This window comes from Sorex araneus, chromosome 6 (assembly GCF_027595985.1).
Source record: "Sorex araneus isolate mSorAra2 chromosome 6, mSorAra2.pri, whole genome shotgun sequence".
NCBI classification, from domain to species: domain Eukaryota; kingdom Metazoa; phylum Chordata; class Mammalia; order Eulipotyphla; family Soricidae; genus Sorex; species Sorex araneus.
The window spans coordinates 28,037,572-28,181,750 of NC_073307.1; the positions used below are offsets into that span (position 1 = coordinate 28,037,572).

General features: G+C 43.3%; 3 protein-coding genes across 6 annotated transcripts in view; 2 read left to right on the forward strand and 1 right to left on the reverse strand.

Annotated features, from left to right (window-relative positions):
* Nucleotides 1–1,412: 1,412 nt before the first annotated feature.
* Nucleotides 1,413–65,369, reverse strand: RAD50 (RAD50 double strand break repair protein). 2 transcript variants are annotated; one of them, XM_004609850.2, is made up of 25 exons: nt 64,951–65,369; nt 63,249–63,332; nt 61,002–61,153; nt 52,123–52,308; nt 51,189–51,393; nt 44,178–44,306; nt 43,780–43,945; nt 41,646–41,839; nt 40,854–41,060; nt 38,903–39,085; nt 38,189–38,346; nt 36,354–36,529; nt 34,650–34,887; nt 27,109–27,298; nt 25,469–25,595; nt 24,708–24,901; nt 23,815–23,925; nt 23,096–23,188; nt 22,539–22,652; nt 20,223–20,350; nt 17,292–17,516; nt 7,210–7,295; nt 6,555–6,697; nt 4,413–4,546; nt 1,413–2,612 (listed from the first exon to the last, which is right to left on the reverse strand). In XM_004609850.2, the coding sequence occupies exons 1-25, from the start codon at nt 65,077–65,079 to the stop codon at nt 2,426–2,428; spliced, it is 3,939 nt and encodes a 1,312-aa protein (XP_004609907.2). In that variant the 5' UTR covers nt 65,080–65,369; the 3' UTR covers nt 1,413–2,425. The 2 variants fall into 2 exon arrangements, with proteins under 2 accessions (XP_004609907.2, XP_054999871.1); XM_055143896.1 differs by having other exon boundaries at nt 7,210–7,316.
* A 12,590-nt stretch (nt 65,370–77,959) lies between these two features.
* IL5 (interleukin 5) lies at nt 77,960–79,888 on the forward strand. The gene is made up of 4 exons (XM_004609963.2): nt 77,960–78,103; nt 78,363–78,395; nt 79,349–79,471; nt 79,563–79,888. Exons 1-4 carry the CDS (start codon nt 77,960–77,962, stop codon nt 79,686–79,688), a joined length of 426 nt encoding a protein of 141 aa, XP_004610020.1. The 3' UTR covers nt 79,689–79,888.
* Nucleotides 79,889–143,592: 63,704 nt separating this feature from the next.
* IRF1 (interferon regulatory factor 1) overlaps nt 143,593–144,179 on the forward strand; it is a 6,967-nt gene continuing 6,380 nt past the window's right edge. For 2 of the 3 annotated variants that reach the window (XM_055141629.1, XM_055141630.1), the window contains exon 1: nt 144,132–144,179. This exon is cut by the window's right edge. The gene's annotated coding sequence lies outside the window, so the exon portion shown is untranslated. Of the gene's footprint in view, nt 143,868–144,131 lie in introns of those variants that run through there. The other variant, XM_004609849.2, reaches the window with a different exon arrangement.

Genomic DNA, 144,179 nt, shown 5'->3' on the forward strand with positions numbered 1-144,179 from the left:
TTGGTTTTTGTGCCACTCCTGGCCGTGCTTGGGGAACCATGTGTGGTACCGGGGGTTGAACCAGAGTAGGCCACCTGCAGAGCAAGCAACCAAACCCCTGTCCTTACCCCTGGCTGCATGTTACCCCGCTTTTACAGGTAAGGAAACAAAGCAGAGGGTAAGACTTGTCCACTGTCCCAGCACCAGTGAGTGGTACCACCATTTAAGCACGGGTGGTCAATTATCTTTTAGAAAATCTCATTAAAGTTGGCTAGCCGCAGTGTAAAACTCAGGAATACAGCTTCACACCCACCCACCGTTGAAGCTTCAGCCCCACCCTCTGTACCCCTTTCTCCCACTCCTCTTGTAAGCATTCGTTTTCAGAGACTGTTGTAACTTGCTGTTGCCCTTGCCTTGGTTATAGTACACGTGGGAGATAATTACTAGGTGGCAATTATTGAGAGATATAATTACCAGGTGGTAATCATCTGAGTTGTTTTGCTTGTTGTAATCACCACAAGGTCCATTCAGATATTGCAAAAGATTCCATGTTTAAACAGCTGAGTAGAACTCCATTGTGACTTGTCATCCTGCATACACTGATGGCTACATTTAATGTGTGAGGTATTAAATGGGGCAGGGGGAGAATGATCCAGAGTCAGCAATGAGAAGGGCGGCACCTACCCCAACTCCTCTGATACGAGAGGATCTGGGGAAAGCTGTCACTCTCGAAAACACTACAAGGGAAGCCACATCATCAGGGGAAACCAAACTTGAGAGTCTGTGAATTTGTAAGTAACTTTCTTTGCCTGTATTATTTTGTGTTGCCTTTTCTGTTGGTTTGTTTTTAAGTAATTTGTTGTTGTAATGGCTCCAGTGATCAGAAACATGTTGAAAGAATGTACCTATTTTTATTGTGTAATGGAAAAAGGTTTTTTCCCCTTGTCCAAATGAGTTTGATTTGGTGACAAATGGCACTAAGAAACCATTTTTATTTTTTGCAAAATTGAAGATTGCTAAAGGGAAGAAATGTTAAATTTTATAAATGGTCAGAATGAGGCATCTATCAGAACTTCCCCCTTTGGTTGGTTATGGTAATAACTTATGAACAAGTTTTTTTAATTATTCTTGGAGTTCTTGGAATTAAAAACACCTTTCTATATATATTTTAATACGATTGCAGTTGAGTTTGCTTAACTGCAATTTATAAGTCCGTGTTTTTTTGCTGAGACTGATCTTTTTTTTTAAGAAATAATATTTGGGGGGCTGGAGCGATAGCACAGCGGGTAGGGCTTTAGCCTTGCACGCGGCCGACCCGGGTTTGAATCCCAGGATCCCATATGGTCCCCTGAGCACCGCTAGGAGTAATTCCTGAGTGTAGAACAAGGAGTAACCCCTGTGCATCGCCGGGTGTGACCCAAAAAGCAAAAAAAAAAAAAAAAAAAAAAAAAAAAATCGGATAGGTCAGGAAAGGGGTAACTCTGAACCAGAACTAGATGCTGAAAGGAGGTAAAGTCACATCCATGATACCCTATCAGTAACAGTATTGTAACAGTGCCTACTAGGAAAAAAGAAAAAAGTGTCTGTCATAGAGAAAGACTGGGATGGATGGATGGATGGAGAAAGGGTCACCGGAGTTAGAACAACTTTGTAATTCATGGTGATCCAATAAAAAAGAAAGAAAGAAAAAAGAAAAGAAAAAATGATATCTGGCTTAGGGTGTATTCTTGCATGTGGTGACCCCTGACACCACACGGTCCTCTGAGCACCACTGGGAGTTGCCCTGGTGGTCCCATACCACAGGACCCTTGTACTGAACAGCCAGCCCCCATGGAGGTCATGATTTGTCAAGTCTCACCTGCCTTCCACACAAGGATGTGTCCTGGGGAGCAACAGCGTTGATAGACATATAGGAGACGGAAGGAGGCCTTGCTCCCAAGTTTTCCAAAGGCAAGAATTATGAGTAGGTTCTCCTTATCTATTGTTTTACTTTCCTGCTTTTTTTCAGAGGTTGGGTGGGGGAAATACTCATAACTTTTTATTAATGTACACTGCTGTAATAATGCTAATGTCTTAATGGGCTTTTATGTGTATCTACAGGAAAAACCAAAGTACCCAAACCTATATAAACATGATCAGAAGTGAAATAGGTGTTACCTCTGAATTTAATACTGGTTTTTCAATGCAAACCCATAAACTGTCAAGGCAGTTAGACCTGAGCAGTTGAAGGTCAGCAACTTTGGGCCTGGACTCATCCACACTGTGCTCTGGAAGTTCATAGAATCCATCCCCACCTCATATGAACAATTTTGTGATTTTAGAACCTGGCATACACCTAATACCTCATACACAAAGCTCCTTCCCCAAAATGTATTTTCTCTGTTAATATGAGACCTAAATAGTTGCCCAAGGCCCTGTTTCTAAGGCATTTCCATTCTCTTGAGTCTCAATGAACGTACGATCCCAGGGAGCTGACATTGCATGTCACAATCTCTGAGCACTGGTCGATGTTCTTCTTAATCCTGTAGAACTTCTCCACATATTCAGAACGCCCCAAGAGTTCCACAAAATCTTCATCATGAGTAATTATCAGAAGCTGGAAGTTTCGTTGCTGTGAGCGACTTTTTATTATCCTGAAACAATATAGTTAGAATATTTCATTATTAAAAAGCACAAACCCGGGGCCGGAGCACTAGCACAGCGGGGAGGGCGTTTGCCTTGCATGCGGCTGACCCGGGTTTGATCCCTGGCATTCCATATGTATGGTCCCTCAAGCACCACCAGGAGTAATTCCTGAGTGCAAAGCCAGGAGTAACCCCTGAGCATCGCTGGTTGTGACCCAAAAAGCAAAAAGAAAAATAAAAAAATGAAAATAAAAAGCGCAAACCCTTTATCTCACGCACACTACAAATGTGTGCTATGTGAGACAACCAGGCTTTCCTGTAACGTGTGGTGTCACAGCCCTGCAGGAAGTGGCGGTGGGCCCAGGAAGGGGTCCCGCCGCCCTGCTAGACTGAAGTGAGGATGTGTGGCTTGACTCCTCACCTAGGTCCACTTAGGAACTTGAAAGAACACATTTCCTCTAGAACAAAAATTTTCTCGCTAGAGCAGAAGAAAATTCTTTACCAGGTTTCTTTATCAGGTTTTCCTTAATGTCTATGCTGCTGAACTTTAGGAGTGTAACTTACTCCTATGCTGGGGTTTTTGGAACCTGTTACTAATTTTCTCTGGAAGGAAAAAAACCTCTCCAGGCAGGGGGAATAACAAACATATACGCAAGCCCTGCCGCCTTCTTTGGAGCTAAGTCTACTTAGAATTCTGCCACAACCAGTCACAGACACCTCATTAGTATGACACACAGGGAGCTTGAGTGGGTGGACTGAGAACATTTTTGCTCATTATCTGTCTACTGAGGGAACTAGCTATGAGTCTTAAAGGCTTTTTAACTAAGCAGTAATTCCTTGCCGGGAGCTAGATATACTGAGGTTTCAAAAGCGTTAGCTCTCTCACCTGTTGGTTATGCAGCATTACTGAGAGATGGCTTTAAGCCTGGAATCAGGTAGGAAGTATCTTTGCCAGAAAGAATTTACCTGGAATCAGAAGTGCCTGAGACAGCTTCTTTATCTAAGGGAAAGTGCCATTCTCTGTCTGCACCAATCACAGATGAATATGGTGGAAGATGTGTGCAATTTTACCCTCTCTGGAGAACCTACTAATAAACTTTCTGCTGTCATTCCTCAAAGCTGTAGTCTGACATATGTGACAAACTAGGGAGATAGCCAAAAACAAAAACCCACTGTCATCACTGTTTTAGCAGCTTATGCCAACGCCTGTACATGTGATGTGGGCTCCCCAGTGGGTTTACAAGAAACCAAACCAAGTCAGGAAACCCTCACCAGGAGTTTCCCTATGAACATGACATATGAGGCATATGCAGGACGTGCCTGCACTGCTGTTCATCATGTCGTTCTTTAATAAATGATGTAGGGGCCAGAACTATAGTATAGAGGGTAGGACATTTTGCCTTGCATACAGCTAACCTGGGTTCAATCCCTGGCATCCCGTATAGTTCCCTGAGCACTGCCAGGAGTAATTCCTGAGTGTAGACCCAGGAGTGACCCCTGAGCATCGCTGGATGTGACCCAACAAAAATAAATGAGAATTTGAATTACTCTCAAAAAGCTAAGCTGGAAGGGCTAAAGCAATAGTTCAGTAGGTAGGACACTTTCCTTACATGCAGCTGACCTGGGTTCAATCCCCAGCACCCCATATGGTTCCCTAAGCACCGGCAGGTGTGCTCCCTGCTCCCCCCAAAAAAAATTAAAGTTGAAGGCTTGGCAACTAGGGAAGACACATCTAAAGAAAGTTATCATGGAACTCTCCATCTTATCCTGAAAATGATCATAACCTGCCTCCAAATTGGAGATACTTACTCAACCAGAGCATGGGCAAGAGATTCAATGTTCTCTCTGTCAAGATTGGTAGTTGGCTCATCCAATGCAAGAATTCCACAGTTCAAGCAGAAAGTTTCAGCCAAGGCCAAGCGAATGATAAGCGAGGCCAGTACCTGGAAAACAGCACCAGAACTGAAAGCATGACACAAATCTCTAATTCACCTCAGAAATGTGTGCGGATCTGGCATAAAATATTTAGAAGGGAAAGGTGGGCAGTGCCACAGGGTGAGTCGCCTTGAGAAAAGACTGTCTTTTTTTTTCCTCTCTGAGAGCCTAGCACCATGGACCATCTTTTAATTCTAAAAGTAACCCACAAGGTACATTATCTTAGTGTGTCATGTAAAATGAAAGAAAACATTAGGCTGGGTGTGTTGTTCAACAGCAACCATACTTGCCTTGCCAAGAAAGGTCTCTGTTTGAGACCTTTACCATATACAAAAAGTTAAAATCAATGTTAGCACCTCTACCTGAAAACAGACTCTTAAATACCTATCTGTAATAAAGAATCTGTAATAAGTCATCATTACAGATAAATGGTTGAGTAACAAGAATGACAATATATTTTCTTGAGCCTCATGAGATCTCTATCATGGAGTTGCCCCTACACTCTTGCTCTAATTTGTAAGCTCTAAAACCTCTCTCCCCTTGAATTTTTGTGTGAAAGCACCCTGGTGAGTTACAGATTTCAGAGCATTTATAGAATCTCTTTAAGGCTTGGGGCCATAGCATGGCCCTTTGGGGACAAGCACTTTCTATATTTCAATGCTGTTGCCTCCACCCACTCTCAGGAGCATCTGAACGCACAATTTATCACATGATTTGTTTAAATGCTACAGTAAATGTAATTTGTTTAGAAAGGATTTATAATTCCAAAGATGCCACTTTTTTTTTTTTTTTGCTTTCTGGGTCACACCTGGCGATGCACAGGGGTTACTCTGGGCTCTGCACTCAGGAATTACTCCTGGAGGTGCTCAGAAGACCATATGGGTTGCTGGGAATCGAACCCGGGTCAGCTGCGTGCAAGGCAAATGCCCTACCCGCTGTGCTATCACTCCAGCCCCCAAAGATGCCATGTTTAAATGCTATTTTCTCATTCACAATTATCAATAAAAATCATCCAAGTAGGAGATACTCCTTGTAGATCAAAAATTTGTCATTTTCAGTCGACTATGAGATAATAATCTGCAGATGCTTAAAGTTGGTATCAGATGTCTAGGCCGACAAATTAGAGGCATGGAATGACTTCAGCAAAACCTGAAAATCATTTATAAAAATAATTCAGAAAATGAGTAAGCAATTTTAGAATCTTAAAATTTTGTTAAGAAAATCCATTAGGTTTTATTGTATATAGTATATAGTATATATAACTACCTGCTTCTAATCTGAAGTGAGGAACCTTGAGGTGACAGCACAGAAACAAGCCACCCAGTGAGTGACCCAGTCTTGTTTCCCAAGGATGGAGGCACCACTTTTCTGACCCTGTAGTAACTAACGTCATTCCACTCTTGACTTCCCCGTGCTCCTTATTCAGCCTACACTGTGCCCCAGCAACTGGATCTCAGGGAAGAACCTCAGTTGAGACCATCAGAGCCTATGGCTCAAACATTTAGAGGGTCTACAGGATCCAAGGGAGGGAGAAATGCCCGGCTCCTCTATTATGGGGTTGTTTTCTCAATGAGACTCTTACAGCCTAAAGAGTCTGGCTCAAATCTAGGACCTTGTTTATACTGCATGTCATTGCTTCTAAAACAATTCTCCTCCTTTCCCTTTTCCTTCTATACTGGGGGCAGGTGAAAGCAGTGGTATGTCCTTCAGCTCAGTGTTTCTGAACCTTTTCCCAACCATGCTCCTTCCTGTGGCCTCCTGTCATATTCTGGGGTCCCAGCAGTGACCATATGGCCCTGGTGAGGACTGCTCTAGTCAGTGACAGAGTAACCTTATTCTTTCAAAAGGAGTGATGTGAAACACTGGAAGTATTACCATTCTTGTTCTGCATTTTACCTAATCTATTAGATTATTTCAGGCCCCTTTTCTAAAAGCTTGCTTTATATCAAAATGGTATTTCTCTGGGTCAACTGATTCTCTGTGTAAAGGACGTTCCTAGACTCCTGAGGTACCTGCCTTTTGTCCGGCACTGCATCGTCCTCGCATATCCAAGGCTGTGTCTCCTTTTAGCATCACCACTCGATAGTTGTAATTCCGCCTTTTATCTGAAGCTGTTACATTTTCATCAGCATCAGACCGAATTTCTATGTATTCAATATCTGACACAGGAAGAAGCGATTTCAGAAGAATTTAGGAAGCTTGGGAACAACATTTGAGGCTGATCTTATAGGGGTGGGAGGTGAATATGGCTAGTTTAGAACCCTTAGCTATGGTCAAGAGGATTCACAAGGATGCCGGTGTCAGAAACAAACCGAGACACCCTCGGTCTCAGCCCAGCCTTTCTTAGCTTCCCTTACAAGAATTTCCTCCTGCTGGTTTCCTTCTTATCATGTTTCCGCTCATCCCTATCTACACGCCAACAGAGCTCATTGTTATCAGCTCAGTATAATGTGCCACCATAGACAAATATGTAAGTCCTGCTGGGCTTTGGAAAAGAAAATGGCATTTTTTTTCTTGCTACAAGATGTCATCAAGATAAGAATTCTTAGAAAATCTCAAGGAGATAGTCACAAGGAAGTCTAAGAGGTAACTTGGCATGGTGAAAAGTCATGTAGGGTAAGCATGGGGGTAGGACATTTGGGAAAACATGCAACGTCATGGTAGTAATTACCTTGTCCCCGATAGGTGCTTCGCCAAAGGTCACGAATAATTTTATTGATTTCTTCCATTTTCATACTGTGAAATTTCATTATTGCTCTAGAAAAGAAGCCATTGGAACTTGAAGGGAAAATAATCTGATAGTATGCTAAGAATATCTGAAATACCCTGACAGCCATACCCACATTCCACCACCGTGGCAGTATTATGTTAACTCTCCAGTTAAATATTCTGGATTTTCTGGAGCAACATCTCCAAATTCAGTTGGAACATACCAGATTGGAAGGGAATGGAATGTAGAAGCCAACTAAGTTCAATTAACAAAAACATTAACACAAAAGGCTTAACTAGCAACAACATCTCACTAAGTTTTCAGACAAGGACTTGACGCCCCCATGGTGAGATATAACAATATTCACAAATTTCCTTACTCTTTTTTTTTTTTTTATAATTCCACTAGCCATTCAGAGGTGGAAGGCAATATAAAATAAATTAATTTGAGCCTGCTCCAGGGCCAGGCTTGAGAGGTGGTTAGGAAAATGGGGACAGTCGGTATGATAGGATTAGGGTTGGAATACTGAAGCCTGAAATAGATACATCATGAACAACTTTCTAAACTACAGTGTTTAAATAAAGTAAGGGAAAAGAAAACCAAACATTTGAAATATGTGGCTGGAGAGACAGTACAATGGCTAGGGCATTTGCCACGTATGTGGCCAGCATCCATATGGTCCCCTGAACCCACCAAAAGGGATCCCTGAGCACCTCCAGGTGTGACCCCTAAACAAAACAGAACAAGAAACAGCACCATAATGATTTTAAAAGTACCATAAGGGACTGGAGCGATAGCACAGCGGGTAGGGCGTTTGCCTTGCATGGGCCCGACCTGGGTTCAATCCCTGGCATCCCATATGGTCCCCCAAGCACCGCCAGGGGTAATTCCTGAGTGCATAAGTCAGGAGTAACCCCTGAGCATCGCTGGGTGTGACCCAAAAAGAAAAAAAAAATTAAAAAACACCATAATAATTTCATGAAATAACTTCCCAAATACCTTCAATAATAAAAGTAGGATCTAATAAAAATAAATGGAACCACCTTGTTGCTGGGCCAGTAGTGGAAACAGCCATGTGTATTCAAGAGATCCAGGGTCCTTACCATTCTCATTTTCACTCTCTGTGGTATGATAGCAGTATATAAGTACAGTAAAAATCTCAATTTTTTTTAGTACACCTTTCTTTCCTTACTGGAAAGAACTACCCTGCTGATGGCCACTGGTTCCAGGAAGACTGAATTATCAGTGAGGAGGAGGTGCAGAGTCCCATAGTCTGCTGGGAAACAGGTGAATTTCTAGGAACAGCTGCCTTTTTCGTCTTAGGATTAAAGTTTTCCTAAAAGTCTCATAGAGAAGGACTCGAGTGATTGCACAGCAGGTAGGGTGTTTGCCTTGTACAAGGCACGTGCAAGGCAAACGCCCTACGCACTGTGCTATTGCTCCAGCCCCAGTTTTATGAGACTTTTAAATTTATTTTTATTTATTTTTATTTTTTTATTATTATTATTTGCTTTTTGGGTCACACCTGGCTATGCACAGGGATTACTCCTGGCTCTGCACTCGGGAATTACTCCTGGCGGTACTTGGGGGACCATATAGGATGCTGGGTATCAAACCTGGGTCAGCCTTGTGCAAGGCAAACACCCTACCTGGGTTCCCAGCATCCCATATGGTCCCCCAAGCACTACCAGGAGTAATTCCTGAGTGCACGAGCCAGGAGTAACCCCTGTGCATAGCCGGGTGTGACTCAAAAAGCAAAAAAAATAAAAAATAAAAAATGTCTCATAAAGCTGCTTTTACTCCTAGCTTCTGTGAGCTTTTTACCAACCAAGAGCTTTGGTTCAGAGGTATGACAGACATTTAAGCTGAGCTGCAAAATGTTTAACTGTCTTCTTGGTCAAAGATGGACATTGTTAAATCCAAATATATGCATTATTTTCCTTTGGTCAGGTCCCTGTCCCCTGCAATGTTCTTTGAAAACAAAACAAAAAACTAGCATTATAAACACACTGATAAAGGAAAAAAGTGATGTTGGCAAAAACAAAAGCACCCTGTTAAAATCTAAGACCCTTTATGTTTTGCTTTAGATTCTTTGGAAGTGAGTTTATGAACTAACAAATGTTACACCAGTGACAAAAAGGCACCACCACTGCCACTAACTTACAAAGGATTAAGATGCGCTTACTCGATTTGCAGGCCTTTTATCTGATATATATATACAAAAAAAGGAAACTGATTGTAATGCTCTGCATTTGCAGAATCATTTCATGACCTTCTGGTTTGCCAGCAAAAGACAAAGAAATGACTCAACATAAATACATTCTAAATATCAGATGAAGTTCTATGAAATAAAAGACTAGAAAAAAATTCTGCTTGTTGAGAATAAAACAAGAATACATCTTATACATATACCTCCATACAATATCTTATGCTCCTTTCAAAAGGATGAAGACAAAACCCCAAGTATTTACTGCCTCCCCCTCCTCCACCTTTGAAAGACCTCAGAATATATTCTTGGAACCAATGATATAATCCATAACTTTATATGTTACAGTTCTAATTTTCCAAAAGCCTTAAAAGTCATCTTTACATCCCAGTTAAAAACCTTACATAATAAACATAAACACTGCCAAGAGAACATACTTCAGGGGGCTGGGAGGTGTCCAACAAGACACCACAGCTTCCACTGAGGTCTCCTGTATACTCGGGGCTCCGGGTAGGTTGGCTGAGACACAGCACGTAAGAGAAGGTCTATTCCTGAGAGATCAAGACTCACCCAGGGCATGTCAGAATTTATGCCTACTGCTGTTTACTGGTCCAATAGTTTCTCTGTTTGTTCTCTCAGTCTACCATGGAATTTACAATCTCATTGTACAACAGCAAATATATTAACTTAACCCACTAGGGGGAATTAACAAAACAGCTTATTATTGATAAAAAAATTTACCTTAAGGGACTATGATAAGCAGATTTACTTCATCCTTATAATTACTGTGTTAGACTAATTTTATATCTGAATTTTATCATTAAGAAAACTCTGGACCACGAACTGCTGGGAGAGGAGCTCTGGGTACTCTGACCAAAAACGAAAGAAAAAAAAATTGATAAAATTTTAGGGCTGGAGCAATAGCACACAGTGGGTAGGGCATTTGCCTTGCACTTTGCCAACCCGGGTTCAATTCCCAGCATCCCATATGGTCCCCTGAGCATCGCCAGGGGTGATTCCTGAGTGCAGAGCCAGGAGTATACCCTGTACAATCGCCAGGTATGACCCAAAAAGCAAAAAAAAAAAAAAAAAAAAAAATTTTAGTAACTTGTACAAAGTCAGGAAAAAATGGCCAGGTTGGGGGCTGGAGCTATAGTAAAGCTAGTAAGGGCAACCCAGGTTTGATCCCAACACCACATATGACCCCCCCAAGCCCAGCCAGGAGTAATCCCTGAGTGCAGAGCCAGGAGTTAGTCATAAGCACAGCTGGTGTGGCCCCAAAAGCCAAAACAAAATGGCCAGGATGTTGACAGGCCATGAATATGGTAATATATAAAAGGCAGTTCCATAAAACACCTGTCTTTAAAGCCAACGTGCTTAAGTACAATATAACTTTAAAATACAAGTATTATTAAATCTTAAAGTTACACACCTAGCTCCCAATATATAAATTCTTACATGGAGAAAATTAATTTTTTTGTTTGTGGACCACATTCAGGAAATCTCTGGGACCATATGTAGCACCAACATTTGAACCAGGGGTGGCCATGTGCAAGGCAAGTAAATGCCTTAACCCTTGTACTATCTCTCTGACCCCAGCAAGAAGAAACTTTTCCTAGAAAAAAAAAGTATGTGTCTATTTTGCTTATTAATACATTCTAAATAAAAATAAAGTTTAGTACAGGCATTAAAAAGAATATACCACAACCAAATACCACTTCTAAGAAAGCATGACACGTGCAACAGAAAAAAAGATATATTTAAGATTATCTACTGAATTAACTGATTAAAAGAAAAGTCGATCATCTCGATAGTCAAAAGTAATAGTTTTGATAAAAATCCTCAGCACAAAATAAAATTTCCTAACCTGACAAAATGACTACTAGATAAGTCACAGTAAACATTAAATTTAATACCCAGGAGTATTCCTCCTGCAAACAAGTAAGAAAAAGATGTCTCTTATGGCTATTGTAAAACAAAACTCTCAGATCCCCATGATCTCCATATGAAAATAAGAATGAGAAGGGGAAGCCTGTCATTGTTTCTGCAGGTCACTTAGAAAAATCTAAGAATCAATTGAAGAATCTAAGAATCAACTGAATATTTTATTTTGGGTCACAACCAGCTGTACTCAGGTATCACTCCTGTTGGGACATGTAGGGCATATGGGATGCCGGGGATCAAACCCTGGTCAGGTGTGTGCAAGGCAGGCATCTTATCCACTAGACTGTTTCACTGAATTGCTCAATTGAAATTCCTAAGACTAATGTTAGCCAGTTTCATTACCTACCAGTAAAATCCAATATCAAACATAATGAAAAAAATAAATCCTACTTACAGTGGCAAGGAAAGCAATGAAATACTTGAGAAGAATCCTAACAAAAAGGGAAGGGCTCAGAGGGAAAGTGCTACAACTTTATAATGGGAGAGATACTCTAGGGTCCAAACTGAAAGATTTCATACTCCAAAGGTCAGTCTCACTAGTAGCCCTAAATAAAACTCAATTAAATTTACAAATGTTAATGAAATCCACAAGGTTAAGCTAAACGGAGTTAACACAAAAGAAGCTAGTACTGAGATAAGAATAAAAATGAAACACATCCAGCACCTGCAGCACTGGTGACTTTCCGCACCCCCACCCAGCACCGTGTGCAGCACGCTCTCCCTGAGCATGATAGGAGAGCACCCTAAAAGGGGTGTAAGATTTCCCTTAAAAAGAGTAACTTGGGGGCCAGAATGATAGGACAGTGGGTAGGGCATTTGCCTTGCACACAGCCGACTGGGTTCGATCCCTGGCATCCCATACGGTCCCCCAAGCACCGCCAGGAGTAATTCCTGAGTGCAAAGCGCATTGCTGGGTATGACCCAAAAAGCACAAGAAAAAAGATTAACTTGGGGGGTCTGGGGCTGGAGCAATAGTACAGCAGGTAGGACATTTGCCTTGCACGAGGCCAACTCAGGTTCGATTCCTAGCATCCCATATGGTCCCCTGAGCACCGCCAAGGGGTAATTCCTGAGTGCAGAGCCAGGAGTAACCCCTGTGCATTGCTGGGTGTGACCCAAAAAGAAGAAAAAAAAAAAAAACCCAACTTGAGTAACTTGGGGGGGGTGAGAAGAGTGGGGAGAAAAGAGAGAGATATTGGTGGAGGGATGGGTGTTGGAACATTGTATGACTAAAACCTCATCATGCAACCTTTGTAACTGTATCACAGTGATTCAATAAAAAAAATTTAATTAAAAAAAAGAAGTTCTTTGGGGCTGGAGTGATAATAGAGAAAAAAAAAGGAACTAGCTCTGCATGCAGATGACTGGGTTTAATCCTTAGCATTCCATATGATCCCCTGAGCACTGCCAGGAGTAATACCTGAGTGCAGAGCAGGAGTAACCTCTGAGCATTGTCAAGTATGGCTCCCAAACAAACAAAAATTCCTTAAAAATTCAGTAACGGTTTCAGGGCAGGAGCTATAGTACAGCATGAAGGGCATTTGCCTTGCATGTAGCCAAACCTGGGTTTGATCCCCAGCACGACATATGGTCCCCTAAGCCCATGAGTAATAATCCCTGAGTACAGAGCTAAGCACCTCTGGGTGTGGCTCCCCCTCTCCCCACCGAAAGAAGTGGCCCTTCACTGTCACTGTCATCCCGTTGCTCATTGATTTGCTTGAGCGGGCACCAGTAACGTCTCCATTTTGAGACTTGTTGTTACTGTTTTTGGCATATTGAATACGCCATGGGTAACTTGCCAGGCTCTGCCATGTGGGCGAGATACTCCCGGTAGCTTGCCGGGCTCTTCGAGAGGGACGAAGGAATCGAACCCAGGCCGGCCATGATGACAAAAATTAGTTAAGTTAATGAAAACAAATCAAGTTGGAAAAAAGCAGGCAAAAAAAATCGCACTTACAAAAACATTTTCAAAAAATACTGACCTCATTCTTGTATTTGAATGGTGGGTGGGAGGTAAGCCATAGGGTCTCCCAAAATTCTGATCCTAAGTTTTCTGGGGACCAGTGCTGAACAAACTCTAAAGAGAGCCGGACACAAGATATTTCCTTTAAGTCACAGAAGTATGGCTTAATATGCTATGTTCTATGTTTAGGGAAAAGTGACAAAATATTTTGGGCATGGGCCAGAACACTATACTTTGAGTGATGTATTTAAAAATCATTAACTTTAGCTAATGTGTTCTATTTTAAGGGGTTACAGGGTATTATATCTTAAATGGGGAAAGTTTCCCCATTTCTCGGCTTTGTGTAGATATTTCTGACCACTGAAACGCTTATAATCAGTGATGTTTTTAGAATACTACTAATAACAGATGGTAATCGGCTTTTCTTGAAAATGCACTGCTAATTTCCTGTGTTGCCTTAAATAGACAGTTGACTGCAACAATTACACTGACTGCATGCTTCATTCTAAGAGCTGAAACAGGGAAATTTTGGACTCAACTTTCTAGGTGAGAAGGTGAAGTTAAGGCTCAAAGTAAAAACTAAGGCTAGTGTTTGCAAGCACAAGCCCACAGCCTCGGTTTTTGGGAAATCTGTACCACTTCTTTCCTTCTCATTTAGAAGAATCGATCTAATTACCAGATAAGAGAACTCAGTAAACATGCTGGCTTTGTTCCTTAAGCAAGTCTAAGCTGCTGGAAACCACCTCATTGCCTGCCTCCCCCAGACTGGCCCGATTAAATTCTATAGCAGCCATCAGGGTGATACGAACCTCCATGACTAAGAGACTTTTCTCTACTGAATTGTCCACACCAAATATACGATCACCTGCCACAGTGTCCCACTCCACACTGGATTGTTAACAGTTTGCAGGAGAACTAGATCCTATCTTGTAGAGCCTGACAAGAAGATAGAAGTTGGGTTTTTTTTTTTTTGGTTTTGGTTTTGTTTTTTAATAGAGGCTCCATCTCCTTGGGGAACACAGAAACATTCCCTAGTATGCTTGTCCGGTGGGTTTTGGGGGGGGGGGGCATGTACAGGGACTGAACCCAGGACCTGGCATTTACTACTTTGTGGCTTATCCGCCAATCTGTTTTTGAATGAAGACGTGGCCAAACATGTTGGCCCTCACCCTCCGCCGCCAAGGTCTGTTTTATTGAGCAAATTCCTTTTATTTTGAGGGGAAGCTCCTAAGTAGTGATCATTGGGTCTGGGGGCCACTCCTGTTGATAAAGCAAGTACTGCAAGAATCACTTTTTTTTTTTTTTTGCTTTTTGGGTCACACCCGGCGATGCACAGGGGTCACTCCTGGCTCATGCACTCAGGAATCACCCCTGGCGGTGCTCAGGGGACCATATGGGATGCTGGGATTTGAACCCGGGTCGGCCGCGTGCAAGGCAAACGCCCTACCCGCTGTGCTATCACTCCAGCCCCTGCAAGAATCACTTTAGAATTCAACTAAATCCATCAGAAATCTTGGTATTATACTTTCTTAAATGGGAACAAGATGACAGGAAACATGATGCCTTTCTTCAGTGTGAATAAAGAAGGGCTAGGTATCTTAGCTCACTGGATGACAATGCAGAGCAATGAGCAGCCCTACAAGATTTCAAGTCAATGCCAGTTTTGAAAAAGAATAAATACAACATACATACAAAACTGGTGCCACTTAAGCAGAAAAGGAGTGCAAGCTAGATAGATGATTTTGGAGAATGTCTGCTTTGGCAGAAAACAGTAAATCACCTGAACACCAGGAAGCGGCAGAGTAAATTACTAAAGAAAGGGAAGTGCACAGCTCTACCTCACCTCAGGCCAGGAAGAACCATGCCTCTGAGCAGGGCAGCTGCCGAGTGCTGCAGGTAGACACTCCCTATTCTCTTCTTTGCTGGAAATATTATAATGAAAAACTTCTTTGAGAAAATATCTGAAAGAATTGTGTCATCCTATTTGTCTTGTTCCTTCATGAATCGTATTTTTCTATATTCACTATTAAACTCTGTTATTAAGAAGTCTATTAAACTCTGAAAAACTCCCTTAATAGTTTCCAAACTTAGCATCTGGGGAATAATAAGCAGCATTTAATGAGGGAGAAAAAATAAAAAAGACAAATAGGAAGATAGTCAAAGGGCTAGTGTGTCTGCTTTGCTTGTGGGGACCCTGCTCTAGACGCCTAGCACAGGGCCCCGAGTGCTGCTGGATATGCACCCTCCCGCCCCAAGGCAAAACCTTCTCCATTTTTCCAAAACAGAAGAAGAAGAAGAAAAAACAGATAACTGGTTAATTCCTAATTTTTACAGTAAATGAATCTGACTTGTCCCAAATCTTATACAGGTTAAAGTTATAGCTAGTCAATCAGGGACTGCCTTTGTATCACTGTGAACTAGAAGGATTCTCATACTGAAAGCTCTGCCTCACCGCTCTGTGGTCTGAATGACACTGCTGAGGTCGATCTGTTGACTAAGTTTTATTCTATTCCACCAGATGAAGCCTTAAGAGAAGATACCGCCTGTGTAATTCTCTTAGCAATGAATATGTTTTTCTTTGTTTTGTTTTGGGGCCATACCCTACAGTGCTCAGGAGTTCCTTCTGGCCCTGTACTCAGGAATTACTCCTTGTGGCAATGGCGGGGGGAGGGGGGCAACATATAGAATACCTGGGATTAAACAATGATTGGCTGAGTGCAAGGCAAGCACCCTACCTGCACCCTAACTGCTCAAGCCCAGGAGATGTTTTTCTTTTTAGAAAAAAGTTAACAAGTAAAATCCAAAGTAACTTAAAATTTGTCTGCCAAACACCTACAATTCTAGATGGATTTAAACAAAGTATTTTAAATTCATAGTAGAATTCCAAGAAAGGAAGGAAAGTCCCTATGTGAAGGTCTCCAAACTAGAATGATCACTGTATGATCTGATATTGTAACTAAACTTTCTTGTTATTTTTATAACCTATCATCCAAGATAGAAGATGAGGCATAAGGCCTAAGGAAGATTTTTTAGAACTCTTCAAGATCTGTATAAATAAAGTAAATAAAAATTTTAAAATCCCCCAAAGACAAACAAACCAGATGGCTTCACAAGTGAGCTCTACCAAACTTATTACCCTGACATCAAAACCAGACATTATGTAAAAAGAGAGACACTATTATTTCTGATGAACTAGCACTGTAGCACTGTCATCCTGTTGTTCATCGATTTGCTCAAGCAGGCACCAGTAACGTCTCTATTTGTGAGACTTGTTGTTACTGTTTTTGGCATATTGAGTAGCTTGCCAGGCTCTACCGTGCAGGCGGGATATTCTTGGTAGCTTGCCAGGCTCTCCGAGAGGGATGGAGGAATCGAACCCAGGTCGGCCATTATCGCTCCAGTTCTCAACAAAATACAAACTAATTAAACAACTTATTAAAAGATCATACATCATTACCAAATACAATTTAATCCAGGGATCTAAGGGGTAGTTCAACATAGACAAATAAATTAATGTAATTCACCTAATCTACAAATGGATAAAAATCATCACATCAAGGGATGGGATACAAAGAAAGCATCTGACAGGACACAACATTTATGCATGATTGAAAACCCCAATACAGGGGCTGGAGCGATAGCACAGCGGGTAGGGCGTTTGCCTTGCACGCGGCGGACCTGGGTTCGATTCCCAGCATCCCATATGGTCCCCTGAGCACTGCCGGGGGTAATTCCTGAGTGTAGAGCCAGGAGTGACCCCTGTGCATCGCCGGGTGTGACCCAAAAAGCAAAAAAAAAAAAAACCAATACAATGGGGACACGAGAAACATACCTTAACATATTAAAGGCCAAATGTCTCAACATATTAAACCCACAAGCATCATACTGAATGGTACAGTACGGGCACCAAATTCCCAGTTCAATACTTACTGGTCAAGGGTCTTATAATAAATGTCTAGATCTTTATTCACAAGCTCTGTTGTTCTCATAACAATCATCATTTCTCTGTACTTTTCTTCAGCATCCCGAAACTGAGGTTCTCGAAGTTCTTTCTTAAAATGAATAATTTCTTCCTCATAACCTTTCTGCCGCCCTAATGCCACACTGTGATTTCTTTTTATGTTATCTATTTTTTCTTCCAATGTTTGATGTTCACTATAAAGTGACAAATGAGAAACATTTTTAGCTTTTTAATAATCTAAAGTGGAAAAAGTCATATTTCCTTAGTGGCTAAGGAGACTACTGAGAGACACCCCTCTATCTGAAAATGGGGGCTGAAGTGATAGTACAGTGGGCAGGGCTCTTGCCTTGCATATGTAGCTTACCTGGGTTCGATCCCCAGCACACTAGATGGCCCCTGGAGCACACCAGGAGTGGTCTCTGAGTGCAGCACCAGGAGTAAGCCCTGAGTACAACCATGTATGACCCCAAAACAAAAACCGACTAACCGTAATATGATAATAGTGCCTCCCCTTGCCTTTTTTTAAAAAAAATTTTGGTGGGGGTAAGAGGAGTAGGGGGTTAAGTATCTGGTGCCAGTGATCAAATCCAGGACAATATACATATGATGCTTGGTGTCTCTACATCGCTGACTGTAGAGGATGAAGATGGTGCTACATCCCTGGCCTCTCTACTTAAAAAAAAATTCTCCCTTTCAGGTTCTCTGCAATACCCAGGTTTCTAAGCAGCTTTTAAAATTACTAATTCAATTTTTTAAATTTTGGGGTCACACTTGGTAGTTACTCCTGGCTCCGTGGTCAGGGATCACTCCTGGCAGGCTCAGGGGATCGTATGGGATGCTGGGGATTGAACTGTCACGTGTCAGGCAAGAGCCCTACTTACTGTACTATCTCTTGGGTTAAACTCACATACTTCTGAACAAGAATACAGTTTCCAAAGTTGAAAAGTTACAAAGAAATAAAAAGGTCACCATTTTCTTCATAAGGTATAATTTTAAAATTTATTTTCTGGTCATAATACTGATTATAGTTCTATACAAACAAAATTCTTCACAAAAATAGTATAAACATTTGGGTAGACAAGAAAGAAAGTCCAGAGGGTAGGGCGCTTGCCTTGCACATGGCCGACTGGGAATCAATTTCTAATACTCCAGGGCACATGCAATAGGAGTGAACTCTCAGCACTGAACCAGGTGTAACCCTGAGCACCACTGGATATAGCTCCGAAAACAAAAAAATGTAAATAAAAAGCTTTATTTTTTCCAATTTTCTACCCAAAAGTACACTGCTAGAAAGCTGAACCTTAGAAACTAGGACATCTGGGTCACATTCCTGGCTTTCATCTTAATTTCAAGTGACTTTTTTCTGGGTTTCAGTATCCAACTATATTAAAAATGAAAATATTATGAAACAAAAAAATTCTGGGGTTGGAAAACAGTATAGTGGGTAGGGGTGTGTCTTATACATAGCCAATCCAGGCTAAATCCTGGGTACCCTATATGGTTCTGTGAGCATGCCAGAGGTGATCCCTGAGCAGAGCCCAAAGTAATCCCTGAGCACTACCAGGTGTGACTCAAAAACAAAAACAAAAACAAATCTTTTTTTTTTTTTTGCTTGTTGGGTTACACCCAGAGATGCACAGGGGTTAGTTACTCCTGGCTCTGCAGTCAGGAACCACTCCTGGCGATGCTTGGGGAACCATATGAGATGCTGGGAATCGAATCTAGGTTGGATGCGTGCAAGGCAAACATGCTACCTGCTGTGCTATCGCTTCAGCCCCAAAACAAAACAAATCTAAGTCATCGGTTAGCATAAACTTCTATTCTAATCTAGTCAACATCAACCAGGTTACTACAGAACTTTAGGCAACTCTAAGGGAGAGAAAACAAAAGACTTTTTGCTATACTAGGAAGAGAGCATCTACAGCTATGTATCAACAAGATGAAACATCAGCCAGGCTAATGAAATGGTATGGGGGAGTATAGAAAAAGCTCTGGTGAATACTGACCTAATAACAACAGAACCCTTCAGAAAAGGTATCCAGTGACAAATCCCTTTAGCAATTACAAAACTGGCATTATTACAGACTGAGTCCAAGGCACATACTATATTGTTACACCTAGTGCCATTATCTTGTAATACAAACTAGACAAATCTGGGGGACTTATGGTTTATTTAACCACTCCTGGCAGTGCAGAGGTTCAAGGCCACTCATGGCAGTGGGAGAGATCGAAGTTAAAGCCTTGCATCTGCAAAACGTGTTGTCTACCACTTGAGCCACAATTCCAGTCCCAGTACTTGGATTTTTCCCTTTTTTGGTTTTGGGGCTCTTGGGGTCAGGAATTGCCCTGGCTCTGCATTTAGGAATTGCTCCTGGCAGTGCTCTAGGGAGCATATGAGGTGCCAAGGATGGAACCCAGGTCAGCCACGTGCAAGGCAAACACCCTACCTGCTGTACTATTGCTCCAGCACCTCAAGTAATTCAATTCTTAAGATCATGAATATGTATATGTGTATTGAATATATATTCAATATCTGAATATATAAACATGTGTATAATGCATATATGCATTATATATATTTGTGTGTGTGTATATATATATATATATATATATATATATTTGTATAGTTTGTTCACCATACTGTAAAGATCAAAGAACACTTGGGCAAAAGGCCTGAATTACAACCCTCCCTACCCCATAGTCACTGTCACTGTCATCCCGTTGCTCATCGATTTGCTCGAGCGGGCACTAGTAACGTCTCTCATTGAGAAACTTATTGTTACTGTTTTTGGCATATCCAATACGCACGGGTAACTTGCCAGGCTCTGCCGCCCCACCCCATATATTGAGTATTTTTCATGTAAATAAAAAACTTTGAACTAGATTTTTAAAAAACATACTTCTTCATTTGCAAAACCTGCATTTGACCCATTTCTTTCAAATGTTGTTTCCTTTCTTCTTCAACTTCTTTAAGTTCTTCATTTCTTTTTCTTAAAGTAAGGTTATCCTGTAGCCATCTTTCTTGTATCTAAACATATATATTAAATTAACAAAACAATCAAATAACCAACATGTGACTCATAACAGGCAATTGCTGACCGGCAATGATCATTCTGTTTTAGAATATCAAATTCTCATCTTGTAGAGGAAACCCACAATGCAATTTAATAATGTATCATGAAAATACCCACTCCCACTCCATCTCCGGGGTCCCAAAGGGGCTAACTACAAAAATTTACCCTCAGCATAGCAAACCCAATGGGAAGGAGTTATAAAAGCCCTCTGAGTTCAATGAGTGAAAATAGCTATGCAGAAGACGCAACCAGCACCAACCAGCTCAGTAAACCCCAGACTATGACTTTAGCAACACCATGGTAAGGATATTTAATGAGTTCAAAGAAACTATGGCACAGGTAATCAGCAAAGCATAGAAAGTATGAAAGCTGAAATGAGAAAATTACAAGCAGAAATAAAGAACAGGGTAGGTGATATAAAAAAACAGAAGCTCTGAACAGCTGAGGAAACGATCGAGACATTCCTGGATGAGATGAAAGAAACTGGCAGAACCTAACAGGAAGTACAAAGAAGTCTGAAAAGAAATGAACAGGACACCAGAAACCGAAGGGAGAGATCAAGAGGAACAACATAAGAACACTGGAATCCCTGAATCACAGCTAAGAATTTCCATAAGTTGAGGAATATAGGCAGTAAAATACAAGAGATCCAAGGGGTTCCAGCAAAAATACACTCAAATAGGAAGACACTAAGACATATTGTGCTCAGAATGACAAAATTCAAAGACAGATATACTACTGAAAGCAGCAAGATTTTTTAAAATTACAAAGGAAAACCCATACAAGTCACAGTAGATCTATCAAATGAGACTCTACAGGCTTGAGGAGAATGTAGAGATATAATAGAAAAATTCAATGAAATGAGCATGTCACGAAGAACACTCTATCCAGCTAGATTATCATTCAGATCTGAAGAAAAGATACATAGCTCAGGGCCAGGTAGCAGCTTAAGGAATCCATAACCTTGACACCAGTCTTGCAAGTAACATTAAAGGAGCTTCCTTAAAAAGCAAGACAAATTTCTCAGCACTTGATATTAAGTATGACATTCACTCATGGGGCTGATGGTTGACTTCTACTAAATTAAGATGCTTTACTCTTGTCTTGCTAAGGGACTGTACATATTAGCAATAACAAATTAACACTTATTTATAGTGAATGTTATGTATCTGGACTGGAGCAATAGCAGAGCAGGTAGGGCATTTGCCTTGCACGCAGCTGAGCCAGGTTTGATTCCTCCGTCCCGCACAGCAGAGCCTGGCAAGCTACCCGTGGCATATTCGATATGCCAAAAAAAACACAACAACCAGTCTCACAAGATGCAGACATTACTGGTGCCCGCTTGAGCAAATCAATGAACAGCGGGATGACAGTGCAGTGCAGTGCTATCATTAGGACATTTTTTTTATCCATAGATTTTTATTAGACTCTTTCACTTAAGCACTATCTATAACATAATATTTGCTAACATAAAGTCAATATTCCTCTCTCAGAATAAAACACTTTTTAAAGTCAGTTTGACCATGGTATATACCTTCTTCCCCTCTAGGCACTACTGCTGTGCCTTTAAAAAAAATTTTAAAAGAGGAGGACTGGATAGATAGTACAGGGATTAAGATGACTGCTTTGTACCCAGCCATCAAACCCTGATCTTCCACCCCGCCAGAAGTGATCCATAAGCACAGAGCCAGGAGCAAGAGCTAAGCACTGCCAGAAATGGTCCAAAAACCAAAGGGGAAAAATATTCAAAGGGGCCAAGGTGATATTACAGATGATAAGGATTTGCCTCGCACACAGCTAACCCAGGTTTGATCCCTGGCACCCCCAAAAGTCCCCCAACCTTACCAGGAATGATCCTTAAGTACAAAGCCAGGAATAAATTGTGAGCATAGCTGAGCGAGAGACAGTGAGACAGAGAGAGAGAATATGTGTCCCACACAGCAACCCCCACCCCCCGACACACACAAAAGAAGGTAGATCTATGATTCGCTAAGAAAAAATGGTATTCACTGGGGGAACTGCTCCTCTTTATTGTTTGCATTTCTACTCACTGAATCTTCATGTGAAAGTAAAACTAAGGTAAATGTAATTGGTATAAATGACACCAGAAGCCATGATACACCAATATCAAAAAAGACATACCTTCTGTGTATCAATATCTTGTCTCATGATTCCCATTTCCTTATTTATCTTTTCTTTATGTTTCTCGCATTCATTTAGTTGAGTTATTACTCTATTCAGCTCAGTTTCTTTTTGCTGCAAGAAAGAAATAGTTTTTTTCATAACAAACAACACAAAATATATTATTTGGGGGGGCTGGAGCGATAGCACAGCGGGTAGGGCGTTTGCCTTGCACGTGGTCGACCCGGGTTTGATTTCCAGCATCCCGTATGGTCCCCTGAGCACTGCCAGGAGTGATTCCTGAGTGCATCGCCAGGTGTGACCCAAAAAGCAAAAAAATATATATATATATTATTTTGGTTCTGCTTTGGGGCAGGGACTGGGGCTCAGGACGGAAACACCCGAAACATGTTGGTGGGAAGGTGTAAAGTGGTGGAATTGGTTTTTGATTATTAAATGTAATGAAATACTGTGAACTACTTTATGAAATAAAAAAATCATTAAAAAAAGAAATCGCTTATAAGCACAAGAAATAAAATATTAACAAATCAAATAACTAATTTCAATTTTGAAATTACCTGTTTATAGTCATCTTTTCCATCTTGAATATAATTTTCAATGTCTTTTACATAACTGTGAATGTTTTTAACCTTCTCTTTTATATCATTCATCTATGGAGAAAAATATTTATTAAATATATATTCATCGAGAACAAAGTATGTAAGATTTGTTTTCAAGAAAATACTTTATGTTATGGTAACAAAAAAAAAAGTAGTCTTGGGCTCCAGTTTACATCACAACAAAATTTTATAATCCCAGAGAAATCTCTTCATTACTATATAGAGGACTAAATTAGCAACTTCTGTTTTAGAGCAAGAAGCAAAACAAGAGTCAGGGATATAGCTCAGGGGCAAAGCACATGACCTGCATGTGTGAGGCCCTAGAATCAGCTGAGAAAGGGGTAAATTTAATTTTTATTTAGACACAAAAAGGTTTGTTAAAATGAAAATTTGATTAGAAACACATTATGTTTCTTCTAACGAATCTGTTAGGAAAAACTCACCAGGGCTACATCCAGCACTGTTGGGGATGGAGTGCTGGAGAAAAATGGAACAAATTCAGTGCTTGAGATCTAATTCAATATCTAACAGATTCTATCACTTGAGCTATCACTCCAAGTACCTCTATCAAAAACTAAAAATACTATTATGTTATGTAATTTCATGGGAAATAGTGGTCATCATAGTGCTCTGAATATTGATTTTAAACTCATATAAGCAAATAAGTGCAATCTTACCTTTTCCTGTGCTATTTTGTTGCTTGTATTTTTTTTGTTTATTAATTCTTCTTTTTCCTGCTGAAACTTTTCCAATGCTGTCTCCAAAGGATTTATCTGTTCTTTTGCATCCTAAAAATATTTTTAAAATACAAGCTACATATAGCAGTCCATTATATTATTAAAAAAAAAGAAGAAGAAAAGGGCAGGAACCAGGGTTTTATTACTTAGTGGTAGTAGTATCCCCAAAATTTAACTTCCCTATCTACCAAAAAAAGGAACTGAACCCAAGCCCTTATACATATAAAAGCATGCACTATACCACAGAACTATATTCCTGGTTCCCATTATCTTATGGTGCCAAACTTTTTGAGTCTTGGATTTCATTATCTTATTTGAGGGATACCAGGTGGGTTCCATTCCATGAAGGAATTCCATGCCTTCTCACTGTACAGGGAAGGATTCCAAGATTATTAATTGGAATCAAAAAAAGCACTAAGACTAAGGGTTGTATCTGCCATGGATATGTATTTATAGATGAAATAAACATCTGATACAAGCAGCAATCCTTAAAAGAAGTTACTCCAAGAACTACTGGGAAGTTCACTGCTTTTAGACAGCCTGTTTTTACTTATTGTAGTCAAAATCCTTCTTCAAAGAATCTATACTATTAAGAACAATTTCTGTCATCAAGGTTCCACACCAATTTTCATTTACTCCTCAGAATAGCCCAGATCTAGTCAATACACAAATAAATTCCATGTATTTATTTAAATAGAACATTCATGCACTGACCTTTATTTCTGTTATCAAGGTTCCACAATTTTCATTTATTCCTCAGAATAGCCCAGATCTAGTCAATACACAAATAAATTCCATGTATTTATTTAAATAGTGAGCATTCATGCACTGACCTTTATTTCTCTGTGTAAAGATTGTACTTCGGTGGATAATTCTGCAGTTTGATCCTCCATCTGCTGACGACGTTGCAAATTAGAGGATATCTGAAGTTTCTCTGATTTAAGTTCATTTGTTGTACTTTTTAGGTGTTGAATCTGTTCCTGCTGGTCCTGTATAAGCTTCCTATTCAGTTCAATCTTACTGGAAACTGCAAGAATACATGTTGACTCAGTGATCAATAAAAGATGCAGAAAAATACCACGATTATTTTCTTTCCAGTTGTATAGATCTATGGAATCACAAAGGCTGAATGGGTTCCACTCCCTGCAACTACAAGAACTTCTCCATCCCTGCCACCTCCTTGTTGGTAATCCCTAGCCACTCACAGGGCAGGTACAACTGATAAAGAGGCTAGCTCATCTAACAGCTATCATTCAAAATCTTGCATGCAAAATCAAGGAAATAGAGAAGTGAGGTTTTGAGGGTAAAAAATGAATATATTATGGGGAGCTGAAGAGAGTTCAGAGGGCACTTGCCTTGCACTTGGCCAACCCTGGTTCATATGGTCTCCCAAGCATTACCAAGATTAATTCATGAGTGTAGAACTAGGAGTGACCCCTGAGCATTGCCAGATGTGGCCTCAAAACAAAAAAAGTATATTCTGTGGTCCAGAAGGAAGACAGTTTTGTATCTATGTAATAGACATAAAATCTATAGTAGGAAAGTCTATTATAGGAACATCCTTATGGCTACATAAGCAAATAGATTTTATTACCTGTATCTAATTTGTGTTGTTTTTCCTGTTTTTCCTGGTTTACTTGTTGAACAGTTCTCTCCAAGTCTACTCCTTGTAGCTTAGCTGCTTGTTGTGCAATTTTTCTTTCAACGTCTTTAAGTTCCATCTTAAGAATAAAAGTTACTTCTAAGAAACCTGTGGCATTGTCATTATTAAAGATCTTTAAAATTAATTATTACTGGGGTCAGGGAGATAGTAGTGTTTACGACGCTTCCCCTGACCCAGGTTCAATTCCTGGCACCACATATGGTCCTAAGACCCAGCAGGATCCTGTATATGTTCCCGGGGTGCTAAGCCAAGAGTTAAGACCTGAGCACAGCTGGTATGGTCACCCACAAAATAAAATAAATAAAAATACACTAAATTATTACTACCAATTATTATTTTAAATGTAAATTTACAACTGCTTTCATACTATGATAGTTTAAAAAATAAAGGAAAAACTAAAAATTAAAAATAAATAGAACTCTTAATTGCCAGAACTTATAAATTAAAAAAATTTTAACTCAGGAAAATTTTAACTTAGGATACAAACTAAGCAGTTGCTTCCTGAGAGAAACAGAAATTCTACAAGATGAACTAAAAGCATAATGTTTATCTAGATATTGGCTACTGTTTAAACATTCTCACAATTCCCATTTAAATAGGCCATGAAGGGCTTTGGAGAAATAGTATAGGAGTTAAGGTTTGCCATGCAGAGGGCTGATGACAGTTTCATCCCCAGGACCAGATACGGTCCTCAAGCACTGCCAGGAGTGACCACTAAGCACTGCTGGGTGTGGTACTCCCCAAACTAAATAAATATACAAGTCACCAAAAACCAAGCTTTATTCTGCATGAAAACAGTGGTTTGCAACCATTTTATACCTGAAAACTAATAAAAAAAAGAAGTATTTCCTAGATCAAAAAGGTAAAAATGGAAACCATTTCTTAACAGTATTTTCCCATATTGGGTTTTAAATCTAACATTATTTAAAAAATTGTAAAATAGGGGCTGGAGGGATAGCACAGCAGGTAGGACGTCTGCCTTCAATGCGGCCAACCCGGGTTCAATTCCCAGCATCCCATATGCTCCCCTGAGCACCACCAGGAGTAATTCCTGAGTGCATGAGCTAGGAGTAACCCCTGTGCATCGCCAGGTGCGACCCAAAAAGCAAAATTAATTAATTAGTTAATTAATTAACTAATTTTAAGCAGAGACTATAAAACAACGCTCCCGGAAGTGTGCAGCCAAGACCTCTTATAGCCTATTTCTCCCTCTCAGAGAACCTGGCAAGGTACCGAGAGCATCCCGCCTGGCAAGTTCTTCGTGGCGTATTCAATATGCCAAATACAGTAACAATGATGGGCCTCATTCCCCTTACCCCGAAAGAGCCTCCAATGTGGCACCGCTGGGAAGAAAGAGTTAAAAAGAGACTGCTAAAATCTCAGGGCGAGGACGAATGGAGACGTTACTGGTGCCCGCTTGAGCAAATTGATGATCAACGGGATGACAGGGATACAGTGATACAGTGAAGCAGCAATAAAGTTTTTGCAGATTATCGAGAAATTACTGTGGACTGGCACCAGTCCATGGAACAAGAATTGGAAACCATTGCCTTAACCTATAAGAAACTTACCTGGAATCTCTCCATAATTGTAATATCTGTTAGACACACTTTAGCACTTTCTTCCTCAGGTATTATTGTACCCAAGAGCGTTTCCTGTTCTTCTATGTCATTCTTTAGGCGTTGCATATCTCTATTGACATTCTGCAGTTTGTTTCTTAATTCTGGTATTTCTTTCTCTTTCAAGTCAATTATACTTTGCCTTGACAGAAAACACACAATTAAAACTATTTGATGTTTTCATATAAGACTGAGGTTATGGGGTTTTGGCAAGAATACCAATGCACTCCTATTTTGGGGGGGGGGGCTCCTAGGTTGGGTTCAGTAAGGCCGGGAGTCCTCCCAGTGATTCCTGCCCAACTGGGCCTGCAGTTCAATGCAAATGCCGAAATGCCGAAGGATGCAGTGCTGCTCAAGCCCTGCATAGGAATTACCTGAGTCACCCCATCGGTGCAGGGGGCTTTGAGGCTGCACCTAGCAATATTTAGGGAACTTTGTGTGTGCTGGGGATGGAGCCAGGGTCAGCTGCATGCAATGCATGTGCCTTAACAACAATACTATCTTCTGACCTGTAAATTTTTATATCACAAGAATGAAAAATTTACCTAAGTATGAAGACTTGCAGATTATGACTAATTCCATACTTATATTACTTGCTCAATTTGTGATCAAGGAGTTAATATTTGTCTTAAAACTATTGCCCGTACTTTTAAAAAGTAACACAGCCATGATAGCCTATCAAGAATCAAGAGTTCACTACTCTAGGGACATCTTTTTATTTATTTGTTTGTTTGTTTGGGGGAGGAGAGCATACCCAGTGATGCTCAGGAGTTACTCCTGGCTCTTCCCTTAGAATTACTCCTGGTGGTTCCCAGAAGACCACATGGGATGCCAGGGATCAAACCTGGGGCAGCTGTGTGAAAGACAAGTACCCTATCAGCTATATGATCTCTCCAGCCCCTACTGTGAACATCTTTGTGGAGAACTACCAGCTCTATTCATTTTTTTTTTTACTGAATCACCATGTGATACAATCACAAAGCTTTCATGATTAAGCTTCAGTCATACAATGATCAAACACCCATCCCTCCACCAGTGTACGTTTACCACCATTAATGTCCCCAGTATCCCTCCCACCACCCCCACCCCAGCCCACCCCCTTGCCTTTTGACAGGCACTTTCTTTTTTACTCTCTTTTCTTTTGGACATTATGGTTTGCAATACAGATACTGAAAGGCCACTATGTTTGGTCCTTTGTCTACTTTCAACACACATCTCCCATCCCGAGAAATCCCTCTAACCATCATTGACTTAGTGATCCTTTCTCCATCCTAACTGCCTTCTCCCCCAGGACATGAGACAGGCTTCCAACCATGGAGCAATCCTCCTAGCTCTTGTCTCTACTGTGCTTGGGTGTTAGTCTCATATTATGTTATTTTATATTCCACAAATGAGTAGTCATTCTGTCCCTCTCTGACTCATTTCACTTAGCATGATACTCTCTATATCCATCCATTAATAAGTAAATTTCACGACTTCATCTTTTCTAACAGCTGCATAATATTCCATTGTGTAGATGTACCATAGTTTCTTTAACCAGTCATCTGTTCTTGGGTACTCAGGTTGTTTCCAGATTCTGGCTATTGTAATAGTGCTGCAATGAACAGACAAGTGCAAATGTCACTTCTATGGTGCTTTGTGCTCCCCTGGGAAATACTCCAGAAGTGGTATTGCTGGGTCATATGGAAGCTCAATATCTAGTTTTTTTAGGCATACCCATATTATTTTCTAAAATGGCTGGACCAGTCAACATTGCCACCAACAATATCTATTCAGTTTTAATCTTACTTTAACATGTAATACACCCACATTCTCACGGATACAGATTTTGTTTTTCTCTTTTTTATTACCTAAATAAGTATTCCAAGAAATAAATATTCCCTCGAGAATGTACTAAGCCTTAAAACAAACTCTTAAAAACAAACTCCAGGGGCTGGAGTGATAGCACAGCGTGTAGGTCGTTTGCCTTGCACGCGGCTGACTCCGGTTCGATTCCCAGCATCCCATATGGTCCCCTGAGCACGGCCAGGGGTAATTCCTGAGTGCAGAGCCAGAAGTGACCCCTGTGCATTGTCAGGTGTGACCCAAAAAGCAAAAACAAGCAAACAAACAAACAAACTCCAGAAGCTCAATTAACATGCTTTTTTAAAAGAAGTTTCAAGTTATTGGCAGAATGTGGGGGGCAGAGATAGGGGAAGGTTGGGGCAATACCTGGCAGTGCTTGAAGGATCTATGTGGTGCTGGGGATAAAACGAGTCAGAACAAGGCAAAACCCTCAACCCTTGTATTGTCTCTAGAGCCAAATTCACCTATTTTTGTAACAATATGGATTGTTACATATGGATAATGGTGCTGGGGGGAAAAAAACCTCTGAAAGGTGTGGAGTGTGGGGAAGGATAATTTCAGTGAAGCATTATAATAAAGGACATCGAAGTAGCACTGTAGTACTAAGCAAAATAATGTAAAGTATTATTTTCATGAGATTCATTCTTAATGGTAGTCTTAATATCAAATGTTAACGAACTGGAGGCTTTAAATGAAAACACTACTTCCTGAGAATAAGCAGTATTTGGGTACTAATTTAACACTTGAATTCATCTTTAATCGTTCTCATTTAACCCCCAGGTCAAATATGGCTTAAGAATTTTGCATTGCCTAGAATGTTCTTTTAAATAATTACATAAATGGCTTCTCTCATGTCTCCCCTCAAAGTCACCTTCTAATATCCCATGTCCTCTCTATCCCTTTCATCCTGTATTTTAAGCTGTGGCACTGATCATTACCCACAGACTATATATTATCGATCTTCTCCCCTATTATCTTCCTAACGGCAGGAACTTTGTTTTGCTCACTGCTGCATAAAAAGCACCTCAGCAGAGTGCCTATAAAGTAAACATTAGCTAAATGAATAGACAGTACTCTTAATAGTGCTGTACTACAGGATGTAATATAAGTACTACATTTAATAGAATATATAATACTAATGATATGCTAATAAATATACTTTTTCTTATTGCCAGCAGCATTCACCACTAATAACAATCTAAATGACTACTACTCACCTAAATGTCATTAGTGACTCTAGGGGCTGTACAAGAAGAGTGTGCTATATATACTACAACCAGAATGCATTAAGGAGGAATCTTAACAACAATCTAAATCTATCTTTTCACTTCTTATGGGTGTAACTAAGGCTCAGATGTTCAACTGAACTTCAACTTCAACTCCCCATTCATGAAGTCAGGTTTGAATTAGAAAATCATCAGGGGTGGAGCCATAGTACAGCAGGTAGGCATTTGCCTTGCACGCGGCCGACCCAGGTTCGATTCCCGGCATCCCATATGGTCCCCCAAGCACTGCCAGGAGCGATTCCTGAGTGCAGAGCCAGGAGTCAGTCCTGAGCATCACCGGGTGTGACCCAAAAAGCCAAAAAAAAAAAAAGAATTAGAAATCATCCTGACCATTTTTCCTAGGCCACTGCCATTGCTCTTCCAATTAAAAAGTTCTCATAAGGGCTGGAGCTGTAACACAGTGAGTAGGACACTCACCTTACACACAGTCAACCAGGGTTTGAACCCTAGCATACAGTCCCGCAAGTCCTGCCAGAAGTAATCTCTGAGCACAGAGTCAGAAGTACTTAGGACTTAGTACTTAGGCTGTACTTAGTTCTAAGATGTGACCCAAAGCCAAAATTAATTAGTCAAAGTCCTCATAGTTCGTGTTAGTTTCTTCATTCATGATTTTGAGGCATGCCTGCCAATGCTCGGGGCTTACTCTTGGCTCTGCACTCAGGAGACCATTTGGGATGTTGGGGATTGAAGCTGGGTCAGCCATCTGCAAAGCAAGTGCCCTATCTGCTGTATTATCTCTCTGGCCCCAGAGCTTAAACTTTCAAAAATATTACAACACATTTTAGAATGTTAGTCCCTATTACAGAAAAGAGATCATTTTATTGCTCATCCTTTTACAGTTAGCTAGCATCTGCTAACATCATGTTAGATTCCAGTGAAGAAATTAAGGTTTAGCAATGCCTGCTCTTCTGGTTTCCATTAGATAGTGCTTTCTGTAATGTTTCTTTTTCTTTTTTTTTTCTTTTTGGGTCACAACTGGCGATGCACAAGGGTTACTCCTGGCTCTGCACTCAGGAATCACCCCTGGCAGTGCCCAGGGGACCATATGGGATGCTGGGAATCGAACCTGGGTCCGCTGCATGCAAGGCAAATGCCCTACCCACTATGCTATCGATCCAGCCCCAGTAATGTTTCTATTTGTTTTTCTTTTTGGGTCACACTCAGTGATGCTCAGGGGACCACATGGGATGCTGGGGATCAAACTTGGGTTGGCCACGTGCAAGGCAAACACCATACCCATTGTATTCTCGCTCCAGCCCCCTAGTAATTGTTTTATCTTGTATCTATCCTCACAAGGCAGTCCTTTTATATTACAGTCCAGTTTTGGTGCTTTCTCTGCCTTTCCAAACTTAGGTGATCTTACTATCCTATATGTATGGTGAATAAATACTCCAAAATTTATCACTTGAATAATCGAAATAATATGTGGGTTAAAGTTGGACACAGGGGCCCAGTGACAGCACATCTTTGTATCTGATCCCCACCACCAGCCTGCATGCTGATTTCAGTGGTAGTGCTGCTTGAGATACCTGGTACACTGCAATCAAATGTGTGCAAGTACCATAACCAGGTGTGTGTGACCTCCACCTTATTACACCAACAAATGAAGAAAAATTTCTTTTTAAAAAGGCTTTAAGTTGATTGCAAATAAATGGACACCCCTTCCATCAAAAGATGGGGACTCCATGTCTTCTCATTGAAAATTAGCAGGTTTAGAGACAAAGTTGACTAGAAAATGGTAAATGTGATGCCATACTGGTTTCTGAGCCCAGACCTTAAAAGACTTGGAGCTTCCACTTCTGTTTCTTGGAATTACTCACTTTTGAGACACTTGCTTTGGTAACCCAACTACTGTGCTGCTAAGTCTAAGGTATACATGAAGGCCACGTGAAGGCACTCTGTATGAGAGCCCCAGTTAAGCTCATAGTCAGTTGTTATTATTGCCAGACAAGTATGACATCTTGAACCTCCATCTCACCTTTAAGCCTTCAGATGACAGAAGCCAACATCTAATTGCCACCACACACAAAAATACTCTGAGAACCATGTATAAGTACCGAGATAGGAGCAGCTCCCTGCTCACAGCTGGGGGTGGCCCCAAAACAAAATTTATGCTCTCAAGCAAGGCTCAGAAATTGAAAAAAAATTAAAAAATAAAAACCAAAAACCAAACAAAGACCAAAGGAATAGCCATCGAAATGATATCTATTAGCCCTGTGACTAAATAACAAGTAAATCACTTTTTAAGTAAAGTGATTTTCTGATATCAAAAATACAATCGTTTAGAAGCTCTGCAACCTTTTATTCATTCAAAACATGCTTTACATGAATACCTACTTTATGCCAGGATACCTTTTACAGCATTACTGCTACACATATCATCATCATCATCATCATCCTGTTGATTGTCTCAGTACCGTCTCCATTTGTCCTAGCCCTGAGATTTTAGAAGCCTCTCTTTACTTGTCCTTCCCAACAGTGCCACATAGGAGGCTCTTTCAGGGTCAGGGTAATGAGCCCATCACTGTTACTGGTTTTCGCATATGAATATGCCACAGAGAGCTTGCCAGGCTCTCACATGCAGGCAGGAAACTCTCCGTAGCTTGCCAGGTTCTCTGAGAGGGAGAACTAGGTTATGTCAAGTGGCTGCTTTGCAGCCACGTGCTTCCGGGAGCTTGTTTTTGTAGTTTCTGGATGTTGGCCGTTGATGCGATTACACAGAGCCGGGAACAGTTTCTGGGTGTGACCGCCTAGCTACTGGAAAGTGGGGGATCTGGGCAGAAGAGACCCAGTCCTGATCCGAGCAGGCTTGGAGATCTCACCCCCGGCTCCTGCACACCTGGATTCCTCTGCCAGATCCTTCAAGCGTGAGGCTCGTCTGAATGTGTGGAGAGGGGCCTTGAGCATGGCTGTGTTTGGGTTCCAGAAGTCTTAGGCTGCCCAGGCTCTGCTTCGGACAAGGAGGGAAACTCAATCCACCCCCTCCGAGGGGCCCCGGTGAAAGCCAGGCGTGAGGGTAAGAGACTCTGAATTGCGCTCTTCCAGGAGCTTGGTTTTTATAGCCTCTGGACGTTGGCCATTGATGGGATTACATGGTGCCGGGGGCAGTTTCTGGTTGTGACTGCCTACTACTGGAAAATGGGGGATCTGGGCGGAAGAGGCCCAGTCCCGATCCGAGTAGGCTTGGAGATCTCAGCCCTGGATCCCGCACTTCATGTATTAATTAACCTTACATAAAATGTTTGCTAACCCCTATTCCTAGAGACACATCTGGGGCATAAAAAATACCTTCCATTAACTCCGCCACCTGCCATGGTGAATTAATAAAAAAAAAATAATAAAAAAAAAATAAAAAATAAATAAAAAGAAGTGTCATATGCAAAAAAAAAAAACTCCGCCGCCTGTAGTTTTTCCAGGTACATTAACATTCATGATTTTTACTTTACTGGCTAGGGGGACACAAAACCATGTTCAGGTGCTACTCTTGCCTCTGTGCTAAGGGAGCTGTAGGAAGAACCAGGGATCAAACCAAGGTGGGATGCATGGAAAGTAAATACAGGCCTTCAGCCCCGCATTATCCTCTCTCCAACCCTATTTTATTTTCACTGCAAGAGTGTTAGCTGGATAATTAAGGATTCTCCCTCTCTGGATTTAACAGTTCACTACAGGACAGTGGAGATGCCCTCCTTCTAAAACAAGGTCTAAAACACTCTTACTTCCGGGTTCCATTTCCATCCACTGGAAGAAACCTGTATGACACTGGTTTGCCCTCTCCACACCAGCAGACACAGTGCCTTTGGCAGACCAATTCTACAGAGTTCCCAGAAGCTTACCTTGGAGTCTGTTTCTTCAGATCACCCAACAACTCTCTGCTCCATTTCATACCTCTCTAGAAACATCTACTTCAACAAGCTACCAGAGCTTCTATTCTCCAGGATTTAGATCATGGGATCCAAACAACTCAAGTTCCAAGGAAATTCTCATTCTATCATACAAAGTGTCCCTAGAAACTTCTGGAACAACTTCCCAAGAACAGCACACTTTACAAATGCAATCCTGTTTTCCTGTTTCTTATAATCATTACTCTTTGAAAAGGATTATGTAGTTCAAGGAAAATCAGGGAACAGTAAGTGAAACACATTCTTTACTGTGAGAGTCTTGGAATACTAACATGCATGTGTGCTTTAGGAATCTCTAAGAAGGCAACAAATGATGCATGTCTGAAAACGGAACTGGACCACTAAGCTACCCTACCAGAACAGGCATACATTCTAGGAAGGAGCCATCATTGACATATCCACTACCTAGAGAAAATACTATGTGGATGCTATACATATAGTAATGATAAATCCCTATTCTTACCTCATAGGCACAAGTCCCAGCATTTCATCACGCCGTTTCTCTTTTTTCTTTAGCTCAGATTCTGTTGACTTGAGTTTATCTGGAGCAAGCCGCAGCTTAGACTGCAAATCACTGATGACTTCTTGTAATTCAGCTTCAGTTTGAAAAACTCTCTGACAGACGGGGCAACAGGATTGGTTTTCATCAGTGAGCTGAGTGATAAACTGGGAGTAAACTGCTGTGGCTCCTGCCAGCACGGCTATTTTAAGAAAATAAATTTATTCCCAGTGAGAAAATAAAAGTTTATTAATATGGTTACATCCCTTTCTGTGATTATGACTATCCTTTTTAGTAAAGTACTATCAAAGAAAATTCCTATTTAAAATCTTCTAAAGGGAATGGGCACTGGTGGAGGGATGGGTAAACGATCATTGTATTGCAAATGATCACTGAAATGCAAATACTAAAGTAAGTTTGTAACTACTATACCTCACAGTGATTCACTAATAAAAAACTTAAAAATAAAATAATAATTTTAAACACTCCTTAAATATTACACTGTATCTGTCTTCTTAAAGTACTCTAATATTAGCTCAATATTTATTAAAGATTCTGGGTCTCTATTAGGAAAAAAAAATAAATAAAATAAAATCTCCTAAAGGGCACAAAACAGATCTGCACGAATTATCTTGGGGAAGCTGGAGAGAGAAGACAGTGGGCAGGGCTCCAGCCTCACATATGGCTGACCCAGGGTCAATCTCTGGTACCCCATATGGTTCCCCCAAGCATTGCCAGGCATGATCTCTCAGTGCAGAGCCAGGAGTAAATCCTGAACACCACTGGGTGTGCCCTCCCCAAAACAAACAAACAACCACAAATTATTTTATTTTTTGGTGACACACACAAAAGTAATACACACACCAAACTTTAGATCTTAATGTGTGCAAAAAACTGTTCAATGAGCTTTATACCAATTTCTCATTTACTCATTTCCTAATAGTAAAATATAGTTCACAAAAAAATGAATGTGACCTACAAGAAGGTATCAACTATTTGCCTGCAGCATGCAGCAAGTACCTTATAGAACCAGAATTTAAACTTAATGCAATTTGAATCAGAACAAAGTTTATCTTTTATTTTAAAGTTTGCTGCCTATTCTTAGGCTTTTTTTCAGTGCTTTAATTCTTCTGCTGATTTTGAAAATATTATCAAAACAGTTCTAAATTTTGAGGCTAGAGAAGATAGTACAGTGGGGAAGATGCTTGCCTTGCATGCGGCAAACTTGTGTTCAATCCCTTGCACCACGCAAAGTCCCCCAAGCCCTTCCTGAGCACTGCCAAGTGTGGCCCCCAAACAAAAAAGTATATATATAAATATATATACTATTTATATACATAAATATATAAACCTATAAACTATATATGTGTTTATATATAGTTTATAGGTTTATATATATAAATATATAACCTACAAAAACTTACTACAGATAAAATTATTGTGCATATATAATAAACTACTGTATATTAACATTTATCATTTATGTTTACTGAGGTATAACTGATAAACACTGTAACAGCTTTAGGTCTACAATGTAATGATTAGGTGTCTGAACGTATTGTAAGATCTTGTTAACATCCCAGCACAGTTTTAAAATCTCCCATCCTTCATAGCTATAAATAAAAAAATTTTAAGTGTCAGGTGTCTTGATATCAACAGCTAACTTACCTCGTTGTTTTGAGGATTTTTCAATTTCTTCTTTAAGTCTACCTAAATCACTTTCAAAATCTTGGCTACCACAAATATCAAACAGCTTGTCTTCGTAAGTCGACAACTGCTCTTCCTTTCTTTTTAGCTCAGTATTTGTATGATTTTTATTTTGCTCAGCTGAAGCTAGTTCCTTACTAAAAAATGAGAACAAATATGGATTACAACGTTAAAATGAGACATGCATTTGAAATGTGTGAATAAAAAGAAGACAAATTCTATCAAAAGTATCACAAAGATTTACTGTGAAGAAGTACTTTATTTTACAAGTCATGGAACAGTTTACTTTTGCCTTTAATCTCCCCCAGGACACAGACTTGCTTGCCAAACTTGGCTTGGGCATTGCCCCAGCAACATGCACAGAGACAAAATTTTGCCAGGTTTCTGGAAGTTTATGGTCTTAAATCCCACGGTAAACACCTCAGTAAGAATATGCTTGCTGGAACTACTGGGGGTACTGAAAAGAGAAAGAAAAATAGTCCTAATTCCCTTAAACCTTTTTCTACTATATAACTTTCCCTCTCTCTTTAAAATTTCCTTATCATTGCCCTCTACTTACAGATTTTGCCCCCTACATCAATAGATTTTGCTTACTAGTAAATCTACCTGCACTCAACTTTTAAAGATTATCCAAACAAACTTCAAGGTCAATCAGATCAGTTTGCCTGTTTGTTTAAAAATGCTAAGAGCCACACCCAGTAGTGCTCAGAGGGCCATGTGGAGATGAGGCTAAAACCCAGGATATCATGCATACAAGGCATTTACTCTACAACCTTAGCCACACCCACAGCTCCAGATCAGGGCTTTTCAATTTTTCAAGTGCCTTCAGGCTTCCTAACACCCCAAAGTTACCACTGTGCCTTTGGCCAGACCCCAACAACTTGGGACCAAGTTTACCAAGAAATTAAATGGCCGAAAGTTAGGTATGTGGGATCCATGCCCATAAACCACCTCTGGCTCAGCTATCCAAGCTCATTTACTGGCCTTATTTCAGAGACCCAGTTCCTGATACTCAAGGTAGCACTGGCAGTCACTCCCATGAACCAACTCCAGTGCCACCCTGTAAGCTCTACTACCGGCTTTGCTTCGGAGATCCATAAATAAATCTCAAAAGTTAAGCTTAGACCCACACATGGCTGAACAGACAGGAGTAAATCGGAGGGGGGCGGATTGGCCTTTTCCCGCCCAAGCTGAGCCCCTGGCAGCCACTTGCTTCCACAATCCAAAATCGCCACCATACCCTGGCCTGACTCCAACGTCTCAGGACAGACCTCACCAAGATATAATCTGCTGAAAATTTTGGTATGTGGATTTTGTGACAAATCTCCGGGCTTTCTCAGGGTTGGGAAGAGCTACCTCTCCCCACCTCCCTGTATTTCCAGAAGCCTCAGCAGTCACATCCACAGTCATGCTGCCACCCAACTGAAAAGCTACTCCACCCTTACTGTTTCAATAAAAATACCGAATGCTCTGAACAAACACCATCACCTCTTAGCACCTATATTGCAAACCATAATGCATAAAGAGAAAAGGAGAGAGAGCAAGAAGGAAAGTGCCTCCCATAGAGGGAGGCTAGGGATAGAGGGTGGGTGTTTGGGGGATGGTGGTGGGGAGACAAAGAACACTGGTAGTGGGAAATGTACACTGGTGGAGGGATGGGTGCTGAATCACTGTATGACTGAAACCCAATTATGAACAGCTTTGTAATGGTCTATCTCATGGATATCCAATTAAAACTAAAAAAAAAAAGTAATGTGGATCTTTTAATTTTATCTCCTAATAATATAATTACTTACTTCAATTTGGCAAGTCTGTCTCTTGTCTGATTAATTTCTTTTGATTTACTATGAAGCCAGTCTTCAAGTTGTTTTTTATTAGGAAAATACCCTAATAATGAAGATAAATCATCGCTGTGTCTGGATTTTATTTTTCTGATTTGTTCATCTTTATCAGCCTATGGGGGAAAAGACACCAAGCTTAAAAAACTAAGCTTCAGTTATCTCCAAATTATAGCAAAACCAAAACCAAACTCCAGACTGATTAAAGTTCTAAGCATAAAACATAAAACCAAGTGGTAAAGAACATGCGAGCATACATAGGCTTGCTCTGAGTTTGATCCTTGTCACCTTATTGTCTCCTGAGCATTGCTATAGTGGTCCTTATTAAATAAAAATAATAAACTTATTACCTTTAATAACAAACTTATATAAGAATAATTTTTTAATTAAGTCTAAAGAATGGCCTAAGACATAAGAGAAAAAAATGGAAAATACAAAAACTAAAACTTTTGTATGATATCCTATAAAAATTAACATCTGTGTGTCAGTTTTTATGTATGCTCCTATTTTTATTACTTAGCAATTTTTAAATTTGTAAGTTCATTTATATAATATAATTTATCCACTAAAATATAAAGTCAATACCAACAAATACTTTTTATTGACTCCATTACAAATTCAAGATAAGCATTTTTATATAGCAGAAAGTATAACTAGAACAGAAAGTCATACTTTGTCTTTAGTCAGCATCTCCATCTGGGTACGTGTTGTTGTATGATGGTTTAATTGCTCCATCTCCTGGTCCAACTTACGCAGCGTCCTATCTAGATCTGTTTTCTCATTTTGAAGGCTTGTTACTTCTGTTTTTAACGTTTCTATGTTGCTGCTTTTCTCAGCTTTGCTAAGCTCATGTTCCTTATCAAACAAATGGAAAATATTCACATAAAAATAGTGAGTGTATTAAAGATCAATTACTTCCCAGAATAGTCAAAATGCTACTGTTTCCTTTTATCCAAAAAAATACAAAAACGCAAGATATTCAAGGAAAATATGAAGTGGGCTTATAATGGTACAGTTAATGGTGTAAGAATAGAGAATTACTAAAAAGGTGCAGAAGAACCTAACAGTAGGGAAAAATGAGAAATACAAATTAACAGCAATATGTTTTAAGTATACAGATTAATAACTCTTTAGTCAACTATTAAGTACCCATGTAATCCAGTACACTGTCTGGCATTTGCAAACTATTAGAAAGTGTTATATGGTCCCTAACCAGGACTTCCCCAGCTAATAACCTGATAGTACAGTGGGTAGGACACTTGCCTTGCACATGGCTGGCCCAGGTTTGATCCCCAGCATCCCATATTGTCTCCCATCACTGCCAGAAATAACTCCTGAGCACAGAGCCAGGAGTAACCCCTAAGCACTGCTGGTGTGGCCCCAAAACCAGAAATAATAATAGTGTCACTGTCGTCCCAATGCTCATTGATTTGATCAAGTGGGCACCAATACCATCTCATTCGTCCCTGTCGCATTCAGGGTCAGGGGAATGAGGCCCATTATTGTTACTGTTTTTGGCATATCAAATACGCCAAGGGTAGTTTGCCAGGCTCTGCCTTGTGAGATTCTAATAATAACAGTAACAATAATAATGTGACAAAAACGATATATACAAGATAACAGTAAAAAGAGAAAGAAACATTTATTTAGATTATCAAGGTGGGATCAAAGGGAGATTTGCCAAGCTTTTGGATGCTTACTTTAATTGTGAAGATATGAAGAAAACTTGGAAATTCATACAGAGAAGGGTTAAGAAAGTTTATACAGGGGTCAGAGCAATAGTACACTGGGTAAGGTATTTGCCTTGCAAGCAGCCAACCCAGGTTCTATCCTCAGCACCCCATATGGTCCCACCAGAATTGATTCCTAACCACAAAGCCAGGAGTAATCCTATGCACTGCTAAGCGTGGCTCCCTCCACCTCCAAAAAGCTTTATACAGAAGAAAAAAGTGTTTATACAAAGGCAATATGGTAACAGGACAAAATCTACAGATTTTCCTAGAGGGGAGAGAAAAAATATATATATACATACATACACTTTTTTTAAGTCAGGTAAAAGATTTCTAAGACAGTCACTGTCTTACCTGACTTTAAGAAAGTATATGTATGTATAACCAAGGTACTCAAAAAATTTATTTTATCTAGTTTGAACACTTTGATTCTTTCATTCTTAGAGATCTTAATTTGGGAGGGCTGAAATAAACATGAATTAAAAAAAAAAAAATTCCGGGGCTGGAGCGATAGCACAGCAGGTAGGGCGTTTGCCTTGCACGTGGCTGATCCAGGTTCGATTCCCAGCATCCCATATGGTCCCCTGAGCACCGCCAGTAGTAATTCCTGAGTGAAGAGCCAGGAGTAACCCCTATGCATCGCCGGGTGTGACCCAAAAAGCAAAAATAATTAAAAAAAAATTTGAATGTTCAGATTCTAATTTTTAGTCTACCAGGTTTCACAATCAACTGAGTAACAAGATATTCAGATGAACTAATTTTATGATACTGAAATGCAGGGTTGGCATTTTTATTAAAACAACAGCCTTAGTGCTAGCAGCAGATAAATACAGAATTCAACCTTTAAATTTCTTAAACCACAAAATTATTACAGCACTCAAAAAATATCTTACAGCTTTTTTAAGCTCCCGGTCCAATTCAAGAATCCTGTCTGAAGATCCTTCCAACTGCAGTAATTCATACTTCACATTTTTCAATTCATTCTGCTTCTTATTCAAGATTTCTGATTTTAACTCAATTATTCTTCCCAATCCAGTTTTCTTATCCCTTATATCATCTATCTGCTTTTGTTTCAGTGCCTCTTTTTCTGTAAAATCATTCTAAATACAAATACAAAGAATGGAGAATGGAGATTATAAACTGTTTCACCAAACAATTAAAAAAAAACCTCCATAAAATAGAAACGTTATACATTCAGAATAATAGGAAAGCATGAGAAGTTTAACATTATCCAGAAATAATAATTGACCTTGTACAAAATTTTCTCTATGATTAGCTAAGTTAAAATCAAATGTACTTGGGAGAGGTATATCGTGATTCTTGGTGGTGGAATATGTGCAATGGTGAAGGGATGGGTGTTTGAGCATTGTATAACTGAGACTTTAACCTGAACACTTTGTAACTTTCCACATGGTGAATTAATAAAAGAATTAAAGAAAAAAAAGAATAACCTGAGCAAAACTAAAAAAAAAAAAAATCAAATGTACTTAAGACCAGCATGTGACAAATGCATGTATTTTTGATATTCTCATCCTTAGAAACTTCATGTTATTTACATCCATAAAGATTTTTTACTTTAAAGCAGATTATATCCCAATACTAATTCAAAAATATGATCAAGTCCATTCAAAACCAATTCAACTACAGAAGATCTCATATAAACAAGAGAAAGCAACAATATTTACCATCAGTTGTCTGGTAGCTTCTGTTTCACTTTCTTGCCTCTCTCTCACAAGTTTGTGAAAATTTTTAATCTGTCTTTCATTGAATGGTCCTCGCTCAAAACCATCCAATTCTAGCTGTGTTGACAAAGACTGAATTAATGAATCTCTAGCTCGGATATGTTCTTGATGGCGATCCGCTTGTAGCTGTAAACGACCTTTTAAAAAACATAACCATAATAAATTTTTCAGACAATTTTTGAAAAATTGAGGTAATTGTGGCTGTCAATATATGGCTTAAGGCAGTTGCCTGGAACCTTAGTTGTTCCCAGCATATAGTCCCCTAAGCACTGTAAGGAGTGATCCCTAAGCACAGAGCTGGGGGTAAATCTGGAGCATCCAACCACCCCACCCCACTGCCCCATTCCCTCAAAATTTTGAAGTAAATGTAAAGTCACACATATCTGTAAAATGCAGCATTACAAGATCACATATCTTTTACCCAATTTACATCTGATACTGGGATATGAGAAATCTTGTTCATCAAAACATTAGAATTTCTTGAGTGATGGGGTGAAAGGAGCATCTTCTGTTCTGTGACTTTAAATTATAACTGAATTGATTCTAATGAGCTGATGCTTATAAGAGGCTGGGAGCTGGTTGTCAGAGGAACCAACTATGTGATTAAATAGTAGAAATTTTTAGTATCCAGTCTCACAACTCAGGGAGGAGCTACAGACTGAGCTAATTCAATTAATGATCCAACAGCATTAACTATGATGATTTAATCAACTATTTATATATATATGAACATATATACACACACATATATGTATATATATATGTGATACAGTTTTCACACACAAAAAAAATTCTAAACCAGGGTTGAATAGTACAGCAGATAGTGTTTGTCTTACATGTGAATGACCCGTGTTCGATCCTCCAGCACCCAATATGGTCCCCCAAATCCCACCAGGAGTGATCCCTGAGCACACAATCAGGTGTAATTCCTGAGCACCACTAGCAAGGTGTAAGCCTGAGCACTAGCCTAGTCCCCCAACCGCCTGCCAAAAAAGATCCTAAAATGGGTTCAGAAAGTTTTCAGATAAAACATAATGTGTGTAGTACTAGAGGGAGAATTAGAAGCTTGATGCCTCTTCCCCTTATGCATCTTTTTCATTTGGCTATTCTGTAGCTGTAGCCTTTAAAATAAACTAGTAGGCTGGAGTGACAGCACAGCAGGTAGGGCGTTTGCCTTGCACTCCGCCAAACCGGGTTTGATTCCCAACATCCCATATGGTCCCTTGAGCACTGCCAGGAATAATTCCTGAGTGCATGAACCAGGAGTAACCACTGTGCGTTGCCGGGTGTGACCCAAAAAGTAAGAAAAATAAATAAATAAATAATAAAATAAAATAAACTAGTAATGATAAGTATTTCTAAGTTTTGCCAACCAACTTATAGCAAATTATTGAATATAAAAAAGGAATTGTGGAAATCCTTGTTTATAGCAGGCTGGTCATAAGGACAGGTGACATATACTAGGACTTGTGACTGGCATCTGATATAGGCATCAGTCTTGCGGGACAAAGTCCATAATTTGTAGAATCTAGGCAGTTAGTGTATCAGTGTTAACAAGTGTAAGCTGTCAAGGATTACAGAATGGCTTGGTGTAGAAAAAAACCCACTTATATGCTGTGACAATTGCTGAGTAGAAAAAACTGTGCTCTTATACCAAAACTTTATGAAACTATAATAAAGTATAATAACCAGGATATTGACATTGGTAACAATCCATTAATCTTACTTAGATTTCCCCAATCTTACTTGTAGTTACATTTTACTTGTGTATAAACACATACGTATATAGTAAATTCCAGATATTTTTATTACCTGAGAAGATTTATACATTTATAAAGACAGAAAAGAAACTGAACATGTCTAATACAACAAGCACCCTTCCTTTTCCTTTTGTAGCTACAATAGCCTTCCTCTTGGCTGTCCTCCTATAAAGTTACCCTAATAATCACTAATGTGTCCTCTACGCTATTTCAAAAATCATTTTTAAGCAAACAGAAGAATTTCCTAGAAATTCTTCATTCAAGTAAAAAAGACATATTACAGTAAGGAAAAAAAAGACCAAAAAAATCTGTCATACCCTGTTCAACAAGTAGTTCTGATTTTTCTTGATTGAAAAGCCTAGATTCTTTATTTAATTTTTCCAATTCACGCTGACAATCTACCAGTCTCTTTTCTTTCTCTCTTACTGTTCTTTGGTGATTCAGATATAAATCATTTAGCTGCTCATCAGTTCCTTGAAAAACCTGTATAAAATAAAAAAAAATAAGTTTTGTTAAGATATCATTTTGAGATATGAAATATAAACCAAGCCTTCCTTAAAAATGGTCATTTGACACAGACATCAAGATAACACAAACAACATGAGTTGCTTTTCCCCTCTCCCTTCAAAATCTCAATGGCAAAATAGGTTAAAATGAGTTTCATTTCCATAATCTCAAATATTTTGAAGTAGAACAAAATTCAACCACCACAAACCTTTTCCATTTTCTGCTCGAGTTCTCTATTATCTTTCTCCATCTGCTTCTTTCGACTCTCCAAGGCTTTAATTTCATTGTCAAGTCTCATTATTTTAGAGAGATTTTGTTCAATTTCTTTTAGACGATTCTAAAAATAAACATGTTACAGAAATCAAATCTCCCGAAATTTATACTGCAGTATAATGAAAATAAATAAAAGGCGAATGAAGAGATAAAATGTGCCAGTGATAGTGCAGAAGGTAGGGCATTTACCTTGCAAGCGCCCGACCCTGGTTCGATCTCTGACATCCCATATGGTCCCCAGAAAGACCATCACTAGGAGTAATTCCTTAGTGCAGAGCCAAGAGTAAGACCTGAGCTTTGTGGGACATAGCTGTTGGTGCTACTCCTGGCTTTGTGCTGGGGGACCATGTGGCTTTAGGAATCAATCCTAGTCATACAAAGTATATATCCACTGAAATACTTCTCTGACCTACCACCCAATTTACCAAAACCTTATTACACACCACATTAAAAAACTAACATGAAATGAGGCATATACTTAAACACAGGAACTCAAGCCACAAACTTAAGAAAATCTTTGACTCTGGGCCAGGCATTATAATCACCTAGACTGGAAAGGATAGGGGCCAGAGCAATAGTATAGTGGATTGTGCATTTGCCTTGCACACCACCGACACAGGCTGGATTCTTGACACTTCATTTGTTCCTCCAAGCCCATCAGGAGTGATTCCTGAGTGCAGAGCCAGGATTAAGACCTGAGCACTGCCAGGTGTAGGATAACATTGGGTTTGTCCTTGCCTTGCCGCAGGGAACTTAGTTTACCTTAAAGCAATGTCCTTTCTGTATGGACACAGGAAGACAGTTAATATTATGCTTTGTAACTTGGGAGCCGATTGACTCCAATAATATTTACTCCTGGGCATCTGCTTTCTCAACTCAGTTGCCCTTAGTTCCTAGCACCCCAAAAGCAGGCTCCCAATGAGGGACGGAATGGACCCAGGGCAAGCTGTGAGCTACCCTGGCATCGAAACAGGCCAGGCCAAAGCGCCACAGTACTCAACTATAAGTTGAGAGCATGGTCATAGACAAATGCTGTCATGATCCAAAAGTAACGAGACTACGACACTGCTGGGGCTAGGATGACTAACCTAACCTGAGAACTGTGGCCTGGAATAAATATATAGTGAGATGTCTTTAGGAAGAACCAAACTTTAAGCTTGATATATCTCTTACTGTGCTCATACAGAATGACATTAGAAGTATTAGAAGTAATATTAGAAGTAAATTTACTGTAACTATTTAAGCGGATTACTAGCTGAGGAAAGAAGAAAGTGACACACCCTGGATGGGATCCCACCCTTAAATGGATCTCCTAGTAATCTGGAGTAATCTCCTTAGATGAGATTTTGTTAATTTCCTGGAGAAGTGGTCTTACCCTTCTTTGTTGATTTGTTAATGTTCAACCCATCTTTGTGTCACCACCCTATGTGATTGCTATATAAACTAAGACTGTAAGAGAAGTAGGGGAGAAGACACAGAAGTGGAGAGACGACACTGAAACAAGGGAGAAGACACAGAAGTGAGAGAGCTCCGGAGAGACAGATTGGAATAAGAGAGATCAGAAGAGATCAGAGGAGAGACGACAGAGACAGACCGAGGTCAGAAGAGACCAGAGGAGAGACTACAGAGATAGAGAGACAGAAGAGAGCACAGCAACACACACAGAAGCAGAACACAAGAAGGAGCCATCCCGATCCGGTCTATACACAGTGGCTTGAAAGCACTGAGCAGCGAGAGAGAGAAAGAGAGAGAGAGAGAGAGAGAGAGAGAGAGAGAGAGAGAGAGAGAGAGAGAGAGAGAGAGAGAGCGCCGCTCCGAGAGCCCGAAAACAACACAACACACATCACATCTCCCCCTTCCTCGAGTGCGTGCGTTTGTATTTTTTACAGCTAGGTGTGGCTCTAAAACAAAACAAAACAAAAAATGAATTTCATCAAAATTTTTAAATCCTGCCTTTTGATTTTTTTTTTTTTTGGCTCTTTGGGTCACAACGGCAATGCACAGGGGTCATTCCTGGCTCTGCACTCAGGAATTACTCCTGGCAGTGCTCAGGGGACCAAATGGGATGTTGGGAATCGAACCTGGGTCGGTCACTTGCAAGGCAAATGCCCTACCTGCTGTGCTATCGCTCCAGCCCCTAAATCCTGCCTTCTGAAAGGTAACTAAGAAAAAATTTGTAGAATACCTGTCTGAAGATGGGCTTACATTCAGAATACATAAAGAAACCTCTACAGCTCAACAAGACACACAAAACCACTGAAAATAAGCAAAAGATATGACATTTTACCAAGTTTTATGTGCTTATCTGATGACACAGAGACATTCTACATATACAAACATTAGGAAAACACCGATTAAAATGACAATGAGAAAAAAAAACTACTATAACGGATCAAATTAATGAGACTGACCATACTAAGTACAAATGAAGATGCAGACCCAATGCACTCTTAACGTGTTTGTAGAATTACAAAATGGTACAGCCTCTTTTCGAAATCGTTTGGCAGCTCCTAAAGTTAAGTGTACATTTAATCACACAACCTAGCAACAATACTACCAGGGAGTTAACAAAGAGAGATGGTTAAGTCTCAAAACGAAGACCTGTGCGTAGGTTACTGCCGTTTTGCCTGTCATAGCTACAAGAACAATCTAATGTTCATTAATCAGAAATGAATGAACAAACTATAATATATCCATATAACAATACACTACACAATAAAAGGCAATCAACCACTTTTACATGTAACATAAATTAAAACACATTATATTATGCTAAGAAGCTACAAAAGGCTACCTAATCTATGATTCCATTTGTCACATTCTGAAAATGACATAACTATTATGTCAGAAAACAAACCAGTGGTTACTAAGGGCTAGAAATTGAAGGAAAAGACTGACTAGAAAGAAACCAAAAAGAACCAAGAACATTTTGGGATAACAGAAATGCTCTCATCGTGATTATGTGGTCATGCTATTTTAACATTTGTCTAAACCCCTCAAGTTATACTCTCTTAACAAGGTGAATTTTACTAGGCGTATTATTATACAGCAATAAATCTAATGTTAAAAAAGCATAGCCTTGGGGCTGGAGCAATAGCACAGCGGGTAGGGTGTTTGCTTTGCACGAGGCCGATCCGGGTTCGATTCCCAGCATTCCATATGGTCCTCTGAGCACCGCCAGGAGTAATTCCTGAGTCCAGAGCCAGGAGTAACCCCTGAGCATCGCCAGGTGTGACCCAAAAAGAAAAAAAATAATAATAATAAAAAAAGCATGGCCTTGGGACTGAAGAGATAGTGCAGTGGCTAAGGTGCTTGCCTTGCATGTGGTTGACCAGAGTTCAATCCCTGGCATTCCATATGAGCCCATGAGCACTACCTGGAGTAATTCCAAGTGACCCCCAAAACAAAGTTTAAAAAGCGTGGCCTACGCACACAAATGGCTCTTCTATTCCTGAGCGACCATGATCACGGAGGCCCACTAACTACTTTTGGCACCCAGTGGCTTCTTGCAGAAATGCCTCTAGACTGTGAACTAAGCTACGGCCCCATGCCGCCCCAGGAGGGGAAAGGTTTTTCTCTCTTGGCCTTTCCTTTTGCTGGCAGCGTGGTGACCGCCATCTCTTAGATCCCACTAAACAGAGGTACGAGCTTGCAGTGATGCAACTTCAGGCAGGAATTTCTCTGGACCTAATACTAAATACCAGAAATCCAAAACAGAGGCTGCACAACCTTATAGGCTCTTCATTCTCAGCAATGGAAAACATATTATCAAATGATGCCTCTTCAGCAGGTCTGATTGTTGGGGGAAAATTCCAAATAATAATAGCGAGTTTTCATTGAAATATTGAATGTAATCAAAGTAAAGAGAGATTAAAATGAAAATCATCAGCTACACAGGCGGGAGGTGGGATGGGAGGTATACTGGGGTTCTAGATGGTGGAACATGTGCACTGGTGAAGGGATGGGTGTTTGATCATTGTATGACTGAGACTTAAACTGGAAAGCTCTGTAACTTTTCTCATGGTGATTCAATTAAAAAATTAAAAACATTAAAAAAAAGTGTGGCCTAAGAATGAGCAGTCTAGATTCAAATCCTCGCTTTACATCTGAACATTAATGTTCAGTTTTCTTATCAAGAACCTCATTGGGTTATCATGGAACTTATAAAATATATATACATTTAAAACCTGCTGTGGTGGCCATTTCCAGCAGTGCTTAGGGCAAGATGAGTGGGGTGGGGAGAAAGGCCACTTGATGCGGGAAATTAAACCCAGGGATTCATACATTCAAGAAATGTGCTTTAGCACTTGAGCCACAGTCCTGTCTTCTACACATTTTAAAGCACTTTGATCAATGACTAGTATAGAATAGACCCTAATCAAATGAGACCATCTTCTTCCCAAGGACTGCTTTAGCTATTCATGGGGGTTTGTTGTTCCATATGAACTTCAGGAGTGTTTGATCCATTTCTTTGAAGAATTTCATTGGTATCCTTATAGGGATTGCACTGAATCTGTATAATGCTTTGGGGAGTATGGCCATTTTGACAATGTTAATTCTCCCAATCCATGAGCAGGGGATATGTTTCCATTTCCTCATATCCTCTTTTATTTCATGAAGCAGAGTTTTGTAGTTTTTTTTGTACAGGTCCTTTACCTCCTTAGTTAAGCTGATTTCAAGGTACTTGATTTTCTGGGGCATGACTGTGAATGGGATTGCTTTTTTCATGTCACTTTCCTCTGTCTCATTATTTGCATATAGCAAAGCCATGGACTTTTGAGTATTGATTTTATAGCCTGCGACTTTACTGTACAAGTCTACTGTCTCTAGGAGTTTCTTGGTGGAAGCTTTGGGGTTCTCTAAATATAGTATCAGATCATCTGCGAATAGTGATAGCTTGATTTCTTCCTTTCCTATCTGGATGCCCTCAATATCTTTTTCTTGCCTAACCACTACTGCAAGTACTATCAGTACTATACTGAACAGAAGTGGAGAGAGTGGGCATCCTTGTCTTGTCCCTGATCTTAGAGGGAAGGCTCTTAGTTTTTCCCCATTGAGGATTATGCTTGCCATAGGTTTGTGGTAGATGGCTTTGACTAAATTGAGGAAAGTTCTTGTCAAATGCTTCCTCCGTATCTATTGATATGATCACATGGTTTTTATGTTTTCTTTTGTTGATATGATGGATTAGGTTGATTGATTTCCGAATGTTAAACCATCCTTGCATCCCCAGGATGAATCCCACTTGGTCATAGTGTATGATCTTTTTGATGAGCTGTTGGATTCTATTTGCTAATATTTTGTTGAGGATCTTTACATCCACGTTCATCAGGGATATTGGCCTGTAGTTTTCTTTTTTAGTGGTGTTTGTTTGCTTTTGGTATTAGGGAGCTATGTGCCTCATACAAGCTGCTTGGGAGAGTTCCTGTTTCTTCAATTTCCTGGAAAACCTTGAGAAGAACTGGCAACAGGTCCTCTTTAAAAGTTTGGAAGAATTCGCTGGTGAATCAATCTGGACCTGGGCTTTTGTTTTTAGGAAGACTTTCAATTACTGTCTCAATTTCCTTGATACCTTACTCCAATTTTTTACTCAAATCTTTTGCCCTGATTTATTTAACACAGGCTCTTCCTCATACAACTCTGGTTTTGTTTTTTGGGGGCAGAGATTGAATCCAGGGCCTCACATATATAAATCAAGTGTGTGCTACTGCTGAGCTACACCCCAGCACCACAATCCATTTTGTTATGCTTTATTTGTACCTGTATACAAGTGAAGGTTTGAGTACATATGCATTCTATACATACTCTCCCAAAGACCTGCTGCTTGGATATATTTGGGAGTATTTTGAACAGATGTTTAATAACCAGTGTTCTATATTATCATCATCATCATCATCATCATCATCATCATCATCATCATCCTGTTGATCGTCAATTTTCTCTAGTGGTCTCAGTAACGTCTCTATTCGTCCTAGCCCTGAGATTTTAGAAGCCTCTCTTTACTCGTCCTTTCCTATGGTGCCCCATCGGAGGCTCTTTCAGGGTCAGGGGAATGAGACCATCATTGTTACTGGTTTTGGCATATGACTACGCCACAGGGAGCTTGAGATGCTCTCCCATGCAGGCAGGAAACTCTCAGTAGCTTGCCAGGTTTCCCGAGAGGGAGAACTAGGCTACAAGATATCTTCCGGGAGCTTGGTTTTATAGTCTCTGGATGTTGGCCATTGATGCAATTACACAGAGCTGGGGACAGTTTCTGGTTGTGACCGCCTAGCTAATAGAAAATGGGGGATCTGGGCAGAAGAGGCCCAGTTCTGATCTGAGGAGGCTTGGAAATCTCAGCCCCAGGTCCTGCACACCTGGGTTGCTCTGCCAGTTCCATCATGCGTGAGGCTCATCCGAATGTGTGGAGAAGGGCATTGAGCATGGCTGTAGCTGGGTTCTGGAGGTCTTTGGCTGCTAGGGCTCTCCAGTCTAGTTCTATATAGTATTATAAATTGGTTGATTCTCAAAACTTAAGCTCTCTGGGCATTTAAGACTCATTGTTATATATTTATATGTGTGTGTGTGTGTGTATAGCACAGCAGGTAGGGCGTTCGCCTTGCACACAGCCGACCTGGGTTCAATTACTCCGCCCCTCTTGGAGAACCCGGCAAGCTACTGAGAGTATCTCGCCCACACCGCAGAGCCTGGTGAGCTACCCATGGTATATTCAATATGCCAAAAACAGTAACAACAAGTCTTACAATGGAGAAATTACTGGTGTCTGCTTGAGCAATATATATATATCTAAGTCACTAAACATAACCTTACATAATCTTTGATAACTTTTTAAAGAAATAGATACACCACTCAAATTCACATAAAAAATAAAGTACTTTAGGCATGAGAGCACCTACTATGGTAAAAAAGTAAATTTCACCTTACATGCAAGAAATAATTTTACCTTTAATGGGTCAAGTTCATTTTCGTAGGATTTCACAATTTCCTTTGAAGATGCTAACTGGGCTTCTTTATTAGTAATTTGATCACGAATCTCACAAGCTTTTTCCTTATTTTGCTTCAAATATTTTAGTTCTGTTTGACATTCTTTTACTTTCTGACCTTGTGTTTGGCGCACTTGTCGAAGTGTTTCCAAGGCTTTAATGTACCTTTTAAGACAAAGAACAATTAAATTTCTGGCTAAGCAAATTACAGTATAACCATACAATGATAGAATATTATGCAGTCATTAGGACTGATGGTACAGTAGGTAGGGTGCTTGGGTAGCTTGCCTTGTATGTGGCCAATTGGAGTTCAACCCCCAGCATCTCCATCTGGTCCCCTGGGCTCCACCAGGACCAATCCCTGAGCACAGAGCCAGGAATAAGCCTTAAGCAATGCTGGATGGCCCAAAATCAACCCCCAACCAAGAAAAAAATAAAAACCCCAAAGATTAATTTATATAAAAGCTTTTAGTAACTTACAAAACATAAGCATAGTTAAGTGAAAATGATATATTTATACTTTTTCAACCAGGTTAATAAACCTGTCACAGAAAATAAGGCTATTCAGGAGTTGCTACTGGGTAAGTGGTATTAATCGATGACTTTCTTGATTTAAAATCTGGTTAACTAAAAAAAAAAAAAAAAAGTGGGACCAGAGAGATGGATAGGGTGCTTGCCTTACATGTGGCCAACCTGGATTCTATCCTCGGCACCCTCTAAGGGCCTCTAAACATCACTGGGAGTGAGTCCTGAGTGTAGAGCCAGGAGTAAGCCCTGCACACCATTGGGTGTGCCCCCTGCCCCACCACTCCCCACTCAAAACAGAAGGAAAAGAAACATCCAAGTTACAACCACCATTTAACGGGTTACAAAGTCTAATGAAAGGTTACAAACCTTGTTGCTGAAAAAATCTCATCAAATTTTTGCTTCAAAGCCTTTCCTTCACTTAAAGGCCAATTAGAATCTTCTTGGTGGCAGAAAATGACATTATTTAGTACAGACTTGGACACCCCTAGGGAACTTATCATCTCTCGGTCAATTTCTGCACACTTAGAGCTGATACTGACCTTTTCACCATGCCTGTAGAAAATGGAAACAAAGAACTTTAGTTGAACCTATTCTACAACTTTTTAAATTCTTCATTCTGTACTTGCTCTTAAAAGGGAAGGGGGGTGTGGGGAGGAGAGTTGGAGAGATAGAACAGGGGTTAAGGCACTTGCCTTATGTGACCAACCAGGGTTTGATTCCCAGAACCACCTATGATCCCCTGACCAGCACCAGGAGTAATCTCTAAGCAGGAATTCCTAAGCACAGTCAGGTATCACCCCCAAAGGAAGGGGACACTCAGGCAGATAGCACAGTGATTGGAATGCAAGCCAGCACCATATGGCATCCCAAACGTTGCTCATTATGGTCCCAGAAGCCCCAGCACTGTCAGGAGGTCCTAGTGGTTCCCAGCACTGCAGGGTCTGAGCTGCACTGCCTCCTCAGGCCCTAGCATTGAACTCCCAGCCCAGCTGGTCAAGTATTGCTAGGACTGGCCCCAGTGCCCCCTGGAGCACTGCTTCAGAGGCACTCCCGCCCAAGTCCCCTCACTCTTCTGTTATAAGAGTAGCTTTCTCTTGCTAAAGAGTAGACGTCTTGGGGCTGGAGAGATAGTACCATGGGTAAGGTATTTGCACACAGCAGGCCCAAGTTCCATTCCCAATACCCTATATGTGCCCCCAACATTGCCAGGTATGATAACTGGCAATTCTTAGCACCAAGAATAAGCCCTAAGCACAGCTGAAATGACCCAAAGATTAATAAATTAATAATACATGGAAAAGGATAGTACAGGAAAATATGTTATTGGGTATGGAGGTGGGGGTGCTCTCCAAGGAGTGTTAATGGATGGGGCTATGATAATCAGTCAAATGGAATGGATGGCTTAATGTTGAGATCCAGTGGTGCTGGGAGGCCACCAGGGCTACATCTGGTGGAACTGAGAGAGGAAGTCCATGTGGTGCCTGGGATCAAACTCAGTCTGTGTCTCTGCACAAGCAAGACAAGAGCTCCTGACCTGAGCTATCTACCTAGCTCCCCACACAATAAAACTTTCAAAACACATTTAACTTTAAAATACAACATATAGAGAAAAATAATACACCTTCCACTCCCATAACTAAAAAGTAAAGGAGACAAAAAGTAAAACATGATGATCCACAATGACAAAGTATCTTAAATGTAAGTATCTAAATGCAATGCAGTCTAGAAAAGCTGTTCAGTGACTAATGGTAAAAAGAAGGTAAAAGTAAATCTCAGTGATGCACACCTAACAAATCCAAGGGGAATTCTGAATTCAATAGGTTTCAGGTTGAGTCACACTGACAAAGCTGTCCAACAGAAACATGTGTTTTAAATGAGTTCCCAACATTATACCAATATCAGACTAGTATCTCTTAATATATAATGGGCCGGGGAGATGGCTCAAAGGGTTGGAGCACATGCTTTGCATGTGGGAGTCATGAGTTTGAGCCCCAACATCACATGGTCCTCCAAGGGTGACAGAAGTAACGCCCAAGCAGTGATTGGAAATTATCACAAGCACTGATGGATGTGATGCAAAAATAAACAAAAAAAATCCCAAGTACAGTAAGTGAGGAGCCAGTGTCTTCTTTGCTGTCATTTTTGTCTTCTAATACGTATTTTGAAAACACTGCAATGAATTTGCAGAAGGTTGCTTTGTTCTGGATGCACTGGTCGAGTCACAGAACGAAGACAGTAGCTTGAACTAAAAAGGGCATTACAGAACTGGAAAGAAACAGACTTGAAATATTTAGATTAAATCCATGGGATCTGGTCACTGTCACTGTCATCCCGTTGCTCATCGATTTGTTCGAGCGGGCATCAGTAACGTCTCTCATTGAGAGACTTATTGTTACTATTTTTGGCATATCCAATATGCACGGGTAGTTTGCCAGGCTCTGCCGTGTGGGCTCCATACTCTCAGTAGCTTGCTGGGCTCTCCGAGAGGGGTGGAGGAATCGAACACAGGTTGGCCGCGTGAAATGCGAAAGCCCAACAGCTGTGCTATCACTTCAGCCCATGGGATCTGGTAATGAACTAAAAATATGAAGGGCAAGAAAGATAGCTGGAAAGAGTTCAGTTCTTGGCTTATGTCTCTGGATGAATAAATATCATTTAAAGAGAAGAGAAGTACTGCAAGAGGACCAGACTGTTGGAGGCTTTTGCAGGGGTGGCGAGGGTCTCACAAGAATGTGCAGGGAATCTGGGAGGCATTCCCAATAATACTTAGCCAACTAGGCAAGATGATTTATTGCTAGAGGCCCAACAATGCAGTGTTACTCAGGCCTGGAAGTGCTGGGGGACATGTGGTGTTGGAGCTTGAACTTGATCCCTGTGTATGCAAAGCAGGCATCTCTGATCACTGAGCTATCTCCCCAGTCCCATCTAAGTCTAGATTTGATCCCTGGTACCACCTGGAATACACCCCTACCCGAGTACTAGCTGTGTGTAGACCCTGTTGCACATTGCAGGGTGTGGCCCAACCCTTCCCCCCGCAAGAGGCCTTAATAAAAGGCCCCATGCACAGACTCCCCCTAGTCCCCCAATTTCAGTTAATTTCAATCTCAGAAGAACCTAACCAGTGATTAATGACATTCTAAATACTATCTTTATAGCCATCTGCCCAAGAAGGAAGAAACTTTAGGGAAAAAACCCAGGTTAGAATTGTTGGCCAGTGCCATTTTAGCAATTTCTCACAACCCTGCACTGATGGAAGTTATCTTGGTACCCACCCTCTTTATCATAGTGTTTACCAACATTTTTCAATGATGGGACCCTCCTGTGATCTTCCTACCAGTTGGCCTCTTGGTCTCATGCCTCTTGGTCTCATTTAGGAAATATCTATGCTACTAGATCCTGAAGGCATAAACCCTTGATGGGGGTACCATCTACTACTGCTAGTTAAGTCTGAGTAAGCTGAGAACCAAGTAAACACAATCAGGAGGACTGCCTTTAGCAGAAAGGCAAACTGGGCCCCATTTCCTACAGCATAGCAACCCCCTGGCAGAGCAGCCCATTGGAATCTATGTGGCCTGCTTGCTGGCTAAGGCTTGGACTGCTTTCTAGCTAGCTAAGCTGTAGTTAGTAGTGGTGGTACCATGCAGGACCTAATTAGTGGCCACCACTGCCAGATGCTTAGTCACCCCAGGATTCTTCTGGTAGCTTAATTATCCATGAAAGTCTCCGGCAGCCCAGTCAGCCCTGCAAGCTACCATACTACTAACTACAGCTTAGCCAGCTAGAAAATAGGCCATGCCTCACAACCAGGTGAGCCCACTCAGACAAATATGGCACACAGGCATGTATCAGCAATCCCATCCAACACAAAGCAACATATCTATTAGCTGACAGTCCCACACTTTTAATTCATGGCAGCCAGATGCCAAGGCTGTACCCATAGCATCACGCATCATACCATAAACAAAGGGCCATGGCCAAGTTCAAGCAACACCCACAGGGTTCCTGATGCTGTGCTGCACTTGTGCTGTTGGTGCAGCACAGGCAAGTAGGAGCATCCTATAAAGGGCACACCCTCAGTAACTAAGTCAAAAGGGCTGTCTGTGATCCTAAACCTCCTGTGATTCACTTGTATATGCCCAAGCTCACAGTTGAAGAATAGGTAGTAGAACTGCCTAAAATAAGGAAGAAACAGCAGCAAAATGGGGACAACAAAGGAATAGGCCCCAAATTAAAGAGCAAAAATAAAATACTGGACAAAGATCCAAAAGAAACACAGAAAAGCAAACTACAAAGTTCAGGGTAATGATGGGTAGAAGAAAATTCAACAATTTGAGGAAAAGACTGTAACAGAACCAGGAGGAATAATTATAGCACAATAGCTTAGAGCTCCAGCCTTATAAATGTATGGGCATGAGTTCAAATCCAGAGCTTCCAATTTGACAGTGAATAACTCCAAAAAAAATCCCTTACAGCAGATATCTAACGTCATGATACTAAATTTGTCTTTCCCACAATTTTCTCCATAGAACTCAATAACACAAGAGATACAAAAGTATCCCTTTTAACACTACTAGAAATCTTAGCTTTAAAATATTACATACAGATTAGAAAGGAAATAAAACTCCTTAGTTTGAAGATAACATGATCATCTAAGGAGAAAAGTCCAAAAGAATTAATAAAAACTTCTAGCTGATAAGCAACTATAGAAGGGTAGCAGGATACAAGGATACGCAAGTCCATCACTTTCCTATAAACTAGCAACAAACAAAGTAAACTTCAAATTAAAAATAATACTATTTATATTAACCTTGTAAATATGAAAATCTTAATCTAATAAAATAAATACAAAAGCTATATAATGAATAAAATCAAAGAACCAAAAAGAGAGCTTGCATTCAGAGGTAAGATTCAATATTGTTAGTTTTACCAACTTGATCTACAGATTCAAAGCAATGCCAAGCCAGCCAAAAACCTCCAGAACCCAACCGCTGCCATGTCCAAGGCACTCCACACACTCGGACAACCTCTCCCAAGAGGGGATGAGCCTGACTCAAGACTGGATGAACCTCACTAGAGAGCAGACCGGCCAGAAAACCCAGGTACATGGGAACCCATGACTGAGATCTCCAACACCCAACACTGCTCGGATCAGGACTGGGCCTCCTTCCCCCAGCTCCCCAGTTTTCTAGTAGCTTGGCAGTCAAACCCACAAACCACTCCCGACGCCATGTAATCTCATCAATGGTCAAGATCCAGAGACTATAAACTAGAGCTCCTGGAAGAGAATGACACAGAATCTCCTGGACATTATGTTCTATCCATAACAAACAATACAAAACAAATTGTCTAGCATTGCCTTTTTGGCAAGTTTGAATGGTGGTAAGACTAGTGTCAAAATGTAATCAAAGTAGAGAGAGTATGGGGAATGCCACATAGGCAGGGGAAGGGTTGGAGAAGGGGTGGGGGAAGAAGGAAACAGAGGATTTTGGTGATAGAAAAGGTGCACTGGTGAAGGGATGGGTGTTTGATGATTGTATGACCCTAACTCAAACATGAGATCTGTGTAACTATTTCTCATGGTGAATCAATAAAAGGGGTGAGGGAAATAATAAAATAATAAATAAAATTAACATTCTGAATTTTAAAAAAAAGCAACGCCAAGCAAAATTCCAGCAAGTTAATTTGTGAAAATCAATTAATTGATTCTGTTCAAATGAAGAGACAAAAAAATCCAAAATAGCCAACACTATTAAAGGGGAACAAATTCTGAGAACTAACTTGATTAATGTCAAGACTTACTAAAATAGGCAGGATTGTGAGGTATTAGCAAAAGAAATAGATAAATCAATGGAATACAGAGTCCAAAAATAGATTAACAGAGTTAATTGATCACCAATAGGAGTCAAGGTAACATAATGGAGCAAAGAAAATATTTTTCAACACACAGACACAGACTTTTCACACATAATATTCAAAATGCATCACAAAAACAAAACAAAACACAATCACTGACCTACATGTAAAATCCACAACTAAGAAACTTTTAGAGAAAATAAGAGAACATATAGATGAGTTTGGGTTCTGCAATGAACTATTTGGGGGTGGGGGCTTCTCCCAAGCAGGGCTCATGAGGTCTGAAGGCTCCTACCTGGCAAACTGGGCCAGACATCCCAATGTTAGGGTCAAGGGCGCTGCAGTGTTGCTTGATCCCTGGAGTGCTGGGGACCACTTGTGCCACCCATCAGTACTTGAGGACCTTCAGGATCACACTTGGTAATGCCAGGAGACAACGTAGTGCCAGGAATTTAACCAAGCTGGATACATGCAAGGCAGTGGCCTTAAACTCTCTACTATAGCCCGGGACCATAGTAATGACGTTTTATATGCAATACCAGAAGCAAAATTCATAAAAACAGTAATTACTGAGGTGGCCTCATTAAAATTTAATTTTGGGGGGCTCAGGAAATACCTCAGTAGGCAAAAGAAATACTTTGCATGCAGATGTGCCTTGGGTTCAATTTCCAGCACTGTATGGTTCCCTAATCAATGAGTTAGGAGTAGCTCCCCAGCATAGCCAGGAGTGGATCCATAAACCAAAACACCCACTCCTGAAAAGACTTTAAATTTTCTATTCTAAAAAACACTGTCAAGGGAATGAAGACAAGCCACAGAATAGAATAACAGCAAAAGATACATCAACTGAAGGATGTAAACTAACACACAGACTTAGTACATTCCACAGTGAGAAAACAAAATTCAATTTAAGAAAAGGAACCAGGGTACGGCAAAACAGTGCAGAGGCTTAGAGCCTCTGACTTCCAAGTGTTATATGTACCAATCATGATCTTGGCTGCTCTGCTGTTAAAGAGATCTTGGCAGTTCTGCTATATGTGATCTTTGGTGTTGCAAGAAATTCCAGTTACACTAAAGTCAGATGTGTACAAACACTTCAAAAAGGCGTGCAACCTCCAGTGAATATAAAGAAAAAAAAGATGTGGAGTCACTGTCAGAAAGTGAGGCTTCTGTCAAGCACATGGGTAAGCACCACAGAATTCCTCAGTGAGCACAACCATAATGTGTGTGCCTCAATTAAGAATGTGAGCCCCAGTAAGCAGACACAAGCAGCACAAGTGACAAATAAAAACCTCAGTGAGAACAAGGGCCTCATATGCAACCAATGGTCACCACAACACAAATATCATCATCAACAACAAAGGAAAAGAGGAGGGAGGACAATAAAAGAATTAGAAAACTTAAGACAAGCAATACAATGATAAAACAGTAACCAACAGCAAACTAAATGAAGCAAACCCGTTAGTTGGAAGACAAAGCAATAAATTCACCCAAACAGAACATGTAAGGTGGATTCACTTGTGAATTTCTTCAAAGACCATTACTGTGAAATCAAATCAGGCAAAGATGTCACGAAGAAAATTACCTGCCCGAATATCTGTTAAACAAAATGTAAATATCAATAAAATAACGGAACAACTGATTAATTTATTTTTTTAAAAAAGGTCACAGACCATGGTGAAATGGGATTACAGGGAAGCAAAGAAAAGGATAGTATCTTATGATGATAAGCCCTTGACCTCTGACTACAATAATGAGGTTACAAGAGGGGTGGAGACAGGAGTAAGCTATGCAGAGATGCCAAACTACTGAAAATTGCAGGTACACAGGTCATCAGGTAAAGAACTCCAGGGTCTTCTCAGAGTGGGGACAGTCAGTGTCCCCCCGCAATAATTCTCACCATACTTCCAGGAGCACCGATAGCCACACCCACGACTCACAACCACTGCCATGTAAATTCACGGCCCAGTTAAATATTCTGGAGTTTTTGGAGCACGTGACCACATTCACAGACATGCAACACTTCAAATTCAACAAACACTGACATCCCAGTAGGAGCACACCAAATTGGATGGGAACTAAGCCCAATAAACAAAAACGTTAAAACAGATGGCTCAACTAGCAACAACAGTTTAATAAACTCTCAGACAAGACTTAATGATACCGTGGTGAGAATATGATGATTTTCACAAATTTTTTTTTACTGAAGTATTTTTCAATAATTCCATTAGTCATTTAATTACAACAAGCAATATAAAATAAATTATTTTGTGCCTTCTAAGGGAGCAAGTTTGGGGGTGTCATTAGGAAAATGGGGACAATGGTGGAGAGACAGTCACACTGGTGGTGGGATTGGTACTGGAATATTGAATGCCTGTAACAAATGCTGTCACTGTCATCCCGTTGCTCATCGATTTGTTCGAGCGGGCACCAGTAACGTCACTCATTGAGAGACTTGTTACTGTTTTTGGCATCCATAGCACAGGGGCTGGGCGTTCGTCTTTCACGCAGCTGACCCAGGTTCGATTCCTCCGCCCCTCTCGGAGAGCCCGGCAAGCTACCGAGAGTATCGAGCCTGCACGCCAGAGCCTGGCAAGCTACCCGTGTGTATTGGATATGCCAAAAACAGCAATAATAAGTCTCACAATGAGAGACGTTACTGGTGCCCGCTTGAACAAATCGATGAGCAACGGGATGACAGTGACAGTGACAGTGACAGTAACAAATGCAGCATCAACTGTGTAATCCAGTGTTAAGGGGAAAAAAAAATGTTTGGTGGTGGTAGAGTAACTTTACATAATAATATTATGTTTAATCATGTTTTATTATTAACATTTAAAATTTACTTATGCCCTAAAGTTTAAAATTATATACATGCCCTATATTTTACTGCATAATTATAGACAGACCAATTTTTATGCAGAAAAAATGGTATGCAAACATTATATGAAGCTTTAAAACAAATGTGCCAACATAACATTAAAAATCAGTTGGAGATAGTGAGTAAGGAGGGTAAGGTGCATGCCTTGTACACAATTGACCTGAGTTTGGTTCCCACCACCACATATGGTTCCCTGTATCACACCAGAACAGACCACTTAGCACAGAACCAGGAGTAAGCTCTGAGCATTCTGGGAATGGTCCAAAATACAAACTGCACAAAATATGCTATACTATATTTTCTATAATTACATGCCAAAAAGCTATAAACAAATTTTTGTACTGAAAAAATAACAATTATGCGTTGAAATATGGGCAAAAACATTTTTAACAGAAGTATTTAAAAGACTGATGAATAAATGGATGTACTCCCCAAAGCAGTAGGAAAAACCCAGTTTTTCAACCCCAAAAGACAAAATAGGCAGGTACTCAAATATAAAATAAACACCTACTTTGTTCTAGTAATGACTCCTTCCAGGGTTTTAAATTCTGTCTTTTTGCTTTTCTGAGTACACATCATAGATCTCTGCACAGCTAAAAGTTCTCCATTGACATCACGAAACTGCAGGCGAATCTGGGCTCTAACATCTGTTTCTTGAGCAACCTTTGAGGATAAGTCGTGAAAAATTATTGAAAGAGAAAAACCTAAACACCTGAAACAAGTGACATTCTTAATGTTCAAAATACAGAGCAAAAAATGATACTGTTTAATTGATTTACTAAAATTCTATTATCTGCCTAATTACTTAGCTTCAAAAGTCAGGGCTATGAATTTTTTTAAAAATAAGTTAATCTTTTTAAATAATAAACTTTTTTTGTTATTTTATTTTGGTTTTTGGTTTGGGACCACACCTGGCAGTGCACAAGGCTTACTCCTGGCTCTGCACTCAGGGATCACTCCTGGTGGGCTTGGGATTGAATCCAGGTTGGCCACGTGCAAGACAAGTGCCCTCCCTGCTGTACTATCATTCTGGCCTCCAGTAATAGATATTTTTAAAGGCCTACAGAAAGTAGAGGTAAAGGAAAGTACTTTTCTTCCTGAAGCAGTCGAAAGTCAATTGCTGATCTGGGGTCCAATTACCAGCATTTTTCTACAAAACAGGGATATTTTCAACCATAAAACTCAGATAATTGGTAAGTGATATATTACTGCTATATGATCCTCTGGTTCCTTTCAGCTTATCAGTTGTTCCAATTTGTTCTCTACAGAAAAGATAGTAGAAGGTAGAGTGCTTGCCTTGCTTGTGGTTGACCCCAGCTCTGTCTCTGGCATCCCATACGGTCCCCAGCACTGCCAGGAGTTAACTCCCAAGTGCAGAGCCAGGACTAAGCTCAGTATGTCCCAATGTGGCCCCAAACAAAAAAAACAACAAAAAGGAGTTGGTTCCCAATTATCACTGCACATCTTTTAGAATTACACAACAATGTTGTCTTATCTCTTAATTTTTCTTTTTTACTTTTGGGCCACATGCGGCTCAGGGTACTACACAGTGCCATGGAGAGAATCCAGGACTCCCACATTTTAACCCTGTGCTGCAGTCACCTCTATTTTCTTTCAAAAGGAAGAGTTTCTCAAATTTTCTGACATTCATGACTGATACTTAGAGAACATATTTTATAGTATTAATTCTCAAATGTGGGTCTATTCAATGTTTCCTGATGACTAAAACAGAGTATGTATCGGAGTATGTATCTTTGGCAACAATATTACAAAAGTCATGTGTTCATTTCATGGCATTTTAGCAACTTGAACTTAACTCAGTATTGGGGAGGTCAATGCCAATTACTAATAGAAGTGGATCAGCCAAGCTTCTCTACTGTCAAATTATTTTCTCTATTTTTATTTCAAGCACTTTAAATATGATGTGTAACTCCTGACTTGAATGGTGGTTGAGAAGAAATCAGCAATTATTTCCCCCTTGATGTAAGGTGTTATTTTTAGTTCAGTCTGCTTTTGAAAACGATTTCTCCCCTTTTCCTTTTGTTGTTGTCGTTGTGATATACAGGAGCCCATACACTTGGGTACAGTGCTTGCACTTGGCTGGGGGTCACACAGCTGCTGATGGAATGTTGGAGTTATGGCACTGTCAATCACAAACAGCAGTGTTGCCAGGACTACACTCAGTGTATAGGACGATGCTGGGAATCAAAATCTTAACCATGCCTACAAAATAGGCACTTCACCACTAAGCTCTCCCTAGGGCATTCTACAGCCTGCTTTTAAAATTTTCCTTCTCAGAGGCCCATAATTTAGTGCTGTGGCTTAAAACACCCATTCTGCAAGGATTATGTGGAGAGTTCAATACCCAGAGCTGCCACATGTGTGGAGCACAATCCTGCCAGCTCTGCTACCTGTGATTCCCAGCACTATAAGTCATTTATGGCATACTGTGGCCGTGTGTGTATAAATACAAGTAAAACATGTAACCTTTCCTGAGCACCAGTGAGGAGGTGCAACCCTTTATCAATAAAACACCGGAGAGTACCACAAGTAAAGCATGCAGCACCCAGCTAACACAGTGGCCAAGTGTGTGAGCACTACAACCGGACATTATTCCATCAAGCACCACAGTGTTCTAGTTAAGTACTAATATGTTAGCAGGGCCAGAGATACTGGGCGGAGGTTTAGGCACCTGCCATGCAAGCAGCTGACAGAGTTCAATCCCGGGCCCCTCCATATGGTCCCCAAGCATCATTACCTTAGGATCATGAACAAAGGTATTTCCTTTGGTTCCAGGAGGGAAATCTCCAGTACAAATATATTTTAGACACTCAATGATGGTCTAAAGAAATAGAAAATGACATTAATTGTAAAAGAATTGCAGAAGTTTATCACAAATATTGTTAATGAAACTTATAACCAGATAAAACTTAATGTCATAAAATCTCCAAGATGGTTATGATTTCAAAAGAAAAGCACTGTAGCACTGTTGTCCCATTGTTCATCGATTTGCTCGAGCGGGCACCAGTAACGTCTCCATTGTGAGACTTGTTGATACTGTTTTTGGCATATTGAATACACCACGGGTAGCTTGCCAGGCTCTGCCTTGTGGGCAGGATACTCTTAGTAGTTTGCCAGACTCTCCAGGAAGGATGGAGGAATCAAACCTGGGTCCGCCACATGCAAGGCCCTATACCCGCTACGCTATCACTCCAGTCCTCAATAGAAAAGCAAGGTTAAGAAATTAACAATTTAAAATGGGGAAAGTGCAGGTAGAAAGATTAAGAAATGTAAGATAAGGCTTGGTCTTCTAGTCTATGTTCTCTTTTGAACATATATTCCTTTCCTTCTCTCCCCTCACATATTTCTAAGTTTTGTTCAATAAAAATTACCTTGCTTCACCTTAAAAAGAAAAAAAGAAAAGCAAAATTAAGAGTTATTGGGGGGTGGGGAATATCCCCAACACAAATCCTTTCATTTAACAACAACATTGGCTAATGTAAAAATACGATCACCAGAGTTGATTATTATAGTGTAAATGAAATTTGCTGAGTACAATGAAAATGTTTCATATATAGAGGTGTGATTTTGTGTAATTAACCAAATGAAAGGAATGCTTTCACAAGCCACTATTATGCACACTTCAAATATCTTACTTACAATGAAGTCATTTACACCTCAATAAAAATTAAGATTTTTTTAGTCTGTCGTCAAGGTTTTGTTTTGTTTTTTAGTAACTTGACTATGTATACAATTCTCACACTAAATCCAAGGTTCCTTAAGTTATCTCCATTTTACAAATGGGAAAACTAAAACACTAAGTATTAGGGTGACTCTGGAGGAAAACTATTGGATTCAGGCAGCCCACGCTCATAGGCATATAAAACTCATTCAATAACAGTTTTTTCAGGATCATACAGAAGACCGACCACTTAATAATACAGAAGTCTAGCATTTAACTCAACATAAAAACTTTTCAGCCACACTTTTTCCACAAATCCTTCGTTTACACTGATGATGTCACCTTGCATCTCTTAAGTCATCCTTCACACCAGACCACCTCCCAGCCATACATTTTCCAGTAATGGCTGGTCCAAAGTTCAACTCAAACTTCTAAGTGGCTCCAGTATTTTAAAAAGTCTCAGGCGGGCACTCCAATTTTTCATTTTTATACTCTAAATTTGTTTTTTGGTTGTTGCTGTTGTTAACAAAACCGCTTTCCAACTTGACTAAACCCAGGTTTCATTTCCCCTTATCCTGAGCAGTCGACCTACTTGGAAAGTCTTGTGACACATTATTTGATACAGTGGTCGTATAATTCTAAAATAAACTCCCTCAGAGACAAGTTGGCCCGGACTTGGGGCGCGAGGAACAAGGGGTGGTCGGAGGACGCCTCAGCTCCCAGAGTCCGCAGCTTCGTGTTTTAGTCCTGACACCTGAAGCTGAAGGCGGCTACTTACCGTCTTCCCCGCCCCGTTGGGTCCAACCAGAATTGTGAGGGGGCTGAAGAACGTGATAATTTGCTTATCTTTGTCCTCTATCCCAAAACTCCGCACGCCCAGAATGCTCATCTTTTCGATCCGGGACATGTTAGCAAATATTTTTTATCTCAACACCAGGGACCGGGAGCCCAGGACCCGCCAGGGATTCGCGGGGAGGCCGGGCAAGCGCGGGCCCGGAGACTAGCCAGACGGGGGGTCGTCAGGCGGCTTCAGGCAGGTGCCCAAGAGCTCGCTGGAGCCCTTCCTGCCACCCCGGCTTCCTCTCCCGTTGACAGACAAGCGCGGGGCAGGGTCCGCCCGGGGCCGCCACAAGAAGTCAGGAAAGCAGCCGGAACCCGCAAACACACAGATTCCCGCCTCGGCGCCCCGGCGGCTCACGTGGGACGCTACGCCCCGAGCGCCTCCAGCTGCAGGTGCGGAGCACGCCGGGAAGCCGGAAGCTTGTGGTGCGCGCGCAGCTCAGTTGTGCGGGAGCGGAACGGCCCGAGACGGTTGGGTGCCACTGCGCTTGCGTAGTGCTGCGGACTTCCGCCTCCGTGCTGGAGGGCGGGGCCGATAGCGCCCGGAACTAACTTCAGGGAAGATTAAGGTTTGGGACGCTGGGCGCTTCCTCCAGTGTGAGCCCGAGAGGGCTTGGGGGAAAAGCAGGGTCCGCTAACGTCAAAGCTGTTTTTCGAACACAGAGTGTGTCTGCCTATTCACAGCAAATGCACGTCGTTTTAGTTTTTCTTTTAAGAGGTTTTCGTTTATGTGACAGCTCGTGACACAGGTGGCTAAAGGAGTCTGTGCTTGTTCTTTGGTTTTCGGGGTGTGTGTTTGTGTGTGTGTGTATTGTGTGTGTGTACAAAAGCCTTGCTGGATTTCGAGTGTGTGTGTGTACAAAAGACTTGCCGTGTTTAGGGTGTGTGTATGTGTGTGTGTGTGTGTGTGTGTGTGAAAGCCTTGCTGGGTTTAGTGTGTGTGTGTGTGTGTGTGTGTGTGTGTGTATAAAAACCTTGCTGGGTTTAGGGGTGTGTGTGTGTGTGTGTGTGTGTATAAAAACCTTGCTGGGTTTAGTGTGTGTGTGTGTGTGTGTGTATAAAAACCTTGCTGGGTTTAGGGGTGTGTGGGGTGTGTGTGTGTGTGTGTGTTTGTGTGTGTATGCATACAAAAGCCTTGCCGAGTTTAGGGTGTGTGTGTGTGTGTGTGTGTGTGTGTGTGTGTGTGTAAAAGCCTTGCTGGGTTTTGTGTGTGTGTGTGTGTGTGTGTATAAAAACCTTGCTGGGTTTAGTGTGTGTGTGTGTGTGTGTATAAAAACCTTGCTGGGTTTGGGGTGTGTGGTGTGTGTGTGTGTGTGTGTTTGTGTGTGTATGCATACAAAAGCCTTGCCGAGTTTAGGGTGTGTGTGTGTGTGTGTGTGTGTGTGTGTGTAAAAGCCTTGCTGGGTTTTGTGTGTGTGTGTGTGTGTGTGTGTGTATAAAAGCCTTCCTGGTTTTTTTTGTGTGTGTGTGTATAAAAACCTTGATGGGTTTAGGGGTGTGTGTGGGGTGTGTGTGTGTGTTTGTGTGTGTGTGTATGCATACAAAAGCCTTGCCGAGTTTAGGGTGTGTGGGTATGTGTGTGTGTATGTGTGTGTAAAAGCCTTGCTGGGTTTAGGGGTGTGTGTGTGTGCGTGTACAAAAACCTTAATGGGTTTAGGGGGAGTGTGTGTGTATGTGTGTGTGTGTACAAAAGCCTTGCTGACTACATATTGCGTAGATCTCCACTAAAAATACTTAAACATATTAATGGTTATCTGAAGGGAAGTGGATATTTATCAGATCAGTCGGGTCAATTGCACAGTGGAGATCGGGAAGATCGGGATTGATTTTAAGTGGCAACTAATGACACAAGCAGGTTTTCAATAAGACATACCCAGAATTATTCAGTGATACTTAAGGAAAATGGTTGGGGCCGAAACAGCTCCCTGGTATCACATGGTCCCTTGAGCCCAGCCAGGATGGCCCTGAGTACCGCTGGATGTGCCCTCCCCCAAAAATCATAAAATCAAGAGTAAGGGCTGAGGATGTGGCCTCACTTGTGTGAGATCTTGAACTGGCTCCCTGGAACCACTGAAAAAGTAAAATAACCAAGTTTAGAAAATAAAATCAGAGGCCAGAGCAAGAATACAGTGGGTAGGGCACTTGCCTTGCACGCAGCCGACCCAGGTTCCATCCTCGGTATCCCATATGACCCCCCCCTCCCCGCCTAGCACAGCCAGTAGTGCAGGAGCAATCCTTAAACTCACAGCCAGGAGTCAGCCCAGAGGACTGGTGGGTGTGACCCAAAAACAAATTGAAAAAAATAATAAGGTAAAATTGAAAATAAAAAGAGCTACATGGGAAATAAAGATTAATGTTTTTCAAAGTGTACTTTAAAGTTAAAAGTAAGTAGGATGGGAGGAAACTTTTGGAAGTAATGGACATGCTAATGGCATTGATTATGGTGATGGTTCCTCTGTTCTACTATCCCTCATAGTTACTGAATTATATACACTAAGTCAAAATTTAAAACAAAGGGTCAAGATAAATTAACTTTCTGAAAAAAATTGAGTCTTGCTTTTTGGAACCCAACTTAACAAATGAGTAACTCATACAAGAGCCTATAAGAAAAATAAATAATCACTGTATCACTGTCATCACTGTCATGCCGTAGTTCATCCATTTGCTCTAGCGGGCACCAATAACGTCTCCATTTGTCCCAGCCCTTAGATTTTAGCAGCCTCTCCTTACACATCTTTCCCAATGATGGAAGGCTCTTTCAGTTTCAGGTGAATGAGATCTATTATTGTTACTGTATTTGGCATATCGACTATGCCACGGGGAACTTGTCAGGCTCTTTTGTGTAGGCCGCAGCTTGCCATACCACCTTATTTCTATTCCTCATTCGTCTGTTTGAATAACATAATTTTTAGGGTTCCAATCGATAATTTTAACAGAATCATCTCTACATCCCTGCAGTTGACCTTTTTGCAGGGATGTAGAGATAGTACAGCAGGTACAGCACTTGCCTTACATGTGGCCCACCCAGGTTCAATTCCCAACATCCCATATGATCCCCTGAGCACTGAAGGGAGTAATTCCTTAGTGCAGAGACAAAACTAAGCCCTGAGCATCACCAGGTATGGCCCGAAAATGAAAGAGAGGAAAGAAAGGAGAGAGAGAAAGAGAGAGAGAGAGAGAGAGAGATCATTTTAGATATGATGGAAGTGTTAAAGGTAGAAATTATAGGGTAACTCTACTTAACTTTCTGTACTTAAAAATACTTGAGGGCCAGAGAGATATTATATAGGCACACTTTATACATAGCCAACTCTAGTTCAATCCCATAATTATCTGATCCCCTGAAAAACCAAAGAATCTGGCCCCCCCAAGCACTACCACAGGGCTCAAGCAGCAATGTCTCCTCAGGCCCTTTTGGCTGAGAATTGTCAAGACAGGGCTCCAGGCCCAAGAACCACTTGAGAGCTGTCCACCAGTACAAATTAGTACATTCTTTTTTTTTTTTTTTTTGCATTTTGAGTCACACCTGCCAATGCACAGGGGTTATTTCTGGCTCATGCACTCAGAAATAACTCCTGGCGGTACTGAGGGACCATCGGGGATGCTGGGAATCGAACCCGGGTCAGTTGCATGCAAGGCAAACGCCCTACCCTCTGTGCTATTGCTCCAGCCTCCAAAATAAGTAAATTCTTAAAAATTAAATACTGCAATAGAAAAATAGCAAGTTGAAGGGTGGAAAGTGACATGACAAGATAACCAGATTCCATTATAAAAATGTTCTACGTTATAACAACAGAAATATAAAACTAAGAAAACATTTCTAGGAGATGAGTGAAAAATATTTGCAATGAAAGTCATCTATTGTGGGTCAGAGATGGCTAAATGAGCTGAAGCTCCAGCTTTGCGTGCATAAGGGCAAGTTCAATTTCTGGCATCACATAATTCCCTAAGCACCACCAGGAGAGGCCCACTGGGTGCTGATGGATATGGCTTCCAAACAAAATAAGAAATATTAATTCCTAGGATAAAAGGACGGGGTTGGAGAGATATTACAGGGCTAAGGCATTTGTTTCGCATACAGCTGGCCATGGTTCAATCTCTGGCCCTATACATGGTCCCCTAATCACACTAGGAATGACCCTGAGCACAGGTCAGAAATAATTCCTGAGCATTGGTGTGTGTACCCTCAACCACAAAAAAAAAAAAAAGAAAAGAAAAGAAAGTAAAAAACCTAGAAAGGAAAATTAGTCAGGTTCTCAGTTCTTGGTAAACTAATAAAAATTTGGTTTCACTTCTACCACAATTAACGAAATGGAGAATCAATCCTTCATGAGATACTATCTCAAACCCACTAGTGAATAGTTTTGTCTTTATTATACTTTGAAAGATTCTCTTTTACTGACACATATTAATACATCTCTTTCTTTTGATGAATGTTTGTTCAGAAATACCTTACTATTCTTTGGTTTCTAATCTTTTCGTGTCATAGTGTGTCACTTGAAAACACTGATAGTATAGCAGGTAGGGTGCTTGCCTTGATACTAAAGACATGTGCAAGGGTTTGATTCCCTGAGTCCTGCCAGGAGCGATCCCTGTGTGCAGAGCCAGCTTTGTAAGCACTGAGCACAGTGCTTACAAATAAGAAAAATAAGAAAACACTGATAGATGATTTTTGACAAGTTAAAGTATCTTTCTCCAATAGATGAGTTTTATGTTTTAAATTACCATAACTCTACATAAATTTATATAGATTTCTCATAATCTCTTAAAGTGCTTTGCCATTCTCCCCACCATTCCTGGTTTCTGGACTGTTGAGCCCTTCTTTATCCCCTTGTTTTATTCTACGGATTTGAAAGTTATACTTCTGTTCTTTTGGTGGTTACTCATAAATTTTCACAGACTTACAAAAAAATATTTTTTTTTGCTTGTTTTGTTTTATTACCACACCTTGTGGTGTTCAGGGCTTACTCCTGGCTCTCTGCTCAGGAAACACTCCTGAAGGGACTCAGGGGACACTATGGGGTGCCAGTGATTAAACCCTGACCATCTGCATGCAAGGCAAGTGCCCTACCCAGTGTACTATCACTCAGGTCCTCAAATTTAATATCTTTAGAATCCTTCAGAAAAATCATTAAGGAACTGCTCTGATGCTTTTTTAAGGAGAGGCTGCTAAAATATCAGGGCTGGGATGAATGGAGACGTCCCTGGTGCTTGCTCGAGTAAATCGATGAACAGCGGGATGACAGTGATACAGAGATATTACCGTTTAATATCTTAATTAGAATTCCCCTAAATAAGTTGTTTTAAAACATTATTGCTTATTAAGTTTACCACCATATTTATCTTTGCTTGTGAATACTTCTCTCATCACACCTTCTTTTAACTAATCACACTCAAAATAGCAAAACTAGTAAATCCTTGTACTAGGAAAAGAAACCGATGTGCAGGTTTAAACAGCACTATTCTTGTTTTGTTTTGTTTTGTGAGATACATGTGGTGATGCTAAGGAATGACTCCTGGCTCTGCACTCAGGAACTACTCCTGACAGTGCACGAGAGACCATATGGGATGGCAGGGATAGGAGCTGGGTTGGCAAGACAAGCACCCTACCTACTATCACTCTAACTCCCCTTTTTTTTTCTTTAAAAAGTATTATTATAGTTTAGGTAATGTGATTACCATAGTATTAAAGCTCATGGCAACTAACACTATGACAAACGTACAAAATCACTACACCCCACCACTGCTAGAGTGTCCAAGACTCTGGGGCTGGAGCGGTAGTACAGCGGATAGGGCATTTTCTTAGCACACGGCCAACCCGGGTTCGATTCCCAGCATCCCATATGGTCCCCCAAACACTTTCAGGAGTAACTCCTAAGGGCAGAGCCAGGAGTAACCCCTGAGCACTGCCAGGTGTGACCCAAAAGGCAAAAAAATAAAGTGTCCAAGACTCTCCACCATTGTCCCTATGCCACCTCTAGTTCAACTCGTAATCTCTTCCCAACACCTCTCCCACCACTGCTAAATTTTAATCCAAGGCCAAGGGCTTGTTAATGTTTGATACTGTCTATTTCCTTGGTTTTGTTACAACAGATACTAGCTTGCTTTTGGTCTTTGAGGACTTTGTGTGAGATTAGCACACAGATCATCAGATAAATGTCTTCTGTGTTACAGCTCTTTTATATGATAGTTTATGTCGGTGTATCTCTGCAGGCTGCAGCAGCCCAGAGACAGGAACTCTGCATTTGAGACCACCAATCCCAGTAGCTGCTTGTGGGCCTCACGCCCTTATTACGGCCCTGCCTCTCTATTGCTTCAAAGTTCAGGCCTCATCTGGAATAGAGAAGGGATCATTAAGTCAATGATGGTTGGAGGGATTGTTTGGGATGGGAGATGTGTGCTGAAAGTAGATAAAGGACCAAACGTGATAGCCTCTCAGTACCTATATTTCAAACCATAATGCCCCAAAGTAGAGAGAAAGTATGGGGGGAAGTCGTCTGCCATAAAAGCGGGGGAGGGATGGAATGGGGCGGGTATACTGGGGACATTGGTGGTGGAGAGTGTCCACTGGTGGAGGGATGGGTGTTTGACTATTGTATGACTGAAACTCAAACATGAAAGCTTTGTAACTGTATCTCACAGTATTTCAATTTAAAAAATAAATTAAAAAATGAAAGAAAATAAAAGCTCAGGCCTCTTGTCTATGCCATCTGTCTTCAGTTGCTAACCAGTCACTAGTTGCAGATAACTGGTTGGCATCATCTTCTTCCTCTCCTAATCTCCTCCTCTTCTGACTGAATGAGTGTGGCATTTTCTCCCTGTTGTCTAAATGTGTTACCCATGCACAGTCAGCTGCAAGGCTGAATTGCGTTCTTTTCACTGTCAGTTTATGCCATCTGCCAAGCTACCGAGCTTGCTTTGTCCTTTCTACCAGTATCTGCCAAGTCTAATGACCACCTATGCAGTGGCCATGTTCATATGTATCACCTAAACCCACATTATCTATTTATGCTGTTTCACTCCATGCAAGCAAGATTTAAAATGACCAATAACACTGGGGATTATCTGTCTGGCTATCTATCTATCTGTCTATCTATCTATCTATCTATCTATCTATCTATCTATCTATCTATCTATCTTTCTATCCTTCCCCGTCCCCTCTCACTTCCACTTAATATTAGGTCTCTCCATATACCACAGATGAGTGAGATCATCCAGTATTTGTCCTTCTACCTTTAACTTATTTTGCTTAATATGATACACTCCAGTTCCCTCCAAGTTTCAGTGAACAGCAATATTTCATTTTTTCTTACAGTGAGCATTGTTTCATTTTTTTCTTACTCACAATTTCATCTTTTCTTATAGCTACATAGTATTACATTTACCCAGTTATCTGTTGTTGGACATTTGGGTCATGTCCATATCCTGGCTACTATACTAAGTATTGCAATAAACACTGATGTGCGTATATCTTTTTGAAATAACATTTCTGTTTTGGGGGGTCAGATGCCAAGAAGTGGAATCATTGGATTATATGGGAATTCTTACAGTTTTCCATGGAGACTAAACCAAATGATGTACCATCAACAGTGAATGAGAATTCCTTTCTTACCATGTATCCACCAACACTGGGTGTTTCCAGTATTTTTGATATATGTCATCTTCACAGTGTCTAATAATATCTCACCATTGTTTTGTTTTGTTTTGTTTTGGGGCCACACCCTGTGATGCTCAGGGCTTACTCCTGGCTTTGCACTCAGGAACTAAGTGGCATGTGCTCAGGGGACCATATTGGATGGCGGGGATCAAACCCAGGTCAGCTGTGTGCAAGGCTAATGTCCTACCAGCTGTACTATCGTGACCATCGTCATTTTGATTTGCATTGTTCTGATAATAAGTCATGATGAACACTATTTATATACCTACTGGCCATACTGGTTTTCTTTGAAGAAGTGTCTGTTTATCTCCTCTCCCTAATAGGATTTCTGGGTTTTTTGTTTTTGTTGGGTTTTGAGAGTGCTTTATATAATTTGAATGTTAGTTGTTTATTTGATGTATGATGTGAAAATTTTATCCCATTCAGCAGTATGTCATTTTATTTCAGTCCAAGTTTTTGCCAGGAAAAAATTTTTTATTTGATGTGATTTAATTTATTTATTACTTTGCCAAATAATTATAGATATCTCTGGGGTCTATATCCTGGGGAGTTCTCCCTATGTTTTACTCAGTGTGTTTTTTTCAATGGATTCTGGTCAAATTTCAGTTTTCAATCCCCTTTGAATTAACTTTTGTGAGTCTTGTGAGGTGAGATTCAAGTTTTATTTTTGTGCATCATTCTTAGTGAAAATGCTTTATAAGTTATTGCAATAAACACTGATGTGCTTTTTGCACATCAAAATACTATAAAATATGAAATTATTTTGTACAGTGAATATTTTCAGAGGGTGACCTGGTAAAATGTGACAGTTATAAAATGATAAAGAAAATTTTTTGATTACACAGAGGTTTTTAGCAATAATGTGCAATAAAAAATAACAAGTAGTGAGATCAGCAGATAATCTTGACACCAATAGTTATAGGGATTGAAGGGCTCAAAGTTAGAAAAGGACACTTCCAGAAGCCCTGGTAACCATACCTACATCCTACAATCGTTGCCATGTAAATTCATGGCTCACTTACATATTCTGGAGTGCTCAGCCACATTTGTGGCCACACAACAACTCCAAATTCTACAATCTTGACATCCCAGAGGAGCATGCCAAATTATTTGGAAAAGTGAAATAGAGGCCTACTAAGCTCAATAAACAAAACATTAACACAGAAGGCTCAACTAGCAACAAACAGCTTAGTAAACCCTTACATAAGGACAGTAACTCCATAGTGAGATAAACAATTTTCAAAAATGTTCTTTTACTGAAGTATTTTTGATAACTCTATTAGCCATATAATTGTATCAAGCAATATAAAACAAATTATTTTGTGCCTTCTAAGGGGGCAGGCTTGGGGGTGGTCAAGAAAATGGGGGCAATAGTGGATGGGAGGTCACCATTGGTGGTGGATTGGTATTGGAATACTGAATACCTGTAACAAATGCAACATGAACAACTTTGTAAGCCACAGTGTTTAAACTAAGGGGGGAAAGTGAAAAAAAAAAGATTGCGTAAAGAAAGTGATAGCATCATTTTACATTTTATTTTTAGTCACTTCAAAAAAATCTGTCATCATGCCCAGCTGATTGATTAGGATCAGTTTGTAGTAAAGTCACTTGACCCTAAATTACTATCTGATTAATAAAAACCACATTTATGGGTTTTTCATAACACCCAAGTGGGAAATTTAGGAGAGATAAAGATTTCAGGGCAGAAATATGGATTCTACCCACTGATGTCAGCACTCTTCAGAGTCCCTTTCCTAAATTACATAGCTATGAATCATTCTTCTAATTTTGGAGTGCTGGTTGCCAATTTCATTCGATTCTCCTAAAGTAATGTGGATTTTTTCTAGAGTTATAGTAGTTCATATTTACTTGCTCTCAATAGTTGAGCATTTAGGTTGGTAAATCAGGCCCACAGGAAAAAAAATTGTATGATCATGTTCATAATGGCAGTAACTGAAAAGTGAAAGACATCTTAAGTTTCCATTAATAGCTGAAAAGATAAACTGTATATAAAGGAATATTAATCAGTTTTTTTAAAGGCAGGGAATTCTGACATCTGCAACAACCTAGATAAACCTTGAGGACATTATACTAGGTGAAATAAGCCCCCCCAACACACACACATACCCCACAACCCAGAACCCAGATATGGTTTGATTCATTCAGATGGGTTACCTGTAACTATCAGATCCAGAAAATGGAGAAACATAGATGAAATAGTGGGAAATAAGAAATTATGTACTAGGCAGAAATTCACTTTTGCACAATGAAAAGAATCCTAGGGGCTAGAGTGATAGCACAGCGGGTAGGGCATTTGCCTTGCACACGGCCGACTGGGGTTCGATTCCCAGCATCCCATATGGTCCCCTGAGCACCGCCAGGGGTGATTCCTGAGTGCAAAGCCAGGAGTAACCCCTGTGCATTGCCAGGTATGACCCAAAATGCAAAAAAAAAAAAAAAAAGAATTCTAGAGGTGGATTTCCTGCTGCCAGAACCCAGCTGAGGTCTTGAAAGTTTTGCACCAATTTAAGGACACCTGATCCACTTTGATTTCTACCTCATTCATGAAGGCAGCAAGTATCTCTCCTGTTACCTCCGTGTTAAAGGTCTTATAGGCATTTAAATCAGGTATATTTTACCAAGAATCTAAAACCTGGGCAGAAACAAAAGCAGACATGGTCCAGGAAGATGCCACTGAAACCCTCCACTCACCCTACCTGTGAGCGCTGTGAGCATCTGCTTGGAAAAGATGTGTCTGCCCCCCCACCTGCCTCTGCATCTCACTCAGAACTCAACCCAACTTTGTTTTTTTTTTTTTTTTTTGCTTTTTGGGTCACACCTGGCAATGCACAGGGGTTACTCCTGGCTCTGCACTCAGGAATTACCCCTGGCGGTGCTCAGGGGACCATATGGGATGCTGGGAATCGAACCCGGGTCGGGCGCGTGCAAGGCAAACGCCCTACCCGCTGTGCTATCACTCCAGCCCCTCAACCCAACTTTGAAAACGGGTTATAAGCAGAATTTGCTGTAGTACCATCTGCCCTAGGAACTCAAGATAGTCTTTTCTTTAAGGGGGCCACAACCAGAGGTGCTCAGGGCTTAGTCTGACTCTGACTCAAGGATCACTCCTCGTGGACTCAGGGGACCATATGGTATCCTAGAGATCAAATCCAGGTCCGTCACAAGCAAGGCAAGTGCCTTACCCGCTGTACTTTGATTCCAACTTACAAGATAGTCCTAACACCAGCAATACAAGACTACTCTGGACTGTCCACTAAAATTTTCTACTAAATATAACTCATACACAGTAGGGTAAGGGAGTGAGTACTGGTGGGAAGGCATAGTCTAAATGCATAGGTCCTGGGTCTAACCCAATAACCAGAAGGTCCCCCAGCACCACCAGGTGTGTCCATGAAGGTCTCCAGCAGCATTTTTGGGTCCAAGCAATACTGTATCCCTGGGCCTTTTCGTTGAACCACCCAACTAGACTGACCAAGAATTGCTGGGAGTGTACCCTGAGAATGCCTAACCACTCTTTGGGCCCCATTCCCCCATAAAAACGCAGACCTCCCTCACATGTGCTCATGTCAGGCAGGGAAGAATTGTGTGGCTCCCTTCTAGAATGAGATAGCTGAGTCTAAGAAGCACAAAGGTTGCCTCCCCCATGACACATATCCAGACATGGCCCAACCAGGGTGGAAGGACACCTCCAATCTCATGAGATATGCTCTACGTTATGTGGCTGTGATGAATAGCTTTGGTTGCTTTTCCTGAATTTATACCTTACAATTATCCAGGACCCCTAATTCCTCAGCTATGCAAAGTGGGTGGGATGAAACCCGCCTCCAGTTACAGGCAGAGCCAATCAACATATCCTCCTGGGCACTATCCAGGAGTGACCATCTGATCTCTTGTCTCAAGAAGATTGAATTCTGGAACTTATGATTGAATAATTAGAAAAGAACAATTTGCGATAGTACAGCAGGTAGGGCATTTGTCTTGCATGCAGCCGACCTAGGTTCGATCCCCAGCATCCCATATGGTTCCCCTGAGCACCGCCAGGAATAATTCCCGAGACAGGAGAAACCCTTAATATCTCTGGGTATGACCCAAAAAGAAAGGGGGGGGGGGAAGCAAAGAACAATTTGCTGTCTCAGGCTCTCCTTAACAAGATTCAGAGAAATTCAGGCATTCTGACATCATCTTGGCACCACAGAACATGGAACCTTTAGGTAGATGAGCTAACATCATCTTTGACTTAGGGTTTTAGTCACTGGCAACTGAGAGGATTCTAATCAAGGTCTTTAAGTCAGTGTAGTGAATGAAGTTTGCCCTTGCTGAATTTTCATGGTCTCTTCTCTAACTACCATCTTCCAACAGCATTTTGAATTACTTTTTAAAACAGATGGCTAAATACAGCCATTACAGAATTGGCTCGATACAACCAGGTCTCAATCATACAAAAGAGCTCCATACAACCATTACAGAATTTATTCGACCTGGGGAGGGGGGAAAGCCAATATTTACATATTTTAACATAAAATTCTATTTAGCCGGGTAGGGCGTTTGCCTTGCACGCAGCCGACCGACCCGGGTTCAATTTCTCTGCCCCTCTCAGAGACCCTGGCAAGCTACCAAGAGTATCCCGCCCGCACAGCAGAGCCTGGCAAGCTACCCGTTGTGTATTTGAAATGCCAAAAACAGTAACAAGTCTCACACTGGAGACATTACTGGTGCCCACTCGAGCAAATCGATGAAGAGTGGGATGACAGTGCTACAGTGCAGTGCTAAATTAAATTTAATTTACATTAATATACTTCTTGTAAGTATATTTACAAAAATACACTCGTTTGCTTCCTGGGCCACACCTGGTACTCAGGGCTTACTCCTATCTCTGTGTTCAGGAATCACTTGGGTTGGTAGGGGTGAGGCAAGTACCCTGCCACTGGTTCGCCGTTTCAGCCCCACTTCTTCTTTTTCTTTAACACATCTTTCAAGAGGAAATCCAATCTTCTGAATCTAAGAAATGCAAATGTGGGAGCAATGCTGTATCAACCCAAAGATTTGCTCTCAAAAGATTCTTAAAAGGGAAAAAATAGGGATTTTTGTTATTAAAAGATAAAGGGAGAATTGTCTTTGAAGATACAAGGCATTGGAAACAAAGTTTCATTTTCTATCTGATTGTTAGAAATTATTCATTTCCTCAAAGACAGCAAATAAATTGGTTGGGGATACGATTTTGTACAACACACTTCCTTTGCCCCAGGCAAGTGCGTTACTCTTCAGAGCCATGAAAATGATTCTGCGCCTGAGTTTGCTCGCCCTGGGGGCAGCCTACGCTTGTGCCTTCAGTATAGACAAGACCATGAACGGGCTGGTGGCAGAGACCCTGACTCTTCTATCCACACACCAAACACTGCTGACCAGCAATGAGGTAATTTTCTGTTCGATTTCTGCATGTTGTGTTTTGTTCTGTTTTAATGCACATTTGTGGTGGTTAACGCATACAAATCTGTGATTAATAATGAAATGATGAGGGGGCAACACACCTGGCCCCATGCTTGGGGCTTATTTCTGACTCTGCACTCAGGGGTCCCTATTGGGGTCACTATTGGTGGGGTTTCAGGGGGATGATATGGAAGTGCTGAGTTTTGAGTCATTGTTTTGAAACAATGATTGTGTTTCCTTTTCAGACCCTGTGGATTCCTAATTTTGAACATAAAAATGTAAGTCAAATGATGCTTCTATTAAATGACTGCAGGGCTAAATGCATAAGGCATTTGTTATCATGGAAACGAGTTAATATTCTGTATTTTGTTGTTGAGTGTGTGAATCTGAGTATATGTACTTGGAAACATTGGCAATGACTTTATAACAAATAAATTTGGTTAAATAAGTTAATCCAGTTTTTTTGGTGATATTATCTGTTCACCATCTCTAGGAACCAAAGGTCAGGCTTTTAAAACTTAATTTATTTTTTGTTTTGTTTTGGGTCCATCCCCAGTGGTCCTTGGCAGTCTGGGGCTACTCTCCACTCAGCGTTTAGGGAGAATGCAGTGTTAGGAATTGAACTCAGGGCCTCAGACTCAAGTAAGGCAAGTGCTCCACCCCTGGGCCACATCTCTAGTCCCTAAGGTCAGACCTTCTTTCCTGAAGGACGATGTGCTTTCTAGTCTCTGTTTGACTCTATCTATGGTCCTCTCTTTACTGTCTTTCTGAAAGTATCTGCACCTTAGGCTTATAATTTTAGAATCACAGTCAGTAGATATGAAGATATATGATCATTTTCCCATATTTTAGTCATTTCCACATATTTAAATGATTGTGACATTTGGAATAAGTTGCAGTCATATTAAATTGTAAAATACATGACTTTACTATCCTAAGTAGAATCAAAAGACCAGAAATGAGGCCCACTGGTAGTGTAGTTCCTAAGTATGTTTTTGAGTAAGGGTGTTCATTTATATTATTTACAAAACTCTTAAATAATTAAATAAAACTTATCTACTTTTTGAAATTTTATCTCAGTTTGAAGTGGTTTGCCACCTGGGAAGGAAATAACTGAAAGGCTCTTTGGAGAGGGAATTCATGAAAACATCACAAAATAAAGTTGAACTTTTAGACCAAAGTTTTATAGCTTATTTTGTTTACTAATATATTTTAAATCTTCCTCACTTAGCACCTACTGTGCATTGAAGAAGTCTTTCAGGAAATAGACTACTTGAAGAACCAAACTGCACAAGGAGAGACTGTGGAAAAACTGTTTCAAAACTTGTTTTTGATTAAAGAAATGATCAAAAATGTAAGTGAAAATCATTTTGGGAAATATATTCTTCTGGCTGTCTATTTTTACAGGAGTTTTCTATAATACCTACTGTCTGTTATTTTTACAGAGAAAGTGTTGCAGAACAGAAAAAAGCAAAGTAAAACCATTCCTGGATTACCTGCAGGAGTTTCTCGGCGTAATAAATTCTGAGTTGCCAATGGAAAGTGACAACTTAAATGGCTGTTCCAGCTAAAGACTTGGGAGAAAAGAAGAACATTTTAGTGTGAAAAGAATGTGGCCAACCAAGAAGGGAGACTTAAAGTTCACCTAATGAAATTCATAGACAAAGCAAATTGTTTCATGCATACTGCTACTTTGCCAACTCCTGCAGGCAGAAAGCATAGAAACAAAATACTTGAGACATATTTCAGATACCAAAATCATTCATGTTTTTCTTCCTGTTTGCTCTTGGGAAAACAGATGCATATATATATATATCTTATTTAATATTACATTCTATAAAATGTTAACTTAATGTTATTTATGGAGTAATTCAGGATTTGGTATATTAATATTTATTTCCTGCTTGGCTATATTCAAATAAAACTAAAATTTGATAATGCTGCTTGAACTTGTAGTTTGCCTCTGTCTGACTCTTGATGTTTGCACATTCAAGGCAAGTGTGGGGAAGAGTCTGCCTGTGCAATGGCTGAGAAGTCCCAGCTCCTTGGTGGCAGAAGTAGTGGGGTGGCCACAATGACTTGAGGACCTGATGGGGGATGTGGCAACAGGTCCCTGGCAGGATGGAGGCTGGTCTCCTCTCCACAGCACAGCCAGGAGTTAGGATGCTGCAGGTGAAATAGTAGGTACCCTGTGAGTGAATGGGCATTGCAGTACAATGCAGTAGAGGGAAAGTAAATTCCAAGGCTTCCTGGGAGGAGCATAGTGCAGGATCCCCAAACCAGGTTTCTTCCCAATCGATGGGAAGAATTTGGCAGATCAACCCAAAGTCAATTAGGGGAGCTGGAAAGTTTCTTTGTAAAGCCCAGGGCGCTGTGACCTGTGTGTGTGGGGGGGGTGTTTGCCCCCACCTGCCACTGTGGCATCCCAACAGGGAAGAGGAGCTTTGGCAGCAGTGTCAGCTGGAAGGCTGGGAGAGTGAGAGCAGACAGCTCACACTTCCATCTGCCCACTTAAGCCTAACAGCAGGGTCCTTGCACACTGCTGACCCCAGCTCATACCCCAATTCTTATATATATAAGAAGTATTTCTTGGGGCTGGAGCGATAGCACAGCAGGTAGGGTGTTTGCCTTGCACACAGCCGACCCGGGTTCGATTCCCAGCATCCCATATGGTCCCCTGAGCACCGCCAGGGATAATTCCTGAGTGCAGAGCCAGGAGTGACCCCTGTGCATCTCCAGGTCTGACCTAAAAAGAAAAAAAAAAGAAGTATTTCTTATATATAAGAAGTTATTGGGTCACTTCTGGAAGCACTCCTAGAGGTGCTCAAAGGACAATATGTGGTAGGGGCATTGAACCAGGACTGGATGGTTGCAGCACAAGAGCATTAACCCCTGTTCTATCTCTCCAGTCCCTGGAATATATTTTATTGTTATTTATTTATTTTGTTTTTGTTTGGGGGTCAAATCCAGTAATGCTCAGAGGTTAAGCTGAGATTTGGGGGTCAAATCCAGTAATGCTCCTGGCTCTGCACTCAGGAATCACTCCTGGGGTCTCAGGGGACTATATGGGATACCAGGGATCAAATTCAGGGCAATGGTGTGCAAGGCAAATGCCTTACCAGCTGTGTTGCTCCAGCCCCTGGAACATATTTTAAAACTTTGGTAGACTTGGAGGAGAAATTCAATGGCAATATTCAGCTTTGTCAATCATTTCTTCATTCAGGTGCTCATCAATCATAGGCCCTATGCTGCAAATAGAGGACACAGTTGTAATCCGGTGTCGCAGATCCTGACCCACGGCTGCATTATCTGTATGGATCACATGTGTCTTGCTTGATGGCTCATGTGAAGTCACTGTCTCTACTCTTTCTGAGCATGAGAGAGGAGCCAAGGCAGTAAGAAACAGATTTCAGGCAGGAGAATGACAGCTCATTCTGTGTTAGAAGACATAATTTTCCCTCCAACACAAACCCAACTGAAGAATTCAGATCCCCAACTTATGACCTGAAAAATCCCCAAGAACAGGAGATAAGCTGGTGAAGGAGGAATATGGGTAATCCCACAACCATGCTCACTGCTCTTTTTTTCTTTGGCTTTTCTGGTCACACCCAGCGATACACAGGGTTTACTCCTGGCTCTGCACTCAGGAATTACTCCTGGTGGTGCTGGGGGACCATATGGGATGCTGGGAATAAAACCCGGGTCGGCTGCGTGCAAGGCAAATGCCCTACCCGCTGTGCTATCACTCCAGCCCCAGCTCTTAAAACTGACTTGACACAGGAAACTCAATTTGCAAAAAGATCATGTCAAATCATTTCAGTTCAGTGAATATTTATTCAGTTCCAGGATTGTACTAGAGACACAGGACCACCAGTGACTAAGACAGACAAAACTCTGTTGCCACTCAAAGAAAGTTTCTTTTCATCATTTCTTTTTCAAGGTCCAACATAATGTGGATTTAAGCTGGGAAGATTCCATCCAAATCCTCATTAATGAACCTCACCAATCTGCCAGTTCCCAGAGGATCTAAATGTAAGCAGAGTTCTATGATGGGAGGCTAGAAACAGAGCTTCCCAGGATTTTTAAAAAGCAAAAACCATAATTCCCCATCTAGTTCAACTTTTCCTGGAGGAGCAAAGCCATCCTGACGGTCTCTGGCCAGAGAACAGGGTTCCTCCCAGTCATAACATTTGCCCCCTCACTGCCATCGCTCGGCTGTGGGACTGGAACCCACGGCAGCAGGAGAGACCCTGGATTGTAAGGAAAACTTTGGCCAGGCTCATATTTCTGCTCCAAAGTGCACCCCAGCCACAGAGCAACTATTTTCCCTTTCTTAGCGATGCAAGAAATTTGTCCTGTCCGGTGGAAGAAGCCAGTGTGAATGGTTACACTGGTTTTCATGTGGACACAGAGAACCTCTCAACATAAAGCATCCCAGACCAAAGACACTTATATCAACCGTCCTCATCTTTGAAAGTGGCAGCTGCTGCTTCCTGCCATTTGTCTTCTTTCCCTTTGAGCTTCCCTATTTTGGATTCTGTAATCACGAATACCTTCCCCTGCCCTTTCTGATGACCTCCTGCCTTTTAAACTGTGCCTTACTGAATTCTACTCAGACCCTAAATATATGTCCCACCCCCTCCCCACTTCATCCTCACTATCAGTTGAAGCCCTTGTCTCTCTCTCTCACCAGACTCATCTCCCTCCTTCAGGCTCTCCCCATGGCTGGATCCAAACTCTTAACGCAATACATTCATGTCCACATGTCATTGGCAGAGAAGTCTCCACCACCCCACTGTCTCCTGTGCAAGCGTCTGCAGGCAATGCCTCTGCCCCTCCCAGCTCTGCCCTGCAGGCACCCAGCAGCCTCCCTCACAATATGAAGCAGAAGAAAACGCTAACCTGAGCCCCATTTCTATGACAATAAAAGGAAAAGCTTCTTGGTGTATTTGCACCTTGGTCAGAAATCCTCGGTCAACTTTCCAAAGTAATTAAACAATAAAATGCCAACATTTACACAAGAGATGAACATGCTGTCAAATATTTTCTAACTGATTTTTATATGCTTGTTTACTTGTGAAATAAGAAAGTACACTTATTAAGAGGATTTTTTAAAAACTCTATCTTAGACAATATGGTTGTAGTAGTGTTAAAAGTTTATGGTATTGATGCACAAAGTTACTACAACCCACCTAAATAAAGTGCTTTGCAACCGTATTTCCTATAGTTAACCCATTAATATGACTGCTTTGCCTATATAATCTTAGTTGACACTCAGAACCTTTCCATTTGTTGTTTCCTGTGAACTCGGATGATGCTAATTATACTTGGAGGGAAAGAAAAGACTTCCTCTACTAAACATTTTCCATCACTTTGTTGAAAAATACAGTGGAGGGATCAGTGAGATAAGATAAGGCTCTTGCTTTGCATGTGGCTGACCTGGCCCAAGTTCAATCCCTGACACCTGAAATGGTCCCCCCAAACCCTATCACTAGGAGTGATCTCTGATCCCTGAGCACAAAACACATTGTATTTGGGGAGCAAATAAAGTATTTTTCCCGTGTAAATATTGGGAGAAAAGCGTTGTCCTGAAAGATACAAATTCAATGAAGAAAATTCTACCTGAAACACATTAATTATGGGACTGTTAGACTTATCAAATATGCATTCTTTCTAGAATACCCTGTAAATTTTCATACCTCTGTGCCTTTGCCCACACTCTCATATGGGTCTGGTTTTTCCCTGCACAGGAAACACAGGATTGTCCTTCAAATGTCTGCATCCATCCCTCTCTTGGCTCTCAAATGCTTCCTTCTTTTTTTTTTTTAGATTTTTTTAAACTTTTGTTTATTTATTTACTTTTTATTGAATCACCGTGAGAACAGTTACAAAGCTTTCAGGATTAAGTCTCAGTCATACAATGATCAAACACCCATCCCTTCACAGTGCAAATGTTCCACCACCAAGAACCCCAGTATACCCCCCTCCCACCCCCCACACTGCCTATGTGGCAGATGATTTTCACTTTATTCTCTCTTTACTTTGATTACATTCAACTTTCGACAGAAAACCCACTATTATTATTTGGAATTTTCCCCCAACAATCAGACCTGCCAAAAAGGCATCATTAGATCATTTGTTTTCTATTGCTGATAATGAAGAGTATATGCTGTTGCACGGCCGCAAAAGTGGCAGCGCAGTTTTGGAATTCTGGTATTTTAGTAATTAAGTCCAGAGGTATTTCTGCCAGAACGCTGTGTTCTGAGATTGGTTTGAGTGCCTCTGGAATAATAGCTGTTAGGAGCGGAGGAGCTGTTCATGGGCAGTCGATCGGGGTCTCATTTGGGCAGAGAGAAGGACCAGTTCTGCCCCCCACGTCCCCCCATCGAGAGATTTCCTACGCCTCCCATCACTGCAAGCTCCTACCTCTCTGTCCACTTGGCTCTGAAAGGTGGTAGTTGCCATGCTGCTGCAAAGGGAAAAAGGCTGAGGGACAAAATTCCTTCCCCTCCCGGGGCTGCATGAAGCTGTAGCTTAGTTCACAGTCCAGGAGTATATCTGCCAGTAGCCGCTGCATTCCGAGGATTGGTTTGTGTGCCTCTGGGATCATGGCCGTTCAGGGCCAGAGGAGCCATTCCTGAGTGATTTTTGTATATCAGGAAAGGTTTGGAGAAATAGTCCTGGTCCCCACATACCGGAGCCTTATTAGGTGAAGCTCAGTGTCGCCGAGATTCCATCTGGAGAAGGTGGGGAGACTGCACCTTCTCTGTCTGGGGCACCCCGGTGTTATCAGCTCGGTTTGGGGTCCAGAACATTCTCCGGTGTGTGGTGCCCGCTGGCTAGGATTCTTCACTGCTGAGTGTGCCTGGCCCAGCAGTGCCTGTAGTTCTCTCTTCGGTGTCCTTGGTTACTTGAACATCCTTCTGGGAGAACTCTTGCTTCTCTACAGAACATTTTCAGATCTATCCTAGCCACTTTCGACTTGTGTTAATCAGAATAGTCTAGGTGATACTGCATTAACAAATCATCCCTGAATCTGAGTGATGGGATACACAAAAATTTGTTTCTTAAAGTTTAAACACAATCTTTTGTGGGAGTGGTTTCGGGTCACCTCTGAGTACAGCCCCTGTGCTGGCTCAGAGTTCCAGCGTGCTCCTGCAGTGCCTGTGGCGGGGTGCAAGAGGAATGGAGAATCACACGCCAGTTCATTTACTTTTTTTAAAGTTATATCATAAGATTTATTTTAGTTTTCATTGAAATCTTGGTTTTTACAAATTTACAAAATTTCAGGAGTTTAGCGTCACGTGTGTATAAATGTGCATCTGTCACCTCTGCTATCAGCAAAGTTCCAAAGTTCTATCACCGAAAAGACCCCTATGCTCTCCCCATCACCCCATTTCTTTTTTTACTTATTTTTTTACAACTTTTATATATTTTATTTTCATAAAGTAGTTCACAATAGTTCATTGCAGATAATATTCCAACACCAATCCCACCTCTGAGCACCTTCCCACCACAATAAGAGGGAAGTGTGTGGAGGTTGTTGTATTTCATTCTGGAGCCATTTAAGCCCATATACAAGAAAATACAAGCAAGTATGTTAAAACCAAATAAATTCGTGCTACTTTGAAATGTAAGTGGCCTGGAGTATAAGAGGTTGCACGGCTGTAGGAAATTCTGTGTTGCTCTCTTCCGGGAGCTTTAGTTTATAGTCTCTGGATTTTGGTCATTGATGAGATTACATGGTGCCAGGGGCAGTTTGTGGGTATGACTGCCAAGCTACGGTAAAAGTGGGCTGCTGGGGGAAGGAGGCCAGTCCCGTTCCAAACAAGCTCAGAGATCTTAGTCATGAGTCCCGCATACCTGGGTTTTTCTGCCAGTTCCCACTTGCCACCACCCCATTTCTTATGATAGCCATTACAGTTTCCACAAGTCTGATAATTGTCCTTCACTATCTTAATGAGTATAATCATTTCAAGTTCTATGCATTTTCTCCCCAAATGAATAGTTTCATCTTTTGTATTCCATGCATCACGGATTTTTTTTATTTGGTTACTTATTCATGGGAATTTAGCTCGATTCCATATTTTGGTTATTATGGGTAATGTTACTATGAACATAGGAGTGCAAACATATGTATATACACATACGTATACCCAGACAGGTTCTCAACTGACTATTATTTGGGAGTGGGCAGGGTTGTCACACCTGGCGATGCTCAGGGGTTACTCCTGGCTGTGCACCTGGCAGTGCTAGGGACTCATTATAGGAGGCTGGGGGTTGAATATGGGTCAGCTTTATGCAAGGCAAACGCCCTACCCATTGTACTATCACTCTGGCCCCTCAAACTGATTTCTGACCCTACTTTTAAGTACAGGCTGGAGCGATAACACAGCAGATAGGGCATTTGCCTTGCACTTGGCCAACCCGGGTTTGATTCCTCCGCCCCTCTTGGAGAGCCCAGCAAGCTACCAAGAGTATCTCGCCCACACAGCAGAGTCTGGCAAGCTACTCGTGGCGTATTTGATATGCCAAAAATAGTAACAACAAAGTCTCACAATGGAGACGTTACTGGTGCCTGCTCGAGTAAATCGATGAATGGGATGACAGTGCTACAGTGCTACGGTGCTCATACGTATATATGAGCATATGTCTATGAGGCCACACTCAGCAGTGTTCGGTGGTTACTCCTGGAAGTGATTACAGGACTGATGGTGCCAGAGATTGAACCCAAGTTTCCTGCATGCAACACATGAGCTCAGCCCATTGAGCTATATCTGGCAAAAAGAATCACACGCCAGTTCGTAAGTACTCCTACTGACATCACACAGCCATTAGTAACTTCAGAGGGGAGGGGAGATACAGTTCTCGCATGTGCCGCCGTAGATATAGGAGAATCAGAAATATTGGAGAGTAGCACTGACGTCTCGCACAGCAGATCCCAACGAACATTCACTTAGGAATCCTTGATTTGCTGAGGTAGAGGACCAAGCCACTACTTACAGGTCACTAGTGATGGCTTAGGATTTTCCTAAGCACTTCACATTACTATCTTAATTCTCACCACAAGTCAGTGCAAGAAAGTATTATCACCTTATCATAATATGGAATCAAAGGTGTGGGGAGTTTTAATTTTTGGCCAGACTGATATGGTTCATATGCGATAGAGCAAGAGATTCCAATCCTGATAGATCTCATTTCAAATCTCACATCATTCCTCCATGGGAATCGGACAGATCACGGGAGGCAGGTTGAGCAGGTTGTACATCTTGGACACAAAGTGTCGATGCATGTATAGAAAAGCAATTCAGGAGGTGTTCGGGGTTCTCAGGGCCCACACGCACCTCTGCGCCAAGTACTATGTGCCAGCACCTCTCGGGCAAGGCAGCTGAACTTCCAGGCACTCCCGCTCGAGAGCCAGCAGCGGCACTCCCCTGTGGGCCATGGGTGGGGGCAAGCCCTGGAAGAATAGTGCTCACCGGGAAAAGCGCCCTGTCACAGGCCACCCTGAGCAAAGGGAAAGGGAAATGCCAAATGGCTTCTCATTCTTCCACTCCCAGTCCTTTCTCAACACTATCGCCAGAGTCGTCTGACAGGGCTAAGAATGCCAAAATCCTTCCCAAAAGCCCCAGCACCCACTGCAAGGAGCTCTAGGCTACACCATGGGCTGAAGGAGAACATTCACCCAAATTCTAGCAAGAGAGCGAAAAAGAACAGGGAAGAGAAGATATCTGTGGATAAATGGGCTGGGAACCTTCCAGTATTGATAAAACACACAACCATCCATAGAGTCAGGACATCTAATAAATCCAAACAAGATAAATGGAAAGGAACTCATTCATGATAAAAACATAGAAAAACTGGGTATAAAAACTGGGCCAGAGAGATAGTACAGCAGGTAGGGTGTTTGCTTTGTATGCAACTGAGCCATGTTCCAATATCCCATATGGTCCCCTGAGCATCACCGAGGAGTGATCCCTGAGCTCAGAGCCAGGAATAAATCCTGAGCTCAGTGCCAGGAACAAGTAAGCCCTAAGTACTGGTGGGTGTGGAGCCAAAACCAAGTCAAACAATCATAAACAACTAAGGATGTTTATCCCATTTATACAGTAAAAAAAAAAAATAGAAAAAAAAAGTCACAGGGTGTCAAGAAGATCCATGTTCAAACTCCATTTATCCCTGTCCTATGTAACTTCCATTCTAACTAGAAAATCTTGGTGGCACTGCTGTCAGAGTCAGCTCAGAACTCTCTTTAAATTATCAATTTCCTTCACCAGTGCATGGTTATTCTGACAAATGGCACCTCAATAAATGATAGTAGAAAGGAGAGAAATTAATTGCATATCCATGCAGTGATTTGTATGGTTCTCCTGTGCACTTGGTTTATGAACTATTTCCGGAAGTTGATGAAGGGACTGGTTTTCCCCAGCACACTGTCAGGAGTAATTCCTGAGTGCAGAGCCCGGAGTAACCCCTGAGCATCGCCAGGCATGACCCAAAAAGGGGAGAAAAAAAAAGTAAGGAGAAAACTATATTACTTCTTGTAAACTTTACAGAAAATAAATAAAATGTAGTATTTCGCAACTACTTGGGCAAAGGAGAGAGTAACAGGCAGTTTCTGCCAGTTAAGGAAGATTTGAAAGAAACTGGAGCTCAAGAGTCTCTGATCTCATGTTTCCATCCTTGTCTAAAAGGGCACCAACATTGACAGAATATCAAAGGTACACAACTCTTTTTTTGATTTTGTTTGTTTGTTTGGAGGCTGTGCTGTTTTGGTGCTCAGGGCTTACTCTTAGCTTTGAGCTATGGAATCACTCCTAGTGGGGCTCACGGTCCATATGGGGTGCCAGGACTCAAACGCTGTTTAGTTACATGCAAGGCAAGTGCCCTACCTTCCATAGTATCTCTCCGGCCCCCAAAGCGCACAAATTTTCTCCTTTGAAATTCTACAAAGACTGCAAATGCTCTGCCCATGATAAAGGTATCCTCAAAGATAGTAATTTCCCTGTGAGTAATCTCCTACCAGCCAGGGCATATCCTACATTGGAATTTGATTGTTCTATCATTCTCATCTGGTAAAGTCTTAGTGCTGTCAGAAGAGCTATCATTCTACTTTACAACCCTTGTTATTTATTGGGGTCCATAAATCCTAGGTACTTTATTTTCCATTGCTTTGCTCTCCACATGCCCTTCAACCAATTAAGCAAAGTTCAACAAAGCCACTGTTAACCAGGAGTTACTGTCAGCCTACTTACTCTATATTGCATGCAGGTTCCTCTTATTTTAGAGAGGTATGGAATCCAATTTCAAAATTGTATTCTGAGTTTTTTTTTATCCCTCCATCCAATTGTCACAGTTGACTTGGAAAGCAGAGCCTGAGGCAAAGATTAAAGTGCAAATACTTTGCCAAACTAAGATGTGAGGGGCCGGAACGATAGTACAGCAGGTAGAGTGTTTGCCTTGCAAGTGGCAGACCTGGATTCAATCCCCAGCATCCTATATGGTCCCCCAATTACCACCAGGAGTAACTCCTGAGTGTAGAACCAGGAGTAACCCCTGGCCTGAGCATCGCTGGGTGTGGCCCCAAAAAAGCAAAGCAAAACAAAACAAAAACTAAGATGTGAGGATGGAGAATAAAGGGGAAAGATGCAAAAATGATGTGCAGCAAAATTAGGTGGTAAACTACTGTGGCCATGGCTTCACACTGAGGCACAAAGAAACCCATCAAGCCTCCCTGTGGTATATTTCACTCCTCACATGGGGTTTCTTGAGAAGTGTTTTAAAATGGTCAGAGAAAGGGCAAAGGAGAGGAAAAAGTATAGGCCAGTTTCCCTCTTCTCAAATCCTACTGGCCAAGGTTTACATCAGAGGAAGTTACTTCCCTGGACTCCAATCAGCACCTGAATCAGGTCATTCATAGCCACTCAGGAGGAGAGCCCCTGTTCCACACACGCCTTTCTTTTTATCTCTGTCTACAAGTAAAGTGGTGGTTTGATATGGCTGCAGGAGTCAGTTATTATAACTCCTTTAAGCAGAGAGAGAGAGAGAGAGAGACAGAGAGAGAAACTAGGGAGAAGATCTGAGAAGAACACGAATCCAATTCAAATACAAATCTCCAAAACTGATAAGAAGACACAGAAATCTAAAAGATTCTATAACCATTTAACAGTTCAAGTGATTATTTAAAATCTTCCATCCGGGAGCCTGGCAATCATGCCCATGATCTGTCTCTGGTGCCCTACAAGCTTATTAACGGCCATGATCCAGAGACTCAGAAATAAATCTCGAAATAGAGATGCCTCCAGTCCACAAAGTCACCAATCAGTTAAAAGTTTAATTCTAGGGGCTGGAGCGATAGCACAGTGGGTAGGGCATTTGCCTTGCACGCGGCCGACCCGGGTTCAAATCCCAGCATCCCATATGGTCCCCTGAGCACGGGCAGGGCTAATTCCTGAGTGCAGAGTCAGGAGTAACCCCTGTGCATTGCCGGGTGTGACCCAAAAAAGCAAAAAAAAAAAAAAAAGTTTAATTCTAGCTGTATCAACCTATTTAAAATCTTAGAATTACTGAAGCATGTGGTCACATTTGCAACCATGCAACATCTCATACCCTGTACAAGGACCTAATGGTCCCAGGGTGATGTAACAATCTTCACACACTTTTCTCTAAGGAAACGTTTTTGGATCATTTTTAGTGGGTTATTCATAACAATAATATAAAACAAATTGTTTAGATCCTGTTTCGGGGGTTGGGAGGAATAATTCAAAATATGGTGGTGGGATTGGTGTTGGAATATTAGATGTAATAAATTATTGTGAACAACTTTATAAAAATAAAATTAAATTTATAAACAAATAAATAATATCAAAATAAATAAAATAGAATAAAATCTTCCAACAAAGAATACACAAAGACCAGAAAGCTCAATAGGTATGTATAGGATAATATTGGTATGTCCTTTCCCCCTTGCCACATGAGCTTAGGTTTATTGGGTAACACCCATCACAGTGCTCCTGAGGCACTCCCATTCTTCTGTGTTTATCTGTAACCTCTTCTCTGTGCTCTCTTCCCCAATCAGTTAATCATCATTTTCCCCTAAGCAGTACCTGTGACCTGTAAGGTCAAATTTATCACAAATACCTGGTTTTGTAAATAATTGCTTTTCTCCTTCTCTTATGTCATTTTGCATAGTTTACTTTAGAGCAATGTCCTTTTTGTATAGACATAGGAAGACAGTTAATGCTATGCTTTTGTAACTTGGGAGTTAGTTGACTCCGAATAATAATTCACTCCTGGGCATCTGTTTTCTCAACTTAAGCCTCAGTTGCCCTTAGTTCCTAGCATCCCAAAAACAGGGTCTTGACGAGGGACTGGATGGACCCAGGCAAGTTGCAAGCTACCCTGGCATCGAAATGGGCCAGGCCAAGCACCATAATACCTAACTATAAGTTAAGAGCATGGTCATGGACAAATTCTGTCATGATGCAAAAAGTAACAACTGAATTAGGACCCTGCTCAGGTTAGGAAACACTAATCTAGCCTGAGCACTGTAATCTGAGATGTATAGCAAGATGTCCCCAGGAGAGCTATCCTATAAGCTTAATGTATCTCTCTTGTATCTCTCTTTTTTTTTTTTTTGCCTTTTGGGTCACACCCAGCGATGCTCAGGGGCTACTCCTGGCTCTGTGCTCAGGAATTACTTCTGGCAGTGCTTGAGAGACCATATGGGATGCCAGGGATTGAACCCAGGTTGACCGTGTGCAAGGCAAACACTCTACCTGCTGTACTATCGCTCTGGCCCAGCTCAAGTTATCTCTTACTATGTCAATACAAAATGACTAATATTATTAAGGAGTAGAATTAAGATGAATGTTTATATGATTGTTGCACTAAGGAAAAGAGGAACACCCACAGATGGTATTTTGCCCTTAGGCGGGTCTTCTTGTGGAATGAGAGTTTGTCCTGAAAGAAGCTTTCCCTGAGGGAGGGACCTTACATCTGTTGATTGTATGATGACACCTTTGTGTAACTGCTACCCCAATATCCTCATGATTTGGGAGATAACTAAGGCTGTAAGAGCAGGCGAGGGAGAGAAGAGAATCTAGCTGAGTCCAGGAAAGGAATAAAGGGGAATGCGGGAAGGAGAGTCGGAAGAGAATGGAGATGAGATTGGAATAGACTGCAATTGACACCAACCAGCCTGGTCCTCACTTCCTCCTTCGTCCACCCATTGCCATTGGCTGTCCGGGAGAAGCAGTGAGAGAGCACTGAACACAGGTGTCGAGAGAGAGCCACAGTCTTCGTATTAATTTATTGAGTACACAGGTATGCTGTCCCAAATTTTCAAGCCATGTGCATTTTATAAACATATAAACTTTGGAATTACAAATTGCACATGTAATTTGTGTGGGAGAAGTCAGGGGTTCCAAGATCTGGCAAAATGCAGTCTTCCCAAATAATTTCTTTTTGTTTGTTTGGGAGGGAGGTCATACCCAGCAGTGTTCATGTCTTTCTCCTGGATCAGGGATCACTCCTAGCAGGGCCTGGGGAACCACAGGGGATACTAGGGACGGAACCAGGGTTGGACACGAGCAAGGCAAGCGCTTTTCCCCTAGTCGGGGGTGTGGAAAGAGGAAGTTCAATGATACGCTCATGGAGAATCTGTGTAAAACTGAAGAGGTCAGTGAGGAGAAATGGGTATCTATCTTCAACGAAAGCAAAGGTTGGAGGCTGGGACTTTTCGCGAGAGGAAAGGGACTCATCTGATGAGATGACTCAGAGCATGAAGACCAGATGCTGTGTAATGAAATGATGGCGCTGCCAAAGAGATAGGTTTCTCTGATAGAAAGGTTATTTCTGGGGAAAAAAGCCTTAAATTCTAGGTAATATCCTCAGTTTTCATTCTTCTAGGTAGTTTGGGAACTAGTAATGTTTCTTATGAATCTATTGAGCCTTGATGAACCTCAACTCAAAAGAACCCACCTGCCAAAATGACATGTCTTGAGGCTGTTATGAACATCTTGGGGAGGCCTGTCCTTCAAAGTCCAAGTACATTTCAGTAAAAGCAGAGGGTGACAGGATAAGAAAATTAAAATTTTATAGTTCTATTCTTATCATGAACATAAATAAAAATATTTTAAAGAAAATGTTACAAGTCCAAATTGGCATATATAAAAAAGTAGTACATCATAATTATGTTGGTGTTCACAATTCAAGAATAGAAAATCTACCAATGTAACTTGACACATTAATCAATTAAAAGAAATAAATCACATTATATCAATGTACAAATGATATATGTACAAATGATATATGAATGCTCGGCACTCAAGGCAAGTGCTCTACCCCTGTACTGTCACTCCAACCCTCTCTTTTTTTTTCTCGTTTTTGTCTTGGGTCACACCCAATGGGGCTAATGGCTTCCTTCTGGCTCTGTGCTCAGGGATCATTCCTGGTGGTGTTCTGAGAGCGCTGTATTGCCATTGATTGACCTAGGGTTAGCTGTTGCATGCAAGGCAAGTGCCTTCACCCTGGACTATCTAGCTCTCCCACTCTTGTTTTGTATTGCCGTTTGGTTCTTATTTTGGGGCCTTCCAAGCATGCTGAAGAAAATCTGGAAGTCACTCTGGGCAATACTCAGCCAGCTGGAGCAGAGAGTTCAATGCTAGTGACTCAGTGCTGCATGGGTGGGCTCACAGCACTGGGCCACCAAAGCTACTCCCGTCAATGCTCAGGGTTATCCTTGGTGGTATGCTTCGGTAGCCATGCAATGCCTGGGATGGACTCAGGTCCTTGTGCTTGCAAGACAACATCGCTGACCCCACCACCCCCTTACATGAATAAATGTAAATACTAATAAATATTTATTTCTTGACTGTGTATGTGTGCAGTATGAGGGTCGCACACAAGAGAGAATGCATTCCACCACTAATATCCATACCCTCAGGCCCCAAAAGATAAAAAAAAATTATCTTTTTATTTAAAAAGATAAATAAAAGGAACTTTATTTATCTTTTTTTTTCTTTTGGGGGGTCACACCTGGTGATGCACAGGGGTTACTTCTGGCTTTGCCTCAGGAATTACTCCTGGCAGTGATCAGGGGACCCTATGGGATGCTGGGGATTGAACCCGGGTCAGCTGTGTGCAAGGCAAATGCCCTACCCACTGTGCTATCGCTCCAGCCCCTATTTATCTATTTTTTTATATATATATTTTTTATCTTTGCAGCCGCTCAATATCTTATAGCCTACCTCTCTCTTTGGGAGAAACTGGCAAGCTACTGAGAGTTTCTTGCCCACATGGGAGATCCTTGCAAACTCCCCATGGTGTATTCATATGCCAAAACCAGTAACAAGCTGGGTCTCATTCTCCTGACCCTAAAAGAGCTCCAATGCGGCATCCTTGGGAAGGACGAGTAGAGAGAGAGACTTCTAAAATCTCAGGGCTAGGACAAATGGAGACATTACTGAGGCCGCTCCAGAAATTTGATGATCAATGAGATGATGATGATGATGATGATGATGATGATATTTTTTATTGAATCACTGAGAGATAGACCCCTACAAAGCTATTCATGATTAAGTTTTGGTCATACAGTGTTCCAACACCCATCCTTCCACCAGCGTACATTTCCCAGCACCAATGTCCCCAGTTTCCCTCCCATCAGACCCCCCAGCCTGCCTCTATGGCAGGCATTTCTCTTGTCTTTCTATGTCACTCCTCTCTCTCTCCCAAGAAGAATTTAGGAACTTTAATCTGAATAGCAACAAGGCTTTTCGTATACTCACTGTGGTGCACTGCACTAGACAGGAAGCTCCATTTATGCCAGAGACCTTGTAGATTTGAATATTTTCTATAAGAAATGGCATGTTAGCTGGAAGTATATCTATCTTATTGAAGAAGAAACCTCTCATACTGGTTTGGAAAAGTTTTATACAAATGACGAGTAGCCCTACTAAAACCCGTGATTAGAGATACTGGCTTTTCCCCCTCACAGTCGAACCCTGGTGGCCCCAGTGCTGCAGCCTGCGATCTCACTGTCCATCCAGGGCCAGGACCAAAATCAGGGCCCCGCACATGCTAGGCATGTGCTCTCTCACATCTATGCTGATAACATGTCACCAACAAATAGAAATGCCACTTTAAAGAAGATGACATTTACAATAACTACAAAGTTATAAGGTATCGAGGGAGCACAGTAGTAAAAAGCAAACAAGATCAAATACACTGATAAGGAATAAAAGAATAGATCTAAAGCCTCTGGAAGAATTTTTTTAACTATTAGAATATATTAAAAGGGAACTTAATAAAAGACTTACTATGATCATGAACAGGGAAATTGGCTGTCCTAATTTTGGAAATTTATCTATTCAGTCAATACAACTCCCATTTAAAAAACCGCAAAAATTCCTTTTATGGTACCAGTTTTTATTGGTTCTTATTAATCCAGTTACAAAATATTTATAAGGGGCTGGAGAGATAGTACAGTGGGTAAGGTGCTTGTCTTGCATGTGACCAACCCAGATACAGTCCCCAATATCTCATATGATCCCCTGAGCACCACTGGGATAAATTCCTCAGTGCAGAGCCAAGACTTACCCCTAAGCATCTCCAGGTATGACCCCCTAAACCCAATAAATAACTAATAAAATGTTCATAAGGGGATGAGGGCCCAATGACTAATTGAAGATTAGTCAGTACTATCATAAAGGAGATCAAAGAGGAAAAGTATTGTCATCTTAGGGGCTGAAGCAATATTACAGTGGGCAAGGTGCTTCCCTTGCATGAGTCTAACCTGGGCTTAATCTCCTGCACCCCATATGATACCCAGAGCGCTTCCAGGAATGATCTCTGAGCACAAAGCTAGGAGCAAGCCCTGAGCACTGCCAGATGGGTCCAAAACCAAAAATTATCATACTAAGATGCTAAGCTTTAACAATGTTTTCTGTGTGGTATTGACATGGGGCAGAGGCAAGCCTCCTCCCTGAGCCCCCCACCCTGTGAACACTTGGCAAGTTTTGGTTGTCATGGCCATAGAGGTCAGGGGTTCTATGAACAACCTATAATACATAGGACAGCCCCACAACAAGCCATCCCATTGAAAATGGCAGTAGTGTCAAGTACTGGGCTAGGAGGTTAATCAGAGTTAAAAAAAAAAAAAATGAGGGCTTGAGCAATAGTACAGTGGGTAGGACATTTGCCTTGCACGCGGCTGACCTGGGTTCTATTCCCAGCATCCCATATGATCTCCTGAGCACCACCAGGAGTAATTCCTGAGTGCAGAGCCAGGAGTAGCCCCTGTGCATCGCCAGGTGTGACCCAAAAAGCAAAGAAAAAAATAAGAATAAAAAGAAAAAATAAACAAAGAAAAGAAAATACGATCTTGGGGTGGGTATCTCCACCAGGAACATAGGGGACCCTCATATTGGGAGACTCAAGTAGAGTTTATCTAGCAAACGGATTGCTGTAAAAGTGAGAACAGGGTGCAAGGACACCCTGAGAGAAAATGCAGTCCGTGGCTGACAGTAGACATGGCAACAATAGACACTACAACAAGAGATGCTCTCCTTATGGTCACAGCCACAGCTGTAACCCCACAGCTCAAAGCTACAAAGGCTTCAGGGAAAGAGGCCACTTTGGAGGACCTTCAGAGTTAAGGGGACACAAATGGATGCCACAATGTTATAAGGAGGGGTCGGGAGCACCCAGCTTAATTTCTTTACCACCCTGGGATTATCTGTAGTATTTTCCTCATGGCCAAGGCCAAACAGGAGCCTGTGAGCAGAGGAATTATTAATGTGGTCCAGATACACCTGCCTGGGGACACAGAGGAGGTGACAGAGGAGGTGAGGACATGAAGGAGCTAACAGGGAAGAGTTCCCTGGCACAAAGGGAAGGTTTTTGTAAATCAAACCCCCAAAGCACAGATCATCGCTGAAGACGGATGCATTCCGACAGTGATCAGATTTATTCTGAGAGAGAAAAGACCTGCTACAGACTAGAACAATATTTCTGTTACCTACACTTGACAAAGGATTAGTTTCCGAAATATGCAACAAATGTCTCTTCAATAAAAGGAAGACAAATAGCTCCTTTGTAGGCAAATGACATGAATAAGCAGTTCTCAGAACAGGAAATACAGATGGTCATTAAACCTATAAAGAGATCAACCTTGTTAGTTGTCATGGGAAGTGCAACAATAGACCACAAGAAGATAATGTTCCACGCCCACTGAATGGCAAAACTGAAAAAATGAAGATATTACAAATCTTACCCAGGAAGTGAAGTAAAAGGAATTCTTAGATGTTGTGTGCAACAGTCAATTTGGTACTTTTGAAATGTACCTCTAAAAAAAATTAAATAAAAAGAAATGTACCTCTAGTAAAATGAAAGGTGCATGCACTCGGTGACCTCCAGAAGCTGGAATTTCAGCCCTGTGTATGTTGGAAAAAAAAATCCTGTCCTTAAAGTGTGGTTTGAGGACCCACTGAGGATGGGAGATGCACGCTGAAAATAGACTATAGATCAAACATGATGGCCACTCAATACCTCTATTTGAAACCACAACACCCCAAAGGAGAGAGAGAACAAAAGGGCTCTCTCTGTGCCCTGCCACAGAGGTGGGGTGGGATGGGGGGTGCGGGGAGTCAGGGTGAGGGGTGGGAGGGATACTGGGATCATCGATGGTGGAGAATGGGCACTGGTGGAGGGATGGGTACTCGAGCATTGTATGACTGAAACACAAGCACAAAAATTTGTAAGTCTGTAACTGTACCTCATGGTGATTCACTAATAAAAAATTTAATTAAAAAAAGCAAAACGCAAAAAAACATAAAACCTCCTGTCTTGCACATCAGGAGAGAGAAGCAAGCATGTTTGTCACAGCATAGCATTTATACTTTGTATTTTGTTTGTTTTGGTTTCTGGGCCACCCCTGGTGATGCTAGGGGTTCACTCCTAGTGGTGCTCAGAACTTGGAGCTATCACTCCTCTCTAGCACTGTGTAACACAATTTTTGTTTTAGCATAAATTTAGACTTATAAAAAATTGCAAAGGTAATACAGAGAGTTACCATGTACTCGACATCCTTCACGTACATCTTAAGATAGTATGATATGGGGCCAAAGCAATAGTCCAGAGATTTAGGGGGGAGTGAAGGGGGTTGCCTTGCACACAGACAACCTAGATTCGATCCCCAGCATCCCATATGGTGCCACAGCACCACCCATGAGGAGTAATTCCTGAGTGCAGAGCAGGAGTAACCCCTGTGCACTGCCAAATGTGACCCCAAACAAACAAACAAACAAACAAACAAGATAGTATGATACATTTGTCACAGTAATGAATGTCACACTGCTGTTGCAGATATAAGTCAGTATCTTATTCAGATTTTTTTTTCTTTTTGGGTCACACCCAGCAATGCTCAGGGCTTACTCCTGGCTCTGCAATCATAAATCACTCCTGGCGGTGCTTGGGAACCACATGGGATGCCGGGGATCAAACCCGGGTTGGCCGCATGCAAGGTTAATGCCCTACCCGCTATACTATCGCTCTGTCCCCTCTTATTCAGATTTTTTTTTTTTTGGTTTTTGGGTCACACCCGGCGATGCACAGGGGTTACTCCTGGCTCTTCACTCAGGAATTACCCCTGGCAGTGCTCAGGGGACCATATGGGATGTTGGGATTAGAACCCGGGTCAGCCGCGTGCAAGGAAAACGCCCTACCCGCTGTGCTATTGCTCCAGCCCCTCTTATTCAGATTTTTTTAGAAACTGTCCAACATCCTTTCTGCCACATGTTTATTTACTTTTTATTTTTTTATAAAGCTAAAAAAAACCCTAAATGTCCACTGGTATAAAAGGAATTAAGTCATGATTTCCACATTTATTGGTAAAGGGAGTAAATAAGCATACAACTGAATGCGTCTCTGTGTGAGCAGTCAGGAGGGCATGGGGGGGGCGGGGCCTGCTGAACATGGTCGATGCTCCACACGGCCATCCTCCAAGGAAGCCAGACAGACAGACAGCCAATGAACACGTGAAAATATGCAGAACGTCTCTTACACTTGCATAGATACAAACAACAATGAAATGTCACGTGGGGACAGTGACTTTTATCCAAAAGAGAAGAAGCTAGTGTTAGGGATCTGGAGAAGGGGAAACATGCATACTGCTGGTGGGAATGTAAACAGGTGTAAAAAGAAAGAAAACAGTATGGAGATTCCCTAAAAACTAAGGCACACAGGGGCTAGAGCAATAGCACAGCAGGTAGGGCGTTTGCCTTGCACGCGGCCAACCCAGATTCGATTCCCAGCATCCCATATGGTCCCCTATGCACCACAAGGGGTAGTTACTGAGTGCAGAGCCAGGAGTAACCCCTGTGCATCGCCAGGTGTGACCCAAAAAGCATAAGTAAATAAATAAATAAATAATAAGGCACAGGGGTGGGAGAGATGGTACAGCGGATAGAGCACTTGCCTTGCTTGTGGTTAACCCAGGTTTGACCTTGGCACCCCAGATGGCTTCCCAGCACTGCCCTGAGTGATCCCTGACTGCACAGCCAGAAGCCCTGAGCACTACAGAGTATGCCCTCCCCTCTCACAGACATACAAATTAGGCATAGAAATATCATAGAATCCAGGGGGCAAGAAAGATCGTGCAGCAGGTAAGGCACTTGCCTTGAGTATACCTGACCCAGGTTTTATCCCCAACATCTCATATGATCCCCCAAGAGACAGGAGCAACCCCTGAGCACGGAACATATAACTTCAAATATGTGGATGATAATGAACAAACCAAACACACACAAACTCAGACTTCGAGAACAAAACAGTGGTCACCAAAAAGGAAGAAGAGATGTCAGAATGATAGGACAGCGGTTACGGCATTTGCCTTGCAATGCGGCTGATCCGGGTTCCGTCCCTGGCACCCCATATGGCCCCACAGCCAGGCGGGAGTGATCTCTGATACTGATGTAATGGGTTGAGATCTGAGGTCAAGAAAGCTATACACATGGAATTTGATCATGGCTGATTGTAAAGTTGGGTGCTACAAATAACTTTGTAAATTATAGTACCTCAATAAAAAATATTTTTAAAAAAGGAAAAAGAAGGAGGTAGGGCATGTGCTAAACTGAGTAAAGGGTCAAAAGTACTTTGGATACTTAGCTAATATACTACAGCCTATTGTAAAAAACTAAAGCACGCCGAGGGGCGTGTGCACTCGTAGGCTCTCCTGGCGGCTCTGTCTCACCGCCCGCGTTTGGTGCTCTGGAACCGCTGTGTGTGGCTGTTGGTCAAGAGCAGGTGACAGAAGGAAGAAGGCCAAACAGGTTGCTCGATCAGTTTATTTCATTATTTCTCTGCTTCTCTCCCGGTTCTGGATCTCTCTCTGGATCTGTGGATCTGCCCCCGAACCCACTCTTACAGCCTAGTTAAATCCCCCCAGTATGAGGGGATTGGGGCTTACACATAGGTGTGGTCACCATCAATAGGGGTAAGGTTCCTTTCCCTCCCTCAGGGGATGCTTCTCCTAGGACTGATTCTCTTTCAGCAGGAGGATCCACCCAAGGGCGAAGTCCCATGAGTGTGTTTCTCCTCTCCTCATGCAGCAAACATACAAGCATTCATAATATTAATCATTTTGTATGGACACAATAAGAAATGCATTAAAGCTTATATAATTGCTCTCCTGGGGCCATCTCCACCTCAGACTACAGTGCTCAGGCCAGATCAGTCTTTCCTATTGCTAGCAGGGTCCTAGTCTCGTCATTACTTTTGGATCATGACAGCTTTTGTCTATGATCAAGCTCTTAATTTATAGTTAAGAATTAGACACTTTGGGGGCTGGAGTGATAGCACAGCGGGTGGGGCGTTTGCCTTGCACGCGGCCGACCCGGGTTCGATTCCCAGCATCCCATATGGTCCCCTGACCACCGCCAGGGGTAATTCCTGAGTGCAGAGCCAGGAGTGACCCTTGTGCATCGCCAGGTGTGACCCAAAAAGCAAAAAAAAAAAAAAAAAAAAGAATTAGACACTTTGAAGAGCTGGAGTGATAGCACAGCTGGTAGGGCGTTTGCCTTGCACGCGGCCAACCCGGGTTCAAATCCCAGCATCCCATATGGTCCCCTGAGCACTGCCAGGGGTGATTCCTGAGTGCATGAGCCAGGAGTGACCCTTGTGCATTGCTGGGTGTGATCCAAAAAGAAAAAAAAAAGAAAAAAAGAATTAGACACTTTGGCCAGGCCCATCTCAATGCCAGGGTAGCACACAACTCACCACTTGCCCTGGGTCCTTCACATCCCTCGTCGGGACCCTGCTTTTGGGGTGCTAGGAAGTGAGGGCAAATGAAGCTTAAGTGGAGAAAGCAGATGCCCGGGAGGGAATAATATTCGAGGCCAATTAAATCCCAAGTTACAAAAGCATAATATTCTCTTCTTGTGTCTATACAAAGAAGACATTACTTTATTATTTTTTATTTTTATTTTATCACCATATGGAAAGTTACAAAGTTCTCAGGTTTATGTCTCAGTTATACAATATGCAAACACCATCCCTTCACCAGTGCCCATATTCCACCACCAAAATCCCCAGTATACCCCCCGCCCCCGCCCCCCCCACCCCCAACTGTACAACTGATGAATTTCACTTCATTTTCTTTTACCTTGATTACGTTCCATATTTCAACACAAAACTCACTATTGTTGTTGGAGTTTCCCCCCAAGAAAGACAGCCCTACTAAGGAAGCATTTGATAATTAGTTTTCCATTAAAAGATTGTATGTTTTCAGTTTTTAGAAAAGGTTGCGCGGTTCGGATGTGTCCCAGTCCCACATCCTGGAGCCGTGTTAATTGCTGCTCAGTGTCGCCAGGGCTCCATCTGGAGAAGGTGTGGTGGCTGCACCTCCTCCGTCTGGATCCCCAGTGTTGCTGGCCCCGTTTCGGGTCCGGAGCATTCTCCGGCCGCGTTGCTCACCAGAACGCCTGGCTGCTTCTCTGTTGAATGTGGCAAGATGGCGCTGAGGGTGGGTCGAGGGCGTGACTTCTGGCGGCCGGGACCACTTGGAGGCTGGGCTGGCGCCGCCCCACTCCAGTGCCCCTCCGCGGTTCAGATGTGTCCCAGTCCCACATCCCGGAGCCGTGTTAGTTGCTGCTCAGTGTCGCCAGGGCTCCATCTGGAGAAGGTGTAAGAAGACATTACTTTAAAGTAAATTATTCAAAAGGCATAAGGAGAGGAGAAAGGCAATATTATAATATTCAGTATCCTAGGAAGGTCTGACCTTACAAATTAGCAGAGTCAGATTAGGGGAAAGCTGATTAACTGTTTTGGGGAAGAGAGCATAGAGAAGTGATTACAGCTAAACAAAGGGGTGGGAGCACTGTGACGGGAGTAACCCAATAATCCTAAACTACCTGAGGCTATGTTATCCTATAGCCTATTACCTGCATTCTAGATATGTTGTAAACCAATGACATATCAATAAATTAAAGTATAACACAATTCCATGTACTGAAAGATTTAAAAATCAAAATAAATTCATATAAAAGTTGAGGGGTTTTACATAGGTTTAAAAAAACTGGAAATAATGCAAAGAAATAATGAAGGAATAGGCCAAGGAGGTAAATCAGTGGTGGGAAGAAAGGAAGGAAGAAAGAAAAGAAAGAAAGAAAGAAAGAAAGAAAGAAAGAAAGAAAGAAAGAAAGAAAGAAAGAAAGGAAGGAAGGAAGGAAGGAAGGAAGGAAGGAAGAAAGAAAGAAAGAAAGAAAGAAAGAAAGAAAGAAAGAAAGAAAGAAAGAAAGAAAGAAAGAAAGAAAGAAAGAAAGAAAGAAAGAAAGAAAGAAAGAAAGAAAGAAAGAAAGAAAGAAAGAAAGAAAGAAAGAAAGAAAGGCCAGAGAAATAGTACAGCAGGTAGAGTGTTTGCCTTGCACATGGGTTCAATCCCCAGCATCCCATATGGTCCCTAAGGCACTGCCAGAGATAATTTCTGAGTGCAGAGCCAGGAGCAACCCCTGAGTATCCCTGGGTATGACCCAAAATGCAAAAAAAAAAAAAAAGAAGAAGAAGAAGAAGAAGGAAAGAAAGAAAGCAGGACAGCAGGTATCTCTGCAGGGAATGAGTTGCCACACAGACACCATCATAAGGAAATTAATGGTACGCACATGAGTTTATTTCTTTTATTGCACCTTAAATGTTGTATTATTATGTACATATAAGAATTTTAAAAGCTCTCATCCCCTAGCTTCTTTTCCTCCTAATACATATTTTCCACATAGCATTCATCCTTCAGAATTCAGGTTTGAGGAAAAATGTGATGCATTCTTGTCAGATCAAGTAAAAACCAGTCTTCCATGCCCAAGCCAAAGAGATATGATTACGTCTCTTATCATCCTCACAAACCCACCATACTTTATGGTGCTTCCTGTTTCTCAGCAGCTGCAAAGGTGCTGACAGGTTGTATTGAGCAGAAGTTAGGCCATTTATGCAATCTCTCCCCCAGCCCAGAACCTCGGATGCCACATTAGTTGGCCGCTGTTGGCAGCTATGGTCAGGAGGCAGATGGATGGCTCCTTGCTGGTAACAAGCCTCGGCTTGAAGGCTTTGGGGGCTTGTAACACTGCAGAGCGGGTGAGCCCCCCTCATCTGCTGCCAAAGATGCACTCCCCAACAGTGAGAGGAAGCTTCCCCATAGACCCTTCGCCCTGACACTGCTGGGCTCTGGGCTCTGACTCCAGATGGGACTGGGAAAGTTGGTCGCCACTGGTCCCCACATAGTCCTCCATCCTCATCCCCCTTGTCTCTTATGTGGCTGTTTACTCATAACTTAGCAAACCTTCACAAGCACTGTCACATGCCAAGCACTGTCTGAAACAGTGGCCACACAGAGGGAATAGGCTCAGCTCTGGCAGCCTTACCTCCCCCGACTCCCACCCCCATGGAAGGACCAGGCAACACAGACACAAACAAAACAACTATAAATTGTTGGCAGGAGGAAAACTGAGGACGTTGGTGGCAGGAATGTCCACTGTTAAAGGAAAGGGTGTTGGAACATTGTATGACTGAAATCCAATCATGAGCAGCTTTGTAACTATGTATCTCATGGTGAATCAATTATATATATATACATATATTAAAAGAACAATAGGGGGCCGGAGTGATAGTCCAGTGGGTTGGGTGTTTGCCTTGCTCATGGCTGACCCAGGTTTGATCCTTGGGGGACTATATATCACCCCATATGGTCCCCCGAGCACCACCAGAAGTAATTCCTGAGCACCTAGCCTTGAGAAACCCCTGAGCATCGCCGGGTTAAAAAAAAATTAAAGCAAAAAAATGTTTAATTTAATAAATTAAAAAATAAAAAACTATGAATTGCCACAGATGCTAACAAAGAAAGAAGATACAAATGTGGAGAAAGCAAATAATAACCCGATGCCAAGATCTAAGCACTGATGTGAGTCTGTCTGAGTCAGGCTGTCGCTACCACCTACACTTGGGGTAGGGAGCTTACGAGGCCTTTTTCTCTTTCAACTAATTGGAAGTGATCATCAAACAGACAAACTCGAGTTGATTGAAGCAGATGAAGATGACAGCAGGCAGGGCTGCGGCCTGGAGTTGCTTACATCATCATGGAGGGACTTGCTGGATAAGCAAAAGCTCCTCCAGATAAGGGCAGGGAGGCTGATATCATGAAGTGAGGCGGGGGGCGAGGGGAGGGGTGCTGGGAAATGAGGCCCACCTTCTACATCCGGGGAAGTTTCTCTGAGCAGATGACATTTGAGAACTAAGAGAAGACCAGGAGCCGGTGAGGTGGAAGTTTCGGGGAAGGGAGCGCTAAACAGAAGGAAGAGCTAGTGAGATAGCCCTGACTCGGGAAGGAACTCAGCGTGGAAGAAAGCTGCAAGACAGACGTGGCTGAGACGCATGTGTGGGGGTGGGGGGCAACAGGCACGGAGCAGACTCTGAATTTCCTTCTAGTCATTTCTGAAAGTCACTGAAAGTTGACAGCGGAGAAGTGACACTATCTGACTTAGATAGTTGAATGGGTTTGGGTTTTTGGCTGCTGCTGTGGGAGCCACACCCATGTCTGGTGGGTTTGCACATGGTGCCAGGGATCAAACCTAGAGCCTTGGCCATGCCAGACTTGCTCTCTACCAACTGAGCCATAGCTGCAGCCAAAATTCCACATTCAGCTGCAAACACCAGCCCCACCCTCCTTAGATTCTGTGGTGGCCTCCTGGGTCTTCTAGTACGATGTGCATCTTCTTTACCTCCTTCCCCCATCTGCAGCCTCAAGGAAACTTCTTGTGAGATTCAGGGCCACTGCAGGCTGAGACTCATCAGTCTGGATAAACCGGCTCACATCTGACCAAGCAAAAGCTCAGAGTCAACACCAGGGGACAGAAGGTCCCCAAGGGCGAGTGTTGTTGGTGACCACCACCGGGTCTCTGCTGTGGCACCCCATGTGGTTCATCACCCAGACACTCTGTGGCTCTTGTTCCGACAGAACACAGGCCACAGAGTCTCGCTCACACAGCAGAGTTGCCCAGCCACCCATGTCCTCTCTGGACACCAGCACCTGGGTTCTTTGCAGTGGTCGCACCCACTAGGGTGTATATTCTGTTTCTCCACCCCTTCTCCATTTCCCGTGTCTCCATCTTTGTGTGTCTTGCCTGCTCCCCTCTCTTCCTCAATTCTAGTTCATTTCTAATACCAGATCATTCCCTCTTTCTTTCTTTTTTTTGGGGGAGGGGAGTGGGGAGAGGGGTTTGCTTTTGAACTACAGCCTGGGGATGCATGTGAAGGATTACTCCTGGCTCTGCAGTCAGGAATCACTCCTGGCAGTGCTCTCAGAACCATCAGGGATGCTGAGGATTCAACCCAGGTCAGCTACATACAAGGCAAGCGCCTCACCGGCCTTACCTGTACCTCCTCTCTAACCAGAATCCTGCATCTTTTTAATTTTTTTTTTTTTTTTGCTATTTACAATTCTACTTTAGGTACTGTTTTATCAAAACTACCTGCCTCTCTGGTGTTCTCATTTATTTATTTTTTGAATAATTGTAACTCAAAAGTTAGGGTTTTTTTTTCATTTTTCTTGAATAACTGTGAGATAGACCCTTACAAAGCTATTCATGATTGGATTCCAGTCATACAGTATTCTAACAGCCATCCCTCTACCAGTGTACATTTCCCAGCACCAGTATCCCCAGGTTCCCTCCCATCACCCCCGCCGCCTCCTGTATCACTTTGTGGAGCTTATTATTATTATTATTATTATTACACACGTATCACTTGTATCACTTGTCATCCTGTTGATCTTCGATTTGCTTGAGCTGGCGCCAGTAATGTCTCCATTCATCCCTGTTGCGTGCTAGTGTAGCCCAATGGTATCTGCTCGCTCCAGGAACACGAAGAGCCTCAAACCATTCGTTCAGGGTTTTGACAATTAATTCTGACCATCTCATAGGTGGGTGGCCACGCAGTCTTTTGACGTCCCGTAGAATCCAGTCAGTAACAGCTCGAGTCCAGCGGTTGTCTCTGAATTGTATTACGTGTCCGGCCCATCTGATTTTTGATGCCTTGGCAAACGAGACAGTGTCCCTGATTCTTAATTATCGATGGAGGTCAGAACTCCGGATTCCTTCTCTCACTTGAGTGAGACGTGATATTCCTAGCATAGCTCTTTCGATTCCTCTTTGGGATGCCTGAATAGCATTCTTATCCTGTTTTCATAGGGCCCAGGTCTCTGAGGCGTATGTTAGTGCAGGAAGAACGGTGGAGTAAAAAAGATGTGCCCGGAGCCTATGTTCTTTGTCCTCTTAACCACTTCTTCGATGCTCTTGAAGGCATTCCACGCTGCTCTCTTCCTCCTGCACATCTCTGGCTTCAAGTCGTTCCTCATGCTGAGAACTGAATCACCATGAGTTAGTTACAAAGCTTTCATGATTGAGTTCCAGATCAAACACCCATCCCTCTACCAATGTGCATTTTCTACCACCAATGTCCCCAGTTTCATTTCCACCACTCCCACCTCATTCCACCCCCTGCCTCTGTGGCAGACAATTTCCTTCTAACTCTTTCTCTACTTTTGGGCATTATGACTTGCAATACAGATACTGAGAGGCCATCATGTTTGGTCCTTAGTCTGCTTTCAGCACACATCTCCCATCCCGACAATCCCTCCATCACTAGATCTTAGTCAAGGGTTCCCACCTACCTCTGTGCTAGTGGCCTTAGCTGCGTCTTTTGATCTCTTTAGAGACTTTTGGGTCTCTGAAATAAGGCCAATAAATGAGCTTATATAGCTGAGCTGGAGATGGTTTGTGGGTGTGTCTCCCACATACCTAACTTTTGGCCATTTAATTTCTTGGTAAACTTCGCCCCAAGTTGTTGGGGCTGGCCAAAGGCACAGCAGCAGTTTTGGGATATCTGGAAGTCTGAAGGCACCATCAAGCTGGTGATGCACTTGCCCCGCAGGTACAGGTTGACCTGCTGGCGGCACCATACCCCACATTACCGTGTTTTTGTGACCTCGCTCAACCTTTACGCAAAGACACACGCCCTCGCCTCCCCCACTGCCCCCTGCTGGCTGATTAAGATATTTCCCTAGACATTTCTACAACAGAGGTACTCTGACCTGGCAGCCAAGCGGCCGCTCAAGCCCCAGCACGAAGAGTTCTAAGAGTTTACGGTTCTTAAGAGAAATGAGAGAGGCAACAGCAGTCGTCTGACACTGACACAGGGTCCAGAGGCGTGAAGATGCGTTTACTGGCCATTTGCTGACCCTGATCTGAGACCGGTTCCCCTTGCAGACACGCTCCGACATCGCCCTCTGGCGGCTGATAGGAGTTTCTTCTAGAACTAAACGTCCCAGCAACCCAGGGTGAGGTCTCTGGAAATAGAGCAGACAGGTTTTTTCCCATCTGGTCCCAACAGCCCACCCACCAAGTGTGAACTGAGCCAAGTTCTAAGAACTAGGTGTCTCCTACATAAGAGCTGTTAGATCCCTGGAGGACGAGCCCATGGACTCCTAGAAGGTCCTGAGTGTAACAGTCAGGAAAAGTCAGGAACCAGGAGATGGAACAAAACTGCCCAGTGCTATCCCCTTCTAGTGCTATCCCCTTCTAGAAGCTAGTCCCAGAAACCAGGTCCTCTAGCCAGAGTTCCCAGAAAGGACTTATATGCTCTTCATCAACATACTTTCGTCTTGGGGCTGGAGCGATAGCACAGCGGGTAGGGCATTTGCCTTGCACGCAGCCAACCCGAGTTCAATTCCCAGCATCTCATATGGTCTCCTGAGCAATGCCAGGAGTAATTCCTGAGTGCAGAGCCGGAAGTAACCCGTGTGCATTGCCGGGTGTGACCCAAAAAGCAAAAGAGAAAAACAAACAAACAAACAAAAAAACGCTTTCGTCTTTCCAGGAATTTCAATTAATGGAATTAGGCAATATTTTGAAACTAGTTTCTTTTACTTGGTATAATGAGTTAGAAACTCATTCAATTGTCCGTCTTTCTTTTTCTTCCTTTCTTTAGCTTAGTGTTTCATTGCATGGACTTCTGATAATTTTTCATTAATTCACTAAACGATGGATTGCTTCCAATATGTCTCTATTTCATATACATAATTACAAATTGAGTTACTCTAAACATTTGTGTACAGGCATTTGTGTGAAGGAACATCTTGATTTTTTTAGGATATCTAAATAATGAATACAACTGTAAGTGTGGATTTAACTTTATAACAAATGGCCACTGTTTTTTCTGAAGTGGCTCTATCATTTTGCATTTCCATTTGCATGTTGGTGAGGATACCAGTTGCTCCATCTCCTTACCAACCCTTGATCTTGACAGTATCCCTTATTCTTTTTTTGGGAGAAGGATTATACCTGGCAATGTTCAGGGGTTACTCTTGACTCTGAACTCAGGAATTAGTTCTGATGGTGCTCAGGGGACCATAAGGGATGCTGAGGATCGAGCCTGGGACAGCCGCACCCAAGGTAAATGCCCTACCCGCTCTACTATCACTCCAGCCCAGTATTCCTTATTCTAACCTTTCTTACAGATGCAAAAAAGTATTTCATTATAGTTTTCATTTGCATTTTCTAATGACTAGCAATGTCAAAACATTTGCATTTGGGGCTGGAGTGATAGCACAGCGGGTAGGGCATTTGCCTTGCATGCGGCCGACCTGGGTTCAAATCCCAGCATCCCATATGGTCCCCTGAGCACTGCAAGGAGTAATTCCTGAGTGCAGAGCCAGGAGTAACCCCTGTGCAATCTGGGTGTGACCCAAAATGCAAAAAAAAAAATTGCATTTAATTATTGACATTTTATTTTTATTGAGATAGTTAACATACAGCCTTGTGTAAGTTTTTTGTTTTGTTTTGCTTTGGGGCCACATCCAATGGTGCTCAGACTTAGTCCTGGCTCTGTGCAGAGGGATCACTCTTGGCAGGCTCAGGAGACCATATGGAGTGCCAACGATTGAACTTGGGTCAGTCACATGCAAGGCAAAAGCCCTTCCCATTGCACAATCTCTCTGGCCCCGAGTTTAAAGTGCATACAAGTATTGATTTGATGTATTTATATTACAATGTGATAGTTACATTAGCTAACAACTCTATTAGTATTTGTAATATAGTTTTACTGGGGCTGGAGTGATAGTACAGCGAGTCTTTAAGACTTATTTACTAGTTATTAAGTCTGTTCCCTTAAATAATAAAATAATATCTTTCCCATTTTCTCATCCTCAAGCCCCAAGTAACCAATATCTTACTGTCTGCTTTTATGATTTTTTTTTTTGCTTTTTGGGTCATACCTAGTGATGCTTAGGGGTCACTCTTGGCTCTGCACTCAGGAATTACCCCTGGCCATGCTCAGGGGACCATATGGGATGCTGGGAATCGAACCCAGGTTGGCAGCGTGCAAGACAAACGTCCTACTCACTGTGCTATCACTCCAGCCCCTGCTTTTATGATTTTGAGTCTTTTAGATTCCACATATAAGAGATACCACATAGCTTTTGTCTTCTTCAATCTGACTTCTTCAAAAATGTGGTTGGTTTTCGGGTCAAAACCAGAAGTGCTCAGGTGTTATTTCTGGTGCTATACTCAGGGTCCACTTTTGGGGGAGGGGGTACTGTTGGTGGGCCATATGTAGTGACAAAAATCAAACAGGGTTTGCTGTGTGCAAGACAAGCACCTAACCCCTGTACTGTTTCTCCAACTTCTCAGTCTGACTTTTGACACTTGAGTAAGGCCATTTGCCACAGCAAATGCAGAATTTCCTATTTCATGGCTGAATTGTATAAATGTATAGCACATTTTCCCCTTCCAGTGCAAGGGACTGGAGCCATGGCCTCTCAGATGCCAGAATATGCTCCGCCACTGTGCCAGTTTCCTGGTCATTATCACATCTTTTATCTATTCATCCAATGACACACTCATCAGTTATTTCCAGGTCTAGGCTAATGTGAATAATGATGCAATAAACATAGGATTCCATATGTCTCATTGCTAACCTGTTTTCATTTCCTGTGGATAGATTCACAGAAATAGGATTGCTGAAGGGCCGGCGCAATAATACAGCAGCTAAGCACCTCTCTTGCATGTCATCAACCCAGGCTCCATCCCCAGCACCCCATATGATCTCCAAGCCTTGCCTGGAGTAACCCCTGAGCACAGAGCCAGGAGTAAGTCCTGAGCACTGCTGAGTATGGTCCCCTATTTAAAAAAAAAAAAAAAGGATTGTTGGATCAGATGGTGGGACCATTTCAATGTTTTAAAGGAATCTCTGTACTATTCTCCATAGTGCTTTAATCAGATGACAGTCCACCTACAGTTCACCAAGATTCTTTATTCTCTGCATCTTCACCAATATTTATTATCTCTTGGGTTTTTGCTTTTGGGTCACCCGGCAATGCATAGGGGTCACTCCTGGCTCATGAACTCAGGAGTTACTCCTGGGGTGCTCAGGGGACCATATGGGATGCTGGGAATCGAACCCCGGGGCGGCTGCATGCAAGGCAAACACCCTACCCACTGTGCTATCACTCCAGCCCCACCTGCTTTACTATATTTCCAGCCCCTCTGCCTGTTCTGAAAATCTGATTTTTTGATATAAGTTTATACAAAAAAAAGACTACGAGGTTTTCATTTTATATATTAACCCCTTAGCTGGCAATGGTTTGAAACTTTTCTCTGTTCTTTTCATTTCTGTTGACTGTTAGTTTGTTGTTTTGTTTTGTTTTCAGTGCAGAAGTTTTGAAGCTTGATGCAATCGTACAAGTTATTTTTTTGTTTTGTTTTGCTGCTTTTGCTTTTCAGGTCACATCAAGAAAAATTGCCAACAGTAATGGCAAAGAATTTCTTCCCTATGTATTATGTTTCCATGTGTTCGACACATTTGGAATTGATTTTTATTAGTGGTTTAAGAAAGGAACCCAATTTCACTTTTTCTGCATGAGGTTATCCAGGTTTTCCAACACCTTTTTTTGAAGAGACTATTCTTTGCCCCCTAATTGTTTCTAACTTTCTTACTAAATAATAGTTGGAACTTAGTCCTATACTAAGTTACTCCCCACATAGGGAGTTCCATTTTCCTTCTCTTCTACTTTCTAATAAACCTATTTTCTAAAAAATAATGATAATAAATAAATAGTAGTTAGCCACATGTATGAATTTTTCCTAATTTTAGTTATAAATTTAATTTAATCTTTATTGAGGAATCACAGTTTACAATACAACTGAAGCCAATGCTCTTTTTTTTTTTTTTAGCCACTGTTCTTACACCCATCCCCTCTCCACCAGTGTCTCGAGACCCTTCCACCATTATCCCATAGACCCTCGCTCTCTCCTCCCCAGTCTTCTCAGTATATGTAAAATTTTCATTCTGGGCTATCTATTCTAACTTACTATTCTTTTTTTTTCTTTTTGGGTCATACCCAGTGATACTCAGAGGTTACTTCTGGCTCTGCACTCAGGAATTACTCCTGGCGATGCTGGGGTGACCCTGTGGGACATCGGGGATTGAACCCAGGTTGGCCACATGCAAGGCAAACACCCTACCCGCTATACTATCTCTCCGGCCCCATTCTATTTTTTTTATTCTATTTTTTTGCCCTTTCCATACTGTTTTAGTTACTATAATTCTGTGGTATAGTTTGAAATCAGGAAATATAATGCATCCAGTTTTGTTCTTTTCTTTCAGGATGGTTCTGGCTATTAGGTATTTCATGATTCCATACATGAAAATTATGCTTCCTTCATTGTATCACTGTCACTGTCATTCCATTGTTCATCGATTTGCTCGAGCAGGCACCATTACGTCTCCCTTGTGAGGCTTGTTGTTACTGTTTTTGGCATATCGAATATGCCACGGGGAACTTGCCAGGCTCTGCCCTGTGGGCGGGATACTCTCAGTACCTTGCCGGGCTCTCTGAGAGGGATGGAGGAATTGAACCCGGGTTGGCCGCATGCAAGGCAAACACCATACCCGCTGTGCTATCGCTCCAGCCCTATGCTTCCTTACAGTATGAAAATTGTCATTGGAATTTTAATAGGTATTGTACTGACTCTATAAGATGGCTTCGGATAGCTTTGGACATTCTGAAATTTTAGCTCTTACGATTTAAGAGACTTGTTGTTACTGTTTTTGGCATATCGAATACATTACAGGTAGCTTGCCAGGCTCTGCCGTGTGGGCAAGATACTCTTGGTAGCTTGCCTGGCTTTCGGAGAGGGGCAGAGGAATCGAACCCGGTCGGTGGCATACAAGGCAAATGCCCTACTCACTGTGCTATGGCTCCAGCCCATGGAGACGGTTACTGGTGCCCGCTTGAGCAAATCAATGAGCAATAGGATGACAATGACAATGATTTAAGACGATAGGATGTCATTTCATTTATTTGTGACTTTGTTTCAGAAAAGTCTTACTATTTTCAATGTGCAGATTTTTTTTTTTTTTTTGCTTTTTGGGTCACACCCAGCAATGCACAGGGGTTACTCCTGGTTCTACACTCAGGAATTACCCCTGGCGGTGCTCAGGGGACCATATGGGATGCTGGGATTCGAACCTGGGTCAGCCTGGGTCGGCCGCGTGCAAGGCAAGCGCCCTACCCGCTATGCTATTGCTCCAGCCCCTCAATGTGCAGATTTTTAACTTCTTAGTCAAACTTATCCTAGTAATGTCATTGTACTTGATACTATATGAATGGGATGATTTCCTTTATTTTGTATATGCTTCATTGTCAAGTGCATAGAAAAGCAACTGATTTCTCTGTATTGATTCCATAACCTACAATCATCTGTAGTTATTATTGATTATGCATAAGTGTTTTTATTTGGGTCTTCAGAATTTTAAGTATTTAAAATGTTATAAGCAGCAAAATATAGTAATTTTACTTCTTTCCCCCTGTTCCTTTAAGTGGGAGTACTCCACCCCCAGCAATTATCACCATCAGGACCAAAAACCAAGGATTTGGTGCTGCTTTGGTCCTACGATGCCTGGGATTCCCAGGCCACCTGGCAGCACTCTGGGTCCTTAAGGGCCATCCCAGCTAATATTGAGTGGTAGGGAAGGAGCATGCATGTAATGCCAGGGATCAAACTAGGGTTGGCTGCATGCCAGGCTGTACTATCTCGTATCTCGCCCTCTATGCCCTTAATGTTATTATCTCACCTTATGGTTCTAAGAATTTCAGTACTCTGTTGAATAAGAGTGAGGAAAGTGGGTTTTGTTCCTGATATTGAAGAAAAACTTCTAATTTTTTCTTCTTCAGTATAATCACTTGTGAATTTGTTGTATTTGACCTTTATCACATTTGGATATGTTCACTAGGTAGAGAAGCGTGGAAGAAGCATTTTGTCAAATGCTTTTCTGTACCTATTGAGGTAATTGTGTATGTGCATATATATATACACACACATACATACATACATATATACATACATATGTATATACTATGTATACATATATACATAGTATAACCTTTCCTTCTTTTAGTGAAATATTCACATTTATTGGATTTTGAACCATTTTTATATCTCAGGAATAACTCCCCCTTGGTCATGATGTTTTTTGGTTTTTGTTTCTTTGGATCACACCCAGAGATTCTCAGGAATTACTCCTGGCTCTGCACTCAGGAATTACTCCTGGCAGTGCTTGGGGGACCATATGGGATGCTGGGGATCGAACCCAAGTCAGCTGTGTGCAAGGCAAATACCTACCCACTGTACTATCGCTCCAGCCCAGTCATCATGTTTTAATCTCTTTTAAAAGTTTTGAATTCAGTTTGATAAATATTTTTTGAGACTTTGGCATCTATCTTCAGTAGAGACAAAGAATTATACTTTTCTTGTAGTATTCTTTATCCAGTTTGGGCATAAGGATAATGTTGACCTATATAACTGAATTGTTCCCTGCCTTAAAATTTTTGTATGTTTGAGAACAGGTATTAATTCTTCTTAAAACATTTGGTTGAATTTGCCCAATTTGCCTTTAAACACTGAGGAGAATTCATCCTGGATTTTTTTGTATTGGAGGACTTTTGATTGATTAGCAACGTACTTTCCGTACTCATTTTTGGTCTGTTTAGATTTGCTCTTTCTTCCTGGTTCAGTTCCTGGTGGGTTACATGATTCTAGGAAGTTATTCATTTTCCCCACGTTATGTAATTGGAGATTGCAGAGTTGTTCATAGTAGTCTTTTATGCTTCTATTATTTCTTTAGTGCAATAATTATTTCTCCTCTTCCATTTCTTGTTGAATTTGAGTCATTTCTTTATTTTTTTCTTAGCCTAACTAAAAAGATTTGCCAATCAGCTTTTAGTTCCATTGATCTTTTCTATTACTTTTCTAGTTTCTATTCCATTTATTTCCACTCTGATATTTATTATTTCCTTTATTCTGATGATTTTTGACTTAAGTTGCGCTTCATGTTTGAGTTCCTTGTGTGCAAGTTTATTTATTTATTTATTTATTTATTTATTTATTTATTTGCTTTTTGGGTCACACCCGGTGATGCACAGGGGTTACTCCTGGCTCTGCACTCAGGAATTACTCCTGGGGTGCTCAGGGGACCATATGGGATTCTGGGATTTGAACCCGGTTCGGCCGCGTGCAAGGCAAACGCCCTACCCGCTGTGCTATCGCTCCAGCCCCTATTTTTTATTTTCAATCCTTCTATTTTCTTTGTAAGGAATGGTGGGAAGAAGGACCCCAGAAACTACAGCTGATGATTATTTGCCCACCCAGGCCAGACAGTCCAATGTGAGGACCTAACAATTCTGCACTGCTCAGTTCCAGTGGTGCTGGGGATCACCAGTGCCATCCAGTGCTGTTTGGGGTCTCCCGGGGCTATCCCTGGAGTTGTTTAGGTGGAGAAATTAGGTTCCAGGGATCAAACTCGGGGTTTTTGACATGTACTCTTTACTCCTGAATTATCTCCCCAGCTTGATGCTTCTAATTTTGGGAGCACATCTAATGCTCAGAGGCTCAGATACCCATGCTCAGGTAGCTCTCCGGGCTGAGCCTCTCAGCCATGTGGTGCCAGGGATCAAACTTGGGCCTCTTGCATGTACAGCATGTGCTTAGCTGTTGAGTTATCTCTCCAGCCTTCTCATTTATTTCTTCCAATTTTTATTTAGACACCAGGATGTGTCAGACTGTTATCGATAGAGTCTTGGGCACACAATGTTTCAATAGCATACCCACCCACTCTAATTTCTTACTGTGTATGTTGTAACAAACTTGCTTTTGTATATCTCAGAACTGCTTTTGCAATGTCTCATGTCTCATTACAACTTACCAAAATGTATCTTTTTGTTAGTTATAATTCTATTATTATTTATTTTGAGATAGTCTTTGGTTTTCCTTCTCATTTCCTCCTTGAGTCACTGATGTTTGGGAACGTGTTTAGTTTTCAAATACTTGTAGGTTTTCCTTTTTTGTTCATGTTTTTTGTCTTTTTTTCCCCCCTAGCATCATACCATTGTGATTAGAAAAAATACCTGGCTTGAATTTAAGACTTGCGTTCTGTCCTTGAGACTACCCCTATGCACTTGATTAGACAGGTCAAAGGAAACAACTGCTAATCCTTGAGAATAAAGCCCGTTCTGGCTCCTGTGGTACCATGAATCTAGCCTGGGAGCATACAGTTGTTTTCTCAAACCTCCTTATCAAGCTGGGGAGCGGGAGTGGGGCCTGAGTAAGATAAAGCACCATAAAGTCAACCTACCTAGATTCAACTGGATTCCTTTTTTTTTTTTTTTTCGTTAAGCATTCACTTGATTGCTGTTAATTATTGATTAGTTCCCAGAATTTCAAAAAAAAATATTCTGACCGTTTTGCCAGTTTATTTGCTGCATTTTTTTTGGGGGGTGAGGGGTATTGGATCTACACCTGGTGGTGCTCCCCATTCCCTATTTGCTCTTTTCACCTGGGGCTGGGCCTTTGCAGATCCTTCTTCTGCCTTTCCCACAGATTCAACTTCTAGACCATTTGTATTTAAAATGATGACTTTATTTCATCATCATATGACTTTGTTGTTGTTTTATCCTTTTTGGTGCTCAATGAGGTTTTTTGTTTTGTTTGGGGGGAGGTTGTTTTTGCTTTTGCCTTTAAATTTATTTCCTTTAACAAAATTTGGGAAATTTTAGATCATTATTTATTTATTTTGGGTTTAGGGGCCACACCTGGTGATTTTTAGGGGTGATTCCTGGTTCTGTGTTCACTAGTGACCTCCTGGTGGTGCTCAGGAGACAGTGTGGGGTGTTGGGGCCACCTCACACAAGGCAAGCACCCGCTTGTACTACCTCTCCAGCCCTATTTCTTTAAATATTTCTGTTGTTGCTATAGTGCTTCTTCCTCTCCCTCCTGAACTCCAGAGCCCTGAATGTTAGACTTTCTAGTATCATCTTTTTTTTAGGGCTATGGGGGGTGGACCTAGCAGTTTTTAGGGGTTTCTCCTGGCTCTGTGCTCAGTGGTTGGGGTACCATGTTGGGATTGAAACTGGGTCAGCCATGTGCAAGGCTTCAGTAACTTAACCCCTGTACTATCTCTCTGGTCCTATAATTTATGTATTTTACATAACGTTATGAAAGGTAGACTTCATAATATATTTACTTTATATTAGCTTTATACTTTATTCATCACATTAATACTTTATTTTTAATAAGATACTTTTTGGGCTGGAGCAATAGCACAGTGGTAGGGCATTTGCCTTACACTCGGCAGACCCGGGTTTGATTCCTCCACCCCTCTCGGAGAGCTCAGCAAGCTACCGAGAGTATCTCGCCCGCATGGCAGAGCCTGGCAAGCTACCCGTGGTGTATTCGATATGCCAGAAACAGTAACAAGTCTCACAATAGAGACGTTACTGGTGCTCGCTCGAGCAAATCGCTGAGCGATGGGACAACAGTGACAGTGACAGTGAAGATACTTTATATAAAATACTTTACATTTATATAAAATATTTTAAATTACATATAAAGTACTTTATTTATTAATATTTTATTTAATGTATTACATTGCTTAATATGTTATTAGCCTATCTTCAAATTTACTTATTATTTCCTTTGTCATTTCTTATCTGCTCTTTACTTATTTAGTGAGTATTTACATTTTAGTTCTGGTTTAATTTATGTTATTTTTATTTCTTTTCTTGTTGAGAATTTCTATCTTTCCATTCATTTCAAAAGTGTTTGCCCTTGCTTCTGGAGACATTTTAAAAATAGTGTTTTAAAGTCTTTGTTACTTACTTCCAAGACCTCACTGTTAACCTCCTTTGGTTATGTCTTACCATTTGAGACATAAATAATAAATTTGAGATTTTCCTGGATCTGGGGTCTGGGGCAATAGTACAGTGGGAAGTGGGTAGGACATTTGCCTTGCACACAGCCAACCCAGGTTCAATCCCATATGGTCCCCAAGCACTGCCAGGAGTAATTCCTGGGTGCAGAGTCAGGGGTAACCCCTGAGCATCGCTGGCTGTGACCCAAAAAGCCAGAGAGCAAGAGTGAGCGCGCACACATGAGATACATTTCTATTTTAGCAGGTAAGTGACACTATTGGGCCTAAGTCACAATTCTGACCAGCCTGCAACAGCCTAATTGCAATGGTGGCCCTGTCTCCTAAGCCTTTGCAGTGCTGCTTAGATTTCCAAGGGCTGTGCCCCCTCCAGTGGCTGGTCTGAGAACAGACTGTGGCTTATCCTTCACTTCACTTCTCCAGCCTTTGACATGCGGCTTAGAAGCAAATCCAAGCCTGCTGTGCCCTTGGAGGTGAGCCCAGGAGTTTGTAAACAATGTTATGGGACCAATTCTCTGAGTTCTTCCCTCTCCATCATCTCCTATTACTTTTGGGTTTCCTGAGGTTTATCTTTTTTGGTCCTTGGGCCAGAAAGCTGGAGTTTTCATTATTGCGCTTCGCTATGTACTTCCTGCAATTGTACCCTTCATCCTTGGCCAAGTAGTAAAGGGATGGAGACCGAGAGAGCAAGAGTGAGCAGTGGAATTTGTCCTAATCTTCTGGAACTCCTCTAACCAGAGAGGAGTTAACTCCCTTCGAGTGTGATACTTGGATCAGTCGCGACCGTGGCGGGATGGGAACATGAGGGGGTATGAGAACATGTTTAACGAGGGGGGTCCTCATTCTCTCACAGCAGTGGGGTGGTTTTTTGCCATTTCTCCAGCCAGAACTTGAGAGCTTCTCCTAGATTTTCCACCGTCTGTGCCCTACTGTCCAGTTTCAGGTTTCAGATATACTGAGTCTAGGGAGTACGAGAGGGAAATGAGAGACTCACCTTCAGGCCAACACCACTCCACATTCCTACTTCTGTCCCCAAATCACCTGGTACCATTTACTGCCAGAGTCCTGCATGCATTCTCTCCAGGTTTATTGCACATTTAATGGGACGAGACAGGGGTGTGGATTTACCCTACATTACTGGTTCATTCTTTTACTGGTTTGTTTTATGACTAGCTAATTATTCCAATGTATAGATAGGCCACAATCTACTTACCCATTCTCTAACTGACAGTCTTTTTTCACTTTTTCCACTTTTTTTTTTTTGCTATTTCAAATTAAGCCCCTCCAAACATTCACATATAATTCTATGTGTGATGACACCTACTTTCATTTAGTTTGGATAATGACATGAGAAGGCTAAGTTATATGGCAGGTATGTTTTTAACTCTCAGGAAACAGTTATTTAAAATCACTTTGCATGAAGAGACTCTCAATTGCTCGAATCATCGCCAGTACTTGGCATACTCAGTCTCTTCCCTGTCAAAGGATGGCACCTTCCATTATGGCTCTAACTTGCACATCTCTGATGACTGACACTGCCAAGCTTCTTTTTATGTACCATATACCATGTGTATGTCTTCTTCGGGGGAAGCTCCCAAGTAGTGCCCAGGGACCCAGAGACTACTCCCAGAGATACCTGGCTGGACAGTTCAATGCTCAGGCCCAATGCTGTGGTGGTGGTGCTGGGGACCGCCAGCAAGCACCCAGGGGTGCTGGGAGGAACATGTGTACCAAGCTTGACTGTTGAGCCGTCTCCTCAGCCCCGATGTCTTCCTTTGTGAAATAGCCATTCAAACCCTCTAGCCATTGGAACATGTTGTCTTTTTCTAATTATTATTGTGTTTGGTATATATGGCCAACATCAAGAGACTATAAAACCAAGCTCCCGGAAGAGAGCAACTCAGACAGTCTCTTGCCCCCGCGCCTGGCTATCTTCCCCGGGGCCCCTCGGAGGGGGTGGACTTCAGTTTCCCTCCCTGCCTCCCAGCAGAGCTCCCATGGCCAAAGACCTCCAAAGCCTAGCCACAGCCATGCTCAAGGCCCCTCTCCACACGTTCAGATGAGCCTCACGCATGAAAGACTTGGCAGAGGAACCCAGGTTTGTGGGACCCGGGACTGAGACCTCCAAGCCTGCTCAGATTGGGACTGGGCCTCTTCCGCCCAGATTCCCCACTTTCCAGTAGCCAGGCGGTCACACCCGGGGACTGCCCCTGGTGCCGTGTGATTCCCACAAACGGCCAACATCTAGAGACTATAAAACCAAGCTTCCGGGCATCTTTTAGCCTAGTTCTCCCACTGGGAGATCCTAGCAAGCTACCAAGAGTTTCCTGCCCACATGGGAGAGCCTCATAAACCCCCATGGTGTATTCATATGCCAAAACCAGTAACAATGATGGATCTCATTCCCCTGACCCTGAAAGAGCCTCCTCCAATGCAGCACCATTAGGAAGGACAAGTAAAGAGAGGCTTCTAAAATCTCAGGGCTAGGACGAATGGAGACGTTACTGAGACCACTCGAGAAATTCGACGATCAACGGGATGAAGATGATGATGGTATATATGTTTTATTCCTTACATATACAATATGTATATAGTATTCCCACAGAACCAGGTAATATGGAACTTTGGACTCTAGGCTCAATGGGACCCGGAAACACAGATCCTCTGCCTGCTTCCACCAATCTCCGGCGACCCAGGGGTTACAGCCATAAGACCCACCCTGCCAGCACCAGATAAAATTCCTCATCAGCCGACCTCCACTACCCAACTGCCGCCACACTCCAGGCCACTTTTCTGGACCACAAAGCAGCCGCACAACACATCATAAACACTTCCTACCCATTTTCCATCATTACCACGCCATATTTGATGGGGTTCAAATATAATGTGAACCATCAGAACACCTATAATGGTGATTGGAGGCTGCCCTAAAAGCCTCCATCCCTCTCGGAGAGCCCAGCAAGCTACCGAGAGTATCCCACCCGCACAGCAGAGCCTGGCAAGGTACCCGTGGCGTATTCGATATGCCAAAAACAGTAATAACAATGGCCTCATTCTCCTGACCCTGGAAGAGCCCCCAATACTGCAGGGTTAAGTAGGATGAATGAGGAGAGCCTGATAAAATTTTAGGGCCGAACTAGGATGCCAAAATGAAGGACTAAAATGACTGCAATTTTAACACACATATGCTGGCATCGGAAGCATCCATCGAGGACCTGATGGTGCAAGCACAAAAAATCAAATACAATATCACTGGATTGACCAAGATGAGAAGGCATGGAACACATCATGCCATTTTCGACACTGGAGAAGAACTTTTCCTCGGAACATGCGACAGTAGAGGAGTCGGTGGTGTCGGTATCCTTGTCAATACAAACTTAGCCGTGAGAATTGATTCGTTCGAATGCCTAACAACCTGAACTGGATGCTTATGTTTGAATAGATGTGGCTCATTTCCTGCAGCTTCTATCTTTGTCGTCTACGCACCAACATCCAACTAGGACGAAGAAGAAATTGAGAAGTTCTACATGGAGCTAGAGAAGTTCTATAAAGACCACACCTTCTACAAGGTCATTCTCGGTGATTTTAATGCCAAGATAGGACCTAGAAGGTCACCCAAAGAACTCCACATCGGGACCCACGGCCTAGAATGGAATGAACAGGGTGAGAGACTGTCTGAGTTCATCATGTTGACCAAGACGATCCATGGTAACTCACAGTTCCAAAAGGCTGAATCTAAACACTGGACATGGGAGTCTCCCGATGGACAGTTCCACAACGAAATTGACCACATCATATTCAGTCAACGGTTTTCCCTGACCGATGTCACTGTTGTCCCAAAATTCCAAACGGGATCAGACCACCATCTCCTTCATGAGAAATTCTACTTCATGGAGTGGGGAGAAAGGGCTGCAAAGTTTAAGAAGAGAACTCCCAGAACGACCACCAAATGGGAGCTCTTTGGCACTACTGCAGCAATATGGGAAGATGCCGTCATTGACAACATCGAGGAGGAATACAATCGACAGGTTCAGCACCTCCACGATTGTGCAAGGAATGCAGATAGAGAGAAAGCCACAAAAAGTCACCTGTCTTAGGAAACTCTCGAGACCAACTGGTCTGGCTGAGCTTCAGGCAATCACAAGCTAATTGAGCTCGCAAAGCTGTGCAGATAAAGGAAGTGATAAAGGAAGACCTCAAAGTGAGAAGAGCAGCAGTGTTGGCCAATGCCGCGGAACCCGGGAAAAGTATTCACAACACCCGCCTGTCCTTTGCCAACTATAAGACCAAGATGACTGCCCTCCGACATCCTGATGGATCTACCACATCTTCCAGAAGGGCGATGGAAAAGGTTATCCATGACTTCTACTGGATAGCCACGTTCACCTACCCACATACCAAATTCTGCAGGATGGATATGTCATTCCCAGCGTTCTCCCTTCCGAAATCCGACACGCCATTTCGTAAAGAAGCATACATCATCCAGTCTAGACAATGTCAGACCTTAACATCTGAAGAATTTGCCGCCAGTACTCATCAATACACTGGCTCAGCTCTTCACACACTACCTATCTGAATGCAAGTTTCCATCCCAGTGGAAAACAAGCAGGACCGTCCTGTTGTACAAGAAGGGAGACATTCACGACATCGGCAACTATCGCCCAATCTGTCTGTTGTCCATCGACTACAGGTTATTCACTCGAATCATCTGAATAGGATTGGCAGAACACTAGACAAAGGACAACCATGCAAGCAAGCTGGGTTCCGAAAAGGATTCAGCACAATCGACATATCCACATGGTGACCATGTTCATTGAGGTTTCTCAAGAGTTCAAGATGCTGCTCTGTCTAACATTCATTGATTTAAAGAAGGCCTTTGATTCTGTTGAGACTGGAGCGGTCATCGAAGCCCTAGCCAAACAGGGTGTTCAAACTCAATACATCAGGATCCTCCGTGAGCTGTATTACGGATTCACCACCAGGATCTCACCATTCTACAAAGAAGTGATCATTGACATTAAGAGAGGGGTTAATGTCACCTGTCAGGTGACACCATTTCACCGAAACTCTTCAGTGCCACCCTCGAGAATATCATGTGATGACTGGAATGGGAAAGAATGGGAGTGAATATAAATGGTCGGCAAGTACATCACCTCTGCTTCACTGATGACATGGTTCTCATAACACCAAATATCAGTCAAGCAGCACGAATGCTGGCGACTTCAACTGTGAGTGTGGAAAGGTCAGACTACACCTGAATCTCATGAAGACAATGTTCATGAGAAACAGACTAGTTCCTGATGTTCCATTTGCCCTCAACGGAATGAACATCTCTGAATGCAGCAGTTATGTGTACCTAGGTCGAGAACTCAACATGACAAACGACCTGGCACCTGAACTGCGCAGGAAGAAGAGAGTGGCGTGGAATGCCTTCAAGAACGTCGAAGAAGTGGTTAAGAGGACAAAGAACCTCCGGCTCCGGGCACATCTTTTCAACTCCACTATTCTTCCTGCACTAACATATGCCTCAGAGACCTGGGCTCTACGAAAACAGGATGAGAACTCTATTTGGGTATTCCAAACAGGAATCAAAAGAGCTATGCTTGGAGTATCACGTTTCACTCAAGTGAGAGAAGGAATCTGGAGTTCCGACCTCCATCAACAATCAAGAATCAGGGATGTTGTCTCGTTTGCCAAGGCATCGAAAATCAGATGGGCTGGACATGTAATGCAATTTAGAGATGACCGCTGGACTAGAGCTATTATGGACTGGATTCCATGGGACGTCAAAAGACCGCATGGCTGCCCACCTACAAGATGGTCAGACTTCTTCATCAGGACCCTGAATGAATGGTTTGAGGCTCTTCATGTTCCTGGAGCGAGCAGATGACATTGGGCTACACTAGCACACGACAGGGATGAATGGAGACGTTACTGGAGCCTGCTCGAACAAATCGAAGATCAATGGGATGACAAGTGATACAAGAGATACATATACTATCTGCAAATCCTCTAAAGATAAGTTATTTAAAATGTTTCCTCTCGGGGCTGGAGCGATAGCACAGCGGGTAGGGCATTTGCCTTGCACACGGCCGACCCGGGTTCGAATCCCAGCATCCCATATGGTCCCCTGAGCACCGCCAGGAGTAATTCCTGAGTGCATGAGCCAGGAGTAACCCCTGTGCATCGCCAGGTGTGACCCAAAAAAATAATAAAATGTTTCCTCTCTTCTGGAGCCACTGTGTTTTGTCCATCCCTGCCACCACCCCAGCTAGTCTCTGATCAGATCATTCCCCTATTCTGCCTTTTTGGTAGTTTTCCTGCAGAAACATCTGGACTGAACTATAATCCACACAGGGAGCATTTAAAAACATGCACTAGGGGCCAGAGAGATAATACAGTGGGTAGAGCGCTTGTCTTGCATGCAGCTGACCCAGGTTCCACCTCTGGCACCCCAGTTGGCCCCATGAACCCCACCATGAGTAATCCCTGAGCTCAAAATCAGAACAAGCCCTGAATACCACTGGGTATGACCCCCCAAAATTTTTAAGTGCACTATATCAGACAAAGGGCTAATCCAAGTTACATAAAGCACTCTCAAGGCTCAATAACAATAACAAGCAACAAACTCATCCAAAAATGGGGAGAGGAGATGAACAGACATTTCCTTGAAGACATAAAGATAGGCAACAGGAACATGAAAAAATGTTCTCATCCACTGATTTCAGGGAAATGCAAATCAAAATGACAATGACAAGGAGACACCAGTGAGAACAGATCTACATGAAAAAGACTAGAAATAGTAAGTGCTAATGAGGATGTGGTGGAAAAGGAAGTTTTATTCAGTGCTGAATGGACTGTTACATGGTTCAGCCTCTCTGGAAAATGGGCTGGAAACCCTCAAAATACTATGCTCTGTAGCACTGTCGTTCCATTGTTCATCAATTTGCTTGCGCGGGCACCAGTAATGTCTCCATTGTGAGACTTGTTACTGGTTTTGGCATATCGAATATGCCATGGGTAGCTTGCCAGGCTCTGCCATGCGGGTGAGATACTCTTGGTAATCCGCCGCGTGCAAAGCAAATTCTCTACCTGCTGTGCTATTGCTGTGCTAACAATTCCACTACTAGACATTTAAAAACATCATTCCTAAAAGATATATGCACTTATATTCTTACAACATTACTTACAATAATCAAGATCTGGAAACAATCCAAATGCCCAACAACAGATGAATGGATAAAGAAACTATGTACACAATGAAACACTATTCATCTATAAGAAAAGATTAATTTTTTTCTAATTTTTTATTAGTGAATCACCATGAGGTATAGTTACACACTTATAAACTTTCATGTTTGCGTTTCAATCATACAATAGTCAAGTACCCATCCCTCCACCAGTGCCCATTTTCCACCACCCATGGTCCCAGTATCCCTCCCACCACCCCCACCCCAACCCCTCCATGCCACCCCGCATTTGTGGCAGGGTATTCCCTTTTGCTCTCTCTCTCCTTTTGGGTGTGGTGGTTTGCAATAGAGGTATTAAGTGGCCATCATGTTCGGTCTATAGTCTACTTTCAGCCTGCATCTCCCATCCCGAGCGGACCCTCCAAGCATCCTTTACTTGGTGGTCCTTCTCTATCTGAGCTGCCTTTTCCCCCACCATGGGAGGCTGGCTTCTAAGCTGTGGAGTAATCCTCCAGGTACTTATCTCTACTATTCTTGGGTGTTAGTCTCCCATTCTGTTCCTTTATATTCCACAAATAAGTGCAGTCTTTCTATGTCTGTTCCTCTCTTTCTGACTCATTTCACTTAACATGATGCTTTCCATGTTGATCTACCTATATGCAATTTCATGATTTCATCTTAAGAAAAGATGAAAATCTGCAGTTTGCTATCACTAGTATGGAATTCGAGGGTGTCACCTAAGTGAAGTGAGTCATAAAGCAAAGAAATAAGTGGTCTTGCTTCACTGTCACTGTCATCCCATTGTTCATCGATTTACTCGAGCGGGCACCAGTAACATCTTCATTCCTCTCAGCCCTGAGATTTTAGCAGCCTCTCCTTACTCGTCTTTCCCAATGATTGGAGGCTCTTTCAGGGTCAAGGGAATGAGACCTATCATTACTGTTTTGGGCATATTGAATATGCCACAAGTAGCTTGCCAGGCTCTGCCTGTGCGGATGGGATACTCTTGGTAGCTTGCTGGGCTCTTCAAGAGGGATATATATATATTACTCTCTATGGTGTGGTAATTATGGAAAATGGGTAGAAGTCTCTTATAATGTGTCTGGAAAGTGGCCTGGAGCATGGCAGTGGTTGGGTAGTGGAGGTCGGCTGCTGGGGCTGGGTCCCTTGGGGTAGGGAGGGTTCTCACCCACCCTCGTCTGGGGCTCCCCAGGTGAAAATAGCCTGTCTCGAAGTCCCGCTAAAAACGGTTAGGACCAGAGAATCAAGGGCTTCCAGCCCCAGTTTGGAAATCCCAGGGCACGCCCAGACCTCCTGGGGTCCCTCTCCCTCCCTGGCTCTCGCTGAGTTAGCCTGGGAGGGGTGCCACAGGGGGCACACGCACATGTGTGAGGGGCTCAGGTCAGCCCCTGGCACCACGTAAAAATAATATTGCCGCGTCCTTCTAGCTGAGGAGATGCCATGTGTCGCCACACAATTGTTGGGCAGAGTTTAGGCCCAGTTATTATTTTTTTTCCAAAAATGTTGGGGTGGAATCATTCTGGGAAGTTTCGTGCCAGTTTCACTTAAAAATCACTTATGACTGGGGCCAGAGAGATCAACCAGGGACCATTCTGCTCCGCTGGCACCCCCTAGGGTCTCCTGAGCCCCACCGGAGTGGCCCCCAAACCAGAAAACAACAGTCACGACGACCAGAACGATACCCGCTGGGCCGCACAGCCGGGCCCACCAAGCCCCGAGTGGAAGCCAGTCCCCGGCCCCTTAGCCAGCCTGATGTCCCCCTCCAGGGTCATGAGCACGTTGCCGGCCTTCAGGTCGAGGTGGATGACCCTCTTGCTGTGAAGGAAGGCGAGGGCCTCCAGCATCTGCCACACGCCACCTGGATCTGAGGCTTGTCAGGCCACGCCGTCCAGCTCCAGCATGATGGCGTCCACGGCTCCCTGGGCGCAGAACTCGATCATGATCCACAGCTTATGGTCTTGCTTACATACAAAATATAAGGAAACAAAGAAAGGAATTATATAATCCCCAACACAAACAAATCTTGAGGCATGATCAAGGGAACTGTAGTGGGGGTGGGGGAGGGGGCAAAGAGATGAAGTGGGGGGTGGAGAATGGACTGTGGGATAATGGTGGTGGGATCTTAAAACAGGAATGTAATAGCACTGCAATTGTAAAACAACGGCTTCATGGGGGATAGAGATAATACAACCAGTGGGGTATTTGCCTTGCATGCGGTCAACCAAGACTCCATCCCCAACATCCCATATGGTCCTCCAAGCACTTTCAGGAGTAACTCCTAAGTGCAGAGCCAGGAGTAAACCCTAAGCATGACCAGGTGTGGCCCCCAAACAAAAACAAACAGCAGTCTCAGAGTATTGTAAACTATTCAACTCAACTTTTAAAATACTGTAAAATACTGGAGCTAGAGTGATAGTACAGTGGGTAAAACATTTGCGTTGCATGCAGCCAGCCCAGGTTAGATTCCCCAACACCCCATATGGTCCCCTGAGCACTGCCAGGAGTGATCCCTGAGCATAGAGCCAGGAGTAACCCTTGAGAATCGTGGGTGTGTCCCCAAAACAAAAAATTTATAGAAACAATAAAATACTACTTATAAAATCTAAGTGCTCTCTAGTCATAATTTCTTTTTTGGCTTTTTGGGTCACAACCAGCAATGGTGATGCTCAAGGGTTACTCCTAGCTCTGCATTCATGAATCATTCCTGGCAGTGCTTGGGGAACCAGTGGGATGCTGGGTATCGAACCTGAGTCAGCCACATGCAAGGTAAATGCTCTGCCTGCTGTACTATTGTTCTGCCCCCATCTAATGTATATATATTTTTAATTGAATCACTGTGAGACCCTTACAAAGTGTTCATGATTAGGTTTCAGTCAAACAGTGTCCCAGCACCCATCCCTCCACATTTCCCAACACAAGTGTCCCCAGTTTCCTTCCCATCTATATTATAATTCTTATGCATACTTTGTATATTCAAAAATGTTTATAATAAATAACTGGGAACAAAATGTTTTCATGAAATAAAATTAAAATATGTACTGGATTACTTCAACTCCATGTATTATATCCTTCACATGCTTTACTTCCCCTTTAGCACAGAGCTCCATGTGTTACCCACACTGGTCCTTGCCTGGCTTACTAGTCCCGACTTTGTCATTCTCCCCCCTTGGCCACCAGGCTACAGTCACATGCTTTTCCTCAAATTTTCTTCCCAAGGCCTTTACACCAGTTCTTCTCTCTGTCTGGGATACTCTTTTCCCTATTCCTCACAGAGTTGCCCTTTCTGACTGTTTAGACGGTCACGACTTCACACAGACACTCCTGGGACACAAATCTAGAGTAGTTACCTCTGTACTTTCCATGGTGTCATGTGATTTTATGTCCTAGTTATCGCATTATGATACTTTCCCTGTTGCTGATTGCCTGCCTCCCTTGGAACATGAGTGTCATGTCGGTAGGGACTTTGTCTTGTTCATTTCACCTCATGTCTCGAGCCCGGCGCCATAAATCCTTGTTGAACATCTGGGCTCAGTGTGCACTTTCTGCTAAGCACCTGACCGCAGAGTAAAGAAAATGACTATCAAATAACGCGCCCCACAATACCCACGGTCCAAACGATCCCTGGGCTACAGAAGGGAGTGAAAAGATAGATACACATGCATGAAAATGACAGGGAGGCTTTGGCAGAGATGCCTAAAGATAACAAATCAATTCCTTCCAAGTGATTTAGCCAAAGCGATAGTACAGCAGTTAGGGTACTTGCCTTGCACGTGGCTGACCCAGGTTTGATTCCCGGAACCCCATGATCTCCTGATTCCTGACCACAGAGCCAGGAGTAAGCCTGGAGCACTGCCGGGTGAGGCCCCCCCCAAAAAAAAAAAAACATAAAGTGAGGGAAAGAAAAAAGAATAAAGCTATTGGGAGCCTTGTGACAGCTTCTTGTCTATTATGGGACACAACCCAAGAATAACCTTACTTGGGTTTCTCTTAGACCCACGCAGAACACACAAGAGGCAATGGCACAGTGGCAAAGGGAGCCTCAGGGTCTCCCCAAGCCTGCCTGTCAAAGAGAACTTGGCCCTTCGAACTCATCAGCTCTTAATTCTGATCCTGATGAATGGAAGCAACTCATACCCTCCCTCATACTACCTAGCTGAGTACAGCTGTAGGCAGTTAAAAAGACATTATTTTTATGGGACCCCAACGATAGTACAGGAATGATAGGGCGTTTGCCTTGTACACAGCCGACCCAAGTTCAATCCCTGGCACCTCCTATGGTCTCCCGAGTCCACCAGAGTGATTCCTGAGCAGAGCCAAAAGTAACTCCTGAGCATTGCTGGCATGGAACCCCACAAATATATAATGATTTTTTTCTCTCTCTTTTTTTTTTTCAATTTTCACTTGCTTGGTGACAGCCCACTTTCCTGGGTTCTTGACCCTCTTGGAGGCCTAGAGAAAACAGTGGCCATCTACACTATCTTGGCCTGGAAGAGAAGTTTCGCTGCTCTCAAGACCCCTGCCTGAACTCCCAGGAGGCAGGTAAAGGCCTCACCCTTTACTGGAACCCCGTCAGGAGGTAAACAAAGCCTTCAAAGCTGCTTATCTGAGGTGGGAATTCCAGATGCCAGGGTAGTGAATGGTCAGGTGGGCAAGGCTCTACCAGGAAAGTCTCTCTGTCTCTGTGTCTCCCTCTCTCTCTGTCTCTGTCTCTGTCTCTCTCTCTCCTTTTATGGTAGGAGAAACTTCTGGGTGTGGTCTGTTTGTGTCTGCATGGTTCAGACCTAATGGGGCTGAGGCAGCACATGGGGTCCTCAACTGGTCCTGTCCACTGGTCACCTTGTCCATCACACCCACGGCTCCCGTGGCGGAGGCACTGCTTTGCAGCTCAGGAGGAGCGAGCCGGGGAGGAGGAGATCTGAATCTGAGGAGAGGACGGTGCTTTAGAGACTCTAACTAGGTCCTGCTCATGGGTCGGGCCTCAGATCCCTGCCTCCACAGGGCAGTTGAGCCTGGACAACCCGTCTGGGGAGGGCACCCCCTCTCTGTCCAGGGCCAGGTGCATTGCCCCAAAATAGGCCGAGTCCTTAGCCCTCACTCTCAGGCCACATCTGCTGTTGGAGCCCAAGGGCCTTCCTCGGGAGGATTCTGAGGGGACGCCTCAGCCTGCCTGAGGGAAGCACTGAGCCTCAAATGAAGCCCAGGGGTCTCCCCTCGGGTTCCCGCCTCAGTCACCCCCAGAAGGTCCATGACCGCCTTCGCCGCCCGGTCTCCGTGCTCCACACTTGCTAATGACCAGGAAGCAGGTGCTGTTTACCAGGTGGCACCGGCCTATCTGCTAGTCAAAGTCCACCCTCCATTCCCGCTCCCGCCCTGGGAACCAGCGTCGCCCCGTGCGCCCTTTCCTTGTCGGGACTCCACATCCCCACCCCGAGGGGAGAGGTGTGGGGAGGGGCGCGCTCTTAGCCAGCAGGGGGCGCTGCTGCTACAAATCGGAACTTCCAAGGGGCTGGAGCTGGGGGAGCAAAAATGAACCCCTGAGCAGGCCTGAGGGGTAGAGAGACTCTGGTTGTGCTGGAGAGTAGAGGGATGGTGCGTGATGCCACACCCAACCAGCCAGCAGTGTGGGGACTTCCCTGCCTGTGGTCCTTACCCACCAGTGTCCAAAGAGCAGGGTTGGGGGCCAGAGCGCTTCCCTAAGGGATGGAAGGGAGTGCACTGCATGGGGTGGAGGGGAAGGGGAAGAGGGGAAGGTTCGTGCCTGGTACCCCGTGTTTTCACTGAGCATGGCTTGGAGGGATGCCCAAGCACCAAACTGGGAGTAGCCCCTGAGCACCACCCCCCACACACTCTGCAAACTAAAACAAAAAGGAAAAGGGGGAAAAAAAAAAAGAAAGAGGGCTGGGCAGCCTTGGGGCTGGTTTCAGGTTCTAGTGGCCACAGTGGGCACTCCCTGGAGGGCGATCCTTTTCACCTTTTGCTCTGTGACAGCCCTGACTCTGGACATGAGGTACATTCGCCTTGGGCACAACGGGGCTCTCCCTACATTTCTCCCAGACTGGGGAGTGAAGACCATTGTGGGACAGGGGTGCGATGTCTGGCTGCATCCCTTCCATCTTCTCTGCCATCTCTCTGCCATCCTTGTCCCCCGACCTTGCTCTCAAGCAGGCACCTGCCTCTCCCCATCATCTCTACTGCCAGGGCCAAATCCCCAAGAGCTGTCTGCCGTCCATTGCTCTGCCACCAGGGGCCTAGATTTGAGGCAAGGAGGTGCCCAGGGCTGGGTGGTGTTTAAGGAGGCACTCCCTCTCAGGCTCACGCCAGCAGCGAGTTGGCCCGGAGAGAGTGCTTCCTTAAACCGTGAGGCCTAGGAGACCATGACCTTAGCCTAGTCCCACCCTGGCAGCACCACTGCTTTCTCCAGCTCGGGTCAGACTCCAATTTGCCCTGGCAGGGTCAGGCCTAGCATTTACTTCAAGAAATAGCTGATAGGGCTGGGGATGTGGCTCGTCCTGGTAGAGATAACATCATGATCCCAAGCACTTCACACACACATCCCAATTCTCCGCCCCCCACACTCCAATTGCCTAGAGTTGCCCTGGCGACCCCCCTCCCCTCCACAAGCACACACCCAGTACCACCAGATGTGACCCCGCAATGCAAATTAATGACTTAAATTAAAAATTTTTAAAAAGAAAAAGGAGTCAAGGCTGAAGGGATAGTATAGCAGGAGGGCATTTGCCTCGCAAGCAACTGACCTAAGCTAAATCCCTAGTACCACATATGGTCCCCCCAATACCCACTAGGAGTGATCACTGGGCATAGAGCGAGGAATAAGCTCTGAGCACTGCTGGGTGTGGCTCAAAAGCTAATAATAATAATTATTGTTATTATTTTTGAATTTTTGAAGAGAAAGGAGGGACTGGAAAGATATAACAGTTAGGGCACCTGCCTTGCATGTAGTCAATCTGAGTTCAATCCCTGAACTCCGTGTGGTCCCCTGAGCTCTGCCAAGAGTGATTCCTGAGTGCACAACCCAAGCACTGCCGAGAGAGAGAGAGAGAGAGAGAGAGAGAGAGAGAGTGAGGGGGGTGATAGGGAGGGGAGTTGAAGAAATAGTGTAGTGATAAAGCTCTTGCCTTGCATGTAGCTGACTGGAGTTCAATTCTCAGCAAAAAATCCCCATTTCTGCCAGGGGTAAGACTTGAGCACAGAATCAACAGTATGTCCTGTCACAAACCCTCAAATACATAATCATTTCATCTTTAACAAGAGAGCAAGTAATTTGAAGTGGAACAAGGAAAACCTCTTCAACATCTGGTGCTGGAAAAACTGGCCAGCTACATGTAAAAAAAAAAAAAATGAACTCAGACCCCTTTCTAACAACGTGCACAAAAGTTAGATCAAAATGGATTAAGACCTCAATATCAAACCTGAATTCAAAAGGTTCATGAAGGAAAATGTAGACACTGAAGCTAAAGGCATCTTCAAAGATGGAACACCAATGACCAAGCAAGTAGAAGCAAAGATAAATAAATGGGACTACATTAAACTAAGAAGCTTCTGCACCTCAAAATAAATGGTGACCAAGATACAAAGACAGCCCATAGAATGGGAAAAAATATTTACCCAACCTGTCTGATAACGGTTAATATCAAAAATATACAAAGCACTGGTAGAACTTTACAAGAAAAAAATGTACAACCCCCTAAAAAAAATGGGGAGAAGAAATGAACAGAAACTTCCTTAAAGAAATACAAATGGCCAAAAGGCACATGAAAAAAATGCTCTGAATCACTAATCATCAGGGAGATGCAAATCAAAACAATAATGAGATATCATCTCATACCACTAGTCAGCACTCATCAAAAAGAACAAGAACAACCAGTGCTGGCACAGATGCAGGGAGAAAGGGACTCATTCATTATTGGTGGGAATGCCTGCCGATTGGTTCAGCCTTTTTGGAAAACAATATTGGCATTCCTCAAAAAATTAGAAGTGAGCTTCCATATGGCCCAGCAATACCACTCCTGGGAATATACCCTGGGGGCCCCAAAACACAGCATAAACACCATCAGCACTTCTATATTCATTGCACACTATTCACAATAGCCATAATCTGGAAACAACCCAAGTGCCCAAGAAAAGAAAACTGGATGAAGAAAATATGGTACATCTACACAATGGAATACTATACAGCCACCAGGAAAAAATAAAGCCATGAACTTTGCTTGTAAATGGATGGACATGGGAAATATCATGTTGAGTGAAATGAGTCAGAAGGAGAGGGACAGACATAGCACTCATTTGCGGGATATAAAAAGCATAGTATGAGACTATTATCCAAGGATAGTGGAAAGGAGGGCCAGGAGGACTGGTCCGTGGATGGAAGCTTGCCACAGTTAGGGGCAGAGAGCAGTTAGGATAAAGAAGGGGCCACTATGACAATGATAGTTGGAAATGATCACTTTGGACAAGAACTGAATGCTGAAAGTAGGTAATGAGATATACATGATAACCTTTCAGTACCTGTACTGCAAACCATAATGCCCAAAAGGAAAGGGGTGGGGAGGGAGAGAAAGAGAGAAGAAAATTACCTGCTATTTTATATGGTCCTTTCTCCCTAGAAGGATTGTTTTTGCTATGTTAGTTGAAGGGAAGATTTTTTTTTTCTTTTTGGGTCACACCCGGTGATGCACAGGGGTTACTCCTGACTCTGCACTCAGGAATTACTCCTGGCGGTGCTCAGGGGACCATATGGGATGCTGGGAATCGGGTCGGCCGCATGCAGGGCAAACACCCTACCCACTGTGCTATCGCTCCAGCCCCAGTATCTGCTATTTTAAAGGCAGACTGGTAGGCTGGGGTGGAAGGAGGGAAACTGGGGATACTGGTGGTGGGAAGTGTATACCAGTGAATGGGTGCTGGGACATTGTATGACTGAAACCCAAACATGAACAACTTTAAAACTATGTATTTCACTGTGGTTTAATTTTTTCTTTAAAAGGAACATGTTCTGATCACCCACCAGGCAATGCTCCCAAACTCCCCACCTGTCCACTCCCAAAGAAAGAAACATCTGATAATGGATTCTAGTTCTCCAGAAGGTGAGGGCAGGAGGCACAGCAATGAGGGCCTGCTCTGAGAATAAAGATTTCAGCGCAGTTCCTTCACAGTGTGAAGAGCTCGAGGAAGGGTGCTGCTTCTGAGGGGCAGTCACCTGGACCACAGGGAAAACAGGAGCTGTCCTGCACTTTTACAGTCCCAGGCTTTTCCTCAGCCCCCTCCTCTTCTCCTCTCTCCTCCCACAAGTCCATTTCCTGGAATGCCTCTCCCTCTCCAGCTGCTGGGCTCATAAACAGACTCATCCTTCAAGGTCAAAGTAAACGCCGCCTCCTCCAGGAGCTGTGATGAGATCTCTCACGCAGTCCTCTTACCCTTTGCCCCACATTTCAGATATGACACACACCTGGTCTCCTGCCATCCCTTCAGGACACGCTAAGTGCCGGGAGGTGGTTGTGTGTGGTGCATGCTCTGTCGTGGGGGAGTATGCAGGCTGGTTGGCGGGGGTTATGCAGAGGTTTTCAGGACCCCTGCAGGAACTAAGCAGGGCCAGCAGGGGCTCAGAGCTAAGCCACACTCGGTGCCCATTGAATATCCCTAAGGCTTTGGCATTTTTGCTCCAAAAGTAATGCATGTGTGATTCCAGCCCACGGGGGAGCCCTGTGCAGAGTTCTCTTGGGCTTCTAGGGAAAAGACAATAGCTTTTGTTTCCTGGGGCTGGCCAATGACCAAGGCCATCTTGGCACAGTCCCTTCTCCCAGCATGCCCTGGTTTACCTTGCCCGGCCACATAAACCCAGTCCTCTAAACTCACAGAGCCACGGTTCTTGCTGCCACCTAATATGTGACCATAGTCTTTGGCTGAAGGACAGAGTCTTGCCTTCCCTGGGACCGTGAGGAAAGATGGGTCTCTGCTGACCATTCTCCTCTCCTGCTGGTCTGGGTATCTATCCATGGCTGCTGTCCTGGGGTCTTACGCCTGCAGAGATTATTGCATCCTGCTGTAACTCCCTTCCAGGAGAGATGAGAACTGCAACGTGAACAGTCATTGCTCTCATCCCGGCAGCCCTGGACACCTGACTTTCAGCCTCACCAAGAAGCCACACTGGCACACATGGCAGAGGAGGACAGAACACACAGAAATTACCCCAGTGCAGGAAGTCACATCCAGTTTCCACAGAAACCAGGGGATGCTCCAAAGAGAGAGAGAGGCAGCTACCAGTCTGGGGTATCCACTTATTTCGTTTCAGAGACAGCATGCATGCTGCTAAGATCATCTGAATCCATCTTCTGCCCATCCGCCAATCCAACCAGTGCCACATTGGCTGACAGGGCACCTGCAGTGCTCAGCCAGGAATGGAACCGTGGTCACAGCAGTGGACACGACAGAAAATTGGGCTCATCTGGTTCCTCTCCTCCCCTTGCCCTGCTTGTTTCCGTGAATATACCTAAAACTCAGCATTTGCTGAGTCCAAGATACAAAGACATAGCCCTATGAATATTTTCTAGCTTAAGTTACACGTGCTATTTCAGAAATGTGACCTCAAATGGAAAAGATGCCCCGAAGACATTTGTTTCTCAGTCAAATGTCCAGGCTCCATCAGGGCTGGGTTCCTGCCTCAAACACACTGCTTGCAGTGGGCAGAAGACTGGCATCAGTAGGCAAGCCCTGGCCCACCAAAAGGTACAGGCACCCCTTTATGCCAGGGCCTTATTAAGCTGCTGTCATGGTCACTGTGCCCCTTGGGCAGGCCACTGCTGTCCTGAGCCTCACTCCCAGGGCAGCCCCTGGAGCTGGGATTCCCAGACTGAGTCACCAGTCACCAGGGCCTGTGCTCACAAAACAAGCTCCCCTCTTGCAGCATTTGGAGTTTCCCTGGCCCTCTCCCAGCCCAAATTGGGGGCTGAGGAAATCAGTGATGGTCTGGACAGGGGATACCAGAGGTCTACCAATGTGTCCTGCCACTGGCCAGCAGTGTCAACCCTTGCCCCGTGCTCCATGATCCAACTGAGGGAACTTACCAACTTACCCCTAAAATCATGGTTTCAGGGCTATAAGGAGGAAGAGCTCCGGTAAATCCGGGGGCTCGGAAGCATGAATTTAGGTTGCATGAGCTTGCAAGTTGACACTGCCCACTTGGCACCAGCACCAACTCCCCTGGACCCTGTGTGACCACCCCCAATTTCCAGCCTCTCTGGCTCAGACTCAGGTCCCGCCCACAAGTCATGCCTGGCCTGGGCTGCACACCCTGAAGAGGGAAGGAAGTGACCGACCCCCGCAGTCCAAATTCCTCTGTAATGACTCCAGTCTGCTCACTGCCGACCAGCCCATCTGGCCCATCTGCCCAGCTCGGGCAGTGCTCCGGGAGCCTTCGGATTCTCCAACCCCATGGGACTCCTTCCACCCCGACCATGGGCATGACCTGGCTTGGCTGGAGGTCAGTTGAGCTGGGCTCAGAGGTCTTCTGGGGGCAGCACAGGAGGCTGTGATGCCTCCCCTAGATGCTTCTGTTGCTGATTCTTTACTCAGTAAACACTGCTCACCTGCGGAGGGTCAGCCCCAATCCTGGTGCCAGGGATCTAGCAGGATGTACGGGGGCTCCAAATAATGGGGGAGGAAATCCTTCAATAACTAAGGAAAAGTGGCCCAAAGGGCACAATCTCAGTCCTAAGAGCTAGGAAGGCAATAAAACTGGAGTTCGGACACGGTGAGCGGTACAACGCTGCCTTTTCAGGGGAACCGCCCCACCAGCTCACGGTCCCTGTTCCCGGGTTGCCCAGCTCCCTCAAGCCTCACCCACGCCCCCCACCCCCAAGTACGAATGTCACCATGAGGGGGCTGGGGGCAGGTGCAATTAGGTGGGGCTTTTCCAGAGCCGGTTTTCCCCAGTTCCCGCTGGAAGTTCCAGCGGGGACACTGGCCGGCGCCCCTGGACGCCCGCCCGCACCTCCCCTCCCCCCCACCCACCCCCCCGCCGCCGCCGCCGCCGCCGCGAGAACCTCGGAGCTCCCTGAGCAGTTCCCGGAAACTCCTCGATTTCCCTGTCGCCGCGGCGAAAGCAAGAAACCGAAACCTGGGGGCTGCGGCCTGGGCCGAGGCGGACCTGAGGCGCCCCTCTGAGCACCCGGGATGTGGGGGCTCAGGCTGCAGCGCCCGTCCTGGGGGCGCCCACTCCAGGGCGAGGAGCCAAGGCAGGGGTGCACGCTAAAAGCTCTATGCCTCGAGGGCTGCCAGCTCCTCGGGGTTGAGGATGGGGTGGAGGGATGGGGGAGTGGGTACAGGGCAGTTTGGTGACTCGTCGGAGGTCCCCCTGCACGTAGCTGTGAGCAGGTTGCAAAGCCCGGGCCTGGTGCAGAGGTGGGGTGGGGGGAGGAGGCGGAAGTGGCCCGGGCCTCGGGCAGGTGAGCCGCCAGCCCCGGGCCGGGTGGCCAGCTGGGGAGGGGGAGGGGACGCCCCGGGCGGCTCGAGCCCTCCCTCCCTTTCCAGGAAGTCAGCCACCCCTGCTCACCCCAACTCCCCCCCCACCCCACCCCGACACAGCCCGGCCGAGCTGGAATGTGGAAACTGGCTAAAGCACTGGTGCCCCTCGGCTCCAAAACACGCACCCCCAGCTCGGTCTCGAGGGGGTCGCCTGGGCGCGCGAGAGGCTCCAGACCGGCCACGAATGGCCCAGGACGAAGCAGGAAGGTTGCCGCCTCCCCCACCCCCGACCCGGGCGCCCCCAGCGGACCACGGAGGGCTCGCAGGGCCGCTGCGGGGTGGAGCAGGAGGAGGGTGCAAGTCAGGTCGTGGGTCGGGCGCCCAGCCTGGCCCCGGAGCCCCACCCATCTCGAGCGCCCCACGGGGCCGAACGGGGAGCCGGGGCCTCTTTCCTCCCAACCCAGTGTTTATAAGAAATGAAACTGCTTGGGGCATCGGAGGCGGCGGCCCTCACCGGGTTCCGGAGCAGCCCGCAGCGCCCGCGTCCCTCTCCAGCCCTCCCCGCGCAGGCCCCCACCCCCACCCCGTGTTTTCCCAGTCAGCTGCAGCCTCCCACTCTGCGTTTGGGATTTTTTAACAGCACCACCTTTTATTCTGCTGTGTCATGCAGTGTTTCTTGCCAGAGTCTCCTGCCCCGGCACATGGAAGGAAGCGAATCTGGAGTTGACCCAAAGCCGAGACACATTCGTATTTGTTGAATGAATTCCAAAACGACCTTCTTTCCATCCAGCCAGGCTCCTTTCAGGCAGGGCGATGACACTTCTGGTTTGGATTGGATCCTTTGATTTATGCCCGTTTGTACTCTGCACTTACAGGTTTACAACACTCTGTGGCCAAGTTTGCTATGAAGAGAGAGATGGCGGGCTGAGCGACAGGACACAGGGAGGGCCCTGGCCCTGCAGGCGGGCAACCTGGGTTCGATCTGGCATCCCTGCGCACCACCAGGAGTAATTCCTGAGTGCAGAGTCAGGAGTAAGTGTGGCCCAAACACAAAAAAGAAAGAAGGAAAGAGGGAGAGGGAGGGAAGGAGAGAAAGAAAGAAAGAGGGGGAGGGAGGGATGGAGGGAGATGTTAGCTGAGCATCACAGACCCCTCCCTCTGGACCTGGACCTTATGCAAAGTTCATCTGCTTTGGGGACTGTGGCCCTCTCTCTAGGTAGCAGGTCTCAAAGGGGCCAAAGCTTTTATTTTCAAAAACCGAATGCATCTACACTTCATACGTGCTGCCCTCCTGGGTGAACAGCGTGTTCTGAGTTGCTGCAGGAAGCACAGGACAGGGTTTGGTACAGGGAGGAGGCTCCCTCGGCAGGTAGGCTAGGCCACCCCCCCACCTCCCACCCCCATCGGGACTGTAGATGAAACCTCAGAGGAGGCCCTGCCAGCCCAGAAGACTCCAGGGCCAGATCTGGAGAAGCTGCAAACACCTGGAGAAGCTGTACCATCAGTTTGCCCTCACTGATGTGGGCACGCGTGGGAAACAGGTTGGCAGCGAGAACCTGGCTTTTGCAGGGGAAAAAAAAAAAAGGCAAACTGTTTGCCAGAAGGTCAGCACCCAAAGGGTGATGAGTAATGAAAAGATTCTCAGGAGAGGGAGAACTTCTGATTGACTTCATAGAGGATCAGACATTTACTGAAACTGGAGTGTGTGGCGGAGGAGGTGGAGATGAGTGGGAGAGTTGAGATAGATGAGAGAGAAAGAGAGAGAGAGAGAGAGAGAGAGAGAAGAGAGAATGGGAGGGAGAGAAAAAGACAAACACACTCAAATATACACACGCAGAGGTGGGGGTTGTGTTGCTGAGTACCCAGGAAAACAGAGACGAGGAACAAATGGAAGGAGCAATGACATGAGGGTAAAAATACAAAGCTGTGAGGGGAAACTCTTAGTGAAAAACCATGCGTTACTATTAATACATGTCATTTGACAAATGTCTTATAGTCTAACAGGGAGTTCTGTATAACTTCTGTACAACATTTAGAAGAGATGGGTGGAGTCATTTTATTTTACAGATGAGAAAACTGAGGCGGGGGTGGGGAATAACTTGCTTAAGATCACACAAGTAGAAAAATCACAATACCCCAGGTTTTCAGACTCAATGCATGTTCTCTTTCCCCTGCCTTCAGTTACCACCAAGTGAAGGAGCTATAGGAGAAAAGACTGAAAGGGGAACATTAGTGCCCAAGTAAGCAGCAATGCAAGGTAGGGTTCTGGAGTTTGAATGAACTCAGCAGGTCCCGGGGGTGCACCTGGATGTTAGGGAGGCCATCAGAGATGTAGATCACCTGCAGGTCTGACAGGGAGGGACTCTCAGGGAAGCCGCGCCAGTCTCCTGCATTGCCAGAAGGTAAAACAGGACTGGATGCAGGGAGGGAAGACCCAGAGGACCAGGTGAAGCAAAGATGAGCGCAGGATGGAAAAGACTTCAAAGAGAAGGCATCCCTTCTCATAGCGGGAGTGTAGAAAGGGATGGGAGGGGCAAGAGTTCTACTCCAGTGTGCGAATGGCCAAGAAGCAACCAGAGCTGCCAGAGACCCTCAGCCCAGACAGGATGGCTGGAATTACAGAAGGAAGTATCCTGAGTGGAGAAGCAAAACGACGAGTCCTGCTACAAAGATTCTGGGACAATCCACACATTCTGCTTAGCATCACTGGTTTCTATTGATGCTAATTTTTTTAGCATCAGAAAATGGGGACGTTGCTATTTTTTTTCAACTGAGTTAATAAAACAGAGTTTACCTTTCTTTATTTCACTGATTTGGAGTACAGATCCCCCATCAATGAAAGGATAAGTAGAGTCTCACAGGTGTCAGGATAAAAGATGAATCCCTAAAGTTCAAAACATCAAAAAAAGGGGCCCAAGCAACAGTATAGCAGGTGGGGTGTTTGCCTTACACATGGCCAAGCCAAGTTTAATCCCTGGCACCCCGTATGGTTCTCTGAATCCCACCAGAGCAAGAGCCAGGAGTAAGCCCTGAGCACTACCAGGTGTGACAGACACTCCAAAAAAATAAAGAAATGAAAGATTTAAAAGAAAAGCTTTAAAGATGTAAATGACAATGATTTCAATGAGAAAGCCTAGCAAAGAGGGCTTTATCCTAAGCAAAAACCTATTGTGGACACTAAATTTTTAGCCACCCAGTATTGTTTATATCTTGAAAAAAATGGAAATAACCTAAATGTCCTTCAATTTGGGGTTAACTGGGAAAGTTTTTATTCTTAGGATGTGTACACATTGCATATATTATTGTATGGCTGGAGAGATAGTACAGTGGGTAAGGTGCTTGCCTTGATTCCCAGCACCACCGGGAGTGATTCTGGAGCACAGAGTCAGGAGTAACCCCTAGCATCGCAGGGTGTGGCCCAAAAATACTCAAAAAAAGTTATTTCAGAAGTGCTTTTTATGACAGGAACAGTTGCTCATTATATGTGCATTTGGACATACAGATGATCTATGAATTAAAGTTCTTGTTTTAGGGGATAGTACAGCGGTTAGGGAGTTTGCCTTGCATGTGGCTGACCTGTCTTCAATTCCCAGCATCCCAAATGGTCCCCCAAGCACCGCCAGGAGTAATTCCTGAGTGCAAAGCCAGGAATAACCCCTGTGCATTGCCAGGTGTGACCCAAAGAGAAAAAAAAAAAAAGAAGAAAAAGAAGAAAGAGTTCTTGTTTTAGAGCACTTTGTTTGGGAGGGGCACACACCTGGGGGTGCTCAGGGCTTATTCCTGCCTTTGCATTCAGAAATCACTCCTGGTGGGCTGGGGGAGGACTATCTGGGGTGCCAGGGATTGAGTCCAGGTAGCTGCGTGCAAGGTGAGTGCTGCACCTGCTTTGCTATTGCTCCAGCACCACCCCCACCCCGCCCCTACCCCCAAGCACTTTTTTTTTTTTTTTTTGCTTTTTGGGTCACATCTACTGGCCAGTGATGCTCTGGGGTTACTCCTGGCTCTGCACTCAGGAATTACTCCTGGCGGTGCTTGGGGGACCATATAGGATGCTGGGAATCAAACCTGGGTCGGCCACATGCAAGGCAAACGCCCCACCCGCTGTGCTATTGCTCCAGCCCCACCACTGCAATTTTAAAAGCACTTTTTAAAGCCTTTTATTCATAAGGTCATTTTGGTCAATTTCTGAGACCAGTTTAAGTGCGAACTTCCTCTCCCTAATTTCATTCTGAATTTTCCAGGGACAATGTCAGTTTCTTGGGGACAGGACAAGCCTCCATCATTGTGCTCCACAGAGAAGACGCTTCACAACTGGGGGCGGGGGAACACTTGGTTACTCTCTTCTTGCCTGGAGCGTCTTGGACTTGGTAACTAGTCCCCAAGTCCCTCGGTCAAAGTACCCAAACCCTTCTCTGCGCTCCTGGGTACGTGCACCAACAAGCCTCAATCCTCACAGTTCCTTCTCTCTCTGCCAGTGCTCACACCCACCATTTTCAGGGATACAGCTCTCTGATCCATTCCTGTCATCTTCTAGAAGTCCAAGCTTGGCACTGGTCACGAGGGCGAGTGATTCCACCAGTGCCCACCCATTGCCTCTGGAGGAGGGTGGCAGAAGGGTGCCTGAGACGTGGAGTGTGCCCTCAATGTGTCTCTGTACAGCCTGCATCCCTGAAACTGGGGGCTGCGGTGCAGGAGAGCTGGGTCGAGGGGAGGGACACAGCCAGCTCTGCCTGGAAGAATAATCTACTTCTGAGTCAGCAGCTTTAGGGACTTGAAGAAAGGAGCGTGCTGGGCCAGGGTTCTGGTTGTAAAATGAACATAGAGCCAGACAAGTACAGCAGCAAGCGCAAAGTCGCTGCTCTTCCCAAGGGCCTGGGAGCTGGACCCCCCAACCCTTTGGGAATCTTGGTGACTCCCCAACCAGGAGTCTTGGTGAGCACTATCTGATTCCTCCGTATTGCCCAGACCCTCTGGGGCCTAAACCTTGGGTCCCCTCAGGAGACATCAAGGCTCCCCTGCAGGGCTAATATCCAAGGGCCATAGGACGCTGTAGCAGTGGCACAAGGCAGGACTACTTTATGGGGTGGAGGGGCAAAGCTACCACAAGACACCCCAACTCAAACGTCCTGACTTCTCTGAATTCCCTCCCTTTTGCAAAGAGACGAGCGGTGGCAGGAGGAGGGGGACGAGCCAGAAGGCGCAGAGGGGAGCTGGAGGCAGAATCGCCGTTATTAAACTTGAGCAGGGACCTGGAGAACCACGCACACTGGAGTCCACGGGACCTGGTGCTTTCCGGACCCCGCTCCGGGGCACTGTGACAGGAGAAACGTAGGGCCACTGCCCGCTGCCTCTCTCTTGGTGCGGAAATGCGAGTCCTTGGCAGGCAGCGCCAGCAGAGGACCGACGGGGATTTCCTTTCCTCCTTCTGCCCCGAGAGCACCTCGTCTCTTCTCTTCCTTCTCAGGGCAGGTGAGTGACCAGGAAGGTAAGGGGCAAGATACTGGGCGCGCTGGCGCCAAAACCCTTTCTGGATCCCTTCACCCCTCTCAAGCGGTCCTGGGAGAACTAGGCTGGTTTTCGGGAGATTGGACGCTGTCGTCCTTAGAGGGCTACAGGCGAGCCCCAGCCCCCCTCACCTGCGCACGGGAGACGGAGGTCCCCATCCCCGGAGGAAAGGGAGCGATGACCCCCGGAGCTGGCAGGTTGGGACAAGGCGGAAAGCGGGGAGGAAGGCGCGCGCAGCCGGAGCGCGCGGCTTTCCAGGACAGTGTCCCCCGGGAGCGCGTGTGGGGGTGGCGGGGCCGCGGGCGGGTCGGGTCGCGGTGGCCCCGGGGCGGCGGCGCCGGCCGGAGGGGGTGGGGAGCAGCAGCCGCCCTGTACTTCCCCTTCGCCGCTAGCTCTACAACAGCCTGATTTCCCCGAAATGATGGGGCGGCGCTGGCCAATGGGCGCGCGCGCGGCGCTGGAGGGGGCGGGCCCGGGCCTGGGCAGGGGGAATCCCGCTAAGTGTTTAGAGTGTCCGCGGCGCCGCGGCCCCGGCAGAGCGCGCCACTCCTTCGTCGAGGCAGGACGTGCGCTCCAGCCCGAGCGAGCAGAGCCCCACGGGAGCCGTGCCCAGCCGGAGCCGCGTGCCCCGCGTCCTCCGCCGCCCGGGCATCCTCCACCGCCGCCGCCTCCTCGCTCGCACCCGGAACCGCGCTCCCCGCGCCGCCACCACGCCGGGACCCTCGAACGCCGCCGCGGAGCGCGCTCGCTGCAGAGGTGAGCCCGCCTTCGTGGCTGGGGAGGCACGGAGGGGGAGCCGGCGGCGTCGAACAAAGGCGCGCGCGGGGCACCAGGAAGTGGGGTCCGAAAAACCCAGCCCCGGGAGCCGCGGGCGCGCTGTCTCGCCTGGGCCCCCGCGCGGGCTCCGGAGGGCGCTGGAGGAGCGGCGAGCGGCCGCGAGGGGAGGGCGGGTCGCGGCGTGGACCGCCCACCCGGCCGCCTTCGCAGACGTGCGTGCGCCGAGCCGCCGGGCCTCGGAGCGGCTGCGTGTCTGTTGCGCGCATCCCCGCTCGCCGCCGTGCCCGGGAC

What these genes read in the sequence shown, in the direction of transcription:
- RAD50 (XM_055143896.1), bottom strand. Translation starts at nt 65,079, where the DNA reads ATGTCCCGGATCGAAAAGATGAGCATTCTGGGCGTGCGGAGTTTTGGG. An exon ending in AAAATCCTCAAAACAACGAG is followed by an intron (nt 34,888 to 36,353) that starts GTAAGTTAGCTG and finishes TTCTTAAAATAG; the next exon opens with CCGTGCTGGCAGGAGCCACA. An exon ending in TATTATAAGACCCTTGACCA is followed by an intron (nt 7,317 to 17,291) that starts GTAAGTATTGAA and finishes TTTCCCTTCAAG; the next exon opens with TTCCAATGGCTTCTTTTCTA.
- IL5 (XM_004609963.2), top strand. Translation starts at nt 77,960, where the DNA reads ATGAAAATGATTCTGCGCCTGAGTTTGCTCGCCCTGGGGGCAGCCTAC. An exon ending in CACTGCTGACCAGCAATGAG is followed by an intron (nt 78,104 to 78,362) that starts GTAATTTTCTGT and finishes TTTCCTTTTCAG; the next exon opens with ACCCTGTGGATTCCTAATTT. An exon ending in TTAAAGAAATGATCAAAAAT is followed by an intron (nt 79,472 to 79,562) that starts GTAAGTGAAAAT and finishes TTATTTTTACAG; the next exon opens with AGAAAGTGTTGCAGAACAGA.